General features: G+C 58.8%; 1 protein-coding gene across 1 annotated transcript; it reads right to left on the bottom strand.

Annotated features, from left to right (window-relative positions):
• Positions 1 to 19,410: 19,410 nt before the first annotated feature.
• Positions 19,411 to 103,871, bottom strand: CACNA1I (calcium voltage-gated channel subunit alpha1 I). Its single transcript, XM_070411167.1, has 36 exons — positions 103,642 to 103,871; positions 87,061 to 87,172; positions 85,148 to 85,281; positions 69,821 to 69,918; positions 63,505 to 63,664; positions 61,556 to 61,871; positions 60,362 to 60,454; positions 57,123 to 57,435; positions 54,448 to 54,869; positions 48,036 to 48,187; positions 47,221 to 47,406; positions 46,815 to 46,932; positions 45,933 to 46,088; positions 45,358 to 45,451; positions 44,229 to 44,428; positions 43,136 to 43,612; positions 42,739 to 42,839; positions 41,751 to 41,874; positions 41,416 to 41,484; positions 40,735 to 40,919; positions 40,004 to 40,130; positions 38,614 to 38,739; positions 36,787 to 36,876; positions 35,149 to 35,341; positions 34,414 to 34,565; positions 32,802 to 32,911; positions 32,053 to 32,186; positions 30,760 to 30,830; positions 27,211 to 27,289; positions 26,224 to 26,345; positions 25,445 to 25,762; positions 25,062 to 25,205; positions 24,558 to 24,680; positions 23,836 to 24,001; positions 21,988 to 22,187; positions 19,411 to 21,063 (listed from the first exon to the last, which is right to left on the bottom strand). Exons 1-36 carry the CDS (start codon positions 103,869 to 103,871, stop codon positions 20,467 to 20,469), a joined length of 6,492 nt encoding a protein of 2,163 aa, XP_070267268.1. The 3' UTR covers positions 19,411 to 20,466.
• Positions 103,872 to 139,739: the final 35,868 nt, after the last annotated feature.

Below are 139,739 nucleotides of genomic sequence, written 5' to 3'. Positions count from 1 at the left end.
ATCATGCATTTAGGCAGTGGCTGACATTCCCCTTGGTTCTGACCTTTAAAAATGTTACAGGCAGCATCAGCTTTTCCCCCATGTGAAGGCACTGGCCTGGAGGCTGCAAAACCACAGCCTCCTGGACGGGCAGCCTTCCTTCCGAAGTCCCTCTCACGTCCCTTCTCAAGTACCTCTCTCGTGTCTCTGTCTAAAGGAAACACAGACACATACACACACACACACACACACACACACACCCCTTTATTGTTTTCTGGGAATGAGGTACATATTTCCATTCCCTCATGTTCCATCCCAAAAAAGTAGCTTTAAAAAAATTGTGGTAAAATATACATAAAACTTACCATTTTAGTCTTTGTAAGGGTGCAGATCGGTGGCAGTAAGTACACACTGTTGTGCATCCATCTCCACGATTCTTTCATCACCCCAAACGGAAAGGTGCCCATTACCCGCTAACTCTTCCCTGTCCCCCAGCCCCGCAGCCCCGCCCCCGCCCTCCTCTCCGGCTCTGTGATCGGACTCCTCCCGGCACCTCATTTACATGGAAGCGGGAGGTATGTGTCTTTCTGTGGCTGCTCCTTTCATCCAGTAGGACGTCTTCAAGGCTCGTCTCTGTGCAACCTGCATCAGAACTCTCTTCTTTTTACAGCTGAATACTATTCCGCTGTAAGGATGTCTTGCCCTGCCCAGTGTGCTCAGTGGTTAGAGCATCGGCCTGTGCACCAAAGGGTCTTGAATTCAATTCCTGGTCAAGGGCACGTACCTGGGTTGCAGGTTAGATCCTCAGTCCTGGTTGGGGCTCGTGCAGGAGGCAACCAATCAATGTGTCTCTCACATCTCTCTCTCTCTCTCTCTCTCTCTCTCCATCTCTCTCTCTCTCTCTCCCTCTCTCTCTGTCTCTCCCCCCTCCCTCCCTTCCACTCTCTCTGAAAAGCAATGGAAAAAAATATCCTCGGGTAAGGATTTAAACAAAAAGGATGCCTCCCACATTTTTTAAACAGTAAAAAATCCTCAGTGGCTATAGTTACACACTGTTTTTCAGTTTAGAAAGTGGTTTCTTCACACTTTATTTCATTTGATTCCCCAACAGGGTTTGGAGAGAAACCTTTAAAGTAGCCATTATTATGCACTCAGGCAGGGCTTAGCGATTACGGGCCTCACGGGGGAACCCTGACTCTGAGAAGCTAAGGGGCTGTGGAGGAGCAGGACTCAGGCAGGGGCCCCCTGTCTCCACGCCTGGTCTCCAATGTCAAAAGCAGAGCTTCTTGGTTCAGGCTGATGTTTACTTTTCCATTTCATTCCACTCCCCAGCGGTACCCACGACTCAGAGGGCTCCAGCCGGGGCTCAGACAAGACCAGGATAGAAATAATCTCATTGCAAAAAGCGTTGAGAAAGATGGAAAAACCCATCCCAATCCCGGTCCCCCCGCCTTGAACCACTGAGTCCAACTCCCCCGGTCCTTCTATAGGAGGGGCTCATAATGACCGTGGGGAAACGGAACAGAGGAAGGAAAGCTCCGGTTCCATGTAAAACCACGCAGGTGAGCCGTGGCGGGCCTGCGGCAGGACCACCGGGCTCAGGGGAGAAGCCAGCGAGGTGGCAGCAGCCGTGTTGGCCGAGCCCCTGCGGTGGCCCAGCCCTCCGCTCGGGCCTTGCCATCCAGTGTCTCCGCCAGAGGAGACGCCTGCTCCCGTCTTGGGACGGTCACACGGGCAGGAAGCGCGGTGGCGGGAGGACTGTGAAGTCCACGATTCCCGGCCTCATCGTCACCGAGCTGGAGGCGGTGGGACGGAGGAAGAACAATGAGACCAGCTTCTGGGTTAGGGGTCATGTGCAGCTGGAACCTGGGACAGAGCTCCGACTCGGGCTCTCTCTACGGCTGCCACCGTGGGAGGAGGGTCTGGGGACCTCTCCCCGGAGACAGGACCCTGAATGTCGTCCCTGGACAACTTTCAGGTAAGAAGGGATCGACGGTCGTCCCTTCTTCCCTGAATTTAAATAAACCGTGGCCATTTCCTGAGTGCCTTGGCAAAGCCAAGTTCAAGGACACCAAGATGGATATGACCTTGTCTGTGACCTTGAGGGGCAGACTGGAGGCAGGTCCCCCGCTGTTGCCATAGAACAGACTGTTCTAGAGGCAGCTGTGCTGTGCTGTGCTGTGCTGGGGTGGGGTGACTGATTCTGTCAGGGATGGGAGGGGACGCGCAGGCCCTGGAAGGTGTCACAGAGATGCTATTTGCACTGGGTCTTCAAGGCTGAGCTCACCAGGTGGAGAAGTGGGTGCATGCTCGACAGAGGGCACAGGTCATGCATCGGTGAGCAGCCTATCTGCAGGGCGGGGCCAGCTGTGAGTGACAGGAGCTGTCCTGCAAGCAGGCAGGCGCCCATCTGCAAGGCCCCAAGAGATGAGCAACACGGGCATCTGGAGTTTCACTTGAAGGCATCCGCTGGGAGCCAGGAAGTGACCGCCTCCCCTGCTAAGGGGCGTGTCCGATGCCTGATGGACAGACAGAGGGGCGTGGGAAGATGAAGTTAAGGGCAGCTCTGGGAAGGATGGGCACTAAACCAACCTCTCCCCACCCACCAGGGCAGAGGGCGGCACCGGGACGGAGGTTGTCGCTGAGGCTTCTTGGGAACAGATGTGTCCCCCGAGGCCTCAGGCCCTCAGCAGCATAAGTGTGAACAGCCGCAGAGGCCCGGACTGAATGGCTCGGCGCTCCTTACTGCCCGGAAAGTACCACCCCGGAGGCACCGTGGGGAGCTGGGAGGCTTTCAGATGGACCAGAAAGGCTGGCTGGTGGCCGCCTCCAGGAGGGCTCTCAGGGGTCATTGAAGGGCAGAGCCCTTCTCTCCCGGACCAGCCTATGGGGGAGGCGGAAATGTCCTCAGAGGCTCATTCCTCTGACTTTAGGGTCTCCTTCCCAAGCGCCAAGCTGTAGAAAACAGGCTTCCCACCTGGCCCTCTGGTTGCCGTGTGACCTGGGCTGTTACAGAATTTTCCAGGCGACCGAAAAATACGCAGGAACACAGGAAAGACCCATTTATTCTCTGGTGTTTCCCGTGTTCTAGTTCAGGACTCGGGGGAGGCTGTTTCTCTCCAAATCCTGAGCCAGCCAATAGGGAGGAAGCTCTCCCTTTATACCCGTTTGGTTCCTTTGTCTCCCAAATATGGGATGGGACTTCCGGACCTTTCGTTGGCTTTGCAAAAAGCCCCGTGTGCTGGGATGGGGGCAGTGAGACCACATCTCAAGGCCAGGCCTGGCGCCAGCACTGATATCTCCGTCTGGGGGTTGTATTGTTCATGGTTATGGCCTCTCTAAAATGGGGGTAGTACTTAGGTAAACAGGTCTTGCAGGAACCAGATAATTAAAGAAGGGCAGTGACTAGACCAGTGATGGCGAACCTTTTGAGCTCGGCGTGTCAGCATTCTGAAAAACCCTGACTTAACTCTGGTGCCGTGTCACATACAGAAATTTTTTGATATTTGCAACCATAGTAAAACAAAGACTTATATTTTTGATATTTATTTTATATATTTAAATGCCATTTAATAAAGAAAAATCAACCAAAAATGAGTTCGCGTGTCACCTCTGACACGCGTGTCATAGGTTCGCCATCACTGGACTAGACTATAGGCTAACAAGCATGTGCATTAGGTTACTGGCCCAGATTCGGATTGCTAGCCCCCTGGGAAAATGTCTCATTTTCCCCATCAAGGCAAGCCCCTCCCTCTCTCTGAGCCTCATTTCTGTAAGGAATTTGCCACTTTCCTTGATAATGATACAACCTCCATCCTCAAGGTTGGCTGCAGAGGGACAGGGGGGCGGTAGGCGGGGTAGCTCTCCGCAGTTCACCTGGGGGTGTCTCCCTGATCTGTTTTGTCTGTAATAGAGATGCATGTGCATGTCTGCATCCAAAGAGAGCTTGTTCTAACCCCGAGGGAAAGGGGACTCCCTCCACCCAGGAGGCCAGCCGTGGGCACCCCTGGTGGGGCCGGGGCTACAGACTCCGTCTGGGGCGCCACAGACGCTGAGAGGCCGAGACAGTGCTGGTTTTCGCGTCTAGATGAGGAGTGAGAGACCAGCAGGAACCGCGCTGCCTGCTGGTGAGGATGGAGCTGGCCTGCAGAGAGGGGTGGGCGCTGAGGGCAAGCGCCCCGAGGGAGGCGGGAGGGGGGCCTTCCCTGCCTGTGGTTATGGCCGGGCCGTCCCCCTGGATCCTGGCGACAAGCTCTCCTTATTTCAACGGCCGCCAGAGAGGTTTGCAAACACCAACCCCAGATCCAGCCACCCCAGCCGAGCCTCTGTCCTGGGCTCTGCACCTTCAGCACCCAGGGTGCGCCTACGGCCACCTTCCACCCGCCACCCCGCCTCCCACACGCTGCACCGGGCCCCGCCCAAACCCGTGGCCCTTTGAAATCAGGACACTGGCCCCCAGAGGGTCCATTCAACTCAGTCTTCCCTGCGGGTCCGCTTGTCACCATCAGCCTGCGGCTGCTTCCCACCCTGACTCACACCCTGCGTCCCACCCCTCAAGTTTCCTCCAAGCTCCCGTCTGGCCCCTGACCTGGGCCTGCACCTGCCCGAGATCCCTGTCGCGTCCCTGGAGAGGCTTGAGCTGCACGAGGAGCATTTCTGAGAAATGGAAGGAGCAGAGACACAAAGACAAGGCAAAAGCGTTTGGAAGGCCCACGCTGTTCAGTACACGTCTCTGGGTGGGTCTGTGGCCCGGGGCTGTGAGCACAGCTGCTCCCCCATCACCACCCCCACCACCCCCAGTCCTCTACTGGTCCCTCGGGGCTGCGGGGTAATGAGGAGACCCGCCTCGCTCCAGAATGTGAGGTTTATTGTCCTTCTGCGGCTCCGTGGGTGGGAACAGGCGTCAGGGTGTCTCAGGGGGCACATTGCCATTGCGGCTAAGGCTTATGTAAGTTGGGAAATAAAAGTTCTCACCCAATGTGACGTTCACAACCCCAAGCCCGGGGAACAGGGAGGGGAGGGCACTCAGGCCGAGGGACCGGCATGGGAGGGAGGGGGACGCTGTGAGAAGTGTGGGGGGCTGCAGCCGCCTTGGGTTTTCCAGGCAGGAAACGGAGAGAAGGCTGGGGAATGGGAAGAGGGCAGCTGACTTGAGGGAGAGGGAGAGGGAGGGATAGGGAGGGAGAGGAAGGAAGGAAGGGAGGGAGAAGGAGCCTTATTTATTCTGAAAGCTCTGGGGAGCTGCCAAAGGTGAGAGGCTGGTGCAGTCAGATTCATTTGCACTTAAAGTGGATCCTACGGAGGGTGGGGGAGGGGGAGGCCGGGTCCAGGGGAGGGATGAGGAGGCGATTCCGCACGTTGGGTGGTCAGTGGTCTGGGTGCAGAGGAAGGTTAGGAGGCTCCAGGGCTGCCTTTTGGCTCAGGGCCTGGTCCCAGATTGCTGAGCAGGTCCCAGAGCCCAGGTGCTGCAGCCTCAGGCGGCGAGAGGCAGTGACATGGGGGCGGCAGGAGGCCTGGGGAGGGGGCGGTGGCGGCCCAGGCAGGCCATTACCCTCGGAGCCCAAGGGAGGAGAGGCCCCATGGTGGCTGAACCTGGTCACTAATTGAAGAGCAGCAGAACCTTCTCTAATGATCTCTAGTGCAGTCCCCAGAGGCCGTGCTCTGAAGGCAGGGGGCCGCTTGGCAGCTCCAGGCAACAGCAATTCTATTAACATGTTACAGCCGAGAACCCGATCTCCAGGAGGTAAAGGGCCCTCACCATTTTATGCAGCTGGTGTCCAGCGAAGCTGCAGGTGGAGCTACCTGAGCTGCTTCTGTACCTCGTTTGTGAGACGCTTCAAGACGTTTCTCCAGGAAAAGGGGGCATCTGAGCTGAGAAATGACTCCTTGTTTAACAGGCTCCAACTGCACAGGACCCACACGGAGACGCTCACGCCTCCAATTAAAATCGGGGCAAGTCTGAGCCCCGGACGCCTGGGCCAGCCGTCCACGCCCAGCAGGCAGAGCTGGCATCCCCCAGCCCATCAGGGGCCGTGGGCCAGGGAGCCCCAAGCAGCCAGCCTCTCTCCCCAGGCTGCCAGGCGGGTGTGGAAGGTCAGGAGGACAAGGGCCGCTGAGTGAGAGCCGGGCCCGGCCGCCGCTGGCCCCCTCAGAACCTCAGGGTTACTGAAGGCAGGAAGATGCTTGCCGTCCAGCAGGGAGGACGCTGAGGTCCAGGGAGAGGTCATGGGCCCCACACTGGCCTCAGCCTCCAGGCCGAGGTGGCCCATCCACCCAGTACCTCCTCTCCTTCCCAGAGGCTGTAGGGCCAGGGGCCTGGTCTTTGATGGGGAGCGGGGGAAGGGTGTTGATGGAGGCTCTGAAGGCCACCCCACCCTGGGCAGGGCCTCTTTGGGCTGGAGCCTGCATAATTGGGGACCTCTGTGAAAGTCCGACGGAAGTTTCAGTGCCGTTTCCAAGCTCCAGACAATGTAATCGGACAGACTCCATCCTCTTCGTCACAGGCGTGGGTCCTAGCCCAGTGGTCGGCAAACTTGCGGCTCGGCAAACCACAGCTCGCGAGCCACACGCGGCTCTTTGGCCCCTTGAGTGTGGCGGTATTTTGTGTAAGACCCACACTCAAGGGGCCAAAGAGCCGCGTGTGGCTCGCGAGCTGTGGTTTGCTGACCACGGTCCTAGCCCATCTCTCAGGCCAGGTGAATCTTGTTCGGACGCGTCGGGCTTGCATGAGGGGGACGTCCCTGCTTTATAGTCCCACGGCCTCAGCAGGTCCCGGGCACTCGGCCCAGGCCGGTCCTCGGAAGGGAGAGCACGTAGCCTGGGCCAGGCTGGACATGCAGCTGCCTGGGCCCTGCGGTGCCAGGCCTGCCTCCTCCTGGGAGGGGCTGGGAGCGATGAAGCAATAACAGCAGAGCCAGACATGGCCCTCGGGCGGGCGAGGCGGGCGAGGCGGAAATCGGGGTTTGAACCGTATCTGCACTTGGCAGCCGGGACCTCGGGTGGGCAGCATGCTGTGCCTCCCCTGCTCCCGCCTCTCGTTTGCAAAGTGGGGAGAACCAGTTTCTGCCTCTCCAGGCTCCAGTGAAGCCGTGCAGGCGCTGGGCAGGGTGGAGGGGCCCCCTGGCACCCACAGCCTGTGCCCCCCTGGTCTGGGCCCTGAGTCAGAGCGTGAGTCATGCTGCTTCTTGCAGCCAGGGAGCCACCTGGGCCGGCGCCGTCCAATTACTCAGCACTCGGCCCTGCATGCCACCTGGGGACCCACGTTACTGTGAGGCCCGGTCATTACTGGAGGGACGCTCAAACTGCCCGCTCAGGGTCGGGGTGCGTGCGTTGGGGTGCAGCAGTCCCCCGCGGTCCTGGAGATGCTCTGGAGAGCACCGCGGTGGCGAGGCCGGCCTTCCTGAGCTTTCCTCCCAGGGACCCGCAACAGAAAGCTGGGCTCTGGGATTACCCGCTTGGTGTTCGAATCCCAGCGCCCGCTGTGTGACCTGGGCCCCCCACAGTGGGTGCTGGTGCCTGGACCCCTCCCCCCACCCCAGGAAAAGGACAGACACCAAGAACCGCCTGCCCCCAGGACAGCAGAGGCCCGAGCTCTGCCACTCTCCCTCTTTGGGACCCCACCCTTCCTGGGTGCTCCTGGCCTCGGGCAGCCACAGAGGCCCGGGCTGTAACTCGCGCGTGTTCAGGGAGGACACAGGTGGTCTGGCCGCCCAGGGATTGGGGAGCCCAGGAGAGGAGGGCCATGGCAATCGTGGCTTCAGAGAAATGGTCTCTGGCTGATGCGGATTAACCTCGCAGGCCCGGGCGCTCCCAGGTGCGCCTCCCACACCTGGTGCAGGCAGAGCCCATGACTCCAGGCAGCAGGCCCTCCTCTTCCCGCCAGAGCCGGCTTCCAGCCACCACACATTTCCCAGCCAGGACGTCTCTCCTGACACTCGGCTCAGTTTCAACCCATTGCTCCTCGTTACTCCCCTGAACTGCTCTGGATAAAGCTTCGCCTCCTCCACGCCCGGCCTCAGAGGTTTGCGAGGAGACTCATTTCCTGGCTCAGGGACAGGCCATCAGTCTTCTTAATCCGTCCTCACAAACCAGCCACCCGGGACTCCCGGGCGCCCCACTGCCCCCTCCGGCCCTGGGTGCTCTGAGCACCTCTCAGGGGCCACACAGGCCTGCGGCATCGCCCTCCCTCCCCCTTGCAGGTGGGAGGGGTCACAGGGCTCCGCAGGAGACTCGCAGGCTGCCTGGCAGCTGCCTCTCCTGTCAGCAGGGCCTTCTCCTGGAACGGAGCGTCTTAAGCTTGTCGGGCTCAATTGTCCATGGCGTCCCACTTAATCCTGCCGCCAGGAGATGGACAGCTTCAGGGGAGAGGAGGAGCGAGGAGGATTTTTTGGGACCCTAAACCAATCCTTAAGGGACATGGCCTTCGGGGTGGGGGGTTTGGAGGAGGAAGGGCAGCTAGAAGAAGCACCCTGGGGCCTGTGACCTTGTTTTTTAGAAAAAGTCCCTGGGCTATAGCCCCTGGGGAGCCCTGCTTGTCCCAAGCAAAGGGCCGTAGGATGGGCCCCGTCCATCACCAGACCTGATGCACAGGGGCACCCAAGAAGGCCTGCTAAGAGGTGGAGGAGATAATGCTGGCTCTGGTGAAGAGAAAGTGTGTGTGTGTGTGTGTGTGTGTGTGCGCGCGTGTGTGTGATTTCTGGCGGGGCAGGGCACAGAGGTATCTCTGACTTCCACCCCGACCCAGAGACCTACTGGCTGCAATATATACCCTTGCAGGCTTAGAAAGTCAGTCATTCAAAATTGATTTACCATCTCTCCGCTCTGAGCAGGTAGCGGTGAAAAGGCGGAGACAATGAACACGCAGTCCCTGCGTGATGAGGTGTGCCTGCTGGAAGGCTTCCTGGAGGAGCTGCCAGCCCTGCCACGGACGGAGCGACGTGGGATCATTAGGCTAACACGATGGTTCTCCGTGGGGCTCTGGGGCCAGCAGCGCTTGGGGACTTGGAAATGCAGACTCTCCGGCTGCAGCTGCGTGGACTCGGGGGGTAGGACTCGCCGCCTGGGACTAACGAGCCCTTCAGATGTGTGTGCATGCATATGTGTGTGACCGGCACCGAGGAACCAACATGCTGGGAATTCTCTCCTTTGGCCGAGTCTGGGCTCTCCAGGCTCCCGTCCAGGTGTTCAACCAACCTATAAGTGGACAGTACGCACTTGGGCACAGGCAAAGCAGAAAACAGTTTTTCAAAGAATTTCATATTCCGTGTTTTCCCCAAAAGCATCAAAATAGGCATCATGGAAAATACCAGAACCTTGCTGAACATGTTATCATTTCAGCCCCCAACGAGACGGTATTAGAGGCTTCCCGGCACCCCGGGCCCGTCTAGGCCCTCCTGCTCTTGCCTCTGGGCCTCCTTCCTTCAGGAACCACCTCCCTTTACTAGTAGGAGCGGCTCCGTGAGGGGGGCTGACACCGGCATGGTCCTGGCTTTGTCTGGAGACGTCTCCATCTTGTTCTTGAGAAACGTTTTTACTCGGTATCGATTCCAGGTGGACAGGTCATGTATCTGTTACTATTTGGTGATATTGCGTCCCGGCTCCTGGCCTCGGTTATGCTGAACGGAGTTTGCCTTCCAGCGACTTGCCATTCCCGGGAGGGTCCGTCTGTCTCTTCCTCCGGCTTCTTGTGAAATCTTCTCTTCTGTGGCACTGAGATGGGTCCACGTGGGGGTGGTTTTCTTTATCCCTTGCTAAGATTCAATTGTGTGCCCTGATCTGAAATTCATGACCTTTATAAATTCTGGAAAAGCCTCAGCCATCGCCTCCTTGAATAATGACTCTGGCCCGTTCTCTGTTCTCCCGCTGGAACTGCAAATAGATGTGCGTTTTTCTCCTCACGCCCACCTTCTCGTCGTTTCACCCCCATTTCATATCTTCTTCCCCGGCCCTGCACTGTGCATCCTGCTAATCGCTTCCGCCGCATCTTCTGGTTCTGTGATTCCCTCCTGAACTGTGTGTGTCTGCAGCTCGACCCACCCAGTGACTTTCAGGTTTCAGTTATTACAGTTTCCACTTCCAGAGGCCCTACTTGCTTCTTTTCCATCTCTCTCTGGTATCGTCTTTGCTTCCTCATCCACGTTCTCAGTTCTTCTCTCTTTAGAAACATCTCTACCTCGTTTTTATTCTAGTGCTGCCCATGCAAACAGCTGAAATCGTTGGGGCTGGTTTTGCAGGGGCGGTCGGCCGACCGACTCGCATGGCTGCTTCCTGCTGTGCTTTGCCGTTGGAGCCTGTGGGCCTGCTGGTCTTCGGAGGGACCCTGACCCCGGTGGGCTCCGGCCACCTGCCCCAGTGCCCCAGCCCAACACCCCTTCGGGTTAATTTCTTGGCTTGGGGTTTTCCGGACCCCACATCTGGACCTCGGCTTACAAGTGTGGGCCTCAGCACGAGGGGAGGGCAGCGTAAGCAAACGTTCCCGTGAAGGGGGCTCCCATCCCGGCACTGCCGCGGCCGGGGCACAGGGTGCCTCGCTCTCTCTTCGCTGGAGCGTTGGGGTTTATAAGCCACCCTTACACTCGGTACCACTTTGAAGGTCTCAGCTCCCAAGGAGGTCTCACTTCCTACGCCCAGTCTTGTATGAGCTCAAGGTAAAATTGTTGGGGTCCAATCCCAGCAGGTCCAGGGGTCCCCAAAGGTGTGGACGGAGTCGGCGAAGAATGAATGGCATGGGGTCAGCGTTCAGTTGATCAGCATAACGAGGTTCTCCCTCCAGGATCTCCAGCGAAGTTCTGGTTAGGAGCTCCAACCAAGTTCTGGTCAGGATCTCCAACCAAGTTCTGGTGCCATGTTCTCTTGCTAGGTTCTCCAGCCAGGGTTTCCAAATTCTCCAGCCAGGTTCTGTCGCCAGGTTCTTTTGCCATGTTCTGTCTAGGTTCTTCAGCAAAGTTCTGTAGCCAGGTTCTGTCCAGGATCTTTTGCCATGTTCTCTGGCGAGGTTCTGGTTAGGATCTGATGAGGTTCTGATGTTTATTGTCTTGTTACATCCATATTTATACCAGCCGATTTTAATCCTGTCAATTCTATTACAAAGGTTAGGGCGTTTCTTATCTCCATTCCAGGGAGTAAAGATTATGTAGCTTAACTACCCGCCTGGCACTTAATTAAGGGGTTGTATCCCCTCCCTAACCTCAGGGAAAAATCCCCACCTGGGGAAACAACCTTTCTTGGAGAGGTGACCTTGGTTAAAACACATGGCGCTTAAAGGGAGCAAACATATTAAGAACAATATGCTATATATGCCAGGTCCATTGAAACAGCAAGGATGGACTGGCTCCCGGCATAAAATGACGTCTTCGTTCCTGCATCGTGTTAAAACCCCAGGTTCCAGGTTCCCGTGATGGGCAGCTGCCTCGGGGCAGCCGCCGTCAGCATGTGCTTCCTGGTCTGGTGTCCCTTGTTTCTCGGGAATTTCCCATGGTTCCCTGCCAACTCAGCTGGCCATGGATTGAAGATGTTTGTGGTAACTGATCCTACATGTGTAAGTGTTTTGTAGCAGGAGTGTCTCCTCCGTGACCCCCGCTGCCCCCAGAAGATCTGACTGCAGCAGAATAGCTCTTGCTGGTCCCCAAACATTTCTCCTTCCTTTGGGGTTCACAGCTGGATCACACCCCCAGCCCCACTCCCCCACACACAGCTAAGATTGCTCATGTGACTGCGTTCTGTCCCGTGGGACCTGTTTGAGGTCAGGCCATCGAAACCTCCCCCACGATCCACAGGATGACGATGGAGGAGCCACTGGATGGATGCGCCCGGATCCCTCATCGCTGCTGGGAGGAGAACTACCTTTGGTTTCAGACTTTCCACGAGCAGGACAAAGGCCGCTGGGGTGTGGGGGTTCCCTGCTGTGGCAGCCGGCGCTGTTTGAGAGTACACCGGCCCCCACGCTGCCGGAATCAGTCCCGCATATAGTTGTTGCGCCTTTTGGTGTTACACACAGGATCTCCGCAGGGCTCCTGGCTCTCAGGAGGCGGGACCACGGTCCCAGAGCCGAGGGGCTCGCTGGCGTGGCAAATGGGATGATGGTCCGAGAAAGATCCTCCTCCCCTTCCCCGCCTGGTCAGCACCCTGGGCCGGCCACCGAGTCCCCAGACCACTCAGACGTGGCCCTGCTCTCAGGGAGCTCCTGGGGATCGAGGGCACAGGCACAGACACAGGTGACACCCCCGGGCGAGAAGGTGATGGCTGCGGTGGGGTTCGCGGCAGGGGCAATGGCCCGTTGAGGCTGAGGTTCAGGGCCGCACGGGAGACGGAGAACCAGGGCAGCCTTGCCCCAGCCGAGCAGGTGGGACTCGGGGGCAGCAGCCGGAGGGGCCCAGCACGTGGCCCAGAGCTGGCGCAGGGCACAGAGCATCACGCCAGCCCCCGGCGTGCCTGCCACACTCCCCGTTTCCCGCGGCCTGGACCGGCCCCTGACCGTGAGGGGGGCCTATTTTGGTCACTGCACTGACTCCTCCTTTGCACCTCCCTCCCCTGGTCACCCCGTTTTAGAGCAGAGCCTCTGGGTTTTTAGGGGTAAAGAGCGTTGGGAAGGCTGTGATGCAGGTTCGCCCACTCCCTCAGAAGCCCACAGACTTCCAGGCCGGGTAGCTTATGTCACCATGTTCTCCTTGGACGGGAGGAGCCAGCCAGCAAGAGGACAGGCCTTGCAGTCGCTGGTCAGGGCTGGAGTCACGTCACCTCTCAGAGCCCCAGCCCCGGGTCCACGGAGTGGGAATGACAGGGTCCACGTCACCGGCTGGTGCGAGGGTGGAGGGAGAGCAGCCCAGGCCACTGCAAGGCTCACCGTGCGCTGCGGGCGTGGCCCGGTGGTTACAGCGGCAGCCCATGCGTCGAAGAGTTAGGGTTCGATTCCCTGTCAAAGAACATACCTGGGTTGCAGGCTCCTTCCTGGGTCCCAGTCTGAGCATGTGAGGGAGGCAACCAATCAATGTGTCTCTCTCCCTCTCTCCCTCCCTCCCTTCCACTCTCTCTAAAAATCAATGGGAAAATATATCCTCGGGTGAGGATTAACCCCCCAAAAGAGTGCTCCCCCAGCACCCGTCCCTCTTCCCAGCTCTGTATTCCCACCTCCTACTCCCCTCCTCACATCTGCCCTCACCTGCAGAAGCCTGGGGTGGGGGGTGGGGAGGGGAGACACAGGACCTGTAACAACTAGCATTTTCCCAGGGGGTGAGGGACGTTAGAGCGGTGGTCAGAGAAGGAGACCAAGTGGTGGGCAGGGTGGCGGGTGGGGGCAGCATGGGCTCCTGGACCACGCTCTCCACCGTCCTCTTCCTGCTCCTCACGGGCGGAAAACTGGGCTTCGAAGGCATGATTCCAGGCGCTGGTGCTCTCACTCGGGGAAGCCTGGCCTGTGTCCCATCGACACTGCCAGGAGCAGGGCTCGAGGCCTAAACGAGGGGCCTCTTTCCTGGTGAAGAGAAGGACTGGGCGAGGCCCTGGGGACCTGGGGCTGTGATGTGTAGTCCCTCTATGCCAAGTCACTGCCGATGGGGGACCCGGCTACGTGGGAGTGAGGTCCCAGAAACCCGGGGCCGGGCGTCGGAGCAGCAGGCCTGGAAGAGAGGAGGCCAGCCTCTAAGGAAGGACAGGCCCACAGCGACAGTGCCTCCGTGCTGTGGGGTCACCCCACCTACTGCACCTGCTCTGGGGGCGGGGGGTGGGGGGGAGCAGGACCGCCTAAGGCTCCACAGCCTCCCCCTGCTACAATAGCAGAGCCTGCACAGACACAGCCCTGGAGAAGGCAGCCACTGTCCCTGATTTCACCCACGCAGCCGGTTGCATCTCTGCTTCAGAGATTGGGAAACTGAGGCACAGAGGGGAACGACACCCCCAGGCCAACACAGCTCACCCCTTCTGAGCACTCGTACCTGGGGGAATCCCAACTTTGCAGCTTTCTTGATGCTTGACACGGATGGATTGACTCACGTATGCCTCAGTTTCCCCGCCTGGAAATTAGGAACCAGCATCGCGCCCTGGTGTGCTGGCCGTAAGGATGAAACGAGGTAACACGTGTGCAAGAGCCTCATCAGATGCTTAGCCCGTAATAAACCTTGATTGCAATTATTATCAGACCACAGAGCCATTATTCTAATCTCCTCCCATTAAGCACTCTGTGAATATTTGCAAAGTAAGTAATTCTTCCAACATTTCATTATGAAAATTTCAAACACACGGCGAAGTTGAATTTGTAGTGACTACCCATATACTGTAATGGCAGACTTCTACCATTTACATTTCATAGCACTTGCTTTATCAATATCCACCCATCAACCCATCTTATTTTTTGACATCAGTCCAATTTCCCCCTAAACAATTTAGTGTTTACTGTTTTGCATATAAAATTTACCTATAATGAAATGCACAAATCTTGAAAGTCAGCTGTTGAATTTTGACAAATGCTTGTGCCTGTGTAACACAAGCCCCTATCACAATAAAGGACGTCGCCTTCCTTCCAGAACGTTCCCTCGGGCCTCTTTCTCGCAGTCCTGCCCCTGCTCCCAGGAGGCAAGCACCCTTCTGATTGTTTCCCATCATGCACTCTTCTCACTAACCTTGCCTGTTGTAGAATTTTACCTACGACAGGACGTGATTTCATGACACAGTACAGTTTATACTTGTATCAGTTATCTATGGCTGCGTAACAAATCACCCCAAAATTAGGCAACTTAAAACAACTCTTACGATTTCACGGTTTCTGTGGGTTGGGAACCAGTCATGGCTTAACTGAATCCTCTGGCTTGAAGGGTCCCAACTCTGCAATTGACGTGTTGGCTGAGGCCACATCTCGTCTCCAGGCTCGGCCGAGGGAGACCTGCTGGTGTTGGCGGCATCAGTTGCCCTGGGTGGTGGCACTGAGGGCCTCCTCCCCTGGGGCAGGAGACATGTTCAATTCCTTGTCATGAGGGCATCTCCATGTGCATGGCAGCCGGTTTCCAACAGAGCAAGTGAGTGAGGGGAGTTGGGTTGGCCAGGTGAACGGGCAGAGCGTGTGCCTGCCTGTGCGTCTGATGGCCTGGGCACGCCACCTCCCCTCATAGGCTTGCCAGATGCAGCAAATAAAAATGTGAATTTCAGACGAACCATGGGTAACTTTAGTGCAGGTCCCAAACATTGCATGTGACATACTTACACTGAAAAGTGTGCTTGTGGTTCATCTGAAATGCACATTTAACTGCGTGTCCTATTTTATCTGGCAGCTCTACTCTGAGGAGTCTCAAGGCCTTTGCATGGCTGTCTCCCTCTTATCCTTTAGGTCCCAGCTCAAATGACCCCTCCCCCATGAGGTCTTCCCTGAGAAGGACCCTGTGAAAGGACCTCCCCCTCCTCCCCTGAGTCACTCCCACATCACCTGCTCCATTGCCTTCTTCCGGGGACTCCCAGGCTCTGATGTGTCTGCTGTTTCTTACCTGTCTCCTGCTCTGAGATACAGGTTCATGAGCTCAGGAACCTGTTGCTGCTGTATCCTTAGCACCTAGCATAGGCCTAGCACATAGTAGGTGCTCAAAAATGTTTATTGAAAAATGAAAGGGATGCCTCCCTGGGGAGCGTGAGAGGATGTGGGGGCGCTGAGCACTTGCTGGTTCTGCCTACCCCACCTGCTCCCACCAGTGACTTGCCCATCTCCTGTGAGGTTCAGGGACAGAGCTGAGCCCAGCCCCTCCCCACAGGACCAACCAGCCTATGGTCCACAGATTCCCACGATAGCCCAGTTACCATGGCAACAGCAACCCGAGTTCACGGTGCTGGCAACAGGAGGACGCCTCTCTCCTGGAATGCCACCCCTGAGTCAGAATCTAATTTTCATCACAGCCATAAAAGTAGTTCTGCATAATCGTACATATATTAATACCGAACACGCCAGTGTTTATTTGGTTAAAATTCATGAATTCAGGTCTAAATAAAAAGTGCTGGTGGCTAAAGTTTTTCATTTCCTTTCAATGTTCCTGGGTGTTTTTTTAAAAGTCAGTCACTCCCGTTGGCAGCAACTTGCTTTTAATCCCATTGTTAACGGGTGAGGGAGGCCAAACAAAACAGGTTGCACCCAGGGGCGGTGACTGCAGCGGGAGAGCTGGGCGCTCACTCCCCACCGCCCCCCTGAGGCGAGCACAGTGCCACCTCTCTGGGCCTCGGTTTCCTCACGTAGATAAATGGGGGAGAGGCGTCATTGGTCTTAAAAATCCCTTTGGCTTCCTAAACACAGACCCATCGCTGACTTTTGCTGAGGCTCAGCCCTGCACTAGGCCCTGGGCTGGGATGAGGGACCATGGTGGCTGCCCTTGGGCTCTGGGACTCAGTCAGGAGACAGACAAAGCTATGGGAATCTGGGAAGGCTGCCTGGAGGAAGTGACATTTGAGCTGAGACCTGAAGGGACAATTAAACATTAGCCAGGGGAAAGGGGGAAAGGGAGGAAGGGAGCAGGGGAGGCTAGAGTGGGCCTGGTTTGTAGGACACTGGGGCCAGGCTCAGGCCCTTGGGGCCAAGGAGGTATTTAAACAGGGTTGGGACAGAGAGAGTGAAACCGGTACCCAGACACAGTGAAGGGGCTGCCAGCCCAAGGCCTGGGCCCCCGAGTTCAGGCCGGGCCATCAGAGCACGGCTGATTCCATAGGCTTTGCCTGACTGTCAGGAGAGAAGCCCTCGTTCACTTGGGGGCTGGTGGACAGGCCTGAAGCCGGGGCTGCTGGTGGCCACAGGAGAGGAGGGAAGCAAGCATAGACGGAAGGAGAGCCAAGAGGTGGGAAAGACTGTGCCCTAAGTGACTGTGCCCTTGATCCACCTGTACCTGAAGCCAGACCACCTCAGGGTTCTTTACCAAGTCATGTCCTTCTTGTTTTTCTTTCTTCCCTCCCTTCCTCTTCTCTCTCTGGCCCTTCCTTTTATTCTTAAGCTCCTTTGAGTTGGATTTTTTGTTTTGTTTTATTTTTTTGTTTTGTTATTTGCAGCCGAGAGAGTCCTGATAATACCCATAATACAAATTCAGGAAATAGTGCCAAAGATAGTAGGTTATGATTCCCGTGTGACCCATCACCCAGGTCCAGCATCCTAGCTGCAGAACCAAAGTGTGAGAGCCAGGCCCTGCCTCCTCCCCAGCCCAGCAGACCTTGACCCATACCCCGGCCATGAGAGGTCCCTGCCATGGGCACTTCTCTAGGTCCCAGACACCCCAGGCCCCAGCCTGGGCTTGAGGGAGGACCCCACCCCTGGGAAACCCCCCAGCTAACACCCACCTGCGGAAAGAACAGCACAGACGCAGAGGAATTCTGAAATAGGCTTCTGGGTTTTATTCGGAACAACACTGGTGGCGGCTGCCACAGGGTTCCTCTGTGCCCAGGCCATCTGGGCCAGCAGGGACCAGCGCCATCAGCAACTAGGAGGGCGGTTCATTCACACCATAGAAACTGTACAGCGACTGGGAGTGCAGTAGTCACAGCAGCAGAGCCAGGCTGAGGGCTTCCCAGAGGAGGCGGCTTCTGCCTCCTCCTCCGGCCCCAGCTCAACCCGGCTCCACCAGAAACACTGATTATTGCACAAAGACAAAGAGAGTATGTGTAGCGGCTTCGAAGACCCCAAGCCCTTACACAATGCAGCAAAGGGGACCCTGGAAACGAGGCTCCGGGGGAAGGACCTGAAGGGAAGACAGCAGACGGACTGGCACTGTGCGTACTGCGCCTTCTGGGGTGCTGCCTGGTGCAGGGGGGCGGGCGACGGAAGAGGCTTTGGCTGGGGTGGACCACACCCCTGGCTGGTCGTCGGTCCATCTGTGCAGACACCAAGGTGCCTGCCAGCCCCCGCTCTGCAGAGCCCTGCAAACAGGCAGCGTGGGGAGCTCCACACCAGCGCCCCCACTCGCCCCAGGGCCGGGCCTGTGGGGATGAGGGCAAGTTTGTGCTTTTGTGACGGACAGACCCTGGATCAGGAAGGGCCAAGGGGCCATCACCTAACCCTGCCCATTGCAGCTTGCCCTGGTCAGTCACCGCTTCTGTGCCCCAGGCCTGGGAACAGCACTGGGCCTCCAGGAACCAGACCCGTCTCCCATGACTCCCCAGGCGAAGCTCCTCTCCTCTAGGCTCAGCTAGTTCCACCCTCGGACATGTCTGCTCTCTCATCACTTCCCTGGTGTGTGCGCACTGCTCTGGGCCACCGTGCCTATCAAACAGGGTGACGCCTGTGCCCAGAAAGAAGCTGCTGGCCAGTGTCCATGCCGTCCCCTGAGCCCAAGCCCAGTCACCCACTTACCCCAGACAGGAGCCCACTGCCCTCCTCCAGGCTCCAGCACACAGGTCCCTCCAGGAACATGGTGACTAATGTGCGTGCTGTTCCCTCTAACTGCCACTGCTGGGACTGTCCCCCAGTGTTGGGGGGGAGGGGGAGGGCGCGCAGAGCCAGACAGGCCTACCTGCCCTTCGCCTGCGCCATAGTGAGCCCATCAGCACAGCAAGGGAGGCGGCCCCAGGTGCTCTGCAGCAGCTTCGGACTTGTGCCCGGCCTCCCCCTCCAGGGATGGGCCGCCCAGGGGCAGGACAAGACCGAGAGAGAGCCTGGCAAACCCCTCACCCTGGAGGCTGCTGTCCTGTACCCTCACCGAGGCCTGCCATCCACAGAGAGCTCCGGAGGTACAGGGGCAAATCCAGGTCTGACTGCCTTGCTGGCCCAGCTCCACGGCACCAACAGAGGCCTCGGCCGGGCTCTGCCCCCGGGGGTGCCCAGCCTCTTGGCTGCCAGGGCCCTGAGGGATTCTGAGTTGGCCGCTCTGCCTCTCCAGGCCTCAGTCTCCTCACCTGTAAAGTGGGCCTGGCCACCCTCTCCCTCCCTCCCCCCCACCAGCTACTAAGGGAAGGGCTTTGCAGGCCACCAAGCTTACGTCACTCATTACCACCTTCCTTTGCTGCAGAGCCCTGGCCCCAGGGTCCCTGTGCCAGCCTGGGAGACACCCAGAGCCTGTCCAAGCAGCGACCCCCACAAGCACCACCTGCCGGCCCGGCCTGAAGCCACGTTCTTTGAGGTCAGGGTTTGGGGACAAGGACAGGCCCCCTAGGCAGGGCCCAGCCAAACCATCTGAGATCTCAGAGGGAAAAGGCCTGGTTATTGCTAAGTGCAGCGTGTCCCACGCCCGACGGCCAACACCTCCCCAGCCCTCTTTACACTGACCTGTCTACTCACTTTTAAGAGCTTAGCCCTGACCTAAGCAGTATGTCTGTGAAGTCAAGGGCTCAGTTACTGCTGCCTTCCTAAGGAATACTGAAATAAGTGCACAACTATTCAAAGAAAAATGCCGTCTGCAAACCGCGTGAGCAGCACTGCTGTATGAAACCCGCTCTGCAGCTTTGGGAAGGTGGGAAAATGAGATGGGTGTGTGTGTGTGGGTGGGGGGGGGGGGGGGGGGGGGGCTGGCTCCAGGTGACAGGGTGTGAAGGGGGGTGTCGCACGGCCCAGGCAGGTGCCCACGCCCGCTCCCACCGGGAGGAGAAAAGCCACGGCCAGCACAGGCCAGGGGCAGCCTTGACCTTGCCAGCATCTCAAGGGCTGTCTTGTCTCCTGCTGCCTCCGCTCCTGCCCTCAGCCTCCCGGGGGCAAGGCCATAGCAGACCTCCCCCCTCCCCCCCCCCCCCCGGGAAGTGCCCACTGGGGCAGGGGCCTCACCCGGGTCAGAGCCCCCTGCCAGCCTCGGAGTTGCTCGCCACCCCCCACCCCAGCCCTAAGAAAATACAACTATTACCCCTGATGGTTCTAAAGAAACACATCTAACTGGTTGACTAAGAGTCTGTGGACTCTGGGTGCCTACGAGACTGTTGACACAACTAGACAGTCAGGAACGACAAGACAGACACCCCACTACATGGGGGGAGGGGGGAGGGGGCGGGATCTTAGCAGCATTTCTTCTTTAAAGGAAAACATCGCACCCTGAATGACCTCGCTTTTTCTGGGCCTGTCTCCTGGGCTGTGGGACCCTCGGGGGCCTGAGAGCCCTCTCCAAGCTACTCCCAACCCAGGGGAGACACCAAAAAGTAGGGGCGCTGGTGCCCCAGCAGGACCACCTGCCCAGGGCGGGTCCGGCCTGGGTCCTAAGCATCAGGCAAAAACCTCTGCCTGGGCCCCAGCCCGCACTTTAGCACTTTCCGGAAGTCATATGCTCTCAGTAAAAAAAATAAATATAGATATATGTCTGTCTCTCTCTATATGTGCATATATATATATACATGTATCTGCGTGGGGAGGACCACGGCCAGGCCGGTCTGGGCTTTGTCTGGGCCTCAGCCCGCCCAGACCCGACTCCATGGCGCTGGGTGGCCGGGCGCTGGGTGGCCGGGCGCTGGGTGGCCGGGCGCCGGGGGCCCGCGGAGTCCAGGCTGTGGCCCAGTATTGCTGTCTGCCCCTGGCTCCTGAGGTAACGAGGTGAGACCGGAGGGCTCTGGGCGCTGCGGCCCTCATCTCTTCCTCTTGCTGGCAGCGTCTGCGGGCTGCAGCTCTCCGGGGGGCTGGGCCGGGCCCCGCGGGTCTTTGCTGTGATCTGCGGCCCAGGAGGGGCTCCGGGCCAGGCCGAGGGGCGCGGCGGCTCCGGGGCGGCTGGGGCCAGCGGCCAGGCTGCTGGTGCTGCTGAACCTCCGCGCGGGCGGGAGCCCCGAGGGCGCGGGCGGCGGGCAGAAGAGGGAGGTGAGCGAGAGGCTGCTGAGGGTCTCCGAGTGCTCGCTGCCCCCACCCCCGCCGCCCGCGCCCCGGCCTGCGCCCTCCTCGTCCGAAGGGTCCATGGAGTCGTGGTGGGTACAGCCCGGGCTGGTGGAGCCCCCGCTGCTGTGGCTGCGCTGGTGCGCCCGCAGACCCCGCCGGCTGAACAGGCCCCGGCCCCGCAGGCTCAGGCGGCGGGTGGCGGGGGACAGGCCGGCCCGGGGGCCCGGGGCGGGGGCGGGCGGCCCCAGGGCGCGCCGGGGGCTGTCGCTCAGGGTCAGGCTGTCCTCCAGCGTGGTCTGCAGGCTGCCCGCTGAGCTGCTGCGGCTGGCCTCCAGCGACGTGTCGCTCCCGGTGGCCTGCGGGAGACACGGGGCATGGGGACGGGCCGGTGTGCCCCCAGCCCGCTCCTTCTGCAGCCTGCCCACCTAGGGACAGGCAGGCACAGCCCTCCGGCCCTCAGGAGCTGCCTCCCCACACACCCCGCACCCCCTGCTGCTCCCCTCCCAGCCACTGCCCCTGAGCGTCTAGGTGGCTCTCCTGACAGTCACTGAGGGGCCTCTCACCGGCTCTCCCCATCCTGCTCTCTGGCCCCAGAGGCAGCCGGAAGTGGCCTGCTCAAACCCAGTCAGACCCTGGCCTGAGGTTCCTGCCCGCCCCTCCGCACCAAGCTTCCCACCACCCACCACCCCCCACCTCTGCTCACAGGCTGCCTGGAAAGCCCATCCCAGATACCCCCAGGCTCCCACCTCAGGGCCCTCCCAGCCCCTCCACCTGACTCCCAGCGCCCCTGCTCCCGCCATAGACCCCTCTCCTGTGCAATGATCTCCCCAGTGAGTGTGGCTACCAAACAGACTATATACTCTTTACCCATTGATCTTGGCATTCCGTCTCTCCCATAAGCACCTCCGAACTCATACATTAAACGCAATGCAAGCCCCAGGGCAGGGACTCCGCATTCTGTAGCTGCTTCAGCCTCGAGCCCAGCATGCAGTGGGGCACACAGTTGGGGTTGACCAGAGGAGCCCTGGGCCCAGCCCTGCCTCCACCACACTGTGCCATCTGGGCAGCTCCTGCCTCTCCCTGAGCCCTGAGCCGGGGTCTGCCACCCACAGAACGGGGTCTTGGGGCTGCAGGGCCCTCTGCATGCCCGGGTGTGGCCCTGCCAATCCAATACAGGTGGCCCCCAGACCAAACCTCCCATCGCCCACCTGCCCTTCCACCTCCAGCGGGAACTCAGATGCCCCCCAGGAGGGGCTCCCGGAGCCAGGGAGGTGCCTTACCTGCCGGAGGAGGGTGCAGTTGACGCTCGGTGACCGCAGGGATGCCCAGGAGCCCTGCAGGGCGATCTTGGGGAGGGCCCCGGCCCCGGCGCCCTTCTCCTGCCCCTTCTGGCTGGAGGACACGGCGGGGTGGAAGAACTCGGCTGGCATGGGCAGGAGCGGGCTGGAGGCCTCTGGGGAGAAGGGGCTCGAAGGTGCCGCTGGGGAGGGAGGAGAGGGAGCTGAGGAGCAGGCTCAGGCTGGCGGGCCCCTGGGGGTGGGCTGGCGGGGCCGGGCTGTGAGACTATGGGCAAATCTCCCTCTCTGAGCCTCGGTGTCCCCACTGTGAGAGCAAGAGAGAACAGCGAGCCTGGCCGTGTGATTCCTGGGAGCACAGGCACCAGGCAAAGGCACAGCTTCTGGAGCCAAGTGGACTCAGCGCCAGGACCCCTGGTCCCTGCCTCTGTGAAAAGGGGACCAGCTGCTCCCGTGAGGGGTGGGAGACGCGGGGGATGGGGACCGGCCGGCGTGCCCCCAGCCCGCTCCTTCTGCAGCCTGCCCACCTAGGGACAGGCAGGCACAGCCCTCCGGCCCTCAGAAGCTGCCTCCCCACACACCCCGCAGCCCCTGCTGCTCCCCTCCCAGCCACTGAACCTCCCCGGCTCAGATCAGAGGTTCCCAGCCCAGTCCCAGGAGCACAGCAGATGTTATGAGTGACACCCCCAGGCCGGCCGGACCCCGTGGCGTGTCAGGCCCTGGGGCCCGTCTAGGACAGCAGGCAGGTGGGCACTGCATGGGCTGAGCACACAGATGCTGCTGGGTCTGCCTGGTCTGCTCCCCTGGAGGCTGGAGAGGGGCCAGGACAGGGGGGAGGGAACATGCGGGCGGGGCAGCGGGGCCGGCCAGTGGCCTCTGCCCACAGCCCCTCCGTCAGGGCCTCCTAGGGCCTCCTAGGGTGGGGGTGGGATGAACGAACTGGGGAACATGTAACCAAGGTGGCTGGACAGCATCCCCAGGTGCAGGGACTTCTGTTCTGTCATCTCATTATTGAAGGAAAACGCAAACGAATGGTTCACTAAAGGGGGATGAGATGGCTCTCGGGTGCTGTGCCCTGACTTGTGGTTCAGGAAGTCTGGGGTCGGAGCACCTAAGCCACCGTGCCCGGCCCAGATGCCACTGGTTTTAGGATGAGTCCCGGGGAAAGTCGCTCCACCCCCAGCTCTGGGAGGTGTTCGGTGCCAGGCCTCCCGGGAGAGTACTGAGTGAGCTCAGGGTCTTGGGGCCCCTCTTCTGCTGAGCGGATCTCTCTGTCCCACTCCTGTGAGCCCAGGTTCCTGTCACCCTCTAAGAGGACTCGAGGTGACAGTGGACCCTAGTGACGGACAGGCCAGCTCAGTCCTCTGTCCTGGTGCCCACAGCTAAGCCTGGAGCCCAAAGCACAAACGCGGGATGCCAGGGGCAGGGCCAACGGGTAAATGTCAGGACGTTTTACAAAAGGGCTGCCTCCCGCCTGGGCCTCAACCAGGAACCAGACCCACAACCTAGTTATGTGTCCTGACCGGAACCAAACCTGCAACCTTTTGGCGAATGGGATGACACGCCAACCAACTGAGCCACCTGGTCGGGGCTTTGATATAATTTTTATCTCCTCTCTAAGTAGTAGTTGGCTCTTGATCTTTTATCATTGTTATGTCAGACCTGAGGTTCCTATCTTTTATCATCGTTATTTATCTAGTTCTTTCTCCACTCAATGTAATAGTCTGGGGGAGGTGGGGGGAGGAATACTGAGGGAAACACTCAACCAGCTGCCTCTGAGGCGGCCACCCGAGAGCAGGGCTGCGGGCAGCTGGGGGGGCGCCTACCCCTCACCTTGGCTGCCCTCCTGTTTCAGCCAGGACTGGACGGGGTTGAACGCGATCGCCTCCATCTCGCACAGGAGTGTCTCCGGACCCGAGGAGACGGCCGTGTTGGACAAGGGGAAGAAGCATTCGCCCAGGTCCCCCACGCGAATGGGCTCGGCCGGGTCCGGCTCACCCTGCGGTAAACGGGAGGCAGACGGGTTAGGACGGTGGAGGAGGAGCAGGGGCCAGGCCCACCACGCTGCCTCATGCCTCTGACCCACATGCTCTGCTGGGGCCGCTCTCTACACCTGGGATGGCCTTCTCCTCGCCCTGTCCACCTGGCTGACAATCGTCATTTTCCAAAACCCGGGTGGGAGGGCCCCGCCTCCAGGAAGCCTCTCTGCTGTCCGGGGCAGGTCACAGTTCACTCCCCTCTGGACACTGAGGTCCGTGAGGGCAGCAGAGGGTCCTCTTATTTGGATACAAAGTATCCAAGGCAAGAAGGAGCAGCCGAGGCCGCTGGAAGCTGTGCTTGGGGTCCTGGCTGAACTTGTTGCTGTGTGACTCCAGGTAAATCTCTCCACCTCTCTGAGCCCCACTGCCTGCATCTGACCAACAAGAGCCGAGGGCCTGGTCCACAGCAGGCACTGCTCAAAGGGGGCACGGGTAAGAAGCAGTGTCCTGGCTGAGTGGGCGGAGACCAGCCTGCAAGGACAGACTCGCTGTCCAGGAGCCCACAGGGCCGCTCACCTTGCTGTCTTTGGGGCGAAGCGGGCAGGCTGTGGGGTCCTCCAGACTCAGGTCATCGCCCAGCAGGATGGACGAGGACTTGTCTGAGTTCAGGGAGAAGGCTTCTGTCTCAGCCAGCTGCACCTGCAGGGAGAGGGGGCGGCCTCAGGTCACCCATGGGGCGGGGACTGGCAGGGCTGGCCCCCCAGAAGGACACAGGATGGTGGCCAGAGAGGTTCCGAGATCTGCTGAGCACGGATGGCATGCCCACCTGGGGAGGGGGCCCAGCCTGGGCGGGGGCGGGGGTGGAGGTGGGGAGACACAATGGCATCACAGCCAGTGAAGAGCCAGGCCTGGGCTGGGCCAGGGCAGGGGAGGTGCCGGGAGCCGGGAGCTCCAAAGCTGGTCCACTTGCTGGTCCACAGACCAAGTGTCCCTGGAGGCTGGCCACTGTGAGTCAGGGCAGTGTCTGCCCAGCGCTGGGCACTCCCCCTCCAAGGCCAGCCCTCGCAGGCGCCGGCTCACCTCCTGCTTGTCATGGCAGCTCCGGCAGCCAGCCGGGGAGGAGTAGTGGTGGAAGACGGACCCGGACAGGTTGTCGATGATGGTCAGCTCCCCCTCCAAGGAGTCCTTGATGATTAAAGAGACGCTGTCCAGCCACAGGTTCTCCTAGGCGGACAGGACGGGTGGGGACAGGTGGGATTATCACTGGTGGGGCCTGTGGGGTGGGCGGGGCACAGCTGCCCTCGGTCCTCTGCACCTGTGGCCTGGGCCCGACCCCTCGTCACAGGGTCACTCGGAGCTGAGCAGGGGGTCCCCAAAAGACAGAAGTCTCTGCCCAAGGCCCCCTGGGCGGCATCCCTGGCCGCCCCAAGATGCCGCCCGCGGCGACCCCAGCCCCTGCCCACCTGGGCTGGAGAGTAGCAGTGGGGGCACAGGTGGCCTTCGACGTCGCCCCCTCCGCCTGGCCCCCCCGGCCCTCCGACGGGCAGCCGCGGGCCGGGTCCCAGGCCCTGCGCCATCTCAAGCTCCAGCTCGGCGTCCATCTCGGCGTCCTCCTGCGCCTCCTTGTTGCTGTCGTCCAGATGCTTCATGAGCACGGCCACCACCACGTTGATGAGCACGAACTGGGCCGTGAGCACGAAGCTGACGAAGTACAGCGGCGACACGAACTGCAGGCTGCTCAGGCAGCTGCGCTCGTCGTGGGTGCAGTCCCGCAGCGTGTCCTGCGGGCGGGCGGGCGGCAGTGAGGACCAGGGTCTCGGCTCAGGCCTCACCTCTGTCTTCTGCAAGCCTGCCCCACCCACCCCAGGCCGGAGCCAGAGGGCCTCCGTGGGGTGATGGGCGGGGCAGCAAATGCCAGGGCCCTGGCATCAGGAGGAGCAGTGACCGCAGCCCCTGCCCCGGGCTCTGGCCCTGGGGAGAGTCATGTCCCCTAACACCTGAGCCCTGATCTGAGCTTGTAGGGGCGGACAGCGAGCCCCTCTGGCTTCACCTGCACATCGCTGTGCTTCTGGGCCCCAGGCAGGGCCCCCTGCTGCTCCGGGCCCTGCCCCCCCCCCCCCCCATGTACAATGGGCGCTGGGCAGGCAGAGGGCGGGAGGCCTGACCGCCGGGTGTCACCGGCACCCTTGCTCTCGAACCCAGCCTGAGTTCTCCCTGCCCAGCCCAGCCTGCCCACAAGTACCTTCATGATCCCGTTCCAGTTGTCGCCCGTGGAGACCTGGAAGAGCGTGAGGAAGGCCATGCCGAAGTTCTCGAAGGTGGCGTGCCGGCTCATGCCCTCGCACGGGTTCTCGTCGTTGCAGACTGAAAGGAAAGGCGGTCAGCTGGCCCGCTGCGGAGCCCGCCGGCCTCCTCTCAGAACTCCCACGACAGCCCTCGGAGGTGCGGAGGTGCGGAGGTGCGTGTGGACTGCGCCCTGCCCCCAGATGGAGAGACTGGGGCTCAGGGAGGTGGCACACAAGCTGGGGCTCAGGCTCAGGTGATCCTGGCTCCTCCCCCAACTCCAGTAGCAGTTCCAGAGGGAGAGGATGGGTGGGTGTGGGCCGGCCGCCAGGGGAGCCCTGCTTTCTGGAGCTGGCCCGGGGTAGCCCTGGCTGTCCTGCTTGCAGGGGTGGCCCTGGCCCAGGATGGGCACTGGCTGGTGGGCTCGGAGGGGGCATCTCGAGAGGTCAGACAGCGTGGGGGCTCAAAGTGGGCATCCACGCGTAGGCCTGGGGTGTGCACGTGGACCGAGGCTAGCGCCTCTCAAAAGCTCCTCCTCACACGGGAAGGGGTGCGGGTGGCGGAGGGCCTCCCACCCATCCCCCCAGGGCCTGCTGTTGGGGCATCTCCCCAATACAAAGACCCTGATGTGCCGGCCGGCGTGGCTCAGTGGTTGAGTGTCGACCTATAAACCAGGAGGTCATGGTTCGATTCCTGGTCAGGGCACATGCTCAGGTTGTGGGCTCAGCCCCCAGTAGAGGGTGTGCAGGCAGCAGCCGATCACTGATTCTCTCTCATCACTGATGTTTCTATCTCTCTCACCCTCTCCCTTCCTCTCTGAAATCAATAAAAATATATTTTGTAAAAAGACCCTGATGTGACAGTCTCAGGGGGCCCTCAGGCCTCCCCCCAAAGGCCCTTCTCCAGACCTGGTCCTCCCCCCGCCCCCAGGGCCTGCTTCACTCACCCAGCTTCCCGAAGAGCTCCACGCCCAGGGCGGCATAGATGAAGAAGAGCAGCATGAAGAGGAGGCCCAGGTTGCCCACCTGTGGAGACAGCAGGTGGGCTGGATTGGGCCTAGGTGGGGACGGGGAGGTGAGGGGAGGCTGCGAGGCCAGGGAAGGGCTGGGGTGGGGGCCAGCAGGCTCCAGTTAAAGGGCCAGCCTGAGGGTCAGGGCAGCTGAAACATTTCACAGGGTCTGTGTCCATGGCTGCCACCCTTGCATGACCTCCTCGGGGGCAGGCTGCCCAGCACAGGGCACAGATAATGGCAAAATGCTGGTGAAGCCTTTACTGTCAGCAGCCTGGACCCAAGCATTTCATATTCATTAGTTCACTTATCCACACACTGATCCATAAACTCTCTTTTCCCCTCCATTTTTCAAATTGAGAAAGAAATATACTGGGCGGTGAAATACCTGGCCCAGGGTCACATCGCTAATACTAGAGTAGGACTGAAATCCAAAGCCAGCCCACTGGCCCCAGGGCCCATGAACACAATCGCTACGCCATATACCTGTGTGTGGTTAGTGCCATCCCCTGGGTGAATACAGAGAGGAAGGGACAGGTGTCTCTACAATAACGCCTCCTCCTCCACGAAGCCTGCCTAGATTTCCTCCAGGCAAACTGGGATGCAGTCTGACAGTGTGAGTGTAACTGGTGTGTCCCTGCCATTGTCTCTGTTGCTCTAGGAAGCTCTAGAGAGCAGGAACATGACTAGATGAAGTCACATCTGCTTCCTCAGACCAGCACGGAGCGCAGCCACGGAGAGGAGTGGACATGGGAATCGTGCAGAACTGTGGGCCCCAGAAGCGTCCTGCATGCCCAGCCACCCCTGTCCCACGGCTCCTGTGGGAGGAACACGTCCCAGATTCCAAACGTGTTTCCAATCTATCTGTACGCCAGAGACCGCTTCTTACTACGGATAAGAAAAGGCTCAAACACATTCTTGCCCTGGAAGTGAAATAGCTCCTGGAGCCCTCAGAAGGCCGGCGTGAATAAGTCCGAAGACGCTGGCATTAATTGCTGAAAAGTAAACCGCGTTAATCACAGCCTCCTAATGCCTTTTTGCACCAGCGGTGGGTTCCCTTCCGAGCTGCTCTACAAGCACACCAGCAGTGTCTGACTAATTAAATGATGCTCATTCATTAATTAAATGAGCACATACCGAGCACCTATGAGGCAACGTGTGAGGCCCCGGCAGCGAGGAGATGGTGCGGGAGTGGCCGGGCCCTGGGCTCCGCTCCCCGCCTCTGCAGGCCCCAGTCAGGAGCATTTGTGAGCCAGCGTCCACCTCACCCTTCCCATCAGTCCTTCCCTCCTCCCTCAGCATCTTCCAGAGCTTGTACGGCTGCAGCCACCTCCTCTCCCACCTCCCTGCCTCCAGCCTCTCCCTCCAGTCCATCTTCCTCGGAGTTGCCAGAGCAACCTTCTAAAAGGGTGAGGCCATGCCTGGCCAGCGTGGCTCAGTGGTTGAGTGTCGAGCTATGAACCAGGAGGTCACTGTTCGAGGAGGTCACGATTCGATTCCCGGTCAGGGCATATGCCCCGGTTGCAGGCTCGATCCCCAATATGGGGCCTGCAGAAGGCAGCCGATCGATGATTCTCTCTCATCATTGATGTTTCTATCTCTCTCCTTCTCTCCCTCCTCTCTGAAAGCCAAAAAAAAATATTTAAAAAAATAAAAAATAAATAAAAGGGTGAGGCTTCCCTTGTCTAGAACCTCCTGTGGTGCCCACTGCCTGCAGGACAGAGCCCGAGTTTGCTGGCCTGGCATCAAAGGCCTGACCTAGCCCTGCAGACCCCCTCCCAGCCTGACCTCCTCGCTGACTCCAGCCACAGGAGACAGACCCCACTTGCATATTCTGTTCCCGCGGCAGGAAAGACCCTCTCTCCGTCTTTGACTGGTAACTGCTCCCTCCCCAACCCTCAAAGCCCAGGTCACCAGTCACCTCCCCCGAGGAGCCTTCCCTGATGCCCCTTACCTCTGCATAGGAGGAAAGAGGCTAAAGTTTAATTTTTATAGCACTTTACAGAGAACAAGGAACGGTCCAGGGTCAGCTAATAGATGTTGAAGGGTAAGCCTGCGGCCATGCCATGTGCTAGTTGGCACTTGAGTCTCTTAAAGTTGCTGACATAATTGTAATTACTATTGAGCCAGGGACCACCTGGGCATCTTCGTGTGTCCTCTGCCAACTCAGGGTTGGTCTGGGGAACCACCCAAGGATACCCAGGGGTCAGAACAAGGAGGTTGGGGTGTGGGGGAGGGAAGAAGGCCAATATAGCTGGGGGCACACACCACCCATCCCCATTCCTAGCAGATGCTCACACAGCATTTCCTATGACCCCGGTCCCATTCCTTTCCTATAGGCAAGGAAACCAAGGCAGAAGAAGTTGAGTCACATGCCCAGGGTCTCACAGGGGACGAAGCTTTGATCCCAGGCAGGGTGATCGGAGTCTGGGCTCCACCCACTTCCTGCCCACACACCCTGCAGGCCCAGCATTTACCCCGTCTTCCATGTGGCAAATCTTTTGAAGAGACTTAGTGTTAGGAAAAGCCACATCTCTTTGCATGAATGCCCCTGCTTTCGATCAGACCTGGTGAGAGTCATGGCGCTTTCCCTTTGCAACTGGGCTGCTGGGAAGCTCGCACCAAACTGGAGAACGGAACTCGCTAACATTCGTAGCCCAGGTCTCCCGGAGAACTAGCTGTGCTTTCGCCTCCCCCGAGCTGTTCGTCTTTTATCCTCATGTGCAGTGTGCTGTGTCTGTGCCTTTTATCTTACGATGCCTGAAGTTCCTTAAGACTAGATGAGTCATAACGAATAAACGAGTGTGCATGAGGCGCACCTCAGAGCAGAGGCCACCCTGGGGGGAGGGAGAAGGGGAGCCTCAAGTAGTCAGGACAGCAGGGGAGGGAGAGACTGGAATCTCAGACTTCCCAGGAGGATGAAAGATGACCCCTCTGTGGCCCTGATCCTATGTCCCTCCCACTGACCAATGGGATAATTTCCTAGGATCTGTACCCATACCAGGGTCTCAGGCTGTCCCCTCCTAGAATCTCAAAACAGAACCTCTCTGTCCACATCACCACCTCCTTCTGCCAAGCCACCCTACAAGGTCAAGTTCAAAGTCCTCTGACACCTTCCCTGATTTCCGGTCTGTGTCAGGACCCCTTCCTTCTCCCCAGCACAGTGCAGGCCCCTGGCCACACTGCCCTGCAGCATCTGTCTCCCCTACCAGCCCGCTGACCCCTGAGGGTGGAATGTGGGTCCCCAGGGGCCAGCCCAGGGCCCGATAAGGAGCGGGGTTGGTGAGTACTTGGTGACATCAGCAAGAAAGAGGCAAGACACCTGCTCCCTCTCCCACAGTCCCAGCTCACACTGCTTCTCTGGAGACAAGGTTCTGCGCTGGCTCTAGGCGGATTTTGGAAGAAGGGGAGTCGGGGCTCTCCCCCCAGGGCCCAGCATGGCACCAACAACAGGCAGGAGGGGCCGCCGGGGGAGGCGGCTCTTACCTGGGGCAGAGCTTGCACCACCGTGTCCAGCAGGGCCCGCATGCCCGTGGCCATCTTCAGCAGCTTCAGCACTGTGGGGAGACCCAGCGGCCACTCAGCCAGGCCCGTGGTGGGGCGCGTGCACGTGTGCGAGTGCCACAGAACGTGGTGCAGGTACAGGGTGAGTGGGGTGTGCACGAAAACTTGTGGCACGAGGTGTAGACATCGGTGTAAAGAAGACCGAAAGACAGAGGGCACACCCAGTGGGAACCAAGGGATATAAAGTATATGAGTGTGGGGGAAAGCGTAAGAGTGACCCCCTAATTCACCGATGAGGAAAAATGACCATCCAGTGAGTGCCCAGGCCTCTTCCTCTGGCTACAGAGGACTCCAGCGTTACCCTGAGCTCTGCTCAGCCATCCCCACCTCGGGACCTGGAGGCCACAGCAGGTGCAGGGGGAGGGGATGAGGCACCTGGGGGAACAGGGAGGCAGGGGGTCTTTGAAAGAAGTGTGGGAGCAGCCTTGGGGTGGCGGGAGGTCTGGGAGAAGAAAGGGGATTTTAAGAAGCGTTGAGGCCCCTGTGTCCCAGCTGGTGTTGGAGAAATGAAAGGAGAAATGCCGGTGAGGAATTTCAAGCTGAGGCTGGGCCGCATGGGTCGTGGTGTGATGAGGGGGGTGCCGTGTGCTGTACAGAACGGCCTGTGGACAGGGGCACCTGTGTGTATGTTGGGTGTGAGCTCCTCCTGGCTTCTGCTCTCCCTGCTCAGCAGGAAGCCCATCGTGCCCAGTCCCCTCCCCCATCGTGCCCAGTCCCCTCCCCCACCGTGCCCACACCCCTCCCCCACTGTGCTTGGTCCCCTCCCCTATTGTACCCAGTCCCTTCCCCCACCGTGCCCAGTCCCCTCCACCATCGTGCCCAGTCCCCTCCCCCACCGTGCCCGGTCCCCTCCCCTATTGTACCCAGTCCCTTCCCCCACCATGCCCGGTCCCCTCCCCCATCATGCCCAGTCCCCTCCCCCACCGTGCCCAGTCCCCTCCCCCATCGTGTCCAGTCCCCTCCCCCATCGTGCCCACAGTCCCCTCCCCCACCGTGCCCACAGTCCCCTCCCCCACCATGCCCACAGTCCCCTCCCCTATCGTGCCCACAGTCCCCTCCCCTATTGTACCCAGTCCCTTCCCCCACCGTGCCCGGTCCCCTCCCCCATCATGCCCAGTCCCCTCCCCCATCGTGCCCAGTCCCCTCCCCCATCGTGCCCAGTCCCCTCCCCTATCGTGCCCACGCTCCCCTCCCCCGCCGGCCCCCTGCCCTCACCCCGGGCGATGCGCAGAACCCGCATGATGCGGATGATGGTGGGGTTGATGGGCAGTGCCGCGTTGATCTCGATCTCCTCCAGCGTGATGCCCATGACCGACAGCAGCACGATGGCCAGGTCCAGCTGGTTCCACCTGCTCAGGAGACACAGGAGGGCAGGAGTGGGACGCAAAGTGAGAGCCACCTAGTTTAGACACACCTCTGTTAGGAGGAGGTCCCAGCTCTCCCCGCTCCTGCTGTGGCTGGCAGGGATGTGTGGCCACCCTTCCGACTAGCCCTCCAGACCCCACCGGGTCCAGCTCCCTCTCTGCCCTTAGACAGCCTCCAAACCCTCAAGCAAGAGGCTAACCGGGCTAAATAAATATCTTCGGCCTCCTGCAGAGGAGAAGAAATTGACTCTGACTTCTGGCTGTAAATCCTGAGCCCCTGTTCCCTCTGTGTGGCCCAGGGCTAGTCTAGCAAGCCCTCTGAACCTTATGTTCCCTCTGAAAAAGAATGCGGTGTGCCCTGCTCTGCCTGTAGGGTGTGGAGGACCCATGGGAGCTGCGATCAGGAGACTTGGTAGAATGCCCTGCACCCACCAGGTAGTACCATATCGACTTCCTGTTCAGAGCTTCAGGCAGCACCCAGGGGCCCCAGGCACTTATTAGTTCCCCTCCTCTGGCTGCCCCAGGCTTCCCCAGGGATCAGGCCTGCTTCCCCATCCTGCCGCCCCATCAATGCTGCTATGGCCTGGCCCAGCCACTCACCGGTCCTTGAAGAAACGCCTTAGACCAAATGCCACCAGCTTCAGCACAGCCTCCAGCACAAAGACAGTGGTGAAAAAGTAGTTGCAGTACTTGAGGGCTATCTCCAGGGACTATGGGGTAGGGGAAGGGCAAAGAGAAGCATGATCCAGGCCCCAGGACCTGCCCCCTTCCCATCTTCCTCTAGTCAGAAAGTCTCTGCCTTTTAAGAGGAGAATTTAATCCATTCACCTTTAGTGCAATGACTTATGTGTCTACTTTTATTCCTTCCATCTTACATAATGTGCACTATTTCTCTCACTGCTATTTCCTTTTCCTTATTTCTGCTGGTTTGGTCCAGGTACCCCTCTTTGGAAGCAGTGTTGGTTAATAGTTAGGGGTCAGGTTTAAGAACCAGACTGCCTAGATTTGAATCCTGGCTCAGCACTTACTCCTTGTTCACTATGACTTTGGGCAAGTCACTTGGCCTCTGGGAGTTAGTTTTTCAATCTGTAAACTGGAGGTGATAGCAGTCCCTTACCTCAGAAAGTTGCTGTGAAAATTAAATGAGCTAACAGCCCTGTGCCAGACAGGGTTACATATTTAAATACTTGGTAGATGTGAGCTATTATTATTCCATTTCTTCATGTTAACTTGGAAGTTCCTTTCTGCCAATGGTTGCCTTCCTTTCCCCTGCATGCATAACATTCCTCTCCTATCATTTAAAATAACTCCTCACCTGGAGGCTCTGCTCCCCTCTTCTTCCCTATCTATATATATAAAAGGCTAATATGCAAAACGTCCCCTCGGGAGTTCGACCGTGAGTTTGATCACTTGCTTGCCGTGACGTGCACTGACCACCAGTAGGCAGCACAAAATGAAGGAAGGCCCTGGCCAGCAGCTAGCAACCAGGTAAGGGAGGCCCCGGCCGGCAGCCGGAAGGCCCCGATCAGCCCTGATTGCAGGCCTAGGGACCCTACCCATGCACAAATTTCATGCACCGGGCCTCTAGTCTCTGATAAGAAGCTTTTGGGATGCACTTGCCCCTACAAGCCCCTCACATGCCCCTCATGGACACTGCCTGCAACTAGCTAGGAACTGGTCACCCTCTCCCACCTCTGTGTTTGCCCCCAACAGTCCTGCTACCTGAAATGCCCCTCCCCCGGGCTCCATATGCCCAGACAGCATCGGGGGCCACCTGGCAGTCCTTGAATACAAATCAAAGCCCTGGCTTCACTGCTCTCTGGCTGACTAATTGGGGCAACATATTTTCTCTCTCTGAGCCTCAGTTCGTTTGTCTACAAAATCTGGAGAAAGTCCCCTCCCCCACCTTAAGGTTGCTATGAGGATGAGAGAGTTAAAATCGGTACATGCCTTGCAGAAAGTCATATGAAACACACCCTGGCTACTGTATTCAAGGTAGGGCCCAAATGTCACCTTCACCCACCAGAAATTGGAGACCTTTCCCTCTGGCCCCTCTCCTTCAGTCACCTGTCTTACCAGGCCGTGAGCTTCCTGGGCATAGCGCCCAGCATAGGCAACTCAGATCCTGCCCCACCCTGTCCCAGGGGAAGGGTCCTGCTGAGGGCCTGCTCCCCATGAAACCTCGGCCCCGGGGAGCAGGGCTGGGGCTCACCATCGGCTGGTTGTAGTGTTCCAGGGACATGGTGACCACATTGAGGCAGATGACGAAGGTGATGAAGATGTCCAGGTAGTGGCTGGTGCACATGGAGTGGATGAGCAGCCGGGTGGGACAGTAGGTGGCATAGTAGGGCAGCCGCTGGGCCTCTGCCAGGGATGCACAGGGGTGTGGCACAGGCCACAGAGGGTGGCCAAGGCGGGCACAGAACATGTGGAGGGAGAGGCAGAGGGGAGAGAGGAAGCAGGCCCTGGGAGTCAGACTTAGGTCCCCTCCACCCAGCCCCGGGGCCCACAAGGGAAACGGGTAAGATGGGGGGGGGGGGGGGGTAGGTGGCAGAGAGAGCAGGACACTGATTCTCTCCATCCACCCCGAAAGTGCCCATGGCAGGGGCTCTGGTCTGCTGGGGGGAGAGCAGGGGTCCCACAGCTCAGGGTCGGGCATCAGGCTCTGCCTTTGCCCTCTGTCAGGACGGAGACACCTGGTTGGCATTGGTGTCACCATCAGACTCCAGGTGGACACCGATAGGGCTCAGGTCACCTGGACAGGCAGACACTGGGAAAGGGGCAGGGCCAGGGGCACAGGGCCGGACCCTCCATCCCTTCCAGCTCCGAAGGCCCAGAGGCTGGTGTGGGACTCAGGCCTCAGCCCTCACCCCCGGAAGGATCAGCGGCAGTGGGCAGAGGAGGCCCGGGGTGGGGTGCCCCCCACCCTTAGAAGTCACCCACTCACTCCGGCGCTTCTTTTCCAGGCGCCGCAGCCGCTTCTCCTCGCGCCGCCGAGCCTCCTCGGCCTCCTGGTGCTGCCGGCACTTGTGGAAGTTCTCCACCACGACGCCCACGAACATGTTGAGCACAAAGAAGCTGACGATGAGCAGGAAGGAGATGAAGTAGAGCAGCATCCAGGGGTTGTGGTTGGGCACGGGCTGCAGGGAGCCAGATGGGCTGAGGCAGGCTGACCGGGCACCGCAGGGCCTGCTGTGGGGGAGGGGCGCCCTACCACCCTGAGCCTCAGTGCAGTTTAGATACTAACAGCCTGCCTCCGAGGGCGCCGTGAGGTTTGAAGGAGGATGCAGGGGAAGTGCCCACCCTGGCCTGGCACAAGTAAGGTGCTCAGCAAAGACAGCCCCTCCCCTTCCCTGCTCCAGCTGCTGCCTCCTGGACACATATCCAGCCATCTCCTTCCTTTCACCCACCCACCATCCACCCACTTATTCATCTGTCCACCCACCATCCATCCATTCACCCACCATCCACCCATCTATTCATCCATCCATCCACCCATCTATTCATTCATCCATCCATCCATTCACCCATCCACTTATTCATCTATCCATCCATCTATCCATCCACCCATCCACTCACCCTTCATTTATTCATCCATCCATCTAGCCATCTACCCACTTATTCTTCTGTTTAACCATCATCCATCCATCCAAAGATCTATCCACCCATTTATTCATTCTTCCAGAAATAAGGCATCCAGCAGGGGGAAACATATCCCTTGTTGAGTCCGCGTGTGTGTGTGTGTGTGTATGTGTGTGTGTGTGTGTATGTGTATGTGTGTGTGTATGTGTATGTGTATGTGTGTGTGTGTGTATGTGTATGTGTGTGTGTGTGTGTGTGTGTGTGTGTGTGTGTGTGTGGTTGGGGTGGTGGACAGACGAAAAAGTACAGGAAGATGCCCCCAAGTGTTCTCATTCCCTGTTCCCTACTCCGCCCCAGAAGGGACCCCTACTCTCGGGGGATCTTGAGAGCAAGAGCTCAAGCTTCCGATCAGGCCCAACCCCCTCCCTGACCCCTTCCACCCTCCTCATTCTCAAATCCATCCCCGCCCAGCAGCCCACAAGAAGCTCCCACAAGCAAGCCCGATGCTGTCACTCCCTTGCTCTAACACCTTCACTGGCTCCCACTGCCCTCAGCTAAATGCCAGCCCTTGCCATGCCGGGACCATACTGTCCTGCTTGCCTCCTCCACACCTCCTGCCATTCTCCCCCCACTTTCCATTCGGGAACCTCTTCTCACGACTCCCTGAATGTGTCACTCTCTTGCGTCAGGCCTGCACCTACTGTCCCCCGTCAGCTGGCTCAGCCCCTCTCCACCCACAAGGCCCTGCACCCCTCCAGGCCAGAACCAGCTTGGAGGACTGCCCCTACAGAGCAAGGGGCTTTGTTGAAAATGGAACAATGACTTTCACTCCCCAAGGGGTGGCTCTACTGGTGGAGGATTCAGGCCCGGATGGTGGGGGGTGGGCCTCACTGACAGTGGGAGACACGGGCATGGGTCTTGCTGACACAGTTTCAGATCACTGGGCCCCCAAACCACCGCATCCCTTCCCTGCTGCCCTGTGACCTGGCCCAGCCACGCCCACCTGCTGGTCCACAGCAACAGCATCCAGTCCATTGTACATGATGTTCACCCAGCCATCCTTGGAGGCCAGGACGAAGAGGGACATCAGGGCCTGGGAGACACGGGGAGGGAGGGGACAGAGGTGATGGGTTCACAAAGTGTCCAGACCAGCAGAGATGGCCTGGCAGCCGCACACCTACTCTGAACACTCCTCTCCCCGAGCCCGTCTCCCCGCTGGCTCCACCCTGTGCTTCCACCACACGTTCATTTGTTGCAGCCCAGGGCCCTGGGCCAGGACATGAGGTTCTGGGATGGGTCTCCTGCTGCACTGGCCCCTCCTTCCTGTCTATACAGGCTGCAGACCCGTCCTCTGCCCTTCCAGCTGGGCGTGATGCCAAGGGCTGCCCGGAAAGGGTTCTGGCACAGGGGCGGGCGGACAGGGGACACAGAGGAAGCCTTCCTGGCCAGGGAGGCACATGAAGCTCGCAGGCCAGGGGACAAATGTCCCTGGAAGGCCTTGGATCACAGAGGCCTAAAGTGCAGAGAGCCTGCGATGGAATCACAGCCCTGCGATCACTGTCCCCATTCCAGGGGAGGACACGGAGCACAGAGGGTCACGGGGGCTTGCCTGAGGGCACATAGCTGGGGAGGAGCCTGGAAAGGGGTCAAGGCTCTGGGCCCCCCGCTCACCCCCTTTGGCTCTGCGTGCTGAGAGCGCCAGGGCGTCGGCCTGGCATTGAGCATTCTCAGAATGGAAGGGATGGATGCCCCATGGGGGCTGTGGCTGGGCCTGGCGCTGGGGTCAGGGGTCAGTGGTCAGGGGTCAGGAGCAAGCTCATTGAAAGCCCCCACTGGCTTTCCCTCAGCTTAGTGGAACACCTTTTTTAAAACATCTGTTTTTCCAACATGGAGTTGATAATAAATTGAAAAGGCACTGCTTCCTGGGAATCTGGAGGAGTTGGGGGAGCGACTGTGCCCCAGTTCCTAACCCCCTTCCCCGGCCACTCACTGCCCCTCTGTGGCTGTGTGGCCCATCTCCCGGGGGGCATGGGGAGTGGGATCTCTGGTCATGTGGGGTGAGACTCCAGTGGGAACCCACTGGAGGATCCCAGCTGAGGGGCGGGGCATGGGCCCTGGGCCACTTGGACCTGGATCCTGCCCTTTCCCTGTGTGACTGGGGAAGGCACTCCCCTCTGCTCATACCCAGCACCGGGTGGGCCTTCAAGAAATAGGAGCAGTTGGGGGGCTTTGTAAGCAGCCGCTGGAGGCTCTCAGCTGGGCACCTCCCAGATGGCCAGGCCTGGGAGGCCCCCAGGAGAGGAAACAATGGCGAGGCCGGAAGTGGGCAGGGGCCTGCCTGTGAGTGGAGAGAGCAGAGTAGAAGGGCGAGGAAACACACCCCGGGCCCGGGGCTGGGTGCACTTTCATCTCTCCACAGCCTGCCAGGTGGGCTGTAACATCCCCATTTTACAGACAAGGAAACTGAGGCTCAGAGAGGCCAGCCCTACAGTAAGTGGCAGAGCCGGGATTCACACCCATGTCTGGCTGACTTTCAAACTCCTGTCTGCGTCCCATGGGTGGGGGTGGGAGCCAGGAACCAGTGTCCGCTGAGGCGCCTATGAAGCGCCCGGCACCTGGGGACACGCACTCAGAATCTCTCATCCTCGAATCCTGTTGAGGTGGTGCTACTCCTACCCATTTCACAGAAGAGGAAACTGAGGCTTGGGAAGGAGAAGTCCCGGGGTCAGTCCTGGAGGCTGGTCTATAATCCCAAGCTGCTGGCATTGAAGAACTGTCACTCCCCGCACTGGGGTGGTAGGTGAGGAAAGGGTCGGTGGGCGTAGCTCACCTGGCCCAGGTTGTCGAAGTTGTACTTGTGATGGACCCAGCGGTAGTTGGCGGCCATGCAGTCAGAACGGTTGGTGATGTTGCGGGTGTCCACACCCAGGCAGTGGTAGAACTTGCCCTTGAAGAGCTGCGGGGAGGGACACGGGGTGAGCGACCGTCCTGCCAACACTCCCAGGGGTGGGTGTGGGGGTGGGGGTGGGTGCCAATCAGAAGAGGGACTGCTCCTCAGCAGACACCTCCTCTGTGCACAGCCCGGGCCAACCACTCAACCACACCATCGCCCCACGTCCCCCCCCAGGAAGTGGCACTGCTGTCATCCCATCTCACAGATGAGGAAACTGAGGCCTGAGGCCTGGGTGGCAGGTAATTTTCTCAGTCACTTGAGGTTTAGGAAGTGGCAGAGTCAAGGTTCACACCCTGGTTTGTCTGATTCCTGGGCTTTGCACAGACCCGAGATCAGACCCCAGTATCCGTGCTGGAGATGGGGCAGGGACCCCACGGGAGGAGATGCCTGCATATCCCCCGGGGGGGGGTAGGGGGGGGAGAAAGAGAGAGAGAGAGACCCTCTCTCTCACCAGGGACCCAAGCCTCCAACTGCCTGGAAGGGTCAGGGCCACTGTCCACTCCCAGCCCCTCCTGCCTAGTGGCTCCACTGTGGCTCTCAGCAACCCCAAAGGATACCTGTGCCCGGGGCTCCTCACCAGCTGCAGCCCAAATGCAGGACCAGGTGAGGAGCCTTGGGGCCTCGGGGCTCAGGCGCCCAAGAAACAGGAAGGGTCTCAGTAGCCGCTCAGACCCCAGAGGACCCAGGTCACGCTGGCCATCCCCGTCTCACACTTTATGACCCAACCCACCCCAGCCCTGAGGCCCATCTTACTCCTGGGCTGGGCTCCACACCAAAATCCGAGCCAGCTCAAGGCCCTGCCTGTGTCAGACCTTCCGTGGCCCCAGTCCCGGAGACGCCAAGCCCCAGCTCCTTAACTGCCATCCCAAGTCCTTCCCCTTCTGACCCCGCCCACCATCGGCTCGCCTCCACATGTGCCCATCCCCCCCGAAACCACCTGCCCGCCCTGACCTGTCCAAATCACCTCTCCTTCAAGGCCCGGTGCAAAGGGCACCTCCTGCAGGGTGCTTCCCCCATTGTCCCCAGCCCAGCCCCCTGTTCCTGTAGCTTGGACCCCTGTGATCCAATTTACCCAGCCTGCCTTGCACGCAACCATTCTGGCCATGTCTGTCTCCCTCCTGGACTGGGAACTCGCTGCTGACAGGGACGTGCCTGCTCCACCGGGGCCACCTGAGCCCCCAGGGTCGGAGGAGCTGAGTGGGAGTGAGGAGCCTCTATTTCCACCTTAGAGCCGACCCCACTGCCTGCCCAGCCGGGCACCCCTCACCTGTACCCCCAAGATGCCGAAGATGATGAAGAAGGCACAGCAGATGAGGACAATGTTGCCGATGGGCTTAAGGGAGGAGATGAGAGTCTCTACCACCAGCTTCAGGCCCGGGGCCCGGCTGATGACCCTGCAGGCAGGGAGGGGCCAAGGGCACTGTTGGGCCTCAGCCAGGCAGGAGGCAGCCCAGTCCTCCCAGAGGCACCAGGGCGGTGGCCCCAGGCTCCAGAGCTGTAGGCGCAGCAGGGCTCTGCGCGGGGCCACCTCCATCCCATCTCCCAGTGTGAGAGTGTGTACACACGCACACGCACACACATACACGCTCATACATACTCACATACACTCACACACACACACTCATACACACTCACATACGTACACACACACACTCATACACACTCACATACACACACGCGCGCGCTCATACATACTCACATACACTCACATACATACACACACACTCATACACACTCACATACATACACACGCATACTCATGCACACTCACATACGTACACACACACTCATACACACTCACATACGTACACACACATACACACACACACTCATACACACACACGCACATACACACACTCATACACACTCAGCCTGGAGCCTGGCCCTGCTCAGCTAGTGCTGGGCACGTGCTAGCAGAGGACTGGGTGGGTGAGGAGGGCAGGAGCGAGTGGCCCACGTAGACCCCAGGCCCGCCCCCCAACACGGAGGACTCCTCACCGCAAGGGTCGTAGGGTGCGCAAGAGCCGCAGGACCCGGAGGACCCCCAAGATCTTGGCTCCACCGGCCGAGGCCAGGGAAACCACGATGTCGATGATGGACACGAAGACCAGAAAGCCGTCCAGCACGTTCCAGCTGCTGCGCAGGTACGCCTGCTCCCCGAAGAACAGGCCCAGCGAGACCACCTGGGGGCGGGGTGACGGGCCAGGTCATCTGACTCAGCCACAGAGGTGGGGTGAGGGGGAGTCAGGCAGGTGGGGTGGAGCCACAGGGGTCACATGCCCCATGGCCCACTCAGAAGGTGGGCGGCAGGCAGGACCTGGAAGGTCTGGGCGCATGAAGCAGCCCCACAGCCTGTCCTGATCTGCTCTCCCCTCACATCCGCAAACCCAGTTCCAAGCCGCGAGCTCTGGGAAGTGGCCCACACCTCCAGCAGGTACCCCCATTGCCCTGTAAGCATTTCCCTGCATGAGCCTTTCTGGCCGGTTGTGACGTCCTGCAGAGCAGGATATGGCTGACCCCCTACCCCACTCCCACCCCCGTCACACTAGCCCAGTGCTGGTACCAAGCGGGGTGGTTCTCGGGGGCCCCTGTGGAATGCTGCTGACCAGCAGGTGAGTGACAGCTGGGGGAGGGCGGGCCACTGGGGGTGGGAGAGGTCCCAGCTGAAGACAGGGCTACCTTTAGTGTCATCTCGCCCACGAAGATGGCGGTGAAGATGTAGTTGGACACGGTGAGGAATATGCGTTCCTGAAAGAGCAGGAGACACCATGGGCCTGGGGCTCCCAGAACTGCGGGTCCCCTCTGCCTCTGGCCAAGGGGCCTCGAGGGGAGGCCACTTCACAGTCCAAGGAGGTGCCCCTCCCCAGAGACAAGTTCCCAGCCACACCTTCCTCTGCAGCATCGACATCCACCTTCTGAGCTCCTAGCCCCCGGCCCTGCACCCGACCCCATAGCAGGCCCCATGGCCCACCCCTGCCTGGCCCCGGCCCTGCCCGAAGGCCCCAGCCACTCACGGTGCTGCCGGCCTCAATCTGGGGCCGCTCCAGGGCGATGGTGATGCAGTTGAGGAAGATGAAGGCCAGGACGACGTAGTCGAAGAGCTTGTGGGCAATGATGGTCTGGCACAGGACCCGGAACCTGAGCAGAGTGGGCAGGGGCCATGAGTCTCGGTTTGCCCCTCACCCCGGTGGGAGGAAGGCAAAGGGCTTAGGCCTGGGGATGGCCCAGAGGAAGTGACCCTTCTTTTCTCCGTCCACAGCCATTTACATCCGCTCAGGGTGCCCACCTGGAGCCGCCTCCCGACCACACACCCACGGCAACTCCCACAGCCTCAGAATGAAGAGCACCCTCTTTGCCCTGGCACGCGAGGCCTTCCAAACACTCGCCCGAACCCCGGCGCCCTGCCCTCCACCACGCGGACACACCTGGCCTGATACCCCGAGCTTCTGCCCCAGACCCTCCCTCGGGCTGCTCCCTCCACCTGGCCCAGCCTCCGCCTCTACACAGCCCTGCTCCACCTACAGACACCACAAGGCCTCCTCCCGCAGGAAGCCAGAATGCCCCCTCCCATGGGAGCGCCCGGCTACTTGAGCATCTGTCCACCCTGGTGCCAGCTCAGGGATGGCCTAGACCCGTGGTCGGCAAACTCATTAGTCAACAGAGCCAAATATCAACAGTACAACGATTGAAATATCTTTTGAGAGCCAAATTTTTTAAACTTAAATATATAGGTAGGTACATTGTTATTAACTTAATTAGGGTACTCCTAAGGCTTAGGAAGAGCCACACTCAAGGGGCCAAAGAGCCGCATGTGGCTCTCGAGCCGCAGTTTGCCGACCACGGGCCTAGACGAAAGTCCCCATTCAAACACTCCCCCTGTCCTGAGCCCCTCTACACAGGAGGGCACCAGCCTCCATGGCCCGACTTTCTCTATAGAAATCTCTCCCTCCCAGACCTGCTCACCCCCTAGTCCAACCTCCCCGCAAGCCTGGCCCGGCCCACCTGTTCTCAGGGGAGAAGAGGTAGACAGACCAGTCCTCGCGGATCTCGCACCAGTCGGGTTTGTACGCGTCAATCATCTTGCGCACCCGGAAACACAGAGTCTGGTGAGGAGAGGAGGGGGTGCGGACTGGTCAGCGCTGCCCAGAGCTGCCCGTCTCTGCCCTCTCCAGCCATCCAGCAAGCTGGGGTCCCCGGGTGACCTCTGAGCTCTCCCAGCAAGATCCGAACCCACACCCCTCCCAGGGCTTCTCTCCCAGGGGTGGGCCCAACGAGCTGTGGGCAGCTCCAACCACCTCCCGCTCACCCGCCTGAGCCCTGCCCCTCGGCCCCTCCTCCCTCTGTCCCGTGGACCGTCTCCTGGCCCTGGTCCCTCAGCCCCGCCAACTCGCCAACTCACATAGTCCACCTCCTCCTCATCCTCCCCGTGGTCCCGGCGGTCACCCATCTGCGTGAAGACCTCCTTGGCGATGTGGGGCATCCTACCATTGCAGTCCTCGTGCCCGGGGCCCGGGCCCGCCGCCCGCCAGGCCGCCCGGGGGTGGGTGCCCACAGGGGGTCCCAGCTCGGCCAGGTCCACCGCGTCTCGGGTGTCCAGGGACAGTGTCCGGCGGTGGTGGTGGTGGTAGTGGTGGCGGTGGGTCGAGTGGGGCCCGTGATGCGCGTGGTAGACGTGCGGGGTGTGCAGGGGCACGGCCCTCGGTGGCCCTTCGTCCCGGGCGCCCTCGCAGGCCCGGGCCCCGCCGCGCTCCGCCGACAGCAGGGACTCGTGCTCTGCCGACAGCGGCTTGTGCTTGAGGCTGTTCCAGCTGGAGCGGCGGCTGGCCCAGGCCCCGCTGCGGCCCCAGGGCCCACAGTAGGAGCTCCTGGAGCTGGACTGGGAGAAGCCGGGGCGCTGGTCAGCCCCACGGCTGTGACTGAGGCCCTAAAAGGGCCACTGGCCTGGCCAGTGGGTGGCAGAACCAGCTGGACTCCAGAGGCCCTCTCCCCACCCAGCCTCTCCCTCCCCCACATCCATGGCCGTGTGGGCTTGTCTAAAGTGTGCCTTCATCTCCTCCTGCCACCCCATTTCCTTGGAGGAAGGTACACAAGTTAGAGCCATTTTCCTCTTTATAGGTAAGGAAACTGAGGCTCAGAGAGGGCTGTGACTTACTGGTGAGATCTGTCCCCCCCCCCCCCACCCCCCCCCCCGCAACTCAGCTCTTTACCCTACACATTGGCGCCAAGATAAAAACCCCATTCTCCACACCAGACCCACTGGCCCAACTCCACTCATTCATTCATTCATTCATTCATTCATTCCTTGCTGTCTGGTCCCACTCTGGCTCCAGGAACCCAGAAATGCAACAGAGATCATCCCTGCCTGGTTCTGGCTGGACACTCGGTGCCCGAGGCCTGGTACCAGTTTGAAGCTGGACTGGCAGGCACTTCTCCCCAGGGTCCCTCCGCACACCCAGCAGGGAGCCGCCATCAGAGCCCCGCACAGGACTCACCAGGGAGCGCTGGTCGTAGCTCACCCTCCCCAGCGACATGACACTGCTCTTGCGGGAGCCCAGGGCCACCAGCATAGGGTCTGGCTGCAGCGACAGGCGGGCAGGTGCCGCGGTCCCAACGGGGCCCAGATGTCCACACAGAGGAAGACTGAGGTCCAGGTGCCCGTTGGGAGTCAGAGGAATTGGGTAAAGCTTGGGATCTGGAGGGGTGAGATGGAAACAGAGGGAAGGGCAGACAGAAAGCCAGAACAAGAGCAAAAGAAGCCATGAGACAAAGAAACAGACATGGACGATTAACAGAAATGGAGAGTTTTTCTGGGGAGACCTCCTCCGCCAGGAAGTCTTCCAGGTTGGACCCCACCACATGTGCCTCCCCCCTGCCCCGCCTACAGGGCTCTCAGCTTATTTTTGTTTGTTTGTTTTTTGTTTATTTGTTTTTATTTTAATTTTAATTTTTTAAAATTTATTTTAATTTTCTCAGCTTATTTTTGGGTAAGTGACACCCTTGCCTTCTGTGTTCAGGGCAACCATTGAGCTTCACCCAGCATGAGAACCTCCCTGCCGTGCCCGCTGTGGAAAGCAAGGCAGAACCGCCCAGCCGGTTACCAAGGACATGGCGTGGACGGGGAGGTTTGAGCCAAGCTGCCCAGTGGTGTCAAATAGGACCAAAACCCAGGCATCCTGAGGCCCAAAGCTCTTCTCAACAGGCCACTGACTTTTTTTATTTTTAATATATTTTTATTGATTTCAGAGAGGAAGGGAGAGGGGGAGGGGGAGGGAGAGAGAGAGAGAGAGAGAGAGAGAGAGAGAGAGAAGCATCAATGATGAGAATCACTCATTGGCTGCCTCCTGCATGACCCCCACTGGGGTTCGAGCCCGAAACCCGGGCATGTGCCCTTGTCTGGAATCGAACCCAGGACCCTTCAGTCTGTAGGCCGACACCCTATCCACTGAGCCAAACCGGCTACGGCTGGCCACGGACTTTTTGAGATTTAGCATCTCTTTCCATTATGAATGTAAACAACAAACCGCAGAAATGAGCAGCCACAGAGCCGGGGTTTGAGGGGAACCTGGGCCGTGCCCTTGGCCCACCCGGATCTCTGGGGAAGGGTCCTGGCCCCAGGTGTACCTCCGAGGCTGTCCAGGCCCTCCTGCAGCTTGTCAAACTCCTCCGTGTTCGATAAACTCTGGTCCTCGTCCGAGTAGGAGCGATTGGCGTCACCCTGGGAGACCGACCCTCACGTTGGAACGCAGGTCAGCTCTACCCTTCCCTCCCTCGTGAACTTTTTCATGGGTCCCCCCCACCCCACCCCCGTTTTACAAATGCGGAAATTGGGGCTCAGGGAAGGGAAGTGAGAAGCTAGTGAGGACCTAGCCCACAAACCCACGTCTGCTGACTACACGTTCCCCAAAGCCTCAGAGGATGGAGGAGGCGGGATCCAGAGTCCCGGTCTTGGAGACTTTAGCATCTCAGAGATGGAGAGGCCTAGTCTTACCCCCGGAGGAGACGCAGGGACCCCGATGCTACCTCCGTTTGCATGCTTCCTGTGACGGGGAGCTCACTACCTCATTGGCGATCCCCCTCTTCTGGAGACTTGCCTGCTAGATGTTTGAATGGCAGCCCTCCCCCGTCCAGACCCCCTCCCCTCACCCAGTCTCCTGCAGGCCCCATGGGGGTGCTGCCTCCACTAGGGTCCCAGTCACCTCCGCCTGGAAGCCCTCCACCAGGATGGCCACCAGCAAGTTGAAGAGCACATAGTTGCCGAAGGTCATGAGGGCAACAAAGTAGAGGGAGGCCCAGGGGGAGGTGGAGGCCATGCCGTTGTAGAGGACGACGTTCCAGTCCTCCTGGGTGAGGATCTGTGCGGGGAGGAGCACACAGCTCAGTACAAGAACATCCTCAGCCCCAGCCCACCCACGGGCAGGGGGAGCCCGCTGGGGGGGAGCTACAGGCACACGGCAGCCCATGCCCTCCTGCAGCCTCCGCTCACAGGCGCTCGGGAACTCCCAGGGACCTCAAGTACCACGGCTCTCGCTGGGGCGCCCACCTGGTGGAGCCACGGACTCTCTCCGTCCCCCCGCCACACACACACACTGCTCGCCTGTGCTCCCAGCTTGCCCACACCCGCAAGCCTGTACCGCACACTCCTGCCCCGACATTCACTCCCCACTGAGCAGTGCTCCCTCCTGGCTGCTCCCACAACCCCATCCTCCATCCCGCTCATGCGACCCACCTGCACCCCCAGCACAAGCCCGCCCGCCCCCCCCCGCCCCCCGCTCCTTCTGCCCTGAGCTGTGTGTACACACTCATTCAGCCATGTCCACGTTACCGGGGAGCAACGGTCTTAGGGAAGACTCCTAACGTGCCCACAGTCTCAGGGTGTGGGCGGAGGGGGCAGGGAGGGGCACTGGGCGGGCAGCCCGGCTCCCAGAGCCTCTCCTAAGCCTGCCTGGCCGCACCCCCCAAACCGGCCCACTAAGCCGGAGTTGAGGGACTGCCCTGTCAGGCCCCTTTTCTCTGGATTCCCAAGGCTGGCGATCCTGGGTGAAACCGCGGCCCCCCGGCACATACGGACGTGTGCTCACCTGGAACACCGTGACGATGGCCCACAGCAGGGAGTCGAAGTTCTTCCTGTCGGGGATTGTATCTCCCGTGTCTGTGCGGAGGCTGAATTTGCAGCCAAAGATGTGCATCCCGAGAATGCTGGGGGGGAGGGAGGTGGCTCAAGGGACTCCTCACACACACCAAGCTCTTGCCCATCCACCTGTGCCATTCCCTAAACAACCTCGTAAGATGGGAGGGAGCCACGCTGGTCCCATTTTACAGAAGTGAACACTGAGACCCAAAGGGGAAGTACACGCCCAGAGCCACCAGGGATTAAGTGATGGTGGCAGGATTCCCACCCAGGTCCAGGGTGTGGCCTGAGCACTCAACCAGCCATGCTCCTACCTGAGCCCTGGCAGGGGTGGGCCCCGGGGTGGCAGGGCTCACCTGAAGATGAAGATGAAGAGCATGAGCAGCATGCAGAAGGTGGCCACGTTGTCCATGGTCTTCATGAGCACCACCAGCTGGCGCCGCAGCGCGGGCATGAAGCGCACCAGCTTCAGCACCCGCAGCAGCCGGAAGGTCCGCAGCACCGACAGCCCGCCGTCCGCCTGCCCCACGATCTCCCAGATGCTGCACAGGGAGGCGTCACGCAGGGGTGGGGAGGGGAGAGAGGCAGGAGGAGAGCAGGGCAAAGGAAGAGATGGAGAGTTTCGTTTCATTCATTCATTCATTCATTCATTCATCCAACCAACAGTATTTCAAGGTCATTGCAGCTCCAGACACCCTAAGTTGGGGGCTGTTAACCTGGACTCCATGGACACCCCCCAAGATGTCTAGGGACAGAATCCAGGGGTCCATAAGGTCACTGAGCTCTTTTTGAGATTTAACTTTCTTTTGAGTATGAATGGAAACAACAAAATACAGAGAATTAGCAGCGCCCATGGCCTCGCGGTTCATGGAAATCGCTGTTTTTACATCACACGATGGTTGATGCGGATATTTTCGAGCAGAGTTTATGCTCCTCCCTCCTCTGGGCTGATGGTAGTCACAGACCCGCTGCTAGACCTCACCATTCAATGCTTTAACCCAGAAGCACGTATATGGCTAAATCACACATTTTTAAACATTTTTGTCAACTGTACTGCAGTGTGATTGGGTTCCTTTGATCGTAGGCACTTCATTTACAGGCTGGGCCAACCCCCTCTTCCCTCCTGTGCCTCTGGGCCCACGGCCTGGGGAGGAGCGGGCAGGCGGGGCACCTGATGATGACGATGATGCTGTCGAAGATGTTGTAGGGGTTGCGCAGGTAATCGAAGAGCCCGAAGGCGGCCAGCTTCAGGAGCATCTCCAGGGCGAACATGCTGGTGAAGACCACGTTGCAGATCTCCAGGACGTTGGTCAGCTCCTCGGGCTGTGGGCGTGGGGCAGGGACCGAACCGTCAGGCAGAAGGCAGCCCTGGGACCCTACGGAAGCCCACTGGCTCTAGGACTCCCGCCCCGCCCCCCTTCCCGGCTGCGTGTCCTGGAAGTTCAGTGTCCGCGCTGGTGCTCCATCTCCCCGTTACACCGTGGCCTTGAAGACCTTGCAGTTCTGCTGCCCGGATCCTGCGGGGTCCACGGAGATGGTGGGACCCCTCGGGGCTGACCTTCCACGAGTTTGGAAATGGTGCTGTGGCTGCACATGGAGGGAGGCATTACGAGACCCACTGACAAAGGGAGACACTGAGGCTCAGAAGCTGGTCAGAGCGAACAGTGGAAGGCAGCGCGTTTTGCAGATGAGGAAGCAGGTTCAGAGAAGGCCTGTTTCTGCTCACCGTGGAGGCAGGCTGCTCCCGCCCGAGCCACAGGCCAGGGAAGGACCATGTGACAGGCCTGACCGCGTGCCCATGCCTGGCCGGACACCCAGCATAAGTACGGATGCCGCGGGCAACCTGGGAGGCCACGGAGGCGGCTCCGTTCCACAGGCGAGGAGAGGAGGCTCGGAGGCTCCGAGCAGTGATGGGACTTGCTCAGCATCACCCAGCAAGGCTGTGGCTGAGCCAGGCCCTGCGCCAAGTCGGACTCCCAGCGGCTCTCCTGTGACACACAGACCCCACCTGACTCCTCCTCCACGCATCCCTCCTGCACTCGTGCACGCATCGCATTCCACAGGCCCTCGAGCCGCCCAGGTGCTGGCGTGTGCTACCCCAGTGGCCCGTGGAGTGAGTTGGGATGTTCTTCCTGCCCCTGGGAAGTGCGGGTTCAGGTGGCAAAGCCCCGACACGCAAGTTAACTAACAAACCAGCCAGCAGGGGCTAAAGGCAGGAGCGGTGAGGGTGGTTTGGGGAGCGGTGATCCTGGAATCAGGAGCAGCTTCCTGGAGGGAGGGACACCTCAGCTGAGGCCTCAGAGCTGAGAGGAGCGGGTGGCCGGGACAAGAGAAGGCGTCCAGGCCAAAGGACCAGCCAGAGTCAGGGCGGGAGGGTGCGGGGCTGCCAGCCATCAGCACCGCCCGCCCCAGCCCAGCCCCTCTACCTGACAACTAGACACCTAAGAGGCCTGACTCTAATTCCATTTGGGTTAAAAGGAGAAGGAAAAAAAGAAAAACCAACCGTCCGCTTCCCGCCTGGTGCCTGGGAAATAGAATAAAGCTGCCAGCTCCGCTCTAGCCCAGATGAAAGGAGAAAGCCCCGCTCCCGGCTGTAATTACATCTGACTCACAAAACGGTCCCGAAAGGGGAGTGGGGCCCCGCGAGGGGGCCCCTCGGTGGGGAGGGCTGGGGCCCGGCATCAGGGCTAAGTCGGGGCCCAGATGCTGCTCGGAGCCACCAATTTCCCCGCAGGCCAAACGACACTCGACATGCGGGAGATGAAAAATGTGGACGCTGACAGCCCATAATTGCACATCGCCCCGCTCCGAGCCCCACGCGCTGCACGCGCGCTCCGCCCGCAATTGATGGCAGAGCCGCCGCTCCCGGAAAGGTCACCCGCTCGCTCCCCGACTCCCTGGCAACAGCTGTTTCTCCAGTCAAGTGCACACCTGTTAATCTTTTCCTAATGCACCATCCATCACTCCCGCAAGCCTTTCTCTGGGAGAGAGACAGTGAGCGGGAGAGACAGACAGACCGACAGACGAACGTAGACACAGTGAGACCAATTGGGGTGAGTGAAGAGAAACGGGGGCAGCCATGAGAGAGATGGGTAGAGAGAGACGGACAGACAGACAAGCATAGGCATGGGGAGTGAGAGGCAAAGGCAAGGTGTGGAGAGACAAGACAGATCAACACATAATGGACCAGGATCATGATACCATGGGAGTCAGCGAGAGAGCAGGAGGGCAGACAGACAGACAGACAGACAGGCTGAGGAAAAGCAGCAGAGATGGCACAGACCCACCCAGTGGGAGAGGAGGTGCCAAAGGGCAGAAAAACCAGGTTAAGCCAGAGGCAGGAGGGTAGAGGGCAGGAGAAGGGCAGGGGCAGGGCCAGCTCAACCCTGCCAGTGCCAGGTGTGGGAGGCACCAGGAGGCCCCGCCTCTGGCCATTCCTGCAGAGGCAGATAAAGGACCAGCTGGGCAGGGGTCTAAACTGCCCCCAGGAACCCTGGGGCCCAGGCCTCCCCGTGATAGTAACGGCAGCTGGTACTAACGTCTCCCACACGCCAGGCAGTGCTAAGCACTTTCCATGAATTACCTCATCTCAGCCTCAAGCATTACCCTGTGGTGTCCCCATTTTACAGACAGGAAACCTGAGGCTCAGAGAGGAGAGGTGAGGGCCCAGGGCCATGGCCGGCCAGTGGTGGCATCAGATCTCAAACCCAGGTCTCCTCCCTGGGCCCACACCCCTTCACCTGCCCCACTTTCCTGGCTGGAGGGTCCAGTTCAGCGCAGACATGTCACCGCCCGGCTTACAAGCCTTCCACGGTTCCCCACCGCCCTAAGGATAAAGCCAGCCTCAAAGCCCTCCATGGGTGGACAGCTCCCCGCCTCCTGGGCTGGCTGCCCGCCCCGTGTGCACGTCCTCATAAGGACTCTGGGCCCTTTGGGGGGAGCCTGTGCCTCTGGTCCCTGCTCCTGCCCCTCCTCTGCCTCACTGATGGACCTAGTCACCCTCAGGACCCATCTCCAGTATCACTGACTCTGAGAAGCCTTCCCTGACTGCAGCCCGTGGTGGTGCCTCCCTCCCTCGAGCCACCACAGAGCTGGACTGTTGGGCACTAAGCCACCCCATCCTCATCTTCCCAGGGTCACCCCAGACCTGGGTCGGCAGTGACTTGGGGGCTGCTGAAGGGAGAATAGCGCCTGCTTTGACCCACCCGCTGAGCTGGAGGCCTCGAATGCAGTCCCCAGGGAGCTGGGGCCAGGGGACATCCCCCGCCTGGGTCACCCCTGCCCAGGAGGCTCCCTGTACGCCTGTCCTGCTGCCCATTCAGCCCCACCCTCTGTGATCTGCTGTCCAGCTTGGCGACCATCCTCCAACTCCAGGACAGTCGAGCCCAGCTCCGGAGGGGTCGCTGGCCTAGACAGGTGACTGCCGGGAGGGGGAGAAGTGGGTGTCTCCCCATCCCACCTCCTGTCCCCTTAGCGGAACCTCCAATTCAACCTCAGGACCCCAGCGCCAGCTCTGACAGCTGCTCACCGCCACCTGAGCAAGCCATCCCCACTCTCTGAGCCTCAGTTTCCCCGTCTGCCCAGTGGGGATAAGACGCCCACTCTGCCTACCGCCCAGGGCGGCCATGAGGGTCACCCCGGGAAGAGATGTGACCAATCCTGACAGCAGGTGACGATGGAGGCTCCGGTGCCCAAGCTGACCTCACCCACATGCTTGTCACTCAGCCGCAGTTAAGGACAGTCTGGGCCCACCCTCCCCCCAGGAAGGTAGGGGGAGGGAAGGGTAGATGTCGGCACCATCTGGCCGCCTCGTGGGCCACAAGAGACCCCTGCCCGGCTGACACGCCTTCACCTCTCTCCCAGGCCAGTCCCTGAGAGGAACATCCTCCTGAGGACTCTGCGGCCTCGAGGAACCTGGGGATGCTCCCTCGTGATTTGGGCAGCAGTGACCACCTGAAGGCCACGGGGACCTGTGATCTCACCTCTCATTTGAGTACCGTGACCCGAGCGGTGGCAGCCCCCCACTGTACAGATGGAGTAGGGCAGGAGTGCCCGGGCTCTGTGCCCCCTCACCACCTGCCTCCGTGGTGGCCACACCAAGGTCCCTGCCAGCAGAGTGGGCAGCCACAGCGTGGCGGGGCCCCTAGGGCGCCTCCCCTCAAGGTCATAGCCCTGCAGGAGGGGGCCTGTGCTCACCTGCCTCCTCCCCTTCTCTCCCTGCTCCCTCCGGCCCTGAGCCACCTCTCTCTGCAGGCGCCTCTCAGACAGGGCAGCTCAAAATAAACACAGGGCGGACTGCTTCCCACTGAGCCACGTCTGGGAGTCGGGGAAGAGGGAGCAAAAATACCCCCGCGCGGAGCTCTGCCGAACAATGGCTGCCACTCGGAGCTGCTTTAAAAAGAGCATTTTAAAAATTCTCCCTCCCCCTCACTTTTCCTTTCATTGATTTTTGAGGTTCCAGGAAGCAGAAGGTAAAGTCACCCTGAAAGTGGTGGTGTAAGGCTCCAAGAAAAGATTCAGAAACAATTCCTAACTCGCAAGCACCTACTATGTGCCAGGCTTCCTAATGCAACTCACTCTCCCAGCCACTCTATGAGGAGGTTGTGAGGACTCAGTGCGCCACGCAGGCTCCGGGCCTGCCGAGTAGTAGGTGCTCAGTTAATGGGAGCTGATCCCTATGAGGGAAAGGGGAGAAACCGAGGCAGACCCTATGGAGGGGCAGGTGACTTGCCAGTGAGAACAGCTTCTCCTGGCCTGAGGGGGGCCCATGGGGTGCCAGGAAGAAGAGGCTCCACCACATCCGAGGCTAGAAAGCTTGCTCAGGCAGGATATGGCGGAGGCGGAGGTTTGGGCAGGGACCCTGGCCCGGCCTGAGGCTGGAGCCCGACAGGTAGAGGGAGAGATTGAACCCAGAGCACAGAGCGGCCCCAGCTGCTGTGTTGCCCTGGAGGAGACCACGGAGAAGACAGGGACCAGTATTATACTGGCAAACAGGCCTCTGAAGAACAACCCTGACGGTAGCATCCGCCAACTCCCATGGTGTAAACACTTCCTCCACGGCCAATTTCAAGCTCCCAGCTGTTTCTAACAACGGCCTTGCAAAATTCCTGCGTGAGAAGATTGCTCCTACCAGCCGGTTCCAGCAAGCCACTGGGGGGCAGTGCCCAGGCTCGGTGACAGGCCCCCTGGGTGCCGTCCCACTAGCACCAGCACCCAGAGCTCCTGTTCCCTGTGGGGCCTCCCCCAGAAATGCTGGCCTCCCGCAGGCCTGAGCCGGGCAAAGGCCACAAGGCTGGGCCCCAGGCCAGGGGTCGGCTGCCTTCTCCCCAGCTCTCCCCCGCAGAGCCTTCCCCGGCCTCCAGAGACCTTTGTAATTAAGCCAGATCGGCTGGCAACCCAGCAGCTCTGCACAGTGTCACGGCAGGCCCGGGGGCCGCATTGAAGTAAATGGAATGGGGCCTGCGCTTGGCAAACTAATGAAGAGGGAAATGAGAGTGTGGCCCACCGCGGGGCGCTGCGGGCGGGCGGGGCCTCTGCAGAGGGAGGGCGGCAGGGGAGCCACGGCGGCATCCAAGTTCTAAACCTGCAGGGACTGGCAGGGGACCTGGGGCCAGTGACATCTCTCCCTGGCCCAGCTGTCAAATGCCCTCCCAGGGCTGGGGTCACCGATGGGCTGGGGGACCCTGGGAGCCAGAAATAGATGTTTTTCCAAATGGAGCCAGGGCTGGAGCGGTCACCCAGGCTGGCACTGTGGACCGGGGACATCTGGGCTACAGCCCTCCATCCTGTGTCCCTACAGTTTCCTCAAGCTCCCCATGTCCCTGCCACCTCCTGGGAGCCATCTCTCTTCCAGGTGCTATTCCCCCTGGGGGCCCCTCCTCTGAACTCCTCTCACCTCCGAACCCCAGCTGTACCCCTGATGGCCTGGGACACACCATGTGGCCGAGGAGGGAGACGGGTGACAGCCTTCACAGGGCAGCCACAGGACACCCTCAGGGCCATGGGCTGGGGAGGTTGGGGTGAGTGGGGCACCAGGGACAGGAGGACGCCCTGCTCGCTGAGCATATGTTGTGGGCAGCGCACGAGGAGAGGTGAATGTCAGGGGAAAGGTCTGTGCTCGGTGTCAAGGACGATGGGGCGCTGCAGAAGGTGTGGGCAGGGGAGAGCGCAGCCTTGGGAAACCTCACCCCAGCTGCCCCGGGGAGGGTGACAGGAGGGCTCACATGGAGGAGCCGCGAATGGGAGTCAGATTTGCAGGGACTAAGAGGGGGGGTGCTGTGGGCGCCTTGGCGTCCCTGCTGAGCTGCTGAAGATGTGAGGACCCGATCTCCCTTTCTCCCCCAAGAAGATGAGCCCCCAAAACTGCTGCAATCGGGCACTCATTCACCCACTCACACCCTGAGCTCCTGCCTGGTGCTTGGCCCTGAGCTGGGCACTCAGGCCACATGGCTGAACGGGACCCAGCCCTGGTCAGGGGGAGACAGACACACGTGGGTGTTCCGCACACCCAGCTGTGTGGGGCTGGCCTGGGTGCCCCCCGCCCCCGCAGTGCCCAGCCCGGCCCTGGCGCCCCTCCCACTGGCCTGCTCGTGGTGCTCGATGCCCATGCTGACGGTGTTGACCAGGATGGCCATCATGATGCCCCGGTTGAAGTACTTGCTGTCCACGATGCCTCGCAGCTTGGCGCGCATCTCCCGCCACACGTCCCCGCAGAGCCGGGCGGCCCCGTCTGCCTGCTCCTCCTCGTCCTCCTTCCCCAGCCCTGAAGAGGCTCCATCCTCGCTGCTCCGGGCCCCGTCCCCATCAGCCTCGTCCTCTCCACCGCCGGAGCCCCCCGAGCCCGAGCCCTCCTGCCCCGAGTCGGTGCTGCCCAGGCCCGAGGGCCGGTGGCCCCCTTTGTGCTGGCAGCGGGGGCAGCCGGTGGGGTCGGAGGCCAGCAGGGCAGAGATGGGCTGCATCAGCATGGGGGGCGTCGGGTCCAGGGGGCTGTGTCCCGGGCACAGCTCTGAAAAGCAAACAGAGGGCAGGGTCGGTGCCTCAGGCCACACTCAGGGCTCTCAGAGGCGGCAGCACCTGCACACCAGGCCCCTGAACCCAGGCCCCACCTGACCCCAGGACATAGCTGCTAGTGCTCCAGGCTCCTGTGCCCACGGGGTCTGCCTGCAGCGTGCCAGCCCCAGGCAGGAGGCCAGGTGGCCTGCGTTCCTAAGGAAATGGTTTCGCCTTCTGAGCTTTGCTGGTCCCTGTGCAAAAGCATAAGCCGGGAGCACCCACCACGCGGGGCTGCGGGTTCTCTATCGGCTAGTTTGCATGATGTGCCTAGAACAGTGCCTGGGCACACATACGTGTTACCTGTCCTTGCGGCATCGCCTCCTGGCCTGTGGCTGTGCACTGAGCAGACCCTCCCCACCACCCTGGTTGCTGACATTGTGGTTTGGGAAATGGCTGAAGGGCTTCCCAAACAGCCAGGCAGGGGCCGGGGATGGGTGGCCTCGATGTTCCTCAGGCTTCCAGTCTGCACACGGGGCCTGTGTCCCCGGGAGGGAAGGCGGCAGGAGCCCTGGGTAGAGGGCAAGCCCTCAGGCCCCAGGACCTCCCTCCACACAAGCCAAGAGTCAGGCTGGCTCCGGGAAAGGAGGCAGGACAGGCCACTGGGCCGAGGGGTGAGGGTCGGAGCTGCCGAGGGAGGGGCCGGGACGTGAGTCATGTGATCTGTAAAGCCTTTCTACGAGGAGCCGGAGAGGCTCTCCCTGGGTGGTTCAGTTTCTTCTTCATGGTTGTCTGTATTTCCCTAGAATGAACGTGTTTTGCTTGTGTAAGGGAAAGAAAAACATGTAACGCCGACTTTCACTTCCACACTTGCCTCCGAGTATCTCCCAACGCCCTGGACAGGAGTCGTGCCCGGGAGCCGGGCCAGGTGTCAGAAGCCAAGGGGTTGGTACCACCTCAGCTGGCAGACAGGGCAAAGCCTCCACCCCTCCCCCAACCCCCCTTCCCCACATGGACTCTGGGCTGGGCTCCCTGACACTTGTGTCCTGGGGGGGGGGGGGGGGGAAGGGGGGCGGGCACCGAGGCCAAGGGCAAGGGCACCTCTCTCCAGGGGTCCCCTGGGACTTCCCTCTGCGCAGGTTCCCTGGAGAGGGGCGTGGGTAGGAGCAGGAATCCCCTTGCAGTAAACACCCTGTCCCATGTCACCCAAGAATGCTGGTGCCAGCCTTGCCCAGAACCCAGCTAGCTCCCCATCGGAGTGCTGGGCCCGCCCACGGCCACCTGGAGCTCCTCCCCCTCCCACCCCCCATGCCACAAGACCACACCTGGACATGTGGTGCCCAGGCCGGTGGCTCTGAGCATGAGTGCTCCACCTGCCTCCTAAGAATCGCAGATGCCCGGAACGTGAGACCCCAGTCTCACCCTCACTTTTCAGGGGGATACTGAGGCCCACAGAGGGGCCAGGGCTGTCCCAGGGCACACACCTGCGCCTACTCCGGGCGCAGTCCTGACACCTGCTGACTTCCATCTTGGCACCAACCGGGGCGGGACTGGGCCTGGGGTGGGGCCCACCTGCTGGGGCACATTTGCCTCCTCCCGGGGCTCATTTCTCCACTGAGCCCAAACTCTGACATCCCTGACACTGAGCTTTGGTCACTGACATACTGTGCCACCGAAAGTGGCTCCCTTCATCCTCTCTGGGGACAATACTGCTCACTCTGCCCCCTCTCAGGTCTGTGACAGTCAGGTAAGCGAAGAAATGGGCCTAAGGCAGATCGCGGAGCGGCCGGTGTCCCCAAGGGCCAGGCCCTTTGTCCCTGGTGGCCCGGCCCCTTTGTCCCTGGTGGCCAGGCGTCACTGCTCAAGTGTGCTCGCAAGCATGGGGTGGCAGCAGGAGCCCATGCAGGGGTGTCTGCAGTGGGCGGGTTTTACAGAAAATCATTCCTATCTCTCTAGTGTGGATCCCAGGGGCGGAGCCTGAGTCCATGTGCGAACCAGGCTGGGGAGGGAATTCCTCCAGGGCCGGGGCTGCGTCCCCTGAGCCCAGGGCCAGCCCAGGCCAGGCACTGGCGGGTGGTCAGGAAAGAGGGGGAGGGCACGAGGGGTCGGGCTGGAGCTCCCAGGGGAGATCTGGGATCTCAACCTGCTGGACTGGCCGGCTCTGCTTGTGCTGGAGAGACAGGGAGACGCGCTTGCGAACTGTGCCGTGGGGAGTCCCCGATGGAGGCCCACTCGGGGCACCGAGGCCACGGGAGGCAGGACCACTTACTGAAGTGCCTGGGCTCCTTGGCGCGGGGTGCGGGCTTGGCGGAGGCGGGGCCCCCCGGGCCCAGGGCCTGGCGCCGGCTCTGCAGGGCCTGGTAAAAGCCCAGGGCGCGGCGCTTGGCCTTGCGCAGGATGTGGCAGACGTACTGGAAGATCTCCTCGTAGCAGTCGCCCGGCTCGGCGTAGCTGGCCACCGTGCTGGAGGACAGGTAGCGCTGCCGCTGCTCCAGCATCAGCCGGTGCTCCCGCTGCTTGGTCTCCGAGAACTGGGTCGCTATGACAACGAGGCACAGGTTGATCATGAAGAAGGAGCCCACCTGTGACCAACGGGAGGAGAGGACAGGGACAGAGGGGACAGAGGGTGGGGAGAGGCAGAAGTGAGGGTGGGGCGAGAGGGAGACAGAGATGGAGACAGACAGGGACACAGAGATGGAGACGAGAGAAGAGGCAGAGCAAGAGCAGAAAGGGAGACAGGAGGAGGGGCAGATACGGGACAGAACAGGGGAAGGACAGACAACCAGGGACAGCAGGTGCACAGAGAGCAAGAACAAGGAGAGACACCAAAAGAGAGAGAGAGAGAGAGAGAGAGAGAGAGAGAGGGAGAGAGAGAGAGAGAGGCTCAGAGAGGATGGGGACAGAGGCCACGGGAGACGCAGAGACGCAGTGACGGGCAGCAGAGGGAGACGAGGAAGGAGGTGGAGGGCCCGGAGAGACGGAGGGGCACAGCACAGGCAGGGACAGGAAAAGAGCGCTGAGGCCTTGCTCCCAGAGGATGTCAGGGCCGCAGGCGGCCGTGGCCCAGGCAGCTCCCCAGGCTCCACAGGGACCTGCTCCAAACCCGCTCCCCTTGGATCCCAGCTCTGGCCTCACTGCCCTCCCACCAGGGACTCAGCACCGAGGCCCCTCCCAGGCCTTCTGGGCCCTGAGGCCCATGTCTGCTCTCTCTGACCTTGCCTTTGGCCCCAGCTGGGCATCCAGACAAGAGCAGAGGAGCATCCCTGAGAAGCTTTCGCTGGTGGGGCCCTATCTGGCCTTGGATGGGGTTGTGGAGGCGGGGGGGCGGGGGGGGGAGTGGCCCAGTGGCATTAGGAATTCTTGCCACCTCAAGTCCCAGGGCTCAGCTCCAGGGGCCCCTCCTGCTCCAGTTTCCAGAGGGTGGGCCCCCCCGGCATTTACTAAGCCTTTGCGTGGGCTCAGGCCCTGCCAGTGAAGGGCAGGGGGGTGGCTTTTCATCCTCTTCCAGGCTGCCCACCAGGAGTTCCTGCAGGCTGAACCCGTCACTGATTCACCCTTCCCGCCTCTCCCCAACAGCATGGCTGGGGAGCTGGGGTTCTGGGGCCATGAGGTGAGAGCTTCCAGGCCGAGAGGACTCTGGGAAAATTCCCAGGTAAGAACAGGCCCCACTCGTTCACACTTCCTGGGGACCTGCTCCGTACCAGCCTGTGAGGAGTTCAGATCCTGCCCTCTGGAGCTCACACCTGTCAGCCTTCTACCCAGCCTGCCCCTGCAGCTGCTGCCCCTGGGCCTCCATTTCCCCATCTGTAAAATGGGAGGCTCAGCAAGACCAGCTTAGGACTTCTGTCAGCAGAGGGAGCCCTGGGGATCTGGGTCTGAGGACTCCTCACGGGCATGGCGGGCGCCTCACCTCTCCGGGGTGCCGGCTCCTCATCTGCAGAGCGAACAGGTGGCCCTGCGTGGCCAGGGTTGAGGGGGTAAATGCCCGCACAGCCCCCCAGGCTCTGCCTGGACTGGCCCTGTTCCCCATTTCACTGTGAGCTCAGGAGTGGAGGGGCCTGCTCTGGGCCACTCAGGAGTTACCGACCCAGAATCGGCCCCGAACTCCACCCGGAGGAGCAGCCAGGGCATCCCTCAGCCTCCCTCTGGGATCCGAGGCTTCTCTAGCCACCCCAGTGGGTCATGTCCCCCTGCAGGAGGATCTGCCTGCGTCAGGGCCTCTGTGACACCCCCCCTCCCCCCCCGCCCAGAAAGCTGTCCCTCTGGCCGTCACACCCACCCCCCATTTCCCTCACCCCCGAGCCTTTAAGGCTCAATTCTGGTGTCACCTCCTCCGGGAAGCCTCCCACTCCCCCACCCTCCTCTGAGCTGGCGTAAAGCCTTCTCGGGTGCCCCACTATCATGGCTCCCTAGATGCTGTCGCTGTACCCATCTTCCCCATGGGACTAGGAGCTCCCCCCGGCAGGGCCTGTCTGACCCCCGGCTCAGCCCCCAGCTCTGCCCAGGGCCGGGTGCAGTGCAGGCCTCCCTGAACGTGCCGGGGAGACACTGAACCAACCGGGGGTGAATGGCAGCTCTGAACAAAGCCTGCTGCTGCCTCCTTTCCCCTGGTTGTCTCCTGTGGGTCCACAGCCCCAGCCTCCCCAGGTAGGCACAGAGCACAGCCAACAGCAGGTGTGTCTCAGGTCACCTGTCAGCTTGTCCTGAACCCCCAGGTCAAGGTCCCACCAGCCCAGGATGGGGTGCTGCCCCAGAGGGTCAGTGTGGCCTCTCCCACCCCAGGAGGCCAGAGCAGCCAGCTCACAGCAGAGGGCGCCGGCAGCCACTCCCCCAGGAGTGAGTCACCTTGACATTTGGGGACTGTGTGGGGGCAGTGGCTGCAGCTGCAGTCAGACACCACACGGTGGATGTGCTTCTCGGGGGAGACTGTGGGGGGGCAGGCGGGGCTGGCCTGGAAGCGGGCTGAGGCGATGGAGCGCCTCCTCGGTCTCCAGGTCCCCCCACAAGGCATGGCTGCCTGCGAGGGGGGACCCTCCCAGAGTCTCGGGGAGCTCCGCCAGGTCACGGCAGGCTCGGTCTCCTCTCCAGAGCCTGCTCGGGGAGCAGCCCGGGCCTCCGGCTCAGAGCAGCCGGGACAAGAGGGCTAAACTGGAGCCGGAGAGCTTCCATCCTGGGGCTGCACCCGGCTCAGGTCAATGAAAAGCATGTTTTCCCAGGGACGACGAGGCCGCGAAACAGGAGCGGGAGCCGGGGGTGGACTCAGATGCCAGAATGAGAAATGAAGACAATCGGAAGTGATGGATGCCTCCAGTACCGCCCCTGACAGCTCCCTTCAATCACCCGCTGCTGAGCTGCATTTAAAAAATTCCTCCCCCCGCCCCCGTTCTCTCCCACCCAGTCTTGCTGGCTCTGAGGAGCTCCCCGGGTACTCCCAAAGACCCCCCACCTGCCCCCTGGTCCGTGGGTCCTCGAGCTTGCCCGGACAGCCCCGGCTCCTCGGACACTTACTATGATGAGCAGGATAAAATAGATGAAGTTGTAGAAGGAGTGGGCATCCATCACGTAGTACATGATCTCCACCCAGCCTTCCAGAGTGATCACCTGCAGCCAGGACAGAGCAGAGGGGAGGGCGAGCCTGAGCCAGGCCGATTCTCAGGAAGGGCAGGCAGCAAAGGCAGCGCCCCAGACAGAGGCCCTACTGTGTGCCAGGACGCTTGACACACATTACCTCTCATACAGGCCAGCCGTCGTCATCCTCATTATACAGGTGAGAAGCTGAGGTTCAGAGAGGTTAGGGCACCTGCTCAAGATCACACAGCCAGGGAGTAGAACAGAGGCTTGGTCCGATCCCTGTCGCTCCAGAGCCCACTCCCTTCCCAGTCTACCACACCCTGCAAGTAGGGGTCCCTGGTCTCCGGCTCCGGCTCTCTCTAAACCTCAGCTGCTTCTCCTCCGTGTATGGGGCTGTGGAGCCCACCCAGCAGGGCTGCCTGAGCTCAGCAGAGCCTTGGAGTGTGGCAGTGATAGGCTGGTGTGACTCTGTCCCCACACACTCCTTCCGGGAGAGGGAGGCAGAGCGACACACACAGGGTCCTCCTCCCCGGCTCTGCTGTCTGCTCACTGCTGGCAAACGCACGAGCAGGTGGCCCCTGGGCAGCCCGCCTCCCCTCTCCAGCCGGAGGGTCCCAGGGTGCAGCGCTGGGCTGTGGTCACATCACACCTGGAAGCTCTGAATTCTGTGGTCCTGCCGCTCCCCAGAGCAAAGTGAGTGGAGCAGCCCCCCAGTAAGGCCCACTCCTCCTCAGGGGCTTCACGCCTGCTCCTGCCCCTCCTTCCTGCTGTCCTCAGTGACCTTATTGAACACACCCCGCACACGGGGCTGACCGCTCTGCTCACATCATCTGGCCCATTTTTCTCTGCCACTCAAGGTGGGGGAGCTGTTACCCATTTTAGAGATGTGAAAACTGAGGCACAGAGACATCAAGCAATATCCCAGAGTCCTACAGCCCTTTCTTTGAACCTCAGTTGCTCTGTCTATAATGTGGGCATGACAGTGCCCATTGTGCCAGCAAGTCGGGCAGATTTCAATGAAACAAGTGGCAAATGCCTAGCACAGAGCCCTGGCGGCCAGGTGAGCTGCTCAATCCACCCCACCCCACCAACCCCCAGCCCCAGGTCCCAGCATCGGGGCTAGTGTCTCACCTGGAAGATGACGATCCAGGCATAGCCGATGTTGTCGAAGTTGATGGCCCCCTTGTGGGGGTTGGCGCTGCCCGTGCGGCACACGTTGTAGTAACGGTTCCAGTTGACACAGAGCCCGCTGGCGTTGAGGTCCGGGCGCCCCGCCCCGAAGTCGTAGACGTCGTCCTTGGACAGGCAGCACTCGCGGCCCTGCTCCTTGAGCGGAGGGATCTCATGGCAGCCCATGATGCCGTTGTCCCCCGAAAGGGAGCAGATGAAGGGCATCTCGTCGTCCTCCTCCGGCTGGTAGTAGGGGGGCAGGGCCACATCCCCTTGTCTGTCCACAGGTGATGGTGGGCAAAAGAGGAGAAGGGGAGGGGTCACTGCTATGGTCTCCAGGCCTTTGCACATGCTGTTCCCTCTGCCTGGGATACCTTTCCCCACCTCTGCCATGGCCACAAAACACGACCCGCCCCCGCCCCCCGGAACCACTGTGGTCAGTTCCAGGGTTACCCACCCCCCAGGAGGATTCCCTGAGGGAGCCTTCTCAGGATCAAACAGGACTGATCCTGGGCCCCCTGTGGCCAGACTGTACCCTGCACACGCCTCCACTATTGCTCCTGGGGCACATGCACTCAACTCCCCTGGGAGGCTGGGCTCTTTTAGGACAAAGACTGGGTCTCAGTAACCCTAGTCCCCACACACTGTTTTGTCAGCACAGAGTAGGTGCTCAATGAACAGATGCTGAGATTTACTGACCCACCCTCCCCATTGATGGGCCTCGGACTGGTCACTTCCCCTCCCTGGCTTTCCATTTCCTTATCTGAAAAACAGAGATGACAATCCCTGCCCTGCCTCCTGCAGGGGTCATCTGTGATTCACCAGAATTCCAATCAAAATCTCAACAGGATTTTGTCTGTAGAACCTGGCCAGATAGTTCTAGGATTTATCTGGATGAGAATAGTCAAGACAGTTTTTTAACTGTAAGACAGCAATATACAAACTGAATACAGTGATATTGTAACCAGAACAGAAAGAATCCTGGAACATCACAGTGCACAGGGGAAAGCCCAGGTTTAAAAGAGAACTTAGTATATTACAAAGATACCTTTTCAGATCCACGGGGAATGGAAGGACGAAACAATAAATGGTGTTGGGATCATTGCTATCCATTTGGAAAATAATAAAGAAAGATCCCTACCTCACACCATACACACAATAAAGCAAGTTGGAGAAAAGAAAATGTTATTAAGAAAATCCTGCCCTGGCTGGTGTGGTTCAGGTGGTTGGAGTGTCATCCCATGCACCACAGGTGCATGGGTTCGATTCCCAGTCAGGGCACATACCCCGGTTGTGGGTTCGATCCCAGGTTGGGGCCTATGCAGAGGCAACCAATCAATGTTTCTCTCACACATTGATGTTTCTCTCTATCTCTCTCCCTTCCTCTCTCTCTAAAATCAATTTGAAATTTTCTTTTCTAAATAAAAGAAAATCCTAAGGTTCATCTTAGGATTTCACATTGTTGCAAATCTCCAAAAAATTTCCAATATATTTCTCAAAAACAACCTGTGTATAAGTGGACCCATGCAGTTCAAACCCGTGCTGTTCAAGGATCAACTGTAGTTTGCTGCTTCCACTGTGTTGGCCCTGATTCCCAATGACCAAGTGAAAACTGTATTAAGTGAGAGTCACTAGGAGCTGAATGAACCTCTCAGGGCCTCGTTTAGACGGGGACTTTGCGACACCAGTTTTGAGAGCTCAGAAGCCTTCATGCTCATTTTGGCATCCAGCCAGTCAGAGGAAGCCCACCACCAACTCACCTGGCACATCGCTGACCTCTCTGCACCACTGGGAATAAGGATTGGGAACAGGTGCTCAGTGGGGAGACCTTCCTGGCCCTAAAATACTCAGCACCACGGGTGCCCCAGGTGAAGCTGCCGGGAGCCGCCAGGGGGTGGGCCCACACTCACATGGTGAAGTTCTCCTCCAGGAAGCAGCGGTTGCGCAGCAGGCCGGCCCAGAGCTGCACGCCGATGATGCCGAAGATGAAGAAGACGAAGAAGCAGAGCAGCAGGACGTTCCCCAGCATGGGCAGCGTGTCCAGGAGCAGGTTCACCAGGATCCGCATACCTGCAGGGGAGGGGAGAGGAGGGGGTGGTCAGACAGGGAGCAGAGGGCCAGAAGAGGAGCCGGGAGAGCAGGGCGAGAGAAACAGAGAGGGGAGTGGGAGGGAAGGTGGAGCCACGCGGCCCAGACCTTCTCCTTGGTATCTGCCCCTCCACCCGGGGGCCATGGAAATGGCTGTGGGCCCCACCACACTTCCTCTAGAGCAGTGGTTCTCAACCTTCCTGATGCCGCGACCCTTTAATACAGTTCCTCATGTTGTGGTGACCCCCAATTTCATTGTTACAAATTGAACATAATTAAAGCATAGTGATTAATCACAAAAACAATATGTAACTATACATGTGTTTTCCGATGGTCTTAGGTGACCCCTGTGAAAGGGTCGTTCGACCCCCAAAGGGGCCGCGACCCACAGGTTGAGAACCGCTGCTCTAGGAAGCAGCCCAGGACAGTCCCTGCTGGGCTGCTCCCCCGGGCCCAGCCTTTTTGCTCAATTAATTACATTTCCCTTGTTCTCCAGGATATTAAAATTCTGAAAGGCTCCTGAAAACCCGCCCGGCTGACTTCCCTGAATGGCAGCTGATCCCTCCTCCCTCCCACCTCCCTCTATTGAGCTGGGCCCCAGCTCACTGTCCTCCCTGGGGCCCCGGGAGTCCCAGGGCCACAGAGCCAAGGCATAATTAGCTAATTAGGAACTGAGAACAAATCCATCATTTCCGTGCGAGGGACAGCGAGCCACGGAATTAGGGACTCCAGGAGGACTCGTGAGACCCTAGCTAATCCTCTTTTTATGCCCACAGTCAAGGAATTAGCCAAGGCACTGGGCACAGGAGATGGAGGCAGAGAGAGGAGAGAGAAACAAAAAGACAGATAAAGAGAACGTGAAGAGACAGAGAAACATGGAGACAGAGGACAGAAATGGAGAGAAAGAGAAACAGACAGAAACGCAGAGGCTGCCTTCAAGACCTGCCACCATCTGCTTCAGACCACTCCTCTCTCTCCACATCTCCCCCTTGCCAAGTCCTCCTCCTCCAGGCAGTCTTCTCGGATTCCCACCCCCAGTTAGCCATGAAGCCCTCCTGGAGCTTACTCGGTTCTGCTCTCCTACTGACTTTTCTGGCCTTTAGCCTAGCATAGGAGCCAGGTGGGCCTTGATAGGGGGAGGAGGGGCAGTCTGCAGGCAGCCCCATGAGTGTGGTTGAGGGCCCTGCTTCCCACAGCCAAGAAGGGAGAGAGTATGGTGTGTCCTGTGGGTGGCACCAGGGTAGGGACCATCTCTGGATGGCATTTATTTTACTTTTAAATATTTTTTATTGATTTCAGAGAGGAAGGGACAGGGAGAAAGGAATAGAAACATCAGTGATGAGAGAGAATCATTGATTGGCTGCCTCCTGCACGCCCCACACTGGGGATTGAGCCTGCAACCTGGGCATGTGCCCTGACCGGGAATCGAACCGTGACCTCCTACTTCAGAGGTCAACACTCAGCCGCTGAGCCACAACAGCCGGGCTGGATGGCATTTAAAGTCAGGAGCTGGGAGGAGACGGATGACAGATGGGCAAACTGCTGGAGCTGCTCAACCACTTCACCCCTTTTCACCCGGGACCCCTAGACAGGACCCTCTGTTCTAAGGGGGCCCTTTGGTGGCAGACGGGGACCTGGGAGGAGATGGCGGATGTGCTTCCTGACTGGCACCACCCCTGGAGGTCCCGGTGCTCTCCGCAGACAGGTGCTGCCAGCGCAGATCAGCGCGGCCGCTCTGCCAGGCCCGCTCATGCAGAAACAGCTGGACTCGCAACAGCCTCAGCCGGGGGCACAGCCCACAGCCAAGAGGGGGGCAGTCAGGCCGAGGGCAAGGTGGCCAAGGCTGCAGCCTGACCACGGGGCTCCCCTCTCCCTCTGGTCTAGCCAGGTAAGTGGAGGGTGCTGAGTGGCCAGGAAAGGCCGAATGCTGCTCCTGCCACTGCCAACGCCAACTATGGTGGGTGCCCAGGAGGTCGGGCCAGGCAGCATACGACCCAGCCCGAGGGCACAGCTGCTGTCCCAGCCCAGCTGGGGGCGACGGTGAGCTGATGAGGGGCCTCAGAGCCCACACCCCAGGCAAGGAGTGTGCACCCTTGCACCCTCCATTCCAGAGAGGCCTTGGGTTCCTTCCCAAGGTCATCACGCTCATGCCCTAGGGCCGTGGTCGGCAAACTGCGGCTTGTGAGCCACATGCAGCTCTTTGGCCTCTTGAGTGTGGCTCTTCCACAAAATATCACAAAATACCACGTGTGGGCACGCACATACAGTGCAATTGAAACGTCGTGGCCCATGTGCAGAAGTCAGTATTTTGTGGAAGAGCCACACTCAAGGGGCCAAAGAGCCGCATGTGGCTCGCGAGCCGCAGTTTGCCGAGCCGCAGTTTGCTGACCACTGCCCTCGGTGGTGTGGGTCCGGCCCATGTCCCACTGAAGGTGCCCACAGCCACTGTGGCACAAAGATCTACTCATTCTTCAACCGCCCTCCCCAAAGTACATGGGGCCCTTCCCCGCGGCCCCCACTGCCTCCATTAGAACACGTGTCCCATGGCCCACACGTCTGCCTGCAGAGAGGAGCTGGGGTGCCTACATGCTAAAAGGAGAGAAAGGGGGTCATGAAAAGGGGCAACACGCTCGGGTTGTGCAAGCACAGGTTCCAGCCCTGGCTCTGCTCCTGGCCAGCTGGTGGCCTCCATTTCCCCATCTGTAAAGGGGGCCAGGGTCCTAGGGCTGTCGTGGAGATGAAACAACCTCACCATGTAAGGCACCGAGGCGGTTTGTTGTAAGCACCCGACACATTGTAGCCATTTATCATTAGCAGGACTTTTCTGGAAGATTCGGAAAGTCACTCCCGCTCTGCCCACCTGCAGTCCCTCTGCCAGGGCCACACTACTCCCAGGCCGGCTCCTCCTCTGCCTTTGCTGTGGGGTTGTCTGCCAGGAACATCCCCTTAACCCTCTTGCGCTTGGTGAGCGTCTTCCAAAACCCGGTTCCGCAAAGACGTCCTGAACCTCCACCCTCAACGCTCCCAGCATCTCTTCATAATAACAGCACCCGTGCAAGGCTCTCCGCTAAGCTCTTTACACACATTACGGCATTGCACCCTTTCAAAACCACATGGAAACTGGTATTACTAACCCCATTTTATCGTGGAGAAATGGAGGCCCAGAGAGGAGCGTGGCTTGCTTGCAGCCAGTGGAGGGACCTCCAGTTCCTGGGCCTGCAGCTGGGGCGGGACAGCGGCCTTCCCCCAGCTCGTCAGCTCTGCTGCCCTGCCCATGGGCCTGCCCTGGGAGCTCGCTGTCCACCTCTGCACCGCCCACCCCAGGCCCAGCCCAGAGGCCTCTGCCTGGAGATGAGCTGTTGCTGGTCCAGGGATTGTGGCTGGACGGGGACCTTGGGGGTGGGCAGTGGCCCAGGCCAGGCTCAGCATCTCCCCCAGCTGCCCCTGAACTCCCCAGGCCTCCGTACCCGCCGCCACCACAGCCTGGGCCGGGGTGTGCTGTGGCCAGGTGTACATGGGGCCAGCAGCTCAGACTCCGCCGGCTCAGGCCTTCGCAGTGACTGCCCTACTTTCTCACTGGAGAAAAAACAAGCTTTCATATTTAAATGGCTGGGCCAGTAGGCTTTGGAAGGCACTACACAGGCTTAAGGGGTGCGTAGGCCAGGCAAGGCAGGAGTCACCGGGTGGCAGAAGGGGGCACTTTTATTTTTTTTTAAATATATATATATTTTTTATTTCAGAGAGGAAGGGAGAGGGAGAGAAAGATAGAAACATCAAAGATGAGAGAGAATCATTGATTGGCTGCCTCCTGCACACCCCCACACTGGGGATCGAGCCCAGAACCGGGGCATGTGCCCTGACCAGGAATCAAACCGTGACCTCCTGGTTCACAGGTTAACGCTCAACCACTGAGCCACGCCGGCCGGGCAGAGGGGGCGGGCGCTTGTAGAGATAATCCAGCCCCATCGTGCCAAGGCCCAGAAAGAGCCAGTGACGTAGGAAAGGTCACACAGCAACGAACCAGAGCCCAGCCTCTTGACGCAAAGTCCAGTGTTTCCTTCTCTCCGCCCTGTCTCCTTTCCTTTACCCATCAATGGGTGAGCGGCCGGGACAGAGACCTGCAAGGGTGGGCTGGAGGTACACCCTTTGCAGGGTTTCATAAAGAGCACCATGACTTCCAGGTCCCCGACCCAACCTGCACAACGTTTAAAACCACGCATTTAGTCGAACCCTGCCCCCTGCTTTGTGCAAGGGGGGAGCCGAGGCCCAGGGACCCTCGGGGGCTCCCCAGGTCACACAGCATGCTCCTGGCAGGGCTGGAAACCAGGACTTGTGCTCCTGACAACCCCACTGAGTCTCCCTGGCGGGTCTTGTTCTTAAACTACTTTTTAAACAGCAGGCAGCCACCCCGCTCTCCACTGCTGTGTAACTAGTAACCTGTCATTTGACTTTGCCCTTTCCCAGCTCTCCAGCCTGCCATCTAGTGGCGGACGTGAAAGCTACGGCTGCTGTTGAGAAGACGAGTCTCAGGGTGAAAGCTGCTCTAAGGAGGCGACCTTCAGAGGCACTTTGGGGAGCCTGTGTCCCCCTCACGTATTCCCTGGTGACTCGGGCAGAGGGCAGGTGCCTGGGCACCCAGCTGCCCCTCCTGCCAACAGGGAGCTGGACCAGTGGGCCTGCCCCAACCGCCTGAGGCTCCTGTCAATTAAGTTACTCAAGAATATGACTTTACCTCAGGTCCCCTTTCCAGGGGAGCAGGGGAGGTTTCTAGATCAGGACAGGGAGTGCGTCGGTTATATTGCGGGTCCCAGAGTGTTTGGGCTCCCATCACGCGCCTTGCCAGTTCTGAGAGAAGATTCATTTGTGAACCGGCTGAGAGGCGGAGCCAGCTCAGGGCGGACACAGGCACTCCCATCTCCCCACCCTGAGCCTTCAGGGCCCCTATTAGCAAGTATGGGGGGTGGGGGGGCCTGAGGAAGGACCCCAGCCCTCTGCAGGCCTGGTCCCTGCAGCCTCCAAAATAAGAGCCTCCAGGTTCTCTGGAGAACCAGGCAGGCTGGCGGGGGGGACTTGAACGTGACCTCCCGCCCCAGCTGGTTTGGCTCAGTGGGTAGAGCGTCGGCCTGCCGGACTGAATGGTCCCAGGTTCCATTCCAGTCAAGGGCACGTGACCAGATTGTGGGCTTGATCCCCAGTAGGGGGCGTGCAGGAGGCAGCCCATCAATGATTCTGTCTCATCACTGATGTTTCTATCTCTCTCTCCCTCTCCCTTCCTCTCTAAATCAATAAAGATATATTTTTTTTAAAAAAAGAAAAAGAAAGTGACCTCCACAGCCAGGAGCCATCCAATGAGCTCCCACACGGTGGGAGAGGGAGGGAGGGAGACACACGTGCCCACGTGCCCCGGGTGTGTTCATGTCACATGTGCACACACCCCTGTGTACACATTCCTCACATTTGCACACCCCACACACACGCACACGCCTTCACATGTATATATCGCTCACATGTACACACATACCTTTACATGCGTGCACACAGCCACGTGTGCACACCCATTCACATGTGCATACCCCTCATATGTGCACACATGCCAGGCGGTGCCCAGTCCACTGTGTGGCCCTGAGCTGTCTCCTCCTCTGAGAGGGGGTGGGGGGCTGGTGACACCACCCTCCCAGGCTGCCCTGAGGATCAGGAGTTGTTGCTGAGGACAGATGGATGGAGGGGCCAAGGCCTGGGTCCCCACTGTGGGCCACCCCTCACGTGTGCACACACACCCCACATGTGCACGCCCTTCACGTGCGGGTGGGTGATAAAGCTCAAGTTCGAAGTCACTTAGCACAAGTGAGGGAGCCTGGGGACCCTCCTTGGTGAAAAGCTGCACAAGGTCCTCCCTCACACTGCGCAGCTCCATTCCACACCTGGTGCACTGTGGCCGCCGCCTCCCCCAGGAACCTCGCTCCTGAAAGCCAGGCTCCCCAGCGCCCTGCAAGCTTCAGGCTCAATACTGGCCCGTGAGCCCTGTGGGAGCAGGACCGACACCTGTCCGGTCACTGGGGGTCCCCTGCCCAGCACAAGCCTGGCCCTGAAAGGGTGAATGGGGTCTCTAGGGGCCCGGGGGGTGGGGCACCAACTCACTGGGCACACGGTTGATGGCTTTGAGGGGCCGCAGGACACGCACGGTGCGGATGGCCGACAGGTTGATGTTCTGAAGGTCCAGCGAGTACTCCACCATCCTGTGGAGAGAGGGGAAGATGAGGACGGTGCAGGAGGGCCAGGCAGGGCCACAGGCCGGACCACAGAGGCCCCTGGCCACCCACACCCACCCATGTGCGCCCATGCCTGCCTGGGAAGGTAAGTAGGAAAAGGAGGTCAGAATCCAGGCGGTGCCCAGTCCACTGTGTGGCCCCGAGCTGTCTCCTTCTCTGAGAGGGGGTGCAGGGCTGGTGACACCATTCTCCCAGGCTGCGCTGAGGATCAGGAGTTGTTGCTGGGGACAGAGGGATGGAGGGGCCGAGGCCTGGGTCCCCACTGTGGGCCGGTAGCTCCCGCCTCCGGAGCAGCCTCCAGCCCAGGGAGGGTCAGCCCCATTCCTCAGAGGGAGGACTGAGCAGCGGAGGTCGCTGGGCTGGCCCAGCTGGCAGCTGGACGTCACAGTCCTCATCTCTGTCCACTGGAACCTTCTTTACGCTTAAGGTCCCGGGCAGTTGCCCTGACGTCCACACTGAGCCAGGCCAGCGAAGGGGAAAGTAAGGCCGAGAATGATTCAGACCCGGCCCTCCCCTCAGCAGTACCCACTCGGCAGGGGAGAGACTCAAACCGGAGCCCTCACCATGGCCCTGGTTTTCTTCCTCGGGGGGCCCCCCAAACAGGTCCACCCTCCCCCTGAGCTCTGCGGCATCAGACCTCCACAGGCAGCAGAACTCCGGGTCCCCTCTGTGGTTCCCTACCCTTCCACCAGATCCTACCTGCCCCCCCGCCACCCCACTGCCCCAGCGCCTGCAGCCCCAGCCTGACCCAGCCCCACTCACCAAACCTTTCCCCCAAACCCCCACCCCCACCCCAGGGCTCCAGCACGGAGGCCGGCTCCACCTGCCGCCACCGTCATCAGCAGGAAATGAAGGCTTTTTCCACGCACCATGCAAACCTGTCCGATTGTTGTAAAGCCTCCACCCCCTCCTGCTGCTTGAAGAGTAATTGAGTGAAAGCTTCCTTTGCCTGAAATGCCTCATCCATCCCCCAGCTTTCTAGGGCACAGGCTCTGGCTCAGCTCTCTCTCTCTCTCTCCCCCCCCCCCTTCCTCCCTCTTTCTGTCTCCCCCTTATACACACACAATCACACACCTGCACACAACCATTGGTGCACACACACACTCACCCCTTACACACCCTCATTCACACGCACACTCCTTCCAGAGCCCCAGTTCAGATGAGGGGGCTTGACCCAAAAAAAGGTGACAGAGGCCTAGAACTAGAGACAGACACCTGGGGGATCAGAGGAGAAGGGAGGCAGGGCGGGAGGGGTGCCAGGGGCAGCCGCCCTGCAGAGAGGGGGAGGGTTGAGGGGGGATGGGGGCCGTGAATGAGGGCAGAGGATGATCTGAGAGGGGGGCATCGAGAGAGTGGAGCTGTATGAGGATTCCGCGCGTGGGTGAGCCAAGCTGTCGTTTTCATATTTTGTAGAAAGAGCTCTCCAGGCAGCCAAGGAGATATGTGTGATGAAGGCGCTGCGGGGGTGGCACACATGGGCACACAAACAGGCGCTCTTACACTGATGTGCACACACACACACACCAGGCCTAGGAGAGCCTCCCCATCACCCCATCGCAGGTTCAGCTCCTGCCAGCCCCTCCCCCGCACCCCCCCAGGAATGCAGCCCGCTGCCTCCTGCCCGGGCTCTCTCCCTCCTGCCAAGGGGGCAGCACCAGGCCCTGGGAGAGCTGGGCCCCCCAGGCTGTGGATGCCTCGCTGGGTTGCTGGAGGTGGGGGTTCCCAGCCGTGCCAGGCTGAACCCACCTGGCTCTATGTTCCAGGAGCCCCAGGCTCACCTGGTGAGGTCCAGCAGGTGCCAGACCAGGATCGGTTCCCGTCCCATGAAGTCTCACAGTAAAAATAAACAGATGCTTCACCGAGGATGGTGAGCCAGAAAAAGCAAATGGCTTTGAAGGCCTGCTGCCTGCCAGGCCCTGCTCGCATACTCGCCCAGCGTTAGCCTGTGTGAGCTCCCGCACCACCTGGATCGCACCTCCACCCTCTTCATGCACCCCGGGACCAGGGCAGACCACGGCCACCGCCGCCAGGGCACGGCTGCAGGAGCCCTCAGGACGACACTGCCTGGTCTGACTCCCCATCCCTCCTCACAGAGCCCAGGTCCATGGCCACTTAAGAAGGCACCCTCCCTTCACCCCGACCTGATGCCCCGGATCTTCAATGTGGAAACACGCCTCCTGCAAAAAGCCCCAGGACCTCCTCAGTTGCAGCCCTCGGGGTCCCCACTGAAAAGCTCCCAAGAAAAATTTCCTAGAGAACTTAGTGTCAAGATCTTAGCTCTGTTTGAGCTTCCTGGCTGTCAAGTCAAAAAGGGAAATGTGATGAGTTACTGAGTTCTGAGCAGCATGGAAGATCTTATGGATTCATCCAGGGACTCCATTAGCCTACACATTCCTCCCAGGTCCTAATTCTCTCTTTCATCTTCCATGAACCTCATGGGGGTGTTTGCTGCAGTTGCCTTTCCTGTCTGGGAAACGAGACGAGGTGCAAACGCATTCAGTGATAAAGGGCACATAGTAGGTGCACAATGAGAACTCAGAAATTCTCATTCCTCTCTGAGAGGAGGAGGATCCGCTGGACAGGATGGGGAGGGCTGGGGAGAACATGCAGCTGGGAGGGAGGATCTGTGGGTTTCACTCTCTGCCCCGGGAAGCACACTGTCCTGATGGTGACTCCATGCACCGATGAGGACAGTCTGCCCACAGCTCCACCACCCCTGCCCACATCCAGAAGCCCTCCCTCTCCTGACACCACAGCAGCCTCCCGGCTAGTCTCCTGCCTCCTGCCTCCTCCCCAACAGACCACCTTCCGCAGGAGAAAACCTAAAACTAAAATCTAGCTGTGTCACTCCCCAAGTTCAACCTTCAATGTCTCCCCACTGCTCTCAGATCAAAGACCCCGCCCCTGGCCTCAGCCTTCAAGGCCCTCCAGTCTGCCTCGGTCCCCTCCCCCAACCCTGCTCCTACCCCAGGCCTCCCAGGCACCAGGCCAGGCCCAGGAGCTCCCCACACACACCCTTCTCTCCCCTGTCCTCTGCACAGTGCCCTTTCTCCTCACTCTCATTCTTCCTTCTCCACGAAGCCTTGCGCCCCTCCCTGCACCCCAGGCTGAATGCGCCATCTCTGCTCCGGCTCCTTCCTCACCCTGCTAGTCTGAGCTCCCCAAGCAGCCCTGAGCCAAGGACTGGGAGCAGCAGTTTACCTGGGAGGGGATCCCAGGAAGCACAGTGAGGGAGGGGGAGGAGGAAAGCCAGTGAGGGGCTGTTCACCAGCAGGTGACCCCTGAGGGCAATGACGGTGCCATCCCAGTGGGACACCCCCCCTTGTGGTCCCTGTGAGGGCAGGGGCTGCAGGATTATCCCAGGACTGGCTGAGTACTGGCCACGCCCCCTCTCCTCCTCAGACACAGCACCTGCACCAGCCCTGCTGCACACAGTAGGCACGCAACACACAGTAGGCACTCGGGGAACCTAGGAGCATGAGTAAAACCTGTGACAGGTGCTCTCCTCCCCTCTCCTCCCACCCTGAGTGACAGCTGTAGGAGTGTCCCAACCCCAACAAGAGCAGGTGAAGAGGGGCCACTGTGGGTGAAGAAGCGCCGGGCTGGCTCCCCTCAGGCCCCAAGTTAAGACATCACTTGCGGGAGTGAGAAATTAATTCCTAATTGCACAGTTACATTATCACATGGCTTCAGTGCTAAAAGTCTAAAAAAATCAACAAAACCCCCACTCCCTCCTGCCAGCTCCGAGCGCCTAATTAGGTAGGTAATTTTGCTGTAAAGCGAGCACTTCTGTCCTGACACCACCCCAGGGGGAGAGTGGCTGCACCCGGTTCCCAGGTGTCATCTGGGGAGAGGGACGCGGGTGCAGTCAGGCTGGGGTGGGGCTGCAGGGCGGACATTCACTCTTAGGGCACCGTGAGCCCCACTTAGTCCCGCTGAGGAGCCTCCTTCCCTCCCGCCCACCCTCCTCCCTCTCCCCGCCACCCTCCCCGCCCTCCCTGTTCCCCTGGATCCCAGGAGATGCCCAGAGACCCAGGCAAGCCAACCCGGGACGCCATCCCCCGGCCACCATGACTGGCTTGGGATGGGCCATATGACCCCAGGCAGACCCAGCCCTTGAGCCAGCACTGCAGGGAAGAGGCGCCTTCCTGGCTAAGCCACCGCCTGGAAACCGGGAGGCGCTAATGGCCATCTTGCCTCTGCGGTGGCCTGAGAATTTTGCCAACACAAAGGAAGGCTGAGGCCAGAGTGGCAGAGCGGCAGGATCCTGACCATATGGTCCGACCACTCCCTGCAGCTGTACCCGGACCCCACACCCGCCCTCTGTGCTTCCAGTCCTGTGAGCCAGTCCATTCCCTCTGGGACTTGGGGCCCGTGTGCACTGGCTTCTGTCACAGCAACCTGGAGTCCTGGCCAATTCACAGGGTCTCCGAGCACTCGCTCTGCGCACCGCTTCCCGTGGTGGGACCAGGCGCCACTGAGGTGAGGAAGCCGAGGCTCAGAAAGCGCCCAGGTCACATGCCAGGGAGTGGGGGGTCCAGGGGCTCTGTGGGACGACACCCCCCCGTCACACACCTCATCAGCCATCAGGCCAGGCCGCCTTCTGGCTCCTGAGCACCCCCCAGATGGCCAGTAAGCACAGCACAGATGGCAGCACACAGGATAGGGCCAGCACGGGGCAGTGTGTCCCAGTGGTTAGAGCCTGGGTTCCCATCCCGGCTCCGCTGCTAGTGCACCGCGTGACCTCGGACGAGTCACCAAACTGACTTCACGGGGGTGTGGGAGGAGGAAAGTGTTCCTTTATGGATTCAGCGCTTAGAACCGAGCCTGGCACAAGTCAGAGCCGGACAGTGTCAGCTAGTCTAAGGCACAGCCTCGTCCGCTGCCTCGGGTCCCGTTTGCTCACGAGTCACAGGACGCCTGCCTCAGCCCTTCCCTGGACCCACCTCCTGCCAGAGAGCCAGGCAGTAGGCCTCTGGAAGCTCCCTGGCACAACCCCAGCACTGCCCACCACTCGCCCTGCACCCAAGGGACACCCAACGTCTCCAACTCCCAGAGAGTGCCATGCCGTCTCCAGCCTGCACAACCCCGAGTCCTGGCCGATGCACAGGGCTCTGCCTGGAGTGCCCTTCCCAGGTTTCCAGCTCCCACCCGGGGCAGAACTGAGCGCTCCTGCCTGTGCCCCCCATGCCTCTATTGGGGCACCCCTGGCTCTGAGGCCTGCTCTGTCACCGCCCTGTTCCGCAGAGCCAGGGCTAGCTCACTGTCCCTGCTGGGTCCCCAGCGCCCAGCCCAGGGCTCCCCACGCCAGCTTGTCAAACAAATGACTTGAAGGCCTGGATTGGGGGGGATCGGGGTGGGGAATGCTTGGAGCTAACAAGAAACATCAATGACTGAGATTGAACGTCTTTCCAGGAAATACCCCTCCCTGGAGATGATTTCTGTGTATTGCTGATAAAAATAGGGTGTTTCCTCAATCTTTTCAAGGGGCCCATGGGGCCTTTCTTATAGTTTAAGATGTAGCTCATGGAAAGGAAGCTGAGATGCTGGAAACAGCGGATCGTCTGTCAGGAGGCAGCTCTGTGCTGACTCAGGCTGGTAACTAGACCACCAGCCCACGCCACTCTCCCCGTACCTAGCGCTCAGTAGGTGTTCAGTGGAGGGAGGGAGGGAGGGAGGGAGGGAGGGAGGGAGGGAGGGAGGGAGGGAGGACATAATGGAGAGTGAAAATCCGAGGGCAATAACATTAACTTTGGCCAGGACTTATTGATGGATCAATTTCACCCATCTCTCCTCACAGGAATCCTATGAGACCAGAAGAACAGGGGTTATTCAGCCCACGTGACTGATAAAGAAAATGATGCTGAAACCAACTCAGGTCAGGTTCGGAGTAAAGGGGGAACCCGGGGTTACAAAGCTGAAGGAGGGGCTGCACAGACAAAACCCGGGCTGGCGGGAACCAGGGCAGCTCCAGGGACCTCGCGGCAGGAGGCCCTGGACCCTCTGCAAGGCTCCACTCAGGGGGCCGTGCTCCAGAGCCAGACAAAACACGGGCTGACCAGTTAGGCTTGAACTTCAGATAAATGACAATCTATGATTTTTTAGACCATGTCCCAAATATACCTCCTGTCTACCTCCCTTACAATTTAGCTTCATTTTGTCAGAGTCTTGGTACCACCACAAGGTAGAGACCCTCTGAGCTCCGTCTACCAAAGCCTGGGAGATATGTCCCTCTCCCGGGACCTCCTCCCTCAGGGCTGGCGAGGCCGCCCAGGTCCTCAGGGCAGATCTGGTAGAATATTGTGGCCTCTGAACTAGTCCAACCCTCATGCTGTGAGGCAGCGTGGGCTCCGGGGGCAGTTGTACCCGAGCACATGGGAGATCTGCCTCGCGCAGGCGCTGGGACCTGGGGCAGGCTGCTCGCCTCTCTGAGCCTCCAATTCCTCTCTGAAAAATGGGACTCCCAACCCCAAATCCTCTGGACCATGAGGATGTAAGAGCGCCCGGCCCAGTTAGCAAACACGAGTTCTGGTAAACCACCTTAAGCAGCGGTTCTCAACCTGTGGGTCTCGACCCCTTTGGCGGTCAAACGGCCCTTTCACAGGGGTCGCCTAAGACCATCCTGCATATCAGATATTTACATCACGATTCATAACAGTAGCAACATTACAGTCATGAAGTAGCAAGGAAAATAATTTTATGGTTGGGGGTCACAACATGAGGAACTGTATTTCAAGGGCCAGAAGGTTGAGAACCACTGAGTCCTAAAGGATGTGGTGTCTGCCTGGCGGAGGTCCTTTCTCTGCTCTCAGGGTAAGAGCCCGGGACTTGCCAAGCCGACCCTCCCCACTCCCAGGCCACGTGGAGTGGACGCGCCTGACCTCTGACCCACCGAGTGCTGCTGTGGGGCTGGATCTAGGTCTCGCCAAAGTGCTGCCTCCAGGCTGCGGTGATTGGCTCAGAGATGGGCACATGACCCACACCAGCCAAGCCAAGCCAAGCAGGGTCAAGTCCGCACTCGCTGGGAGCGGCTGGGGAAGGAGAGAGGGTTTTGCGTTGAACCTGAGGGAGTGGGCTGTGGACCCGGAGACTGCCCGCAGCTTCCCACCGAGAGGAAAGCTGCCAGAGATGGAGGTCAGCGCAGAGGAATGAGCAGTCGTGGGATGGGAGGACACACTGTCTGGTGATGCATTCCAGGATTCTGGATCAAGCAGGCCCTGAAGTCAGGGACCCCGCGGCTTTCGGTTTGGCGGATTCCCGTCCCTTATAACTGAGAGAGCCCGGCCTGATTCGTGAGCGACTGGTGGCTGGTGCGTCAACCTGTGGCCTGAGAATGTCTGATGACTAACCCCCCTCCCTCATGGCATCTAGCATCCTGTTTCCATAGAAACGGACCTGAGCAGTGATCACCACTCTCTCTCCCACTCAACTCCATATGCAAATGAGACATCATCTACACCAAGGTTCCCACTGGAACCTTCCCAGGGCCACACCCACCCAATGGTCAGTTCAGCTCAAGATAATGGCCCCAGACACCAGACACTCTCCCCCCAGCTCTGCCATGCCTGGACACACAGATATGAAACAAGCATGTCACGGAGCCTCCTTCTCCAGGCTGGCCATGGGGAGGACTCCAGGAGGAGGCCTCAGGCTCGGCCCTGCCCTTGGAGCACCCGGTCCTTGGAGCAGACAAACGTGCAGAACCCAGGATACATAAGTGTGTAAAGTCAGCGCCATGACCTGAAGGCGGCCTGGGCCTGCTGGCACACGGGGCGTTCCCTGACCCACGGATAATGCCCAGAAGGGAGGCTGGCTGCAGCGGCTTCGGGAAACAGCCCCGGTGATGACCCTCTGATGCCGTAACCACAGCCAGGTCTGCTGGCAGACACAGCCTCTGTGGAGCTTGCACCGGTCGGTATTTGACTTTAGATTTTTCAACAGATCACACACCCTGCTTCGTCGGAGCACTGAAGGTCCGGACCAGAGCCTGTAGACATGGTAGGGCCACAGCGTTGGTCTAAAGCAGACAAAGAAATGAAGGCCCTGGGAGAGGAATGTAGCATACTCTGAGAGTTGCCCACCTAATATGCATTCTCTTCTTCTAATCTTGCTTGGCCCCAGAGAACAATTCTTGGTTGATTTAGCCAAATTCATTGGTGTTTTCTATTTCCCTAGCTTCCCTTGCAGCTAAGGATGGCCACAAGATCCAGTTCTGGCCACGTGTGCTGGGATGGGGGAAAGATCCAGGAAAGAAAACGTTGTCTTCCTGATCCAACTGGACAGGTGCGGCTGGCAGATCCCTGTCTCTCTGCCTTCGATGCAGACATGATGCCCACAGCTTCAGCAGCCGCCTTGTGACCATAAAGAAAGACCTAAAAAATCACAAGAACATCCCAGAGCCATCACCAGTAACCACTTACCTCAAAACTTCATGTGATATCAGAGAAAACACTCCAGAATGTGCTCGAGCCACTGTTGGCTGGACGTTAGGGTTACTTGCAGCCAAACGCATCCCTGACACCTACACACCCTGCGAGTTACACGGAGCCAGGACTCGATTCCAGCCCATGGAGCCAAGCTCCCTGCATCCAACTCCTGCTGTGCCCCTTAGCAGCCCGTGACCTTGAGCAAGTCACTCCCTGAGCCTCCGTGAAATGGAACTTACCAGAGTCCCTCCCACACAGAGGAAGTTGAAAGACTAGACCAGATAATGCACAGCATCAGTCCACAGTAAGTGCTCGGCAATCAGCAGATGCTCTTATTTTCATCACACCCCTGAGTGATGCCTAAGAGGATTCAATTCCCTTTGCTTTTGAAAGTCCCACTGATGGGGCACTTTGGACAAAAGGAAGTCTCAGCAAGCAACCGCAGAGGGGTCGTGCCCGCCTGATCTCTTTTGAAAGCTCTAGCCCAGGGCCAGGGAATCATTCCTATTGACGTTTTCTTTCCCTCGGGCCTGGAAGAGGCAGGGTGGGAAACTGCGCGCTCGGAGAAGAGGGTTCCAGAGTGCGATAAAACCCAACCCGGCCTCTCCTTCCCACCCCCCCGGCCAGGTGCTGAGTGACTGACATCACTGCTATTTGTGCTGAGATTATTAATAATAGAAAGTCTCTGAGGAGTCCCGCCGTTCTGTTCACAAAGTACATCTACTTGTCATGAAAATTAATTTAGATCCCGGATGCAGATCAGGAAAGGAGCCCTCCGCGCGCCTCTTCTCCTCCCTGGCGCCCCCAGAACTGGCGCTCCTGCTCTCCACCCTCGGCGCTCCCAGGGAGAGGCCCTGGACGGCCAGATGAGCGGGAGCACCTGCGCAGGCCACCTGGGCGTGTGGCTGCCATGCAGGTTCCCAGGCCCTGCCGCGTCCGCTGGGTCTGGATCCCTGGGTTGAGGCCCAGGAATCTGTATTTTAACACGTGCCCCAGTAGGTCTGTTGTTCCTTGAATTTTAAGGAGCACTGAGTCGGGGTGCAAGGCTGTGCACGTGTTTGAGGATTGGGGGTGGGGGCCGCCCTTTCCCAGGCTGCTCGCACGTGTCCCTCAGCTGCTCCATTCCGTGCTTTCACTGTCGCAGTCGGAAGCTGTAAAAGGCTCTCAAAGACAGGGCGGCTCCTGTCCCCTCACTCCTCTAAGGCGGGGCCGTGCCAGCCGTGCCCTGGGCAAGGCTCCGCCTCAGCCTCATGCGGGAGCGGTCCCTGCAGCCGGCCCTCCAGTCCTGGCTCACCCTAGAGCAGTGATGGCGAACCTTTTGAGCTCAGCGTGTCAGCATTTTGAAAAACCCTAACTTAACTCTGGTGCCGTGTCACATATAGAAATTTTTTGATGTTTGCAACCATAGTAAAACAAAGACTTATATTTTTGATATTTATTTTATATATTTAAATGCCATTTAACAAAGAAAAATCAACCAAAAAAATGAGTTCGAGTGTCACCTCTGAGGTTCAGAGGTTCGCCATCACTGCCCTAGAGACGCGGCAGTGGAATTCTTGGGGAAGCTTTTACTATGAAGGTGCCCAGGCCCCTCCCCACAGCTGGCAGTGGCCATTTCCTGGTCTCGGTCAGGGGAGGTAGTAGAATTGGCAGCAGGATGCAGCAAAGGAGACATGCAGGTAAAGAATATCTCAAGTTCAATAAGAATGTCACTGACTATTTCATGGCCTCCTAACGGACAGAGACAGGAAAGCGTGGCTTAAAGAAGACAGCGAGATGGGCTCCGCGGTTAACTATTGTTCCGTGATTTCCAGGGCTTTGTCGTGCGCCGGCAGAGGGGCCCTGGGGTTGCTGTCCTGGGCTGACCACGCGCAGGAAGTGCAGGTAATGAGTCAGGTCTCCTAGTGATCATTGTAAGATGAATGTAATAGCAATAAATGCTAAGTCTGATATTTGGCTTTTTAAAAACATCAACTGTATTTAGTTGGTTCCGGGGTGGGAGAGACCTGGCTTGGAGACTGACCGCCACCTGGGCCACTCAGCAGGTCCCCACAATCCGACCTGACACTGGGGCAAAGGCAGCCCATTCTCGCATCATCCCTGGGAGGCCGGGGTCCTGCTCCCCGCCAGGCACCGAGGCTGCGTGGTCACCTAAAGCGAGTCCGGCAGCTGAGGCCTCCTCCCCTGTCCTGTGACAAACGGGGGGACATGCTGGGACATTTCACGTGGAGAACAGGAGACTCAAGGAGGAAGGGAGCTGCCTTCCAAATTCTGAAGGACAGTCGTGGGTCTGCAGGGACGCCCCTGCCCGCAGGCTCCAGGCTCCCCTGTGGGATCAGGTCCCTGTCCCCCTCTCTGGCTTCATTCCTCAGCACCCACCTACCCCTGGGGACCCTGGGCTCCAACCCTGGGCCTCTGCTCTCCCTCCTCTTCCTCAAGAAGTCCCTCTGGCCCTCTGCATGTGGTCCCCTCCACCTGCGAGGCCCTGGCCCCGTCCTCTGCTTGCTCACCCCCAGGCCTCTCTACCCCATGAGGGGAGGATGTGCTGACACCCCGGCCTAAATCAGGCCCCTTCTCCACGCCCTCACGAGTCTCTCTACTCCTTTGCGACAGCATTGATCCCACTTTAGAACTTTAGAATTTTATTACCTGTTTTACATCCGATTTCTTTTTTAAAAAGATTTTTTATTGATTTTTAGAGGAAGGAAGGGAGAAGGAGCGAGAGAGAAATATCGATGTGATAGCGAGACATCGATCAGCTGCCTCATGTATGCCCCCTACTGGGGGATCGAGCCAGCAACCCCGATATGTGCCCTGACCTGGAAGGAATCAGGCAACCTTTCAGTGCAGGGAGGATGCCCGCCAACCGAGCCGCCCCGGCCAGGCTCCATGCATTTTCTAAAACGTGAGCTCCATGAGGTCTCAGCGGCCTCAGCACGAGGCCTGGGTCAGTAAATGCGGGTTCTGCCTTGAATCCGCGAATGAATGGCTCCATCGGGTGGGGGCTACAGGAAGACAGCGTTGAGCTCAGTGAAAACCCACTTTCCAACACTCCCGCTGCCCCAGTGTGGAAGCGGCGCGGTGAGGCAGGTCCCGCAGCGGCAGCAGGGAAGCAGGGCCACCCGGACGGACGTGGAGATGGAGCCCCTGACCTCTAAGGGACCTTCTCGTGCGGAGGTTCCGTCTCCTCCGCAGCCTGAAGGAGGAGCCAGTAATTTGGGGATGGGGAGGAGCAGGAAGGAAGAAAACAACCTCAGAATGTCAGGCCTGTCACTCGGGGAAACAACATTTATAGCACGAGCCTGGCTGGGACCACGGGGGATGGGCGGGCAGCTGTGGGGACAGGCCTGAGTGGGAGCAGAAGGCGGGGGGCTGGACTCTGGAGCCCGGGGCTGCTGGCTCCTCGTCCCCCCCTTCACCCACACACAAAGGACGGCGAGGACCTTGAGGACAGGGCAAGGTCGGAGTCCTCTGAATCCCCAGCATCCCACACGCAGGTCTTCTTCCTGCCCCCAGCCGGGACCACCCACATCATCTGGGGGGCCTGGTGTTAAATAAAAATGCAGGCCCCCCCTTTGCTCAAAATACACAAAGAATCTTTAAATGATAGCAGCATCGCATCAAACCAAGCGCAGGACCCTCTGCAACCCACATGCACCCGGCTCTCCCGCACCCCCGGGAGGAGGCTGGGCTGTGGACCCGCCCGAGGACCAAGAACAGAGATCCAAGAGGGACCCCACCACAGTGCTGAAGCCAGGCTGGGTCTTCGTTTATAAATGTGAGCAGACACGGGCTCACTAAGCAATAGAGAAGCCAGAAAGGCGGGAGTGGGGGCGGGGGTGGCAGGAGTGGGGGGCAGTGCGTGGAGCCAGCAGGACAGATGACTTCCTTGAAACAGGAATTAAGAAAAATTCTCCTAAACCTGGGAAATCGGGCAAAGGGAGGGCGGTATTTCTTGCACGCAACGTCATTTCGGAGCCTTAACAGACTCCTCTGAGGATTCCGTTAGGGGAACATACGTTTCATTCCCCATTTACTGGTAGTTAAAGGTCTGGCTGCTGTGGATTTACATATTAACGTGTGGATGTTTAGTAGTGATTTCTTCCCAACAGGAGAGATGACTCCAAAGGCTACGGTTTTGCGCCCGGAGTTGGTTACCAACCAGCTCTGATTGTGAGCTAGCGCGCTCAGCCCGCCTCCTTTCTCCAGCGCCCGCCCGTCTGTCTTCCTAACTGCTGATCCCGTCCTGCTGGCTCCCCGCTCGTGAGCTGGATAGACCCCGGATGCCTCCTCCTCCTGAGACTGGAGTGAGGGTCATTGCTTAAAACTATTTGGAGCCCTGACCGGTTTGGCTCAGTGGATAGAGCGTCGGCCTGCGGACTGAGGGGTCCCAGGTTCGATTCCGGTCAAGGGCATGTACCTTGGTTGCAGGCATATCCCCAGTAGGGGGTGTGCAGGAGGCAGCTGATCGATGTTTCTCTCTCATCGATGTTTCTAACTCTCTATCCCTCTCCCTTCCTCTCTGTAAAAAATCAATAAAATATATTTTTTTAAAAAAACTATTTGGAAACTACGCCCTGCCTTCAGGATCAGGAGAGGATTTCCAAGGAGATTCGAGGGAAACTGCATCCATAAAACAAGAACAGGCCCAAGCTGCCCTGAATAATAATAAGCGCAGAGCGGGAAGCGGTCTTGGGAATTAACGAGACACAGAGGAGATGAACCATGGGCGGGGGGAGAACATGGTCAGTGATTGAGAAGACGGAGGCCAGGAATTCCCTCCTCGCACAGAAGAAATCTGCGAGGGAAGGGGGCCGATGTGGCGAACAGACGGAGGGAAGGACCCATCGCGTGGGAATTTCAGGAGGGACGGGAAGAGAAAGGACGATGATCGAAGAGGAAATCGAAGAGTTTCCCTCCCCTGGAGTTCTGGGAGGTCCCACGGGAGCCTCCTACATCACGGCCCGGCCCAGTGAGAGGTCTGAACCGAAGGTGAGGAGAAGCCCTGTGGGCCTCCAGCGGGGAAGAAGCGGCCGCTGCCCAGAAAGAAGAGGCAGGCCCGTCCGGGCGGCCCTCGCCCCTTGGAGAGTAAATGGCGCTGCGTGCCGGGTTCTGAGGGACAGAAGTGTGAGAGCAACACAGACAAAAACTGTCCTCACTCACCAAGGTCAACGGAAACACGTGTGCAGAGGCCAGGCTGAAAAATGACACGACTCAAATACCTGTTCTTTAAATTAGACAGAAAACTACACTCACACACACGCGCGCGCACACACACATACGCACACACACGCACGCACGCACACACACACAACGACTTGAGACCCTGGGCCACACCAGAATGGGGATGAGACGAGGAACGTGGCAAAGGGAGGTGTGGCTCCCAGGAAACCCGTGAACCCAGCGTGAGTCCCCGCGAGGCCTACACCACACTGACCACGTGGCGGTGAAACTGAACACGGTCTTAGAAAGGTGCCTCGAAGGGTGGGACATTTCCTTGAACACGAGTGGACACGTCCTCTCACTTCAGAACTGATCTGTGGAAGTCCACACAGACTGAGTGGTACCGACTCCCTCGCAGCCACGTGCCTGTCCGCCCTCCCTGCCCCTTCTCGCTGGCATCACACACACGCATGTGCGCACACACACGCTCTCACATGCGATGACACACACGCAGGCCTCCAGCCTTTTCCCCTCCCCCTTGTCATTCTGCCCCATAGCCCCCTTGCTGGGCATGGCTGACGCCTGCCTGTCCTTCGGCTCCCGCGCCACTTCCCTGGGAAAGTCCTCGAGCCTCGAGCCTCGAGCTCCGAGCCCTGAGCCCCGAGCCCCGAGCCTGGCTCAGAGATGCGCTCAGAAAACCACAGCACCTGCCGGGCTGGTGGCTCTGTGGATTGAGCATCATCCCATAGACCAAGAGGTCCCGGGTTTGATCCTGATCAGGGCATATGCTCAGGCTGTGGGCTCAATCCCCAGTAGGGGGAGTGCAGGAGGCAGTCAATCCATGTGTCTCTCTCATTGATGTTTCTCTCTCTCTCCCTCTCCCTAACTCCCTATGTAAAAATCAATAAAAACTTTTTTTTTAAAAGAAAGCCACAGCGCTTTGCCCAGAACCTCATCTGTGTGCGTGACACGTTCCCATGTAGCATTGGCTGCCTCTCCCCAGAAGGGAGCTGGGAAGGTGGAGGCCTGTGTCCGGGTGTGCTGTCCTCCATGCCCCTGTCCTCCACAGTCCCCCAGCGCAGACACGGGGAGCTCGCCCTCCCCTGGGGGTCGGAGGGATGAGCCTGGCTGGGCCCAGGAAAGCAGGAGCCAGGCCCAGGGCGGAATCAGACACAGGCGCTGCGAGGGGCCACGCTGGGACCTGGGCTCTGACTGCAGCTTCTGTCTTGGTAGAAACAGTCACAGTTTGGAGTCAGACAGTGCGTGACTCTGTGCTTCTCTCTGACTTGCTGAGTGATCGAAGGGTAATCATACTGCAGCAGCTAACATTTCCTGGGTGCTCATTCTGACGTAGCTACTCTTATCATCCCCATTTTACAGATGAGGAAACTGAGGTTCAAAGAGGGTACCTGGCTTCCTCAAGGTCAGGCAGCTCGTGTGAAACAGACCCCTTATCCACTGACAGTGCAGGCGGACACGCGACTTCCCGGCGAGGGAGGAAGGGGTGTCTGTCGGCCCCAACATGACCATGCAGCTTCGCCATTGTCACCAGGATGCCCCACGGGTTATTGGAAATCCATCTGGCAAGCACCAGAGGCACCACCTACCCAGCCATGACGATGAAGAAGTCCAGGCGGTTCCACGTGTCCCCAAGGTAGCACTTCTTGCCAAAAATGCCCAGGGCCACCATCTTGAGCACCATCTCCATGGCAAAGAAGATGAAGATGAAGTCGTCAAAGACCTGCAGGGCGGGGGGGAGGCGAGAAGCGAGGGACAGAGTGAGGTTCCGCGGCAGGACCCAGAGGCTGCAGCCACAGTGTGAGTTGGGGACACAGTCATGGACACAGGGGGCAGAAGGAGAACATCAGAAATCCTGTTCCAATGCACTCATTTCACAAGTGAGGAGACTGAGCCCAGAGGGAGGAATGAACTTGCCCAGGGTAATGCGGCCCATTCTATTTGTTCCCTAAAACCAGGTATAATGACAAGGGACCCAGGCGGGTCTAGAACAAAGAGGCTCTTCTGAACAATTGCCAAGCTCTGGGCTACATACCTGACTTCCATTCTCTCTTCTAAGTCTCACAATGACCCCATGGAGAGTCCCATTTGACAGATGAGAAAACTAAGGCTCAGAGAGGTTAAGCAACTTGCCTCAGGTCACACAGCAGGTGAGTGGCAGAACCAGAACTGACTCTCAGGTCTCTCTGACTCCAGAGCCCACAGGGAAGGAGCTCTCTCAGAACAGGCCTGACCCCGGCACCAGGCGCAGGTCTCAGCGCTGCCTTCCTCTGCCCAGAAAGAGGCCCCAGATGATCCCTGGTCATGAGCTCAGGTGAGAATACATTTCCTGGGGACAGGGTCTGGGCGGGCCTCCTCCTTCCAGGACAGACAAGGGCTGCAGTCAATTCAGCTCAACAAACGAGCACGGAGCACCTACTGTGTGCGAGACAGAGGCCGGAGTCGCGGACACAGAGACGAGTCCTCAGTTAACTCCGCTCGGCTGAGGGGCTGTTACCCACCTGGACCCCCGACCCCCCCGGAGATGCTGATTCTGCAGGTGTGGGATGGGCCAGGGCTCAGGGTCTTTAACAAGGACCCCAGGGGGCTCTGAAGCCCTGGGAACCACTGAGCCCTGTGGCAGCACAGGAGGCAGAGGGCAGTCCCGCCCGGGGGGATTCCCTCCCCAGGGAGCCCCCTGAGTGCTTCCATGTGTAACATGGGTAGAACCGCAGCCCTGCACCATGGCGCTCACGCACCACACGGGCCACGGAGGTACCGCGGGTGAGCCCCACCTGGGCCCGAGGAGACGAGAGCAGGAGGGCACAGGAGGACACAGGGCCCGCGCGTGCAGGGCACCGAGGACCAGCTGCGGAGCTGCCCTTCCTCCCAGAGCCTGGGGGGTCACGGGCGGGCGTCCCGCAGAGGAGTGGTGGGGTCACTGCACACTGGGGAGACCAGGAGGAGGAGGTGGGGGCCTGGACTTGGGGCAAAGGCCCGGAGATGAAGATGGCGAAGGAGAATGGGTGTAACCGGCCGGGCGTGAGGAAGAGGCGGCCAGTTTAGCAAGGACCGGTAGGGGTGTGTGGTTTGGCTGTGCCTGGTGCTGGGGGGTTGGGGGAAGGGGGAGAGGCGAGAGCAGGACATTGTGGGTAAGTGGGTGTGGCATTGTGTGCAGGTGGGTGCAGGGTGGGGGTGAGGTGGGTAGGTGGGTGCAGGGTGGGGAGGGGTGGGGCATCATGGGTGGGTGGGTGCAGGGTGGGGAGGGGTGGGGCATCATGGGTGGGTGGGTGCAGGGTGGGGAGGGGTGGGGCATCATGGGCAGGTGGGTGCAGGGTGGGGAGGGGTGGGGCATCATGGGCAGGTGGGTGCAGGGTGGGGAGGGGTGGGGCATCATGGGCAGGTGGGTGCAGAGTGGGGAGGGGTGGGGCATCATGGGCAGGTGGGTGCAGAGTGGGGAGAGGTGGGGCATCATGGGCAGGTGGGTGCAGGGGGAGGGGCAGGGCGGGGCAGGACGCCTCACCTGCAGGATCTTGCAGCGCTCGGACAGGCAGTCCATGTCGTCGCACGGCTGGTACATGCCGAGCGTCACGCAGTTCAGCAGGATGACCAGCATGCTGACACATTCGAACCATGTGCACAGAGTCAAGGACAAGTCAGTGGGGACGTGGCCATGGGGCCAAGTGCTCCCTGGAACGTAATGCCCCCCCTACACTCACAGGCATCCCCCCACTCCTGTTCTTCCCCTCTCCCGCTCCTTCCCTGCCCAAGTTCTCAAAAGACCTTGGAGCACCCTCCCCCCTCACAACAGACATGGCCACACGTGCCAAACCCACCAGAGAACCCAAGCCCCACTGAGCCACCCCTGCCCAGACCCCCCCCCCCACCCCCTCGCCCCAGCCTCAGAGTTCCCTTCGGGCCCAGGAAGGAGGAGGCCCCAAGGCCTGGCTGGCAGCCATCTCTGAACTATCCGGGCATCTCCTCCTCTGACCACCTCCCTCTGACTGTCACTGACTCCCTCCCCCGCCCCCGCCCGCTGGCCACCTCTCCCCTCCCCTGACCCATGCCCCCTCCACCTCTGCCAAGGCCTGATCTGGAGCCTGCAGAGGCCGGTCCAGTGGGGCTGAGACTGGCTGGACACCCCAGTCCCTCTCTCCTCGCCTGCGGTCAGATTAGAGCTCATCTCCAGGCTCCCAGATAACCATACCCAGGGCGCCCCGGCCCCTGCGCCCAGCGAGGTGGGGCCCAGCCCAGGTGGGAAGACTCCTGTGGCCAAGGGAGTAGAGAGCATCCTTCACCCAGCCCTGGGCGGGGCCTACATCCCAGGGGACAGGGCTTGGCGTTCACGGCTGACAGTGACGGGCACCTGGTAAATGTCTGTTGCATAAATAAGTAAATCTCTCTGGGCCCTGCCCACGCGGACACCCTGTGTCTCCGGATGGAAACCCTCACGCCTCAATTTCCCAGCCTTGCTCCAAGCTCGGAGGCAGCCACACCAGCCTGACCCTCAGCCGGAGCCCACCCAAGGGGCGCTGAGCACCTCTTGCCTGATGGGAAACTGACTTGGTTTCCTTGGTAACAGCCTCCCTCCCATCCCGGGGGCCCTGGCTCACCTTGGGATGCTGCCTTCCCTCCTCCTCCCGCTCAGACCCTCCTTGCCCCAGCCCTGCTCCTTCCTGCCCGCCCCATCCCGCTGCCATTCTCCCGCCACAGCCTGTAATTAATTTCAGTCGCTGCCAGGGCCCCTTCTAGCCTGAGCAGCGCTCCAGCACAGCTTCATCATTAATTAACTTTTTTAAAGTTCAAACGTTCTAATTACCCATCCCCCAAGCTTTCCCCCCTGCCTGTCGCGCTCTCTCGCCTTCAGCCTCCTCCTCGGCTCCCTCTGCCCTTCCTGCCAGTTTCAAGTTCAACATGCACTTAACAGGGGTCTCCCAGGAGCCTGGTACCCCCACTTCTTCCTCAGGACCCTGAGCCCATTGTACAGATGAGAAAAACTGAGACTCAGAGAACCGAGGGGCCTCTCCTGCATCACACAGCTGGGAAGGATGAGGGCTGCGGTTCACACGGGCCTGCTGGACTCCAAGGCCAGCGCTCTCCTCCGGGACTCATGGCCTGTCCCTGCCTGTGACCTCCCTCTGTCCCCTGAGTCTTCGGCCCCTCCATCCTCAGCGGCTCTCGCCTCCCCTCTGCCCTCTGACCTGTCCCCCACAGTAACCAGGCACTGTGCGCCCCACACTGTCAGCGCTTCGCAAGCGTTAGCTCCTTTCATCCCTGCAGCCCTATTTTACAAATGAGGAAATGGAGACAGAAAGGGGAATGCGATTTGCCCAAGGTCACCAGCTGGGAAAGGCAGAGCTGGAACGTCAAACCAGAGCCTGCTTTTCTTGTCCGCGCGCTATGTTGCCCGATTCATCTGCCTGAACGGCTCTGGGTGCCTCTCCCCGTTCAGAAGCCTGCCATGGTTCCCAGCACCCTCCTCAGCTGGACACCCAAGGCCCCTAGACTGGTCTTAGCGAACTCCTGCGACCTCACCTCCCTCTGGCCTTGGCATGCACTGAACTGTATATACATATATACATATGACTGGCTGCCTCCTGCACACCCCACACTGGGGACTGAGCCCGCAACCCGGCATGTGCCCTGACCGGGAATCAAACCGTGACCTCCTGGTTCATAGATCGACACTCAACCACTGAGCCACGCCGGCCGGGCTGCACTGAACTCCTTGCTGTCCCCAAGCATACCCTGCATGCACGTTCCCTTCCCTCTACCGCATCCCCCAGGCAAACTCCTACTCATCCTTCACAGCCCAGCTCACGTGTCACCTCTTCTTAAATCGTCCCTTGAAGCACCTCTCACCACTCACAGGGCCTCAGTCCAGCCTCCTCTCTGGCAGTGCTCCCTGCTCACCTGGTCTAGCTGGTATCATGGTCATGAACTTGGCAGTAACCCCTAGGGACATGGCCCCAGCTGTCACCACACCCGCTGGGGGCAGGGGAGGAAAGAGGCCTGGACAGCTGGAGTGACTTGCCCAAGGCCACACAGTCCACGAGCAGCCCACGCGGTCTGACTCAGTGGTGCCCGCAGCTGCCTCTGCCGCTCGTCCAGCTCGCCCTCGGCACCGAGCCCCTCCAGGGGCCAGATGGATCGGCTTTCACCTCTAGATTGCTCAGCGGCAGACACGTAGGGACGGGCAGTCTCAGCCCAGCCCTGAGGCGCTCGGGGAAATCCCAGATGGCAGAGCCTGGGCCCTTTCCAAGAGCCCGTGAGGCTCAGAAGTCAGGCCAGAGCTGGCATCGCTGCCCGAGGTTCCTGACATGCTCCCCACGGGCCCAGGGATCAAAGGCAGCAGCCCTTGAAGCTGAACCAGATCACAGGCCGTGGGGCAGGAGCCTGGCAGGGAGGCGAGGTCCAAGCCGAGGGGCTCCAGGGCCTGGCCCGGCGCCTGGCGCTTCCGCCATGAGTCACCGGGGAGCTCGGAGAGGCCGCTGGGCAGGCTCTGGTGCCCTGGGACACTTGAGGGAGGACAGAGGCCCCAGGAGGGCGGTACAGGGTTTCTGGGTGATCGGGAGGCAGGGCCTTGAGTGCCAGCTCCTCACTGCCTCACACAGTAAGGCTAGGAGCCCCCCGCCTGGCATCTGAGGCTGTGCAGGTGACACCCAGCCACCTGGCCTACTCATCGCTCCGACCTCACTTCTGCCTGGGTGACCTTGTCACAGGACAACCCCACCGAGTCCTCAGAGCCTCTGGTCCGGTCGCCCGTTGCGCATGGGAAACGGAGGGCAGAGCCAGCAAGGAGACACAGCGAGCCGAAGCAAAGGGACCTTCATTCAGACTCCCCACCCCGGGAGTCCCTGAGCCAGGCTGGATTCCGAACCCACTGACACCCCAGGTTCCCCAGCGCCCAGGCTCCGTACGTGTGCCGTCTGCTCAGCGTGGCCTCATTGGGGCGTGTGAAGCCATCAGACCCCTGACGGGCAGAGTACTATGAGGAACACAGATGGGGAAACATCAATGGTGACCCAACAGACAGTTCCCTTGGCAGGAAAGCCTTCCCAACAGCCACCTGGCTGGGGAGAAAAACAGCCAAAGCATCCCTGGGGCTGCTCTGAACCCCACCCCACTCCCACCCACACTTCCAGCCAGCCCCCACCTGTGGCCAAGGCCCTAACCCCCCTAATCCCATTCCCCCGCCCGCTCCCATTTCCCCCGCCCCCCTCACTCTGCCCAGGTTCTCAGGTCCTCAGAACTGGGGCCAAGGAGCCAGGCCGTGAATCAATGAGCAGGTATTGAGTGTCCGCTGTGTGCCAGGCACTGGATTAACAACAGCAAAAATGGCAACAACGGCAAACATTTCTCAAGTGCTCTTGAGCGTTTGTATGTCGAGGAGCTTTCTAATCAAACTGCATGTATCATCTCATTTAAACCTCACAGCAAACACATGAGGCAGGGAGCCCAGAGGCCCCAGACGGCCACCTGGGCTGGCAGCAGAAATAGCCCCTCTCTTTGCCTATAACAGGGCCCGGGGTCTCTGGTTCTTCGGCCTTTGGGGAAAATAACAAAACAAAACTCACCAGCAGAGGACCCAGAACCCCGGGCTGGCGTTGTCTGCCGATTACGTAACGTGGCCTCAAATAGAATAAGAGACGCTAAACCAGCCCCTGAGATGGACATCTGCCTCACAGCGCGCCGACTCTTCACGCACAGCCTTTCGAAATTCGATTCATTCAGGCCTGGCAATGAGGAGAGTCGCCCAGAACTTAAGCAACGTTCCCTAAAACTGGCAGGTACTACCGTTACCCCCATTTTACAGATAAGGAAACTGAGGCACTGAGAGCTGGTTCCAGGGCTCCCATCACACATAGCCACCCGGGTTCACACAGCTGGTATGTGGCGGGGCCAGGATTTGAACCTGCCTCGTGCTGACTCCAAATCCCACCTTCTCAGCCACCTGCTCTGCGGACCCCGGGCACGGGGCCTGGAACGCGAGGCCCTGGACCGGCATGCGTGTGGTGGACGACTCATTCGCTTTGCCTTTCTCGCCCACACTGACGCCGCCCGAGTAGGCCTGGGTCAGCGGTGAGCCAGCAGCAGCCCATCTGCCGGTGCCTAGTGGGGTCAAGAACGGGATGTTCCACCCCTGCATGGCCGGGAAGGAGGACCTGTCTGCAGGAGATGGAGGGAGGGGGGCTGGTCTCAGGGCCCCAGTAAGAAGCTGAGCTGGATCAGAGCCCTAACTCCAACCCATGTCCCCGCTGCGGAGTCTTGGGAAGGCTGGGATGTGACTTAGGGAGACAGAGTCACCAGAAAGGCACCATGCCAGGGGTCCCCTCAAAACTCCCACTTCCCAGAGAGAAGAGTGAGACCAAATGGAGGGCCAGTGCCTGACACCCCAGCAGGCCCCTCAGGCCAGCCTCCTCTCCAGGAACCGGAGCCAGAGACCTACACGGTCACCATGGCAACCACCACCCTCCATCCTGTGGGCCCAGCTGACAGTCACGGTTTCTGTCATTGGGGGTGCTCTGGAAGGAGGGGTGGGGGTGAGAGTGCTGGGTTTGGCTGGGGCGGCCATGTTTGTTTTTATTGCTGTCAAATCTGAAATCTAATCCATTTCCCAGGGTGGGCCTCCGTTGTCTAAAGGAATCAAGTAGAGAAAGGGGGCTGGGGCTGCATCCTTCTGGACCGGAGGCAGGGGAGCCAGGCCAGCCTGTGCAGGGGAGTCCCTCCCCGCTGGTCCCCAGAAGCTCCGAGGGTGGGAGCTCAGTCCGTGGGCCTTCACTGGCTGGGCTTGAGGCTGGACTCCGGGTCTTGGTCCAGCTCCATGCTCCTCGGGCCAGGTCTGCACGCTCTGTGTCCGTGTTCTGAGACGAACCAGGCTTATTCCTGCCCGGAGGTGTTCCGAGCGTGTCCCTGTCCCAGGGCTCCATGTGTGTGAGGCCATAGAGCCTCGCTGTGGTAACAGTGGCTACCATGTTGAATGTGCTCCAGGCCCTGGGCTTTAAAGAGGATATCCACTCACTCATTCATTCATTCATTCAACTTATCCTTATGAGCAATGACCACTGGACAGCTGCTTGACAGCTTCTATTAAGTCAAAACAGAGGCCCTCGCTAGGGCCAGCGGTGCCACTCCCGGATCCACACTCCAGCGAAATGCCGACATAAGTCCGCCTGAAGGCACACGTGATTCATAACAGCCCCGATCAGGGAACAACTGAAGGACCCCCCAACAGGAGAGTGAGTTGGGACCAGATTCTAACTAGGGACGATTTTGAGCCCAAGGGACATGTGGCTGTGCCTGGAGACATTTTGACTGTCACACCCGGGGAGGTGGAGCTCGGGCATGTAACGAGTAGACAACAGGGATGATGCTAAACACCCTGCAATGCCCAGAACAGCCCCCACAAAGAATTCTCCAGCCCCAAACGTCAACAGGACCAAGGCTGAGAAACCGTGGGGCCCACCCACTGAGTGGAATACTACACAGCCATGAAAAAGAACAAGCTACCAGCACATGCAACAGCACGGATAGCGTCGAAGAGCAAACAGTGTATGAACCCAAGGATATAAAGTGAAAAACCAGGCAGAGTTACCCTGCATGAAGGAGGTCTTTGCAGCAGTGATTTTTAGGGAGCAGCCATAAGGGGTCGGGGGGCGGGGGGAGCTTCCCGGGCTAGAGACATTCTTCTTGGTCTGAGTGGAGTCACAGGAGTGTGTCTATGTGGAAAGATGCCTTGAGCTGGACATTAAGATTTGAGAGCTCTACCGCATGCAGGTTTGACCTCAATAAAAAGTGCAACAAAAAATAATGAAGCGCAGCTGCCATAAGGAACAATAAAAATGCAACAATTAAAGACAGCACCAGCACCTGCTGGGGCGCCGGCTGTCGCAGCCCCCGCCGGAGCCTTCACCACAACCCCGAGAGGGCGGGGTGTCATCCCCGTCTCACGAACTTGTCCAAGGCCACGTGAGGGACAGAGCCGGGGTTTACCCACCCCCGTCTTCCATGTGTTTAGGGATTAGTTCTGCTCCTGCCCTCGGCGGCCTTGGGAGACAGGCATGGCAGTCCATCACACCCACTTCACAGACACGAAAATGAAGGCCCAGAGACCTGCCCACGGTGACACGGTGGCCGAGCTGGACAGAAGTTGCTTCACCAAGTGGACAGACCTGCTGGGCAGATGGTCCTAAGCCTCTCTCCACTCCCATGCCTCCAGCAATGAGGAGCCCCCCACAGGCCACACAGCCCTGCCCAGGCTGACCGGCTCTGCTTATAAGCCACGGAGCCGCCTCGGTGGGCTGAGACCCCTTCCGGGGAGGGGACCAGGGAGTGAGCTCCCCCTTCCTTCCCTGTCCCTGCCCCCCCACCCCCCGCCCCTCCCCGCTTCTTCAATCACCCATAATTTGAAAACTCATTGTATTTGGCCAAAGTGTCTGATTCCCAGATGTCCGCAGGCCGCAGTGCCCAGTGCGACAGCCGGAGTGGGGGCGTCGATGACGCGGGGGGATAAGGCTGCCAGCAGGGAAGAGAGCCCGGGCGGATGGTCCCCGGGAAGGATGCTCCAGCCGGGAGACGCTCCAGACGCCACCGCTTCAGCCACTGCTGAGCACAGGGGCCACGGTCCCACCGCCTGTGGGCGAGCCAGTCTCAGGAACCCCCACCCACAGGAAGAGGCGCCCGAGGGGAGCCTCCTAGAGTCCTGGGCAGGGGTGGTAGCCGCCTCCCCGGGCCCCACAGCACCTTGGACGCCCCCCTCCCCGTTATAGCAGTTCTGAACTGAGTGTGGTGTGTCCTGGCCTCTCACCCCACCAGGCTGAGCTCTCCGTGGGCAGCGCGTAGCCATCCTCCTCTGTGCCTGGCGCCCTGCCTGGGGCAGATGCTCAGGGGCAGGGCAGCCTCGGAGGGAGTGAGACCCCTGTCAGTGGGAGGCATCAAGGAGGCTGAGGCGGGATTTCTGCGCCGGAGGCTGCGCAGCCCCCTCCCCACCCTGCACTCCCCGTCCTCTCCTTTTCAACATGCACCGCTCCGCATGCATGTACTCAGCACCCCCTCACTGGGTGAGGCCTACACTGGCTCTGGGAACCCCAAAAGAAGAAGACAAGGCCCCTGCCCCCCAGAAACTAAGAGCACACTCCTGCCTGCCCGACCACATACGTGCACGCATTCACACGGGCATCCCTTCCCGCACCCTACACACCACCACACGTGACACCCACCGGGCCCGCCAGGCCGGCAGCAGCGGGCACGGCCCACCCACTCACCCGCAAGGCGCCTCTCACCTCCCCCGTGCCCCTGGGAAGCTCACAGGCTCCTTCTCGGAGTGATGTTTGCAGTGCAGGGGTTTTTAATGCTCAGGGTTAGAAAGGAAGGAAGCCAGTTATGTTAAAATAGTTGTCAAAATATTTTTTACAAAAACAAATTTGTGATAGAGAACTATACGAGCTCCATTGTCAACACAGTGAGCAGGTGGAGCGGCGGTGGGGCGGGACGTCGGCTGGGGAGCAGCGGTGACTCCGGTGACAGTCCCGGGGCTGCCACCACCCCTCCGTGGTTTGTTACCTCCGTTGGCGACAGAGAGAAATGCTACGTTTCAGTCAGAGGTCAGGGAGGAGAAACGTGCGACCTGTCCCCAGCCAGGTTCACGACCCCGGGCTTCAGACCTTTGTAGAAGCCCTCTCTCCCTTGGACTCCGGGGACCCCACAAGGCCCTGGGCAGGTCCTCCTCCTACTTTGTGGGTTCCGCCCCTTAAATGCTCCCAAGCCTCCAGGCTCCCCTCTCCTGTCCCTGACCTCACACCCGCTCCCCAGCCTGTCCCAGCCCCAGGCTTACTCCCTGCTGAGCAGCAGGCCTCCCAGACACCCCGGGACATCCCTAGGAACCTCAGATTCGCCGGGTCCAAAATGGGTGTGTCGTACTCTCCCCAGACCACCAAATCCCCCTGTCCTTCCCACCCCTGTGAATAAACCCCAACCACCACCAATCCCGGAAGCTGTCCAGCCTAGAACCCTCCAGTCTCCCTCTCCCCGGGGCCACACCCATCTCAGAGACCTGTCCATCTCAGCACCTGAATCTCCCCTCTCCATCTACTCCTCAGCATCTCCACTGCCCCAAGCAGACAGCACTCTCTCTCTCTCTCTCGCTCACGAGTCTCCTCCTCCACCCTGGCCTCCTATGACACATCCTCCACACAGCACCCAGGGGGGCTCCTTCAAAACCAAAGGGCATCTGTGGCTCCCTATGACTTCCAGAGAGTTTCCAAACTCCTTGGCTTGGCATTCAAGGCCTTTGTATAAGAGTTCTTGGCTAGACAGTGGAGAAGGTAGGTGGGTAAATGCATGAATGTAAGGGTTGGGTAGATGGATGGGTGGGTGAATGGAGAACTGGAAAGATAGACAAATGGATAGATGGATAAGTAGGTGGGTAGATAAACGGATGGGTGGGTGGGAGCCTTCTCTACCTCTCTCCTGGAAAAGCCAGGCACAGCCTGTGGGCAGGCTGCTCTGTCCACCTCCACCCCAGCCCGCCTCCCCCGAAGCCCTCACACTCACACAGCACCTCACAGTCACCAGCCTCCTCCTCCTGCTTTCCAATCGAGATGGAAACGGGCGCCCAGAGAGGCCGGGTTGTTTGCTGGGTGTCACACAGCAGTGGGCTGAGCAGCAGGCCTCCCTGAATGTCAGGAAGTGAACTTGGGGAGAGAAGAGGGAGTCGGAGGAGCAGAGCTCCACAGGACAGATGGGGACGGAATGGGGAAGGCGGCCCCACAGGAGAGCTGCAGCGAGGTTCGCAGGAAGACATTCCGGCTGATTAAAAAGACATATTGATTTCTCTCCGAGGGACACAAACGGGGCTGTTTTTCTCCCAACAGGATGGCGACGCGGTCTGAGGGCGGCCGCGGGTCAACGCTGTCTTCTCACACAGAAGCCAGAGCCCAGGCCCGATGGACGAGTAAAAATCCAATCATGTTTTAAATGCCCCAGGAGGGGCGAACTCCTCATTAGCCAGCCAGCCCTCTTCCTAATTCTCTGCTCTAGATCAATTACTACAAGACTTCCTGGCAGGCCTCCCGGGGCCCTCGGGGCAGCGCCGGCCAGGGCTCTGGCCACACCGCACTCAGTCATCGGCAGGCTGGGTGGCCTGGACAAGCACTTCACCTCGCTGGGCCTCATCTGTCCCGTGGACAATCCCTACTGCCAGCATGAGCTGCACCCAGCGTGCAGTAGGTCCCTAATGCCCACCAGTGCCCTTCCAGACACAGTCTTCCCCTTTGCCTTCCAGAATCTGGACACCAAATGTCCTTCCATACTCAGCCCACACTCCAGGCTGTTATCAGAGTCCCCGGCGACTTCCGCTCAGCTCCGAGCCCTCGACCAGGCTGTTCCACTCAAGTCAGGAACAGCGTCCAACACATAGCTGTCTTCAGTAATCACTTGCTAAATGAATGAATGCATCAATCCATCAATCATCAATCAACCAACCAACCAATATCTGTTGCAAGAGCCTCCTGCCCGGTCTCCAGACCTCGTTCTCTCTCCCTGAAGCAGCCTTCATTTTACTCCAGGGGCAACCATTCTAGTAAATGAATTTTCCCATGCCCCATCTCTGACAGACACCCACCAATGGCTTCCTAGTGCCCACACAATCAAGCAGCAGCTCTAACAGCCTGTCTCACACTGTTCCAGCCACACTAAACACCGTTCTGTCCTCAACACTGTTCCTTCTGCCTAGAATACCATTCCTCCACTGGTCTCCTGGAAAACTCCTACTCACGCAGCAAGACCCAGGCCAAATGCCCGCAGGCTGGTCAGGGGCAGCTTCTGCACCTGCGCTCTCTTTACACAGACATTTCCATGTGACAGTCCCTGAGACCGCCCTGTGGGCCAGGCTCTCTCTGGCCACCCCGCTGCCCTGCAGCATCCGCTCGCCGCCATGAGCACCCCCCGGGCACAGCTCGACGCTGACTTTTACTTTGGAGAAAAACAACCTTCTCTACAGCAGATGGAGGGAAACGGACAATTTCCCAGACATGTGTTGCTCCTTCCAGCACACTTGTCGCCCGTCTGGGTGTTCCCATTAGGCCAGGGCTGAAGGGGAGGGGACAGCCTCCCCCAGAGAACCCCTTCCCCAGCCATAAGCAGGCTGGGTGGGCACAGCACTGGCCGGAGAAGCTGGAGTCCTAGGCTCCAGCCCACCCTGGCATTGCCCACTACTTAACGTGGGTAAGTCACACTCCCTTCCTGGGCCTCAGTCTCCCCAGCTGTACAATGGGGAGTTAGCACCCCGCCCCCAGCCTGCCACTGCTCAGGAGGTGCTGGGAGAATCTAAGAGGACAGCCAGAGGGAGCCTGGGAGGCTTCAGTCCAGGCGAGGGGAGACTAATCTGGGGGTGACCGAGAGCCCCTGAAGTCTCTGCGTGAGGAAAGAATAAACAAAGGAAGGAAGGCAGCCAGGCGGGCAGGGCCGGGGACACAGCCCCTCCTGGCACACAGCACTCGGCAGTGTCTGCACAGCGGGGGGAAGCAGGTCTGGAAGAAAGAGTGAGTCCAGGGGAGAAGTGATCCCCCAAAGTGACACAGCTTTGGGCTCCTGGCCAGGGGTCTGTCCCCTGTGCAGGGGAAGAGAGGGAGGGTGACACCAGCCGTCACGTGGGACAGGAGGGGTGAGATCCCGGGAGCTGCCCGTTTCCATGGAAGAGATGGAAGGACTCAGCCCCAAATGCTCCCGATGGCCACACACAGGGAGAGGGCTCAGGACAGGAGGGATGGGGTGAGGGGAGGGGAGCTTCCTGACAGTCAGGAGCCCTCAGAAAGGTCCCCGAGGCTTGATCCGGGGCCCGAGACCCGCGAGGTGCGGCAGGACTGAGAGGCAGCCTGCGGAGGTCACCGGGGCAGCCGGGCCTCTCAGACCATCAGCAAGGACCTGGGGCCCAGCTGCCCACCGGCCCTCAGGACCCTGGGGGCTCCCGCCAGCTCCCTGTCAGCCCCAGCTCGCAGACGGCTGCCCTCGGCACGCAACAGTTTGCCCGATCAATTCTTGCCCCGGCTTCTCACTTGACCCCTTGACGTTGCCAACCAGAGTCACTGTGACGCCCATTTCACAGATGAGCAAACAGAGGCTGAACAAAGGCAAGAGACTGGTCCACGGCCGCCGGGCCACGAAGCCAGGACAGGTCTGCGTTCATGCAGCGACCAAGCCACAGACCCTGGGCCACCTCTGAGTCCTCTCCTTCCAACACCAACCCCACGGCAGCCACACCTCCACTTGGACCCTCCTCTCGAGGTGAGGCCCTGCCGGCACCTGGGCCACCATCATTGCTCCATCCCACAGGCGCCTTCTCACGGAGGCCTCCCCGGGAGCCAGAGTGACCTCCCTGCACAGAACGGCCGTGGCTGCCCTCTGCACATGGTAGCACACGGCCCGCCTCAGTAAAGCTTGTTGAAGGACCTCATGAGTGGAGTGAATGATGGGTGAACAGGAGCCCTTCACCCCCTCAGTAAGCACCAGAACCCTCACAGCGAACAGCTGAGGATGAGACCGAGGCCCAGCCCTCTTCCTGTCCCAGGATGGGCGAGGTCAGAGGGTCCCGAGGCAGGGATCTAGGTCAGGTTGATTGGAAATGAGAGTACCCACAGAGCCCGCCCTAGCAAGCCGAGGGCCGGAGCCAGGCAGGGGGCAGAAGCAGGCAGAAGGGGGCAGAGGGGCAGACGAAAAGCAGGAGCCCAGCGGCAAAGGCACAGGCCGAGCGAGCCCTCCACCAGGAACGTGGAGCCCAGGAGACACCACTGAGACACCTCATGGGAAGCCAATACCCGGGCAGCCCTTCTGGGCCTCGCTACCCGACTCTCCCATCCTGCAGACAGGGAGACTGAGGGCTAACGAGGGGGGTGACTTGGCCAAGGTCCCTGGCAGCTGGCCGCCTCCTGCCTCCCCACCCAGACTGGCAACATCCCCCTGCCCAGCAGAGAGGCAGCCTTCACAGACGACTGGCTTCCCGCCGTGCATGGATGACTCGTGCATGGATGATTTGCAAGCAGCACAAGTGCTGGCTCAGCCCTGGCAGGAGGGGGAGGCAGGCCAAGGATGCCGGGGGGGGGGGGGGCCACAGCACGGTGGCCTCAGAATGTAGATGCTAGAACCCACAGAGACCGGCCTGGAACTGGGAAGCAAACCTCCCTGCCCTGTGGGGTGTGGAGAACCCGTGCTGCCCCAGGCTCTCCCGGGCCTGGATAAAAGCTGAGGCTGGGGGTGCAGAGCAATGGAGGACTTCATCCCAGCTCTACCACTCCCTGGCTGTGCAACCCTGGAAAAAGTGACGGCACCGCTCTGAGCCTCACTATCTGCGTGTGTAAAAGGGGGCACCTCTGGGTGGTGATAAGGGTTGAAGGGGATGATGCAGGCAAAGAATGCAGCGCAGTACGTGCCTGAGCTCCTCCTCTGTGCCGGGTCTACAGGAACCATCTAACCGTCTAACCCTCCCGTTACAGAGATAAGGAAACTCAGGCTCGGGGTCGGGAAACCAGAGCGAGCACACGCACACGCACCCCTGGCCTTTCTCCCCTGGCCCCCGGTTACACTAAGAAAGGCTCTCAACATCTGATCTGGGTGGAAAATAGGTTTCCAACTGATTAGTTCTGCGGCTGGGGGCGCCCGCTGGAGGATGCCGTGATGGATTAGCCATGTCTGCACGGGTGAGGGCATGGCTACCAGCAGCATAACCGGCACAAATTTACCTAAATAACGGATTCCGAATCTGATTTTCCCTGGAAACAATGTCCTCTGAAAGCACTGTGTTCTATCTAAAGACTTGATGCCCAGTGTCTTACTGAACCCACCACGAGCAGAGGGTTTGCTCAGACACACAAGGGGCCCCGCTCACCTTTTGGGCACAGAAAATGAGAATGGCGGCCGCCCTGCGCCGCTTTGTCTAGTCTGCCCGCTCCACCTTCACATGTTCCCTCTGCAGCTGCTCTGGTCTTCGCTGCCATCCCGGGGATGTGGGGACGGCCACCCTTTCTGTCAACTGGGGAACCTGGGGCTCAGAGAGGTTAAGAAACTGGCCCGCCCTCGTCAGTTTTTCTCAGTGGTTAGAGTGTCGGCCCTTGGACTGAAGGGTCACGGGTTCGATTCCGGTCAAGGGCATGGACCTCAGTGGCAGGCTGAATCCCTAGCCCCGGTTGGGGTGCGTTTGGGAGGCAACCAATCGGTGTGTCTCTCTCACATTGATGTTTCTCTCTCTCTCTGTCTCTCCCCCTCGCACGCCCCCCCACCACCACTCTCTCTAAACATCAATGGGGGGAAATATCCTAGGGTGAAGATTAACAAAACAAAAACAAAAGAAGAAACTGGCCCATGGCCACACAGCAAAGCAGAGGCAGAACCAGCCCCTGGGTCTGCCTGACTCGGGTCCACACACCAAGCCACTCCCCCAGGAGTCCAACAGGGCAACCAAGCCTCCGACATCTCAGACCCAGAGACCTCCCAGCCGCAGCCCCAGCTGCCGACGCCTGCGCCAGGCCGGCAGGCAGACAGCACTGCTGCCATGCGGGTGAACGGCCCGCTCCCCGCGCCAGCCCAGGGTTCTCCGGTGAGTCAGGTGGTGACTCAGGTCTGGCCTGGCTGGCTGAGGAGCTGAGTCAGGGAGCACGGAGCCTGCAAGGGCCGCTGGCTCCGAGCCAGGGCCCCTCAGCACCAGGGACCGCGTGCGGAGGACAGCCTGTCTGGGGCCGACCTCCCACGCTGCCCCGGGCCCGCTGGGCTGACCCTGCGCCTCCCACCCGCGTTCCTCGGGGCCCTCGATGGGGAGCAGACTCCTGCAGAGTCTGGGGAGGTGAAGGGTCATTCCTGGTTGTCACAATGATGGAGGAGCACTGCCTACTATTATCACCACACGTCCTGTCAGGGACAGGCAGCCAGGACCACAGAGCAGGAGCACAGCCCAAAAGCCAACAGTGCCCACTGAGGGGCACCGGTCAGCACTGTCCCTCCCTGAGCTCCCTCGCAGGGAGGAGTCCTAGAGCCCTCAGCATCTGATCAAAGACACTCACACACACACACCCAAGCCCCCTAAAACCCAGCCTGAGCACCCCACGGTCGAGTCTCTGCTGCAGGAGCCCCTGTGGACACCAACATCTGCTGGTAGACACCCCCCTTGGCCTCTCTCCCACGGACCCACTCGGGCTGTGAAATCTCAGCATCGCGTTCACAGGGCCCAGAAACACGGGTCCTCCGGCTCCCAAACAAGCACTGCGGCCGCCGGACACGTATTTGAAACCGAACTTCACAGTTTGGGGCTCACAGAAGCCTAGAATGTTGGTGTCACTGAACTTTAAGTGTGAGCCTTAGACTCAGTCGCAGAGTCTGGAATCTGAGTCGTCAGGTCTCTGGTCCAGAAGACGGCTCAGCGGTTAGGTGGCCACTTCAAGCCGAGACCTCCATCCCTCGCGCCAGCCTCGGCAGCCTCTGGCTGTGGGCCCCGGGGAGGCCGAAGGTGCTCTGAGCAGGTCCCAGTGCTGGGGTGTCCTCCTAAAGAGGGGCCCACAGCTCTGCACTCCACCCACTCCAGCAGAGACCCTCAGGGTTCCCAGATCTGGAGCGGGGGCGAGGGGGGGGGGGGCGGTTCCAGGGCCCATCATCACCTCAACTCCCAACTCAGCAGGGAGGCCAGCAGACGTGGGCTCACCATGTGCCTCCCCCAGCCTTTCTGGGGTGGCCTCATCACCCCCGCCTGCACCCAGGCACCCCAGGCATCTAGGATGGGGCTCAGGTCCCATGCTGTGTGGCCTCAAGCACCAGTAAGGACTCTGTCCTGCTTGATGGACCCCAAAACCATAAGGCCACCAAGCCTGGGTCCCAAAGCCTCCTCCTCAGCAGCCCCCAGCCGCAGGCTCACCTCTGCAGCCCATCCTCATATCACGGCTCAGTGGTCCGCCTAAAGCAGGCCTCACCACATCGCCTCCCTGCTTTAAACTTCGCCGGGTCTCCACGGCCCTCAGGACGCGGGCCAGCTCCTCACTCAGCGCAGGGAGCCTGCATCTCCCACTGCCCCGCCAGCCTCCCCTCCCCTCTCTGCCCCTCACTCACCCGTCCCAGCCACACCAACTGCCCTCAGTCCCTCTCCTCCCCAGGCCTTCGCTCCTGCCGTACCCCTGTCCCCACTGCCCTCTCACCTAACACCACGCATTACTGGAGGCTCAGCTCAGACACTGCCGATGTCTGCCCAGCGAACACCGAGGAGCACCGTGGCTGTGCCTGGTGCTGGGCGCTGGGGTCCAGCAGTGAACATGACCAGCTCAGTCCGTGTCCTAGTTACGTGGTGGCACCCCCGGAGGAGGCCGATGTGAGGTGCAGGTAGTGACAACCAACAGAGTGGCTGAGGGGAAATCCCAGAGGGCTGCCCTGAGGAGGTGACACCAGCTGTGATTTGAAGGATGCAACAAAGGACTTGCCCAGGTGAAGAGAGAAGGGAAGGTCGTTTCAGACAAAGGGAAGAGCATGTGAGAGGGCCCTGAAGCCTAGAAGAGCACAGAGGACGCAGCGTGGAGAGGCTGGTGAGGGGCACACAGGGTCTGGTGGGCTGGGTCAGGACTTGGGCTAAGGGCAGCGGGAAATGGTTTCGGGTCTGAAGCAGGGGGGTGACATGAGCAGACGAGAGGCAACAGTGAAGGCAGGCAGATTCGTGAGGGGCTGCTTGCCGCTGCCTTGGGCCCCAAACTGATGCCTGGGGCCCATGCCCATGGGTCCCCATCTCAGCTCTCATCCATCAGATGGTTCAGTCCCTGGGAGCTGCTGGGCCATGGGCCAGGATCTGATTTAACTCCGTCCTCAGTTCCAGTGCAGAGCTGGGGTTCACCCCTGAGGGCTCCCTGGGCCAGCCGGCCACTGGCAGTCAGCAACTTCTAGAATGTCCCCATCAGCAGGTCCTCATCAGTCCGACCTCCATGCCCGATGCCTCCCCAGACCCACCACTGAGCTCTCTCCCCACCAACCAGGCATGGCCAGCGGCCTCAGGCCTCCCAACCAGGGCAGGCGTGGCCGGCGGGCTCATCAGGGAACAGGGGGGCCCAGGCAGGGCCCCGACAAGCCCAGGCCACACGAAGGATATGGGTTACACACCATCTTGATACACCAGTTCCGGGGGCTGGTGGTCTGTCGCAGGCAGAAGAAGGCAACGGGTGCCAGGTCCGGGTGAGGGACGTCTGTGTTGGCTCCATCCTGGGGCTCCTCCAGGCCCGGAGGGGAGGGCGGGGGGCTCCGGGGCCCTGGCTGCTCTGTGACTAACGGCTCAGGGGCCAGGGCCACAGCAGAAGAGGGCGGCGGGCAGCTCTCAGCCATGTCAGCGCCGAGCAGGGAGCCTGGGGGAGAAAAGAAGTGACTGGGACACGCTCCCCAACCAGCCTCCCCGAAAGGCAGCAGCCCAACCTCAGGCTGCAGGCCCCAAACCTCGCCCCCTGGGCCCTCAGTTCTTTCCTAACCTCTGGCCATGAGGGGAGGAACGAACTGCGGGCCCAGATGCCTCCGAGTGGGAATCCACGTCCAGGCTGGGTGGTCCAGGGCAAGTCCGGTCAACCTCAATTCGAGGAGATGAAGAGTGGGGGGAGCAAAACCTCAGATTGTGCCATGGCTGGTTTGGCTCAGTGGATAGAGCGTCAGCCTGTGGACCGAAGGGTCCCAGGTTCGATTCCAGTCAAGGGCAAGTACCTCAGTTGCAGGCTCCTCCCCGGCCCGGCCTGGGCTCCTGCAGGAGGCAACCAATCGGTAGGTTTCTCTCACATCAATATGACTCTCTGTCTTTCCTTCTCTCTTCCACTCTCTCTAAAAATCAATGGAAAAATATCCTCAGGTGAGGATTAAAAATAATAATTTTTAAAAAAACACTTAGATTGCAGTTGTGATATTAGTTGTGTATTTATTTTATTATGAGACTAGAGTTGTGTATTCATTGCATCATCAAAGGTAAGGAAAATTCGCAAGAAAAAAGGGAAAGTTACTATAAAGACAGACATTATTGCCCGGATGACACGTGTTACAAAGGGAGAAGTTGGGGTGCTGTAGGGCCAGAAACCGGGGGGCCTGGGCAAGCAGAGAGGAACTCAGGGAAGGCTCCCCGGGGACAGCTGAGCTGAGCCCTGCATTGGAGCCCAGGGTCCCCCACCACGGCCTCACAGAGCTGACAACCCAGAGACCTTAGGCACCAACCTCTGGTTTACAGATGGAGAAACTGAGGCCCAGAGAAGGGACAGAACAGATAACACAACCAGGTACAGCAGAGACAGGACTCCCTCGGGGCCAGCTTCCAGGGTGTCCGACCTGTGCGGCGCCCAGGGCCCCACGCTCAGAGGGCCTACGCTTGCTTTAATGCTCTGCTGTCACCAACCTGAAACTTAATAACTTTTGATCTGGGCCCTGCAAATCGTACAGCCAGTCCTGACTCCACCTCTGGGGTGCTTCCACACCCTGGTCTTGTCCGAGGCTCACAACAACCCCAGCAGGGTTATTGTACCCATTTAGCAGACAGAGAAACTGAGGCCCCGAGAAGGGCGCGCCATGCCAGGTCCACACACTGGGGCATGTTGAGAGGCCAGATTCCCAGCACCAGCCCTCCAGACGCAGCGATGACTGACCGTGCCTCGCTTGTCCCCCTCTACCGCTGGACAATGCCCCTCACCATCGCCTCCAAGAGGCTACCAACCCCTGAGTCTTTCTCCACGGGGTTCTCCTGAACCCCAGAACCCTGCCAGTGCCAGGCTGGGCAGTGGGAGTTGGAGATGAGGCCCGAATGCCTCGCACCCACCCGGCTGCCACCCGTGGCTGCTGAGCCGTCTGCTGAGCTGCCCAGAGCTGATGCATTTGGACATTTCCCTGGCTCCCGGGGACAACAGGCGGGAGTTGGCACTGCCTGTCACTTCGCCCGGTTGGTCAGGGAGGCACCGTTTCCTCTCAAGCTTAAGGCTTTGCTCTTGGTTCCAGAAAAACAACCACAGGCCTTACATAAGCTCCTAGGCACCTCGGCCGCCACGTGCCAACCCCTGGGCTGAACACTTCCTCCCTGGGGTGGCTCCAGGTCTGCCCACACTGTGCCAGCCTCGGAGTCCACAGGTCCCTCACTCCAGCCAAACGCACCTCCTCAGGTCCCGGAGGGCTGGCTGCCTCCTCTGGGCCTCTCCCTGGAGCACTCGCTCCTTCCTCTCCCGTGCCCTGTTCTCCCAGGCCCTGGAGATTCATTCATTTGTCCAAAAATATTTCCTGAGCACCTACTATGTGCAGAGGCTGTGCAGGCTACGCTGGTGAATGAGCCAGACTTGGCACCAGCCCTCATCCACAATGCCAGCACTCCAGCAAGGGAAAAAGACACGAGTCAATTAATCTCTCTCCCTGGGTTTCCATCGCTCTTATCACTACCAAGCACACCGTCTCATTTATGTATTTCCATCTTTATGATTTAGTGTCTGTCTCCTCACCTGAAAGAAAGCTGTAAGACAGCAGGGACTCTGGTCTGTTTAGTTCACTGCTGTGTCCCCCCAGTGCCTGGAACAGTGCCTGGAACATACTAGGTGCTCAATAAATATTTCTTGACTAAAGTAATAAGAAGCGCTGGGGAATAAATAAACAAGAGAGAAAGGTGGAAGTGGGGAGAAACCACCTTGTCCTCTCTAAAGAAAGAGACATTTAAGATAAAAACAGGAGTCAGAAGCCCAGCCGGTGTGGCTCAGTGGTTGAGTATCAACCCATGATTCCTCATCAGAGCACATCTCTGGGTTGCAGGCTCGATCCCCAGTAGGGGGCGTGCAGGAGGCAGCCGATCAATGATTCTCCCTCATCATTGATGTTTCTATCTCTCTCTCCCTCCCCTTCCTCTCTCCGAAATCAATAAAAACATATTTAATAAAAAACAAGAACCATAAGGTATGATCATGGGGGATCTGTGGAAAGACACTCTGGGTAGAAGGAATCGCATATGCAAAGTCTGGGAAGCTGGAGTAACCTCGGTGCGTTTAAGGAACAGAGATGAGGCCAGGCTGGCTGAGCCTGGGGCAGGGCGCGGGGTGGGAGTGGAGAGTTCAGCAGGGCCCGTTGTGAGGCCATAGAAGCAGCTTGCGTTTCAGTCCGAGTGCGACAGGATCCGTGGAAGGGGTTTATGTAAGGAGGGGTGTGCTCTGGTCTGGGCCTTTAAGCCATCCCTCCGAGGGTTGGAAGGGAGGTGGATGGAGGGCCAGGGGTGGGGCAGGGAGGGCCACCTGAGGCTGGAGAAATGGGCTGGCTGAGGCTGGGATGCTGGTGGAGGTGAGAAGGGAATGAATTTGAGATAAATTGTAGAGGCCAGAAGAGCCAGGCTTTATATTGGCCCCCAAGGCCACCTCACCCAGTACCACCAAAACCCTTCCTGCACCCACACAGGTGGACAGAGCTGCCCTGGCCTCTGGGGTCACATGTGATCATGCCCTCTCCTCACTCCCTGTTTAAAGCTGTCTCAGTGGGTTGATGTCCTTTGTCTTCTCACCTCTCCGCCCCCCTCACTGTGGGGCTACTTCTGATCACAACTGCCAAGGCCACCCCAGCACACACCCCAGTGACCACCCCTCCTCCACCCTCTGACCTGTTCCCCAGTGACCACCCCTCCTCCACCCTCTGACCTGTTCCCCAGTGACCACCCCTCCTCCACCCTCTGACCTGTTCCCCAGTGACCACCCCTCCTCCAGCCTCTGACCTGTTCCCCAGTGACCACCCCTCCTCCAGCCTCTGACCTGTTCCCCAGTGACCACCCAGACTTGCTCCCTCTTCCCAATTCCCTTTGCCTGTGCCTATAGCCCAGCGCCTGTCACCAGCTGCCCACGTGCCTCTGGCTGGAAGCCCTTGGGGATTGGCAGCCGGGCCCACCTGGGCACCATCCTGTGGGCAGATGGAGCCTCGCTGAGTCGAGAGAACTTGCGCTAAGTGGCAGCACTGGTAGATTCAAACTAAGGTCCATCTGGCCCCAGAGTCACAGCTGCCTCCACACGCCAGCGTCCTTCCTCTGGACGCTCCCGGGGAGGGCCCACCAGGGAGTGGGTGGTAACTGGGCTGGCCTCCATCAGCAGGGGCTGGGGCAGAGCAGCACCCCCCCCCCCCATGCCTTGGGCATACACCCAGGCTGGTGGTAATGATGGTGGTGATAGAGGACTCCAACAGCCTCTGCAGTCTCAGCTGTCCTCCCTTTAAAGCTCAGCTCCCTTCCTGCCTGCCTCACGGGCCCTTGGGCATACATGATGTGGATGGGCAGGCTCTCTAGGACCCATGGAGGTGGATGTCCAAGCATGCATGGAGCCAGCTAAGCCATCCCCAGGGGCTGCCACCCCCACCCTCTCTCCACATCACTACTATCTCTACCACCATCATCACCACCACGATCACCAACACCATCACTATTACCATCATCTCCATCACCATCACCTCCATTGACACCATCACCATCACCTCCATCGACACCATCACCACCACCTCCATCAACACCATCATCATCAGCTCCATCGACACCATCACCACCATCACCATCACCTCTATCACCACCACCATCACCTCTATCACCACCACCATCACCTCTATCACCACCATCATTACCACCATCACAATCACCACCATCACCTTTACCTCAATCACCATTACCTCCATCATCACCATTATCATCACCATCACCCCTATCATCATCACCACCATCACCACCTCCATCACCACCATCACCATCATCTCCATTACCATCATCTCCATCACCACTATCACCACTATCACCACCATCACCATCATCTCCATCACCTCCATCACCACTATCACCACCACCATCCACCATCACCTCCATTACCATCACCAGCATCATGGAGGCTCTATGTCTGACTGTGCCAGGCAATGGGCAAAGGGCTTTCTATGCATTGTCTATGTCGATTCCCACACAGCCCCATGATGTACAGGCCATGGTTATTCCTACTTATGTGGAAGGAGACTGGGGCCCAGGGAAGTCCAGCAGTTCTCAAACTCACCCATGTGGTACAGGGCAGAGTCTGGTTCCCAGCTCAGGCCACTCCTAAGCCCAAGCTCTGACCCATTGCAGGCACCACTGTGGGACAGGGACAGGTGCCCTGAAACCAGGCCTTTCCTCGCGGCTGAGTCACCAGGCAGTAGAGTTATAGCTGCTGGTCCAGCGAAGACTCCCAGTGTGGGCAGAGAGACCGTTCAAGTGTCCCGGCGTCTGTGGGGAACCTCCTGGAATCTTCCAGCTGGTACCGCGAAGGCCTTGGAATGAGGTGTAGGGAGGCCTGAGCCTGCACAGCTTGGGGTCTTGGTGGAGAAAGACCTGAGGCCTGGCCTGGTCACCCCAGACGGTGTGTGTGTGTGTGTGTGTGCGTGTGTGTTCACAGGCACACACAGGCAGGCAACTTGCTTATTCCTTTGTCAACAACCACATATCAGCTAATGTCACAGCTAGAAAAACAAGCAACAAATTCATTCTGAGAACACGAGAATCCAGGACACTCAAATCATAATATCTTAGAATCACTCAGAACCTCAGAGGCCCAAGATATTAACTACAATAAGCTTAGACTCTATAGTGTGGTGTTTCAGAGCCTGGGCGCCGGAAGCCGAGACCTGTGCTGGAGTCCCAGCCGACACCGATCCACCAGGCACACGACTCAGCCCGGCAGGGGTCCTCGGTGGCCCTGTCTATACACTGAGGATCACAAATGCTCTGGAGCAGGGCTGCTGTGAGGATGAACTGGGGTCACACACAGGAAGCCCTGGCCACACACCAGACACTGGGCCAGCCACAGGAAGCCCGTGGTGGTTGCCTGCATGTGGGCGCCATCAGCCATGGAATTCCAGAATCCTGGAGCGCGGGAGCCCCAGAACACAGCATCTGGTATCAGACTCTTAGGAGCTCCTGACCTTCACACAGGGAATCTCTGAAAAGATGGACCCCAAAGTGGCCTGATGTTCAGCACACAGTCACACACACAATACACAGATGCACATGATCACACAGACACACGCATGCTCTCTTGCATAGACACACATCTCACTATCACACTCACAGACATACACAATCAGATATACACTCACACACAGATACACACACTCTCACACTGACACACACACACACATAACACCTACTCACACAGATGCACACACCTCCCTCACTCACACACACGCCAGTGCAGAGGCTGCCTATAGAAAAGTCCTTGTGAGGCTGCAGGAACCTGCCTCCCGGAATCTTCCAGCCGCCGTCCCAGAGCCCCTGGAATCCACTGTCTGCTCCCTCTTCCACATGACAGCACTGCAGATGCTTGACGACAGACAGCCCGCCCGCCCCCAGCCTCATCTGCACAGGCCTCTTGTCACCAGCTTCCTCATCCATTCCTTGGGTGACAATTTCCAAATCGTCTGCTCCTTGGGACCCCCTCCCCAGTCACATTCTCCTTTGCCTATTTTCCGCCACAAAGGCGGGACCAGGTTTGCACCAAGTCACCCAGAGCAGAGCAGACGAATCCCCTGCCTGGTTCTGCAGGGAGGCCCTCTCTTGATGCAGCCTGGGAGCCCCATAGCCTGGCTGGCAACCCAATGAGACTGCCGCACCTGTGGGGCATGTGGTCCACTGGTCTCCTCAGATCTTCTTCGGAGGAACTGTAGCAAAGACAAGGCTCCTCTAGAGTACAGACGAATGCCTGCAGTTTGGCCCCTACATGCGTGACCTGACACAAAACGTGCTCTGGTCTGGCCAGCTGAGCCTGCCCACGTACTGCAGCCACTTTGGTCCTGTCACCACAATCAACAGCGAGCCCTCCCAGCTTTTCAGTGTTCAATGAGTTGGGTTGGCAGCCCCTCCTAGGACGGCCAACAAGAGCTGTAGACACCATTCTTTGTCCAACACTGACTATGTGCCAGGCACCTCGTTACAACCCAGTGAAGAAGCGATTTTACTCTCTCCACTTTATAGATGAGGAGACCGAGGCGCAGAGAGGTTAAGGCATTTTCCCAAGGTGAAGAAGTGCTTGGCGAAAGAGCTGGGATTTGGATCTGGGAGGCCCAGACCCAGGTCAGCAGTTAAAGGGCAGGCCACGGACAGGAAGTTGGTGCCCACCACCCAGGGCTCGGACCGAAGAACCCGGCTGCGTTTGACACATGGGGGTGCAGATCATGAAAGGCTGTGAAAGACTAGGTGTTCGGATGCCCTTGAGCAGGCGCTGGGGGCCTGTGGGGCTCTGAACACATGGCTCCCTGTCCATGTGTCTGTCACTAGGCGCCGCCGTCTGTCAGCTCTCAGCCTTATGACAAGTGCCAGCAAGTGAGACTGTTTGCGTCTCCCCCAGAGTGTTTGAACATTTCCCAGCAGGTGACTCTGCTGATCAGTTCTTACTCACTCTGCAGTAATTAGGGCCTCGGGTCTGACTTCAGCTACAAATCAGGGTGAGCCTGGTCCCTGAGGGGAGGAAGGGTGTCCTAGCAGAAAGAGCACTGGGTCTGGAGTCCCAGGGCCCAGGTTCGAGTCCCAGCTCCGCCCTCCCTGCATCATCTAGTCTCATCAAGCTTTGTTGGCTCTTGAGTAAAATGCAAACATGTTTCTCTCTCTATCTCACGAAAAGGATAGCAAGCTAGAAAGGAGATGTAGAAAGTACCTTCGTGAAAGAAAAGCAGTTTCACTGCACCAGGCCCGTGCTGGGCACTGTAGAGACAGTTGTAGGCCTTACAAAACGCTTTAAGGTAGGAGGTACTGTCCCAAGTGTACAAGAAGGGGACGCTCGTGATGCTCAGTGCCTTGGCTGTCTGGGTGGAGCTTGCAATCATGGACTTGCTCATGCCCCTCCTGCCAGGACGGGGGCTGAGTGATGCAGGGAGGAGGCCTAAGTCCCTGGACCACCCGAGAGTGGCACGAGGCCCTCACTGCCCATCAAGGCCCGCGGTCAGCGGCGGGGAGAGGGAAAACCCTGATGCTCTTCTCATAATGCATCATGAGCGAGAGCCCGGGCCAGAGCGCAGGGGGAGGGGATGCTGGCAGAGGTGAAGGCGGAAGGTTCGTGAGGCAGGGCCAGGCCCAAAAGACTGGGGCCTCCGCCCCGGGGAAACCACTTCCTGCTCATCCGCTCCTGCACAAGGGCGGCCAAACTCCTTGTGCTTTCACAGCCTTTATGGTCCGCACCCCCATGTCAAGCACAGCCTAGGTCTCCCCTCTGAGAGCACAAAAGGCACCCAGGCCCTGTGGCCACGTGCCCGCATGGCACCTGCCACAGGGGTGGCCCCAGGCCCCTCCCACGGGCACAGAAGCTCCAAGAGGGCAGAGTTTGTCTATTCCCTTCTGTTCACTGTAGTGCCCACCAGTAACCAGAACAGGGCTTGGCACATAGTAGGTGCTTAATAAATACAAGAGAGACACGGGAATCGGGAAATCAGATTTGTTTTCCCCCTTACACTGGCAGCCATGAGGGGGGAAGACTCAGCCCACATCTTCCTGAACATCAGGATCCACAGGCCCACAGCCCTATGGACCCACAGACCATGAAACCACCCTCCACAGGTTCGCAGACACAGCTGCCCACAGACCTGCAGATCCACGGACCCCTGGACCTTAAGGTCCCCAGACCCCGCATGCTCACACGTTCACAGAGACCCACAGACCACAGAACCCGAGCATGAGCCCACAGGCCACGCGCCCCCAGATCACACACCCACAGCTCCCTCGCCACAGCCCAGTTCTCCTGGGGGCACAAGGGAGGGCACAACGCAAGAGCTCATCCTGTGACTGTGTGGGAAGAAAACATTCCGCAGAAAAAACCAGGAGGGAGGGAAGGGGTCAGACGGAGCGGAGGCTGGGAAGGAGGACGAGAAAGGAAAAGGAGGGGTGATGGAGACAGAAGGAGGACCCTGCAGCCGGGGGGCGGGGGGGTGGTCTCCCTGGAGCCTGCACCCAGCCCAGCACCCCCTCTTCCCAGATGTAGTGTTTGCGCACCTGGGGTGGAGGGTGGGCACTCAGAAAACGAGCCAGCCGAGGGAGAGACAGAGGGATCGAGGAGCCCCTAAGAGCCTGTTTCTTACCTTGGACAGCGCTGGGAGCTGTTGTGGGGGTGGGGGGGAGACAGTTTCTCCAGGGCAGGGGAGGGACAGAGTGATGCCTAGAAACAGACTCTCCTAGGAGGGCTGGGGCCCAGGGGAGCCCCACTTGGGGCTCAGGGTGAGGGTGGAGGAGAAGGCACTGGAGGGGGACTAGGGACAGGGAGCTGGAGGTAGCCCCCACAGGTTCGGGGTGTGGATCTGGGTTCAGAACCATAGAGAGGCTGCAGTCACACTGGTCACTGAAACTGCCTCCAGCTGGGCTGCAGGCTCACGAGGGCCAGGCCGTCTGCAGCCAGTGGCAAAAGGTGGGAGAGGAGGGGTTCTCCCAGCAACCTCAGCCTCTACCACCCCATCCAAGGTCAAGGAGAGTCGGGGAGCAGGGACAGGGAAACTGCTGCTTGGGGCCCCCTGGTGGGTCTAGATTCTCTAGAAGATGCCCTCTCAGAGCAGGGGGAAAGGGGCCTGAGGAGAAGGGTGCAGAGTCCCTCCTCCAGGCTGGCCATCACGGTCCCGGAGGTAAACCTGGACAGCTCTGAGCCGCCAGGAAGGGAGCTGGAGGCGGCTGGTGCCCAGGCCCTGCCATGGTTTGTGTTTGGTGCTAGTTCAGCCCCATTCCCACCATCCCATGTGATCTTCCCTTTCCCTCCCTCCCCCCACTGCAGCCCCAGAACTGTCCCCACTCAGGTCGCCCTGCCCTGCCACCCACTGGCATCCCCTCCCTCAGGCTCCGAAGGGATGGTGGAGGTGGGAAGGGGACCGGGGGAAGGGGGGGGGGCTCTAGAATCCCCTCCGTCCCCATCCCAGAACCTTCCTGGAGCCTGAACGGAAAGTGTGTCCTGTAGGGTGGACAAGAGTGTCCAAAGCCAGGCCATGGAGCTGAGGGAAGACATTGATCCAAGAGGTGGCCCGACGGTGTGGTGTGGGCAGGGCCCGAGGACTGCAGCCCGAACTCCTCCGCCAGACCTTTCCCACAGGGCGAAGCCAGGGACCCTCACCCTATCTTCACAGCATTCCACCCTGCACACCAGTGCCTGCTGGGGAACCTCCCAGTGGTTAGAGACAGGACAGGCTGGCTCCCTGCTCAGCCAACCTGACCACTCCAGCCCCTAGGACACTCACACGGCGTGTCAGACCCCATCACACCACCCGGCACAGACGCAAGCAAGTGCTCGCTCTCTCTCTCTCTCTCTCTCTCACACACACACACACACACACACACACCTGGCCCAGAACACAGGCTCACAGTATCAGAATATACATATAGCTCAGGGGCCTCCCCACAGCCAATCTCAGCCACAGTTCAGGCGCCCGGGGACCCTGAGAGGGAGAAAGACACAGCAGAGCAATGACTGGTGCCTCCGCACCGGCCCATCCCAGAGCCCCCTCCTCCAGGTAGCGTGAGCACCCCCAGTCCTCCTCACCCCCCCCAAGGCTTCTTGCCCCCCCCATAGATCCCCTACACACCACCCAGTAGACAATTAAAACCCAATCATCATAAACACTCATTATATAACCGCCCCAACCTGCTGAGGACTCTTTTACCCCCTAAAGTCTCGGCTTTGACGGGGCCTGGCTTCATGCAGGGAGGCCTTGGGCACCCCTGGTGCTGACCAGGGAAGGGTCGCACCGCCTGGGCCTCGGGAAAGTTCAACGTTGCCCGGGATTCCCCCGTTCAATCCCCGGCCGCCGCTCTTCCTCCCCAGCGCTCCAGCTGGGCCCCTGGACGCCGGCCCGGCCCGGTCCAGCTGGCCGCAGAGCCGCAGCGGCGCGGGGCAGCGGGACAGACCGACAGCCTGGGCCCCGCCGGCGTCCTGACTTGTTGAATAAATTTCTGCAGCGCTGGCTCCGCGGGCTTCAGCCTTGGCACGGAGAGAACTTTCATGGCCTTGGAGAGGGGACCGGTCAAAGTTTCCGGTCCTTCCTCCCAAGGCACCTGCCCCGAAGGCGCCGGCTGGGGGGCGGCCTGATGGGCACGCGCGGGCGGGGGTACCGGTCCCCAAAACGCCTCCATCGAGAAAGAACCGACGCGCCAAGAAATTGGCCTCAGGAGCTGCGTCCTCCCCTCTCCCCTCTCCCCCCCCCCCCCGCCACCCCCACCAACCCCACCCCCACCTACCGGGCATGGACTTGGGGGGGCGGCGGCGGGTGGTCCAGGTTGGAGACGCGGGGGCGATGCGGTCCCCCCGAGCCTGGAATCCAGGGGGACCTCCAGCCCTGCCGCTCGCCCCGCGTCAATTCAGGATCAGCTGCGCCCCCGGGGCGCCAGGGGCGGCGGGCGGTGGGTGGCGGGCCCGGGGGCCCCGGCCATGGCGCGAGGGGCCGGCGGCGGGCGGACCAGCCGCGGACGGAGCGGAGTTGGAGCGCGCGGCGGGCGGCGGGCGGCGGGCGGCGGAGGGCGCGCCGGGCCGGGGCCGGGGGCGCTGCGGGGCTGAGCGGCAGGCAAGTGCCCGGAGCGGACCCGCGCAGCGGCGGGCGGGCGGGGCGGGGGCACGGGCACGGGCAGGGGCCGGTCCGCAGCCTGGATCCCTGGATCGGCTCGTGCGTCCGGCCGCGGGCTTGAGGCGCGGGGTCTGCGCGGCGGGGGCTGCGGAGGAGCGGAGCGCCCGGCGGTGCGGGGACGTGCGGCGGCGGCGAGACCCAGCCGCGCCGCGTGCGAGGCAAAGCCGTCCTTATACTGACACCAAATGTCTTCGGGGGAAGCTGCAGGCGCGGGACGCTGGAGGGGGAGGCGCGGAGGCGACAGACAGGCAGCCGGCGGCTGGTGAGCCCCCACCCCCTCTGGAGGGCAAGAAGCCCCAGCCGGTGGCCACCCCCTTAAAATTCAGGGTCGTGCCTGAGGAATGTGCTACCCCCTCAGCAAGGAGGCTGCATCATGTGAAAAAGGCAAGGGACCCCATTAACCGACTACCCCCATGTCTAAGGTGCCTGTTGGCCACCTTACACTCTGGATTCTCATGGAGATGCTGTGAAATGCCAGGGGTGGGGCCCCCACTGCTTCGGCGGGGGGCTGCCCCCCAAGGCCACCAGCTCTTACATGGTGGAGCCGGGCTAACTCCACTCCAATGGTTTCTCCAGGGCCCAGGCAGCCTCCCCACTTCTCACCCACACTAATGTGTCTTCTCAACCTTCAAGGCTTGGCTGAAGGACCACCTCCTCCAAGAAGGCTTCCAATAGGGCTCCCAAGTGGAACAGATGCCTTTTACTCCAGCTGCGAAGTCCCCAGCCGCACCCCTTCCCTGGGCAGGCAGCCTGGGCCACAGGAGCCTGAGAGACCAGGGACCTCAGCTCAGCCATCCTCCTCCTCACCCCCACCCCTGCTTCATCTCATCTCCTTGGAGAGTGTACAGCAGAGGCAGGAACTGGGTTGGGGAGGGAGGGGGGCGGGGAGAGATGCTGAGGCCTGCCCTGGGGCCCCTTGGTCTGGCAGATGGGCCGAGTTTAAGAGGAAGGTGCACTGGGGTTTGATCCCAGCTCAGCTCTACCGATTCCCAACTGAGTGCCTTGGGCCAGGCCCTTAACCCTTAAGGTCTCTGAGCCTCCAGTTTCTCATCTGCTCAATGAAGATAAAAGTTCCCGCTTTGCAGAATGGTGTAGGGAGCCTCCGGCTGACCTGTGGCAGGGCCTCAAACAAGCCCCAGCCCGGAGGGCAGAGCTCTCCTAGCATAATTAAGCCTGACCTTGTAGCCCAGCCTGGGCTAACTACGGCCCACTGGCCGGATCCGCCCGTTTGAAATGAATAAAACTAAAAAAAAAAAAAAAAAAGACCGTACCCTTTTATGTAATGATGTTTACTTTGAATTTATATTAGTTCACACAAACACTCCATCCATGCTTTTGTTCCGGCCCTCCGGTCCAGTTTAAGAACCCATTGTGGCCCTCGGGTCAAAAAGTTTGCCCACCCCTGTATGTAGCCCTACTAATTCCTTCCTAAGTAGCTAATGGGCTGTGGGAGGTGCAGCAAGCATTACTTGCAGGCTGGGTCTTTTGTGTTCTCATCCAGGCACAGGAGATCCACCGAGCCCCAGCTGTATTCTCTTGTCTGTCTTTTCTTCAATCCTTCACCGCCCCTCCTCAGGTTCACCCTGGGCCGTGCTGGTGCAGCACAGAATGGAACCAGTCTAAACAATGCTGAGCACCAAGCCTGGCACATAGTAGGTGCTCAACAAATATTTATCCTGTCCTACCTTTTATGATCTGTCCAGGGAGACAAGGCGAACCTTTGTCACCAGCCCACAGTGCCAGGTCATGTAAGCGTGCTGGAGGCTAGGCGGTATCTCACAGGTGTGGACTGAGCAGGCCAGAAGGCATCCACAGGTGGGATGGGTTGATTTCCGATCAGAGTGGGCTTCAGACCAGGAGTCGTCAGGAAAGACCTCATCACAGGCCAGAGGCCTACACTGTGCCTTGAGGTTTGTGTAGAGTTGAGATAGGAGGATGGCGGGGAGGGGAGGTTTGCATCCACTAGGAGGGAGAAAGGACATAAGCAAAGGCATGGAGGTAGGAGTAAGGTGACACGGGCAGGCACTCCGTATCCTGACCGGCTGAGTGCCCTGCTAGATAGCCCAGGCCTGGGCGCATGAAGCATTCTGGCAGCAGGGCAGAGAGGAGATGGAAACCATTGCTTTCTCTCCATTCTCCTCAGACAACGCTTTCATAAAGTTCAAAAGGCTGGACAAGACTTTGAGAAGCCACCAGATGGTGAATTCTCAGGACTGGATCCTTCAGCTACAGCCTCCCCAAGTGGCCACCCAGCCCCCTGCTTGCATACCTGGGGTGACACAGATCTCACTACTTACTGGGGCAGCTCCTTTGTTCTCTGGGCATCTCTGATCGTTCAAAGTTCTTTTTTTAATTTAAGGAGGACTCTGCCCCCCCCCCCCCCCTCCATGATCCTAGTCCCTTCCCTGTCCCGGTAGGGCTAACACTCCCTCCCCAGCCTTCTTCGAGCATCCACACTAGCAGGAAGTCCTGCTACGTGTCCAACCTCAATGCTTTATGCTTCAATTAAAGCCTTCATTGTCTACTACTTCACTCTTATGCCCACCACACCCCTCAGCAAGGAGTGGGCTCTGTGGACACGGAGGGTACAGACAGGTTAAAGGTCATGAATGAAGTGGGGCGAGAGATGATCCTCACACTCACAGGGGGGTGGGAGGCAACTCGAGGTCTCAGCAAGAAGCAAGGCTGCAGCAGTCCCTCCCCGGGGCCCTTGCTGGCTGCAGGAGCTTCATGTATTCATTATTGCTATTTATATTGTGCCTGGTATTTGCAGAGGCTGCAGCCGCCACACACACTCATTAGGCTCCGTCATGCCCTGGGAGCGGGGGCCTGCCAGGAGGTGGGCGATGGGCCCTGTCCTGGAATCCCCTACTGCACCCACCTGGCCCCTTGGCCAGGCTCCTGATCCCCTCCCCCAGAGACAAGGCCCAAGCAGGCAGGCCCTCATTCACTACTTCAGCAGCGGCTGCGCAGAGCAGCCCAGGCCTGCCTCAGTCTGGAGAACTTTCTAGCAATTGTAATGTCCAGAGGGATAAGCAGGCTGGGACTAATGAAAGCTGGGGCAGGATTCCTGCCCCGGGACATGAGATGGGGTCCCTCTTAGGCCTGAAGACCCTAAGGTCACAGAGACAAAGATCCCAGCACCCTCAAAACCCACACTGATTCTTTCTCAAACACTTATCAGGTGTTTATCTGCACCAGGCCCTGGTCTAAGCCCCTTGACAAATATTAACACATTCAATTGTTTTCACAATCTTGTAAAATCTCTTTTCCAGATGAGGAGCCATTGGCACAGAGAAGTTAGGGAAGTTGCTCAAAGTCACACAGCTAATAAATGGCAGCGCTGGGATTTGAATTCAGGGGGCCTGTGCTCTTAAACAGGCTTCTGGGTTTTAAGATTTAAAACTCTAAGAGTCAAGATTTCCAGGATTCCAAACTGGCAGGGTGGCCCCCACTACTAGAGGAAGGAGGGGCCTGGCCCGAGACACCCTCACATGGGCCACCCCGACCCGGTGAGAGCGTGTTCCCCCAGGGCCTGGAGAAGGACTACTCTCAGCCACAAGCAGCACCCTGGATGCCTAAGAGCCAGGCCCTGGGAGCAGCCCATGGAGATGGGAAGGAGAGGAGAACATGAAGGGCAGAAAACGGAACTCCAGCATTCCAAACGCTTTCATTAAGCATCTACCAGGTATCAGGCATGTGCCAGAGCTGGGGGACATTACCAGATGGAAAAGTACAGATGTGCTGACTGTGGGTGAAACAGGGAGGGGATCTACAGTCAGGTCAGAGGGAGGGCGGGCCAGACACTGAGCAAGTCAGGCAGTCCATCTCCCAACAGGCAGAAGCAAAGGGCAGAACCAGAGGGGCCTCTGGGGACCCTGGCCTTCCTCCAGAGTGGCTGTGGTGACAGGAATCCGGCCCAGGCAGGAGAGTGGGGGTGCAGCGTCTCACCTAGCTAAGCAGCAGGGAGCACCCCTCCCCCCTGCCAGGTGCCCTATTACTCCATTAGCCCACTTAACCCTGGCAGAGTCCTGGGTGAGAGGTAGCATGAAGCTCATTTCACAGATGGGAGAGCCAGAATCCAGAGAAATTAAGTAAATTGCCTGGGGTACATAGCTAATGAGGGGCAGAAACAAGATTCTATGCCAGAGGGAGAAAGAGGGAGAGACGGAGAGGGAGAGAGAGAGAGACCAGGAAAGGAAGCTGGAGATGGACAGAGGGAGAAGGGACAGATCTTAGGACCCCCAGGTTCCTGCCAGGTGGGAGGCCCAGATTCTCAGCCAAAAGAGGCAGTTGATGGCCTAGAAGCTTCCTTGGGGGGCTTGGACCATCCCGTCTGGGGGCATCTGGACAGGGCTGCTAGGTGGCCAACAGTCTGCCAGGGGCGAGGGGGCCATGGAGTGACAGCAGGTTTATTCCAGCGTGAATGTCAGCGAGGAGACCGACCGGCAGGGGACTGCCCAGACGCCCACCCCGACAGAAACTGGCGTTTGACAGTTGGCACATCATCTCCTTTGTGCTGCATCTCACAACATGCAGCATGCGCAGACGGGTATGCAGCAGGCACCAAGTATTTGCTGACTTTTATTTTTTTAATATATTTTTATTGATTTCAGAAAGGAAGGCAGAGGAAGAGAAATAGAAAAATCAGTGACGAGAGAGAATCATGGATTGGCTGCACGCCCCCTACTGGAGATCCAGCCCACAACTTGGGCATGTGCCCTGACAGGTTATGGAATCACCACCTCCTGGTTCGTAAGTTGACGCTCAACCACTGAGCCACACTGGCCGGGCCTGAGTGTACTTCTCAATGTCAGGGCTCCAGTCATTTCCAGATCCCTTTTACTGATGAGGAAATTGAGGTCAGGAGAGGTGATATGACATGCCAACAGTCACCCTAGGTGGTCACTCAGTGACACACATTGACCACCTACTATGTGCCAGGCATTGAATACACAGAGATGAAGGAAACTCAGTCCAGCTGGGACACAGCCATGTGTAGACAACCGAGGTTAAACACAGCAGAGGAGAAGTGAGGGCCCCAGGCAGGGCCAGACAAGGAAGGCTTCACACACACTGACCGAGTGAAGGCTTGGAGGGCAGTGGGCCGATGACACCTCTCCTGACAGACCACGGAAGGCAGGTCATCCCAGGAGAGGCCAAGCCGGCAAAGGCCCGGGGGGTGTGAAGGAGCAATGGCTTGTTGTGGGAACAACAGGATGTCCCGTGTGGCTTTGAAGGCCAAGCTCGGGAAATGTGCATGGGGGGCGGCACGGTCAGGTCTGCTGAAGAGGCCCTACTGGGTGCAGCCTGAGAGCCAACTGCAGAGGGCAGCATGCTGCCCGGAGGCCTGAACCAGCCTGGACTGCACTGCCGACGTAGGGACTGGACTGGTCCGGATGGACTTGAGGGATGTTTAGGAGGCAGAGGGACAGAACTTGGAAACTTCAGGTCAGGTCTCTAACCTCCCCTGGGTGGGTGGTGGTGCCTGATGGGAGGAGAGACCAGCACAGTGAGGGAGAGGCCGCGAATCAGAGAGATGGGAAATGTGAGATAAAGAAGGACATGGGAAGAGAGAGGTAAAGGGAGAGACAAGTTCAGGCATAATGGAGCGGGAGGGGGCAAGAAGGGAGGAAAGAAGAGAAATCTACAAGCTGAGGGGCGCCCTCTGCCCTCCGCTTTCTTCTCTCTGCCCCTTTCTCCTGTTCCTCTTGCCTGGCTCCCTCCCTCCTAGGCTGTTTCTCTGTCTTCTGCTCTCTCGCTCCATCTTTGTTCCTCCACCCTGCTGCGTCCCCACCTCGCGGTCCCCCCAGCTCGCGTGCCGGGCTCCCTCTGTCTGTCTCACGCTCCTGCCATGCCCTGTGTGTGTGTGGAAGTCTCTCACGCCCTTTCTCTGTGCCGTTCCTGCTGCTGGAGAAAGAATAATGGGGCAGGCAACGCTTCCTTTTATCCTCTGCCAGGCAAAGGCTGGCGCCCCGGTCCCGGCAGCCAGGCCTCCAGGGAGCCAGCGTCAATGGCACCATCAGGGAGAGAGGAGAGGGGCGTGCGGGTGGGAGGCTGGCCCAGGCTGACCTTGAACCCTGCCCTGCAACCTTTGCCCCCATGGCAGTTCAGGATGGGCATTTGAGAGAGCTTGGCCCAGAGGCAGGGTGGGCAGCCCCTCGCCTCCCAGACTGCCTAAGACCCCACCATCGGCCACGGTCCTGTCTTTTATGGTTTTGGTCTTTGTTAAAACTGGAATGGCCCCTGGGAAGGATCACGGAGCCCAGAGCTCCAGCCCTGAGGCCAGCTCCGTGCCTCTGCCCGCTCTGCGTTTGGAGAATGATCCCCGGCTGCCCTCTGCGTGGCCATGGCCTCGGGTGGGGTGGAAAAGGCTATCATCAAATGTCACCCCCTAGACCAGGGGTTCTCAACCTTCCTAATGCCGCGACCCTTTAATACAGTTCCACATGTTGTGGTGACCCCCAATTTCATTGTGACAAATCGAACCTAATTAAAGCATAGTGACTAATCACAAAAACAATATGTAATGATATATGTGTTTTCTGATGGTCTTAGGCGACCCCTGTGAAAGGGTCGTTCGACCCCCAAAGGGGTCGCAACCCCCAGGTTGAGAACCGCTGCCCTAGACAGTCTTCCCATCCTCAAGCCCAGCTCAGACGTCTCCTCCTCTGGAATCGCACCAGCCAAGTCAGGGGTCCCTCGTCCACACGCCCTCCTGTCCTGATGGCCTCCCTCTCTGCCCTGCCCCACCAGACGGGAACCCTGCACAGGAGGGCAGAGCCGGGCATGGGGGGGCTGGAGGTTGGCTGAACGAATGAATGATTGTCTCACAGGGGGGTGTGGCCGGGCAGCTCTGTTTCTGTAGCAGCTCCTCTCCGAGCCTCTGCGCCTGGCACAGCCCCAGGCCCTGGGGGTAGAGCAGTGAACAGGAAGTCCTTGCCCTCGTGGAGTTTATATTGTAGTGACTCCGAAAGATACATGAGGTAAACACGTGCACTCGTAGTGCATCAGCTGACACCAGCCTATGGGAGAAAAATAAAGCCGGGGTTCCCGGCCTGTGTGGCTCAGTGGGTTGAGGGTCGTCCCATACAACCGAAAGGTCACCGGTTTGATTCCCAGTCAGGGCGCATACCCAGGTGGCCTGTTTTGATCCCCGGTCGGGGTACAGGAGGCAACCTATCGATGCTTCTCCCTCCCTCTCTCTCTCTCCCTATAAATAAATAAAGCAGGAGAGACGGGTGGAGAGAGGATGGTGAGGGTTTTTTCAGTGAGGTTGTCAGGGGCAGGAGCTGACTCAAATCCTAAAAGAACACCCCGGACAGAGAATGGACCGGGGGGCGGTGCTGTGATCAGTGGACACGCACCCTCGGCGAGAAGACCGGTGCCTTCTCAGCAGGCCCCCTGGTCTCCGAAGGAAATGGCCCTGACATCCGGGCCCAGCTACCCAGCTGAGGGCCCAGACACTTCTCCTTCCTGGTGACCAGAACCTGCGCCTCAAGCTGCCCCCCCGCCCCCACCCCCACAGCCTCTCCCGTCCATCTCTCATCTCTCGCTCTCTTACACCATCCCCAGGGCACCCGCATCTCCTCCTGGCAGACCTTTCCAGGAACCCCTATGTCGGGGCAGGGACACAGGCCACGGTGGGGCGTTAGAGAGGCCTCCGCAGGGAGGGAGGAGCGGGCAGGTGCACCCCTCCCTCAGCAGACATCTGGGGAGGCTTCATGCAAAGAGGGGCTGTTAAGATCTGCCCCGAGCCCAGCCAGTGTGGCTCAGTGGTTGAGCATCAACCTATGAACCAGGAGGTCACAGTTCAATTCGGGGTCAGGGCACATGGTCCGGTTGCAGGCTCCATCCCCAGTGGAGCGGGTGGGGGGTGGGCATACAGGAGGTAGCCAATCGATGCTTCTCTCTCATCGTTGAAGTTTCTATCTCTCCCTCTCCCTTCCTCTCTGACATTAATAAAGACACATGTTTTAAATAGATGTGCCTCGAAGGTGGCAGTGGCTGAAGATGGGGGAGCACTTCCAGTGGGGTGTACCCAGCCTCCAGTTCTGTTTGAACATCGGTACAAATTACAAATACACAGCTCAGGAAGCAGCACATGCCAACCTGGTGAGGCAGAGAAGCCTGACAGAGAGCCTCTGGGGTCCCGGTGACCAGCCTGTCCCCGCCATCATCTACCTGCACCTCCAGACACATGTGTTCCCTTGCGCCCAGTCCCCCAGCCTCGTGAGGTGAGCAGCAGCATCACGTTCCTCTGGCAGATGCCGAAGCAAGGACCAGAGAAGCCAAGACACTGGCCCAAGGTCACACAGCAGAAAGTGGCAGAGCCCAAAAGCCAAGCCTGGGTCCCCGCTCTAAAAAGCCTGGAGCCTGTGGCCACCTGATCCCCGTCTATAGGGACCTGGGGGTCCCCCTGCACCACCAGCCCCCATAGGAAACTGGGGGGAGGGGAGGGACGCCACACGGCCTGACCCAGAGCGTGCACTTCTGGGGCACAGGCGGCCCCCCCCCCAGAGAAGATGTACATGAGACACTCCCACTCCCAGGTGCACACACGCAGACACACAAATGGGCACATTCACACACTCACAGACACCAGACACCCTCCCTCGTACACCCAGACAGATACCGTCTCTATTAAATGCACCCGCACACCAAACACACATTCACAAGCATATCCACACTCCTCTCCGGTACACACGGCGTGTTATTCTTATTAAGTCCACACCAACACAAAGACAAGCACAAATGTGCCCTTTTTCAAACGCTCTCAGGAAGCGGGGAGGACATTAACGTGTTAGCGAGAAGGAGGGGAAAGAGAGACAGAAGAAGGAAGGCAGGAAAAGTCAAGGGGACAAGAACAGGGAGGGGACGGCAGACCAGGGGACGAGCTCAGAGCATCCAAAAGGAGGGAGACTGGGGGAGAAAGAGAGGCACGGAGAAGGGAAGAGATAAGGAGGCAGCAGGGGCAGAGGATGAAGTGGGGACGAGAGGGGCGAGGGTGCTGTGATTGGAGCCTAACTTTAGCTGCAGCAGCACTGGTGACTCACGCTTCGGGGGGAGCGTTGAGTCGGCTCCAGGTTTCTGTTTATATACCTCGGTGAGCTAAATATACAGGCTCAGGGTTCTTCTGTCCTGGCCCAGCAGCTCCTCCGTGTTCTTCCTCCCACCCTCGCTCCCCTCTCCAGCGCGCGCACACAAACACAGGCGCGCACACACACACATACACACACTCATACAGGCACACACACTCATACAGGCACACACACACACAAACACAGGCACACAAACACACACACACACAGGCACACACGTGCACACAAACACAGGCACACACACACTCATACAGGCACACACACTCATACAGGCACACACACACTCTCACACAGGCACACACACACTCATACAGGCACACACACACTCTCACATAGGCACACAAACACACACACACTCATACAGGCACACACGTGCACACAAACACAGGCACACACACAGGCACACACACACAGGCACACACACACTTATACACACACACACACACACACACCCTTGGTGCTGGCCTGCCTCTCCCCCTTCCCAAGCCCACGGGGCTCTGCCTGTGCCCTCCCCACACACGAGCGCGCACCCTGCCCTTGCCTGCGGCTCTCCCCCCAGGAGCTGACCAGGGGACTTGCTCCTAAGCTCAGAAGTGACATGGTCCAAACTGGCCCTTGCTGATGCCGCAGTCAGAGGGGAGGGGGTACCGCATGCCCAGCTCACACAGCATGCCAGCAGATGAGCCACACCTGAGCCTCCTGTGACTGTCAGGCCAGAAACTCCCCCAGGAGCCGGGAAGGGGAGGGTCAGGGAGGGGAGGGTCAGGGAGGGGAGGGCCTGGGGTAGGCAGGCTGGGGGCTGGCGAAGAGGGAAGCATGAAGGGGGAGAGAGAGAGCACTAACCAGGGCCCGAAAAGCAAAGAACAAATGGAATTGGAGGGGAGGGGGCAGGGGGCAGGGGAAGGAGATCAAGGGACTTAGGAGCAAAGGAAAAAGAAAATCCCATTAGCAAAATCATCTCTGAACCCACAGGGAGCTCCTCCGACACCATCACCCCTCACCCCACAGCGGCTCCTCCGACACCATCACCCCTCACCCCACAGGGGCTCCCCCACACCATCACCCCTCACCCCACAGGGGCTCCCCCACACCATCACCCCTCACCCCACAGGGGACTCCCCCACACCATCACCCCTCACCCCACAGGGCTCCTCCCACACCATCACCCCTCACCCCACAGGGGCTCCCCCACACCATCACCCCTCACCCCACAGGGGCTCCCCCACACCATCACCCCTCACCCCACAGGGGCTCCCCCACACCATCACCCCTCACCCCACAGGGGCTCCCCCACACCATCACCCCTCACCCCACAGGGGCTCCCCCACACCATCACCCCTCACCCCACAGGGGGCTCCCCCCACACCATCACCCCTCACCCCACAGGGGGCTCCTCCGACATTCAAGACCACCCAGCCAGCCCCATTCGCTTCCTGAGGAGCAGGAGGCCTGTCGCTGTCCGTGGTTCTGAATCTCCCCAAAGCCTCTGCCCAGCCTGGACAGTGTCCATTCCCACCCAGCGGTCTCCGGGGAGTCAGTCGGGTTGAAGGAAGGAGTGGGGGCGGGGGGGGGGGGCAAAGGAGGAAGGAAACAAAGAACAGGGATTGTGGGGAGGTGGCCCCAGCCAGAAATGTTCAGGGGGAGAGAGCGGTTTCTTCTTGAATTCTGTTTCCAAATCGCCACCGTGACCAAGACCCACAAGCGAAGATGGCTGGCAAACCGAGGGAGCGAGCGAGCGAGTGAGGCGAGTGAGATGTCTGCGACGCTGGGCGAGTGTTGACAGGCACAGGGAACCGGCCGGAGGCGGACCCTGGGTGGGCTGTGTATAACCGCCAGAGCCCAGCGGAACCAAAGAGTGTCTAGTTTTCCTGCTTCGTTTCCCATCCTGATGACAAGGTGGTGCGTTTTCACACTGTCAGAGGGCAATCAGAGCTGCGACTTCTCTTTCCCGGGGCCCCTGGCTGCCCCATGTGCTCCTGACAGCTCCATCACACTTCTCACCGCTCCAACATTGCGTTTTCCTCTGGAAACGTAGCGGAGTATAGCCCTCCGTTTCCCTGGCACAGGCCGGGCTCGGGAGCCTCATTCCTGCACACACATGCCTCCCCCCTCCCATGTTTCAGTCACACTTGCCCCATCCCACACTGTCTTATGCTCTGGGCCTTTGCATTTGCTGCCCCCCGCCCTCCCCCCCCCCCCCGCCCCCGCCGAGTGCCTTCTCCCCTCCCCCCTTTCTCCTTCTAGGCCCAGCTCCTCTGTCTCCCCCACAGGACATGGCAGGGCAGGAAGGACCACACTCATCTCAGTATCCCCAGCAGCTGGCACAGAGCCTGTCAATCCATTCACTTTGGTCCCTTCCCTTCTATATGAATGAGCTGAGCCAAAAACTGCATGGCTAGCAGCCCTGTCTGGGTGGCTCAGTGGATTAGAGCGTCATCCCAATCTGCCAAGGTTGTGGATTTGACCTCCGGTCAGGGCACACACAAGAAGCAACCAATAAATGCATCAATAAGTGAAAGAACCAATCTCTCTCTCTCTCTCTCTCTCTCCCTCCCTTCCTCTGTCTCTTGAAATATCAATAAACAAAAAATGTTTAAATGCCTGGCTAAATATCCTAGGACTGGGGGAGGGGTGCATGTGGACACCTTGGGGGTGTTCAGAGGAGAAGTCCCCAAGTTCTTAGGTGCTGCCTAACGCAGCCTAAAGACAAGTGTGTATGCTCTTCCCGCCCTACTTGGTCCCATTTGGCAGAAGAGAAAACTGAGGCTGGGAGAGAAAGGGCCTCGGACACGGTTGGCCAGGGAGACAGTGGGCATCCTAGAGCCGCCCGAGGCTGTGGGGGTGTCCTTCTGAGAGGGAGCTGTGGGGGGGGGGGGCCGGGTCCCTCTCCCAGACCCATGGCCCCCATCGCGGCCACACACCCCTCGGGAGAAGCTATCTGGGCCCCTGGCAGGAAGATGGCCCTGCCGCCCCTCCTCCACTGCCTCACCTGCTAGAGGATGCTGGCCTTTAAATAATGAACCATTCCTAATTTAATTACATCTTTAATTAATCCAGCTCTCCCAGGAGCTTTGAGCTGGAGTCGGAGGAACTGCTCAATAGCTCCCGAGAGGGCGGGGGGATATTCTTTCCTGCTTCAGGGAGGGGAGGGGAGCCAGGGTTGCTTGTCCTCTGGGACCGTGTGTGCCCTCTCCTTTCCCTGCAGGATGTCCCTCCGTCACACTTTGGCTTTGAGACAGCGGTGCTGGGCTGAGGGTGAGGAGGCAGCCAGGGGAGGCGGCGAGGGGCAGAGGGAAGACCTGCTGGTGCTTCCAGGGCCCAACTCACACGCGCAGCCAGAATCGGGCACGGAGGCATCATAACCATGTGGTCCTGTCTTGAGGGTCTTCTCGTGTCGAGCACTTTATCCAGCTTAACTCTAACCTCACGGTAGTTCCGTCCGCACCTTGCAGAAGAAACTGAGGCTCCAAGGACAGGAAGTGAGTGTCATTATTCTTTTCACTTTGCAAATGGGGAAACTGAGGCCCGGGTGGGGTCTCTGGCCCCTGGTCCCAGCTGGTCTGCGCCAGGCCGTCTGGCTCCAGTCTGTGCTAGGAGCCCCCGTGTTAACGGGGTGGGGTGGAAGGTGGCTTGGGAAATGCCCAAGCGTGGACTCTCCCCGTGCCCTGGGGACAGTCCCACAGGGCTCTCCCGACCCACCCACCCTCAGGGGGCCTCGTGCTTGCTTCATGCTCTGCTCTCAGCGTGGCAATAATTTTTGAAACAAGGGGCCCCGCATTTTTATTTTGCATTGGGCTCCACAAATGCATAGTCAGCCCTGCCCTCAGGGTCAGAAGGCCTCCACCAGTACCCGCTCCTCTCTCCCTCTGGCCTGCCAGCCCTGACGCACCAAATCACTGGGCACTGCTGGCTGGCTGTCCCCCTCACCAGACTCCTCCATGCTGGTGTGGAGAGATGGCTCTGCTCTGTGTCTCTTTGCAAAGCCCAGCACAGGGCCAGGCACCGCGGAGGACCGGGGAGTACGGGCTGGGTCAGACCAGCTGGGTGGGATGGACTGAACCAGCCCCCTTGGGGATCCTGGGGGAAGTTGTGGGTGCAGTTCCCAACTCTGCTTTCCACTGGGAGACCCTGCGATCCCCCTCTGGCCACATCCTGACTCCTGTCCTGGGCTCCTCACCCAGACGCAGCCTCTCCGGATACACCGTTAGGGGCTCTGGGGCCCGAAGTGTTCCCTGCACCGCAGCTCCGCCTGTTTGGAGTGAAGAACCCCAGCCTCTGACCTGTTCCTCGCTAAGTCCCCCCCCACACCCCCAAGCCATCTCAGGAGCCTCGGATTTCCTCCTCTGTGGTTGAGGCAGTGCCAGGGGCCGGGTCAACAGCTCAGCACACCCCATAGGCCTCAAGCCCCAGCTCCTGACCTGGGAAGCAGAGGGGCAGAGGCCCAGGCTTCTTGAGCCTCTGCATTCTTTTTTATTATTATTATTGATTTTTAGAGACAGAGAAAGGGAGAGGGATAAAGAGATAGAAATATCAATGAGAGAGAAACATCATTGACCAGCTGCCTCCTGCCTGCCCCCTACTGGGGATCAAGCCCGAAACCCGGGCATGTGCTCTGACAGGAATTGAACTGTGACCTCTTCGTTCCTGAGTTGACGCTCTACCACTGAGCCACACTGGCCAGGTGAGCCTCTGCATTCTTGAAGCCTGAGCCTTCAGAGGGCTGGGGTTCTCACAACTGAGCAGACACAGGACCCCGAAGCCATGGCAAAGCCTGCTCCTCCTTGCTCTTCCTCCAATTCTGCTCCTCGCATGACACAGGTCACGCCAGAGCCCCAGCCTGACATCCTGGAGGGTCCGGGGGGGACTGTCACAAAGGGAACTAGGAGGTGTAGTAGTCAGGATATGATAGGTTATGCTGCGGTAACAAACAGATCTCAAAACCCTCAGAGCTTTGACACCACAATAGGTTATTGCTTATGTGTCACCGTCCTAATGGACAGTCCCCTGCCATCCACGGTAACAAGGTCACATTAGCAAGGAAATGAGCTGGAGATTGCAAGGGATGCTTTCAAGAGCCAGGCCAGACTCAGAACTCGACTCCTGGCCCCACCTGATTGCAAATTCAAGCTCTGCCCTCTCCTGATTGGTAAGGAGTTAATGAGCATCCTCTTCTGGGAACTGAGCCCCATCTTGTTCGAGAACAGTCCCCCCCAAAACCAGCCCTTCAGCTCCACCCTTGTTCTTGCTGAGATGCAGTCTTACCAGCTTAGCATTAAGAACTCAAAATCAATCATCAGACAAAATGCCATCACTCCCTCCCACCCCGTCCTCCCCGCCCGCAGGCACGGTGGCGCCAGAGGCCACAATCACCCAGCAGTGTAGAAGCTGAAAGGTTTGCACAGAATGGCCCATCCTCATTCTTTTTCTCTCTGTCACAATTGTTCATTTATCACTTATACTCTCAGCTCTTTCTAAAGAGGATTTCCTAAAAAGTAAAATAAAAGATCAGAAGTCATTTAGGGAAGAGGAGTGAGCTAGATGTACTAGAAAGTTGAAATGAATATTTACTACAGTTGAGTAATATAGTCATGCAATACCATAATATAAATTACATGTGTTCCTGCAATACAGTAATAATAATACTATTCCATCCCCTAACTGGTTTGGCTCAGTGGATAGAGCATCGGCCTGGGGATTGAGGGGTCCCGGGTTCGATTCCAGTCAAGGGCATGTACCTTGCTTGCGGGCACATCCCCAGTGGGGAATGTGCGGGAGGCAGCTGATCGGTATCTCTCTCTCATCGATGTTTCTGACTCTCGCTCCCTCTCCCTTCCTCTCGGTAAAAAATCAATAAAATATATTTTTTTAAAAATACTATTCCATCTGAGCTTCCTAGAAGCACAGGCAAAAAGGGAAACAAAACATCCTCCATATATTCATCCCTTCCTGCTTCTCTGGCCAGTTCTCTTTTCCCCTCCTGAAGTCCCTTCTCTTTGACCCCCCTGAGGGCGTTCCCCCTCCTTTCTTAGACACCCATCCCCCCCCAAAGGAAAGAACAGCAGGAAGTCAAATGGCCACAGGATTAGTGTAAGGGACGCCTCAGCCTGAAGAACGGAGCCTGCACAGGACTGGAGGTCACTCCCACACCATCTTCTGGCTCCTTCTCCCGGGATGGAGCGGAGGCTAGAAGTCCAGGGCAGAAGACCCCTTGACCCCACATGGGGAGGGGTCCAGGCCATGGCGTCATCAAGTACCTGGAACTGCATTTGGAGGGCAGACCCCCCTTCCCTAACACCCTGTACAGTAATTCACTGAATCCGCAGGATGACCCTGCAAGAGAGGCCTCTGACGTTATCCCTGACTCGCAGGTGGGAAAACTGGGGCCAAGAAAGGAAAGTGACTTTTGCCAGCGTACCCAGCTCCCTTCCCCTGCAGACCCAGCCTCCGGGCAGGGCACCCCCAAGCTGTGGGTGAGACGCTCAGAGTCCTGAGAGAGGGAGGGAGCATCCAGGCAGCCTTCAGTTTGGTCCGTTAGGATTAGGGGATGGAGATGGCTCCCCTCTCCCCACGCCCAGGCTTTCGTTGCCATGACAACATGGCCTGCATCCTGGTTGTTTATTGGAACTTTGTATTTTAATGGAGATGTAATGAGAATTAAAAGACTGAGGCTAAAAAGGGCAGAACCCACGCCCTCCCCTGGGGAGCCAGAACCCCCCTCCGACTCCCCACCTGACACTTCCTACCACCGCACTCCCAGTGTCTGTCCCCACCGCCCAACGGGGAGCCCCGAGCTGTGTCTTTGGCTGGTCAGGGCGGAGCCATTAAGAAGGTCCCACCTGTAACCCCCAACCAGAGTCACAGTCTGACCCCAGATCTCCATGGAGAACTTCCAGCAGCTTCTTCCCGCGTCTTTTTTAAAGATTTTTTATTTGATTTTTAGAGAGGAAGGGAGAGGGGGAGAGAGAAAGAGAGAGAGAGAGAGAGAGAAACATCAATGTGAGAGCAAGACATCGATGGATTGGCTGCCTCCTACACACACCCCACCGGGGATGGAGCCCGAAACCTGGGCATGTGACCTGACCTAAATCAAACCGGCAACCTTGCAGTGGGTGCACAACCAACTGAGCCACACGAGCCAGGTCTCTAATGCCTTCTTAAAGTCCGTCATGCCAATCATTTTACCTTTTCATTCTCAAATCATTGAAAAGAAGCCGCTCTGTCTCTGCCTGGACCCCCCTCAGAGGGGGCCACAGTCCCTGGGTGCCACCCCGAACCCTGCAAACCCTGGGGTCACACACAAGCCCTCGAAGGGAGCAGAGGCCCGCACTGGCCGAGGGGGTGGCGTGAATGTGTGTTTTCCCCGACCCCGCCTCCCTGCACCGAGCATGCTCAGCAGATGTGTGTTGAGTAAACACATGACTCAGTGGCAGGCCCAGCTGCTGGCACATTCCGTGCAGCCGCTCACTGCGCCTCGCAGCAGACCTGTGAGGGTGGCACCGCCAGCCCCACCCAACCCCCACGAAGCTCAGAGAGGTCACACGGCTGGTAAGCGGCAAAGGCGGCATTTGAACACAGACCTGACCTGCTGACTCCACGCTCTTGAGCCTCACTGTGGGCACCGGTCCCACAGGCACACTGCTGGCCCTGGTGGCTGTCTTTTCTTTACAGACATATGGCACATACTCTGTGCCTGGTGCTATGTCACGGGCTTTCTACTCAATCCTCACAGCAACCCTACAAAGTAGGGACAATTATATGCAACTCACAGACGGGAGAGCCACGGCACAAAAGGGTATGTGACTTATCCAAGGCCACACAGCTAGGGAGTGGGAAAGCCAGGATGTAAAGCTGCACGGCCTGGCTCTAGAATCCAGGCTCCCCCCAGACCTCAGACTCAGGGGCTCTGGGCCCCCACCCGCCTCAGCCCTGGGAAGAGGGCTGGACAATACTGCTCAAAGCCCGGGGGGCGGGGGGGGGGGGGGGGCCGCTTGCTTTTGGACACACAGCTCTGTGAGCACAGTCTGTCAGCCCTGAGGATCGCCCTGCCCACAGCCCTGCCAACATCTCCCACCCAGACGGACACCGATCCGAGACACCGAGGAGGGGCGTGGTGAGGAGGAAACAAGACGTGAGACACACGCAAGGAAGCCCAGACTGAGCCAGAGCCAGAGCGACCCCGAGAGGGCCGAATGGACCAGACCAGAGGCCCAGAGGAGCCCACTGCACCGGCAACCGAGAACCAGGCAGCGCAGAAATGGATCTTCTCCCGAGCTCTCCTGTAAACGCACTTCAAAGCCACTGATGGCAGGAGGAGGGGGTGAGAGGGAGAGAGGGGGGTGCACTCAGCAATAATGCAGAGCAAGGCGGCGGGGAGGAGGGGGCGCAGACACGCGGAGACTGGAAACACCTGTCCAAAGAGGCAACTGGAAATTCCACTTGGGTTTTCAAATGAAGGCCGAGAAAAGCCAGGGGTTTGGGGGCGGGGGTGACTGAGCAAAGATGGGAAGAGAGAGAGAGGACGCAGACAGAGAAAGGAGAGGACAGACACACGGGAGACAAGAGTCAGAGATAAAGACAAGGAGACAAAGGACACACAGAGACAGAAGAAAGATGGAGGGAAAAGCAAAGACAAGTCATAAGACCCCAGGTGCCCCCATAGAGACAATCAAACGGGCCACACATACACACACAAGCACTCTCACACACATGCTCACACATGCTCTCACACACATGTCTCACACACATGCTCTCACACATGCTCTCACACACATGTCCTCACACACACGCTCTCACACACATGCTCTCTCACACATGCGCTCACACACATGCTCTCACACACATGTTCTCACACACATGCTCTCACACATGCTCTCACACACATGTCCTCACACACGCGCTCTCACACACATGCTCTCTCACACATGCTCTCACACATGCTCTCACACACATGCTTTCACACATGCTCTCACACATGCTCTCACACATATGCTTTCACACATGCTCTCACACACATGCTCTCACACATGCTCTCACACACATGCTTTCACACGCACGCTCTCACACACATGCTCTCACACACACACTCTCACACATGTTCGTCACGATCTGGCCCAGGACTCAAAGACCTGGGTTCTAGGATTGACTCTGTTCTTTTTCCTTTTTTTAATACGTGTGTGTGTGTGTGTGTGTGTTGATTTCAGAGAGAGGAAGGGAGAGGGAGAGAGGGATAGAAAATATCAATGATGAGAGGGTACTATTGATAGGCTGCCTCCTGCACGCCACCCCCTGGGGATGGAGCCTGCAACCAGCCGGGCTTGACTCTGCTCTGGAAATGCTTTCCAACCTTGCAGAAGGCCCGCCTCGCTCTGAGCACCAGGTCCCCCTGAGCACTGTGAGGCTGGGCTGGTTCCCGGAAGCCCAGGGCATGTGGGCCACAGGGTCTAGGAAGGCAGCAACCTCACCATGAGGGTTCCTCTACGTGGTGGGGCGCGTGAGCAGGCACTGGGGGGGTGGGGAGGGGGGCCTGAGTGGGGGCCCTGAGGGGGGCTCTGCCTCCCAGGGACCCAGTGCTGCTGCCACAGATGAGGAGATGGGCTCAAAGCAGCGAAGCAGCTCCCTCAGCGAACACAGCCGGACTGGAACCCTCCGTGAAGTCCCATGATGCCCCCTCTGCCAGGGACACGGGCAGAGCAGGAGGGGGCTGCCTTTCCTGAGCCCGTCCCTTCAGGGGCCCGGGACCCCTGGCCCTTCTTAGGTGCCCAAGTGTGGGCACCCCGTTCTTGTCCAGAGTGGCAGTGGACGTGTCTGTCATACCCGCGCACACAGTCGCTGGGCACTGACCCCCCTCAGTCCCAGGTGCTTTACGGCGTTAATGCACTGGCTCCTCACACCCACCTCGTTAGGAAGCTAAGCCCCATTAAACAGAGGAGGAGACTGAGGCACCCCCTGCAGCCTCCCCAGCTGCCCACGCGCACACCTTCCCAGAAGGAGGCCTCATCTCGCCCTGAGCCCCCCAGCCTGATGCTCTGCCTCCACTTCCACCGCCTGCCCCCCGCCCCCAGGCCGTGGGGCAAGGACACCAGGAGGCCAGGGCCACACGGAGCTGGCTGCAAAGAGCCCGTGGAGACCCAGGAGTGTCCCAATCCCACACTCCTACCTGGACACCCCAACCGGGCCCTAGACACCCCAACCAGGACGGCAGCACCACCAGTCTGAGCTTCCTGGCGCGAGAAAGCTATCCTGCGGCGCCATCTAGTGGCGGGAGAGGCCGCCTGGCCCGCGAGTCCGGCTGAGCCGTGGACGCTTCAGGATTCCCGGGCCAAGGCGCCCGCCTTCGCTGGGACAATGGGATGCAAAGAATTCCTCCAGCCGGGCACTGTGGGCTGACCACCCCAGGTCGGGGGCTGACTCACCCATCCCACGAGCACAGGGACAGCTCTACCCGCCGCCCTCAGGCGTCCCAAACCCAACCTTCGTCTAATTCGTGCCTTTATGAAGCACTTATGTACGCCGAGCACTGTTCCAGGGCCTAGAGAGATAACGATGCACAAAACAAGGTCCCTGCCCTTGTGGCGCTTAAGATAGGGCGCGATGCGGAAGCACAATAAGCAACGAACATAAGAAATAAGAAAACAATCTGGTTATTTTAGAAGCAGGAAAAAGGAGCAAGTCTGACACGTCACTGAGCTAATTACGCTCAGTTAATATTGGACATAGGAGGCAAGAGTATACAATGGAGTCAAGAAAGTCTCTTTGATAAATGGTGTTGGGAAAAGTGGACACATACATGCAAAAAAATGAAACTAGAACACCAACCTACATCATACACAAGAATAAACTCAAAATGGATAAAAGACTTAAATGTAAGTCAAGAAACCATAAAAATCCTAGAAGAACCTCAGACATCCATTATAGCAGTGGTTCTCAACCTTGGCTGCACATTAGAATCACCTGGGAATCTTTTTAAAATCCTGATTTCTGGCCCTCATCCTCCAGAAATTCTGTTTCTTTGTTATGGGGTGGGGACACAACATTAGTAACAAAGAAGCAGAATTTCCGGAGGATGAGGCCCAGGAATCAGGTTTTTAAAAGATTCCCAGGTGATTCTAATGTGCAGCCAAGGTTGAGAACCATTGTCCTAGGACAAAGGAAACAAAGGAGAAAATAAATAAATGGAACTACATCAAAATAAAAAGCTTCTGCGCAGCAAAAGAAACCATCAACAAAACAAAAAGGGAGCCCACTGTATGGGAGAACATATTTGGTAATGATACAGCTGATAAAGGGTTAATAATCAAAATATATAAGGAACTCATACAACTTAACAAAAGGAAGAAAAGCCAGTTTAAAAAAAAAATGGACAAAGGACCTAAATAGATACTTTTCCAAAGTGGACATACAGATGGCCAAGAGACATATGAAAAAATGCTCAAAGTCACTGATCATCAGAGATGCAAATTAAAACGACAATGAGGCATCACCTCACACCTGTCAGCATGGCTATCATCAGCAAATCAACAAATGACAAGTACTGGTGAGGATGTGGAGAAAAGGGACCCCTCGTACACTGCTGGTGGGAATGCAGACTGGTGCAGCTATATGAAAAATAGTATGGAGTTTCAACAAATTAAATATGGAACTGCCATTTGACCCAGTGATCCCACTTCTAGGAATATATCCTAAGAAACCTGAAACACCAATCAGAAAGAATGTATGCACCCCTACGTTCATAGCAGCATAATTTACAATAGCTAAGATCTGGAAACAGCCCAAGTGCCCATCAGTAGATGAGTGAATAAAAAAAGCTGTGGTACATTTACACCATGGAATACTATGCAGCTGTAAAAAAGAATGCCCTTTGAGACAGCATGGAAGGACCTGAAGAGTATCATGCTAAGTGAAATACGTCAGTCAGAGAAAGACAAGTTTCACATGATCTCATTCATAAGTGGAATCTAAGTAACAAAATAAACTGATGAAGAGAGTGGATCCAAGACATGGAAACATGGAACAGAGTGCGGAATCTTGAAAGGAAGGCAGGGAGGGTGCGTGGGTGGGAGGTAATCAACCAAAGAACTTGTATGCATATATGCATAATTCATGGACACAGACAATAGGATGCTGAAGGCCTGGGGTGGGGGGGGGGCAGGTGCCAGCTGGAGGGGGTCAATGGGGGGAAAAAGAGGACATATGTAAAACTTTCAACAATAAAGATTTAGGAGACAACTAAGTTGGCAGGCGTAGGTAAACGCCTGTACTCCCCGCCTCCCACAATCACATCAAAATTACAACTAAAATACAGAACAACCATCATCCAGAACCACTGGAAAGCTGGCTGAATGGAAGTCCTACAACTAGAGAAGTACAGAAAGCACTGAGACTGGTAGGAGGTGCAGAGGCACTGAAAGGGCTGGTCCGGCACCCACGTGTGCCACTTTTTTAAGTGGGAGGGAGATCATCTCTGCAGAGGCCGCCCAGAGGAGCAAGGGGTCCCAGCCCCACACCAGACCCCCAGCCCAGAGTCTCAGAGCTGGGAAAAGAAGTCCCTATGGGCAGTAAGAACTACGGACTGTAAAAACCAGTGCAGACTGGGGCTCAGTGACAACAGAGGCTGCTAGAGACCCAGCTGTTCCTCTTAAAACGCCGGCACCATGAACAGAACTTACAAGGTCCCACTTCCTCTGAGGTCCAGCACCAGGGCAAGTCTCTGGGGAACACAGACACATAGGAGTAGGAACTGGATTGTCTGGCATCAGGGCAGGAACTCAGGTAGCTTGCTCCCAGACAGAAGTGCTCACAGGGATCATTGTTCCCAGGTTGCAGGGCTGAGTGGCAGCCATTTCTATTTGCTCCACCCAGGTGATTCCCTAAGACCCTGCCTCATCCAATTTACAACCCCACCAAGCTGTGTGCAGCAGCTTTTGCATATGAATGGCTCAGGCTAAATCTTTGCTCAGGCTAAAATCTCTCAAATGAGCTGCAGCTGGGTCAGGGAGCCCAAAACCTATCAATAAAAGGCCCAAGACCTGGTGCCAGCACCAGCCTGCCTTGCTTCATAGTTCAGCCTCATCTGGGCACTTCCAAACTTGATACAAAGAGGAGGAATCTGCAGATCTCTCTATAGCTCCTGCTGTGTGGCCCCAGGCAGTGGCTGACTTTGTACCTCTCTGGAGACCCAAGAGCCAGTGTACCCAGTGGTCAGTGTCAAACCATACCAGATTATAACTCTACACAGCCATAAGCGACACACTCAAGGGGCAGACTCAGTGAGCACCAAAGCCCCACTGAAGCAAGCTCTGCTCCATAGGGGTGTTCCCTGCACAGCAGTTCTCCCACTATAGTTGCAGCTGGTTCTCACAGCCAATTGGCCTGGAGGTCAATTCCTCCCAGTGACATCAACAGCAATCAAGTCTCAGCTACAACAAGTCTGAGCTCACAGCCCACAAAGGCATGCACCTAGAGCTCCCAGCTCAGGTGACTGGGGAGGCTGAGCCACTGGACCCTGTAGAACACTCTACCAACTCAAGAAGACATAGCAGCTCTACCTAATACATAGAAACAAACACAGGGAAGCAGTCAAAATGCGGATACAAAGAAACATGTCACAAATGAAAGAAATGGAAGAAAGCAAAAAACACCCAACCAGAAGAGCAAAACGAAAAAATAATCCAAAAATATGAAGATAGTGTAAGGAGCCTTTGGGACAACTTCAAGCATACCAACATTTGCATGATGGGGGTGCCAGAAGAAGAGAGAGAGCAAGATATTGAAAACCTATTTGAAGAAATAATGACAGAAAACTTCCCCTACCTGGTGAAAGAAATAGACTTACCAGTCCAGGAAGGGCAGAGTCCCAAACAAGAGGAACCCAAAGAGGACCACACCAAGATACATCATAATTAAAATGCCAAGGGCTAAAGACAAAGAGAGAATCTTAAAAGCAGCAAGAAACAAGCAGTTAGCTACCTACAAGGGAATGCCCATATGACTGTCAGCTGATTTCTCAACAGAAACTATGCAGGTCAGAAGGGGATGGCAAGAAATATTTAAAGTGATGGATAGCAAGGACCTACAACCAAGATTACTCTACCCAGCAAAGCTATCATTTAGAATTAAAGGTCAGATAAAGATCTTCACAGACAAGAAAAAGTTAAAGGAGTTCATCACCACCAAACCAGTATTATATGAAATGTTGAAGGGTATTCTTAAGAAGAGAAAAAAAGAAAAAGAAGAAAAAGAAAAAGATCAAAAATATGAACAACAAAATGGCAACAAACACATACCTATCAACAATTGAATCTAAAAATCAAAATAAACAAATAAGAAATCTAATGAACAGAATAAACTGAATAAAATAGAATCAGAGGCATGGAAATGGAACAGACTGATGATTCTCCGAGAGAAGAGGAGTGGGGGATGGGAAGAGAGTAAACAAAGATTTTATATGCATTACCTATGGATTCAGACAATAGGGTGGCAAAGGCCTGGGATGGGGCAAGAACTGGGTGAAGGGGGTTATAGGGGGAGGGGGAAGAGGGACATCTGTAACAATCTCAACAATACAGATTTTTTTTAAAAAGAAAAAAAATAAAGATTTATTTTTAAAAAACTAGAGGCCCAATGCATGAAATTTGTGCAAGAGGCTCAGCCCTCACAGCCATGGTGGCTTGCCTCAGCCCTCGTAGCTCCAGTTTCATCCGGAAGGTTGTTTGGCTGTCTGGTTTAATTAGCATGTTACACTTTTATTATTATAGAAGTCACTGGGCTAGACACACACACACACACACACAGACGCCCATGCACATGCACGCACTTAGGGCAAACTCATGGAGTCTGATGCCAATTAGACCACCCTCCTGTCTTGGCTCCTCTGGGGCCACTCCTGTACCAGGGGATGTAACCTCACCACGGGGTCCTCCTGCCTGGGACCCTCCCCTTTCACACAGCTCCTCTTCTCCTCCGGAGGTCTGTGACCCTCAGGCTTGGCAGGCCCCACCCAGTGCACAAAAGCTCAGGCCAGGCTGTCTTGATTCCCAGCTCTGATACCACCTGTGACGTTTGCTTCTCTGTTTCCTCATCTGTAAAATGAGGAAAACAGTTGCTCCAAGTTCCCAATCATGGGGAAGGGGGGAGTGAGTTAACAAATGTAAAATTAAACAGCCTCTTGACATAGTTCTGTCATCATTAACGTCTATTTAGGTGCTTCTCTCCTTCCTAGCATCGCTGATGGCCTTTAGACAGTGAGGTCATGCAGGAAAGACCTGCTAGGTCATCTCCGTGTCCCACACTCAGTGTCAGGCATACAAAAGGCCTTCAGAACACGTTTGCTCAGTGAACTCAGAGGTTCCTCCTCCCCCTTTCATTTACTGAGTGCTTCTGCATGCCGGGTAGCACTGGACTAGGAGCTGCAATGCAGTAGTGAAGACAGGCTCCCTTCCCCTGCAAGAAGAGTCATTTCTAGGCCAGAAGTTCTCAAATTTTTTGGCCTAACAACCTCTTTACACTCTTTTAAAAGTTTCAGGATCCCAAA

The sequence above is a fragment of the Myotis yumanensis genome, unplaced genomic scaffold (genome assembly GCF_028538775.1).
Source record: "Myotis yumanensis isolate MYYU_CA2020_CCGP unplaced genomic scaffold, mMyoYum1.0.hap1 SCAF_3, whole genome shotgun sequence".
NCBI classification, from domain to species: Eukaryota; Metazoa; Chordata; class Mammalia; order Chiroptera; family Vespertilionidae; genus Myotis; species Myotis yumanensis.
This window is presented reverse-complemented; position numbering and strand designations above follow the sequence as displayed.

Excerpts from the sequence above, each read along its gene's own strand:
- CACNA1I (XM_070411167.1), bottom strand. The coding sequence starts at position 103,871 with ATGGCTGAGAGCTGCCCGCCGCCCTCTTCTGCTGTGGCCCTGGCCCCT. Across the intron at positions 34,566-35,148 it reads CCTGGAAAAGAAGCGCCGGA|AGGCCCAGCGGCTGCCCTAC; the intron begins GTGAGTGGGTGA and ends CATCCCTGGCAG. Across the intron at positions 22,188-23,835 it reads GAAACAGGAGGGCAGCCAAG|CGGCACCTTCGAGCCCCTTC; the intron begins GTGAGGGGTAGG and ends CTCCCTCCCCAG.